We start from the raw sequence: 142,611 nt of genomic DNA, 5'->3' as shown, positions 1-142,611 counted from the left end.
CACATTAAAAGTGTTCAACGTACAGAGAAAATTAAGTCTAAAGGCCTTTATTGCAGATGGCAGTTTGTTGAGGTTACGGATCAATTCGTGGTCCATGATAGTACCCAGGTATTTGTAGCTCTCTACTGTTTCCACTTATAAACCCTTGATGGTTATAGGGGGCTAAGAAGGGGAGGTTCTCCTCCTAAAGTCAACAGTCATATCTTTGGTCTACACTGTGAAAAATGTTCCGTATGGACCAGATCCTTGTTTACACTGTAAAGAAATATTGTATTTTAGAATACAATACTCTTTTATTAATGCAGTGGGGACATGTCAGTGTATCAGATGCAACGTTGCAGGATACAGACTAAAAATAAGTGATAATAATAAAGCTAAAATAATTGTGCAACTCTTTGTAGCTAAATCCTCTTTTTTAATGGTTGTAGTGGATGATGTAATATACAAGAGCACAAGGAGAAGGGCAACAAATTATTAGCTGGATCATCTGTCAAATTACTAATGGAAATTCTCCAGAACATGTTTTTCTTTTTGTAGTGTCATGTATTGTTTCTATTTGCACTGTGGTCCATTTATCCAGCAGGCCTGTTTTTATGTCAGACCCTTGTGATTATTTCTCTATAATTATCTTGTTTCAGCAGCAGAGAAATGCAAAGATAAACTTGAGGAAACATTTAAATCAACCATAGATATTTAACCTGTTTTACTGTGATTCACCCCCGGTAATTGTGCAAAACATTTCAAAATCAAAAGTCTCTCAGCAGGAGCTATGAACACAGTAATCTCCTGGTTTGATGAGACACAAACTCCCTTTAACGTATTTCCAACCAACCTGATCTTCAAATATCATCAGAATGGCAACAACATCATCCTTAAAAAAGTATTTTAGCCACTGAAGATGAGGAGTTTGAGTAGTTGTTGTTTTCTTGACGTTTTTGGCTGGAGGTTCGCTGTCTGATCTCATTCTCCACTTTCAGAGGTGTTTTCAACCTTTAAATGAAGATATTAGGTACATTCCAGTCAGAAAATGACACATTTTAAACAAATTACTCTAAAGGATTAAGCAACAACATACAGATGCAAAAAATAACATCTGAGGGGACATTTTCTAACTTACAACATAAGATTGAAGTAATTTTACAGGAGAAAAGAAGAGCTTCAAATATCTTGCAGTACAGCTAAAATGACTAAAAGAATAGAATAATGTTTAATTAGAAGGATTTCTCACTCATCTCTGTCTTGTGATGATTTTATTTGTGTTTTATCCATCTCAGGGTCCCTGAGTGACAGAAAATGTTTGATTTGTTAGTTGTATAACCTTTACTGGGTTGAAAAAAAGTGTGAAAGTGGTTATTACCTGTATTGAATTTTCTGTTTGAAACACAGAAATATGAAGACAGGAAGAAGAATGCAGACCATCCCAATGAGTACAACGACAGTAATGATCTGAGTTCTCCCTTTAGGAAAAACTAAAAAAAACAGCATGACAACAGATTAATAATTACAGCTACAGCTATTTTAGTGTGTCTTTAACAATTTTGTACATCAAGAAAGGGATTTTTGTTCCCATTCTTATTTGCAAAGTAGGTCAGACTCAAATGGATTATCTGGCTGTATGTTTAAAGTTGGTGGAAGGAAAACCTCCATCCCAGTCTCAGGCCTTCTGCAGCATGATGCTGCCAGCACCAAATTTCACACTGAGGTTATTGGTGATTCAGTGATGTCCAATAATGGATGTTTTACCAAACACAGTCCAAAAATATGCTCAAAGGAAGGCAATTACTAAAACTAGATTTTATGTGGGGGCAACACAATACAGGGAGTCTGAAGCACTAAAGCATCTTTCTAACACTTTTTTATAAAATCACTTCCTTTGATTTCTCAACTATGCACCACTTTGTGTTGGTCTTTCGTAGAAAATCACAACGAAATACATTGAGGTTGTTGTTATAGATGACAAAATGTTTAGAAAGTCATCCAAACAAGTACTTCCTATAAATGTGATTGTTTGAAAGAGTTCCTCACCATCTTCAGACGTCTCTGTGAGTCCAGGAACGGTGACCAGCAGCTCTCTGGGAGCAGCAGAGAGAACTGACACTGAACATCCAACCTCTGTGCTGCTGAAAGCTGACAGCAGAGCTGTGGTGGTGATGGTGACCGTACCGTTGCTGTTGGTCACACTGGTGGAGGTGTACTGGGAGAAGCTGAGGTTCTGGTGGAGAACAGTCAGTGTTACAGAGGGAGCAGGTCGACCTGTGGCTGAACAGGACACAACTGACTCTGCAGGAGAGTTTGATCTTCTGACATCAAGGATGGGTTCATGCAGCTCTGAGTAGAGAAGAAAAAAACATGATCAACATCTAGTTATAAAATTAACCCTTTAATTCAGTCATCTTCTTACCATAAATCTTCAAACAGGTTCTCCCTATCAAAGCTCCATCAGGGTAGATGTTGAACAAACAGAGATAACATCCTTCATCCTGCTCTGTAACACTCTTAATAACTATGGAGGACTTCTGCAGTCCAACTTCTGTAAACTGAACCTTTTCTTTAAAGTCAGGATCCACAGTTTCACCAAAAAACTCGCTGTAGGTGCAGACATTCTTCTCTGTTGTCTCCAAGACCTTCTGCCAGGTGACCTGTTGGACATCTTTAGTTTCCAGGAGCTGACAGCTGAGAGGAGCATCTTCTCCCACTGCTGCTAATATGGTCTGCTGGGTTTGGATCACAGCTGCTTCACCTGCACAAACATGAAATCATGTGACTGTTATAAACAGAAAAACAAATTACATAAGTGTTACCTCCCAGTTCTTAATAGTCAGGATGACCCCCATCCGCCAATAGGACACTTGGTCTTTCATACAATATTCCAAAAGCTTGGATCATACAGAGAGGAGGACCTCTGACTAGTCCGCTTTCAACTATTTCTCCTGGATTCTCTCTAAACGTCTCATCTCTTCAGCTCACTCCAGGGGTTTTCTAAAGGCTTTAGGTCTGGAAGAGGAGAAGGAATGGAAGGCTGATTTTGTCTTCAGTCCACTATGCTGATTTGGCCAAATGTTTTGGATCTTTATCCTGCTAAATAATGCCAACCTTTTTTTTTTAACGTTTTCTAGCAGAAGCATCCAGATTTTTATTTATTTGTAAATCCATGGAGTCTAACAAGGTGCCCAGGACATTGGGAGATATAAAGGCCCACAGCATCACACATCCTGTACAAAGAGACGTGATTTTCTACACATTTATGCGTAATATAAGCGACTGTTGATTCTCATCATGTGTACCACAGTGAAATGGGAAGTAACTAAAAACAGTCATCAGTTTAAACATGAGATTCTTTCCCCATTAATTAAATGTAATCAAAATAAATGTGGGATTGTTGTATCGTTTATGTGATTATGTCACTGTAATAAAAGATTAATTTTCAGACCTTTTAGACATTTTTACAGGGAGGGGCAGTAGATTTATCAGTCTGTCAGCTGTGTTACAAATACTATAATCCAATCAGCAGTTTGTGATGTAATCTATTTACCTCTATCTGTATATAAAGCATTTATTAATCTACAATATTACCTGTTGATATTGTACAACAGGTAAAACATGGTGGAATGTAATTCATGTGCATCAAATAACTTCATTTAATAAAAAAATAAACAACATGACAAAATATAGTGTGACCCACCTCTGTTAAGAAGCTCCAGAACAGCAAAACACAGGACTGCACAGGACGCCATAGCTATACATTCGCGCTAAAAATATTACAATCAGCGGTAACTGAATATGGACCGAACCAATATTCTGCATCCTGATAGGAATTAAAAGCAACAAACCAATTTAAACTATATTGCACCTGCAATTGTGAAATCTCCACAGTAACTTAATTATACTATTTATTTCTATTATTTTGTGCAGTTTTCTCTGTATTTTATTCACATAATTCCTGATTTCCCCTGTTTTTCCTGCAGTGACACAAACTCATAAGGAAACTTTCACTTTTGCTTTTGACCTCATGAAGCTGCATGAGTTACAAATGTGGTCAAACTGCGACATCTAGCGGCCATTTGATCAAAATGGACACTATTTATATACAATTTTTATGTTATAAATTACATTTAGAAAGTGTAATAACATAAAAATTGCTTGCAGTAAATTTAGCTTCAGATATAACCTTTTTAATAAGCGGTACAATGGGTCTGATTTACTAGAGACATGAAAGTTAAAAATAAAACATGAATCATTCTGATATTTTTTATGAATATATTTCTTTTGCTAAAAACAGACAACACTTAAGTACTTTACTTTTATAAGAATAAAAACAAATACGTTTAATCATAAGTTAGGTCATTTCTAAAACACGTAATATTTTGTTTAACAAAACAATAAATACATTTGAAAATAAATAATTAATAATAATACAGCAACACAAATGTTCATCACTCAGAAGTTCTAAGGAACACTACCTGAAGTAAAATTGCACATTTTTGGTTCTTACCAACAAAGATAGAAAACATCAAAATACATGAACACACGAAGATGTATTAGTTTTGCATTTTGAGAGCAAGCAACAAATGACTGTTAAACCACTATAAACAACATGCAAACTGCAAGAAGAGGTCCAAACTGCAACCAAAAATACAGCCAAAGCAGATACTTAACAGCTCCACATGGATTTCTTTGTAAATGAGGCAATACTTCTAAAATCACACATTTAACAGGAAGGTTTATTTACACAATTGGACACTAGATGTAACTAGAGGCTCATTTTGATTGCAGTTAAGACGTCAGCTTGTTGATATAAACCTTGACGTTTGCTCCTTTACAGCCATGTAGTTCTGACACTGCTGTGGTTTCTCTGTGGTTTTTACATTCAACAAAGCCTACAGACAAGCTCCAAGTTAAAGTGCAAAGTGCAGCAGTTTGAGAGAAATGTGATCTGGTGCAGTTTAAACTCAGTAGACTGTTGTCTGGCTTTAGCTTATTCACATCACCGGTGCAACAGACAGGTTGACGTAATGCTTGAAGGATCTGCTGCTACGAAGCGGATCAAACTGCAGTAAACTCAATCGGTCTCCTCTTTAACCTCCTAGAAAGAGAAAGCAGAAGAGTTGAGAATGATATACTTGAAGCATTCTACAACTATTAGTAAAAGTTTCTGCTTATTGAAAGTGAAATATCTCACCTCTTGTGGATGACCACAGCTGCCACCCCAATGATGCAGATTATGATTGCTAGAGTTGCGATGATCAGAGTGTTCAGTGACCAACTCTCTGAGGAGAAACAGCACTTAGTTAGTCTTCACAGAAATCAGCTAGATCATATTTCACAAAAAGAGGAAGCTGGAAATCCCTCGCTGTCTTACTGTTACTGTTAAAATCCTAGAATGACCCTCTGGTGTCAATCCAGTAACTTCTTGAGATCCCACCCAGAGCTGGTGTACAGTGTACCGTGACTAGGGGTTTCCGTGAACATAAAACTGGGCTAAAAGTGAAACTAAAGCCTTTGAGGCTTATGAGTCACAGCTCTGCTTTTAACAAGCATGAATCAGTTTGTTTTGTTTCAGTCTTGTGACCTCCAGGACTACATCTGTGTCATACGTCAGACAAAGGTGCACCGGGAAATGAAGCTAAACTCAAGTGAATTTCTGGGATTTCCTGAGTTCCTGGTTGGCTGAACAATATTCTAGTGTGAAAATGTTTTGACATATAGGTAACATCACTTCCTGGCAGTTCAGGGATTTTCTTTACACACCCACAAGACTTCCTTGAACCAGAGCCAGGTATTTATTTCCATATCAGCAGGAAATACAAACATTATCTGGAATCTGAATTTCCATAGTAGTGGCACTCCCTAATTGGTTCTCTCTCAGATAGCAGATCATGACATAACCCATTTAAACCCACAATTATCCACGATAGCTTGTAAAACAAAGTCCAGCATGCATACCTTCTACCTTCTCCTCTTGCAATGAGGAGAAAGAGAATTCTTCTCGCCGTTCTCCCGTCATTCCTTTGTTCAGCACACAGTCCACATGTCCTCTCCAGTCTGCAGGTACCTCCACTGTGATGCTGCTACTGCTAGTGAACGTCCTGTCACTGTTGCTGACTACAGCTGTCTGTTGGAGGTCTTTGGAGGAGATGTTGGATGGGATGTCCCAGGTAATTGTGGGTGCAGGTTTCCCTGTGGCTGAGCAACTGAGCACTTCCTCCCTGCCTTTTATGGCAGGATTACTTGTGGGAACACGGTTTTTGTGCATCTTCAATATCCCTGCATGGAAAATTGGGAAGTGTTACTTCTGATGAATGTTTTCTGACATTTAAAACAAAACACTACCCAAAATGCAATAGCTCACCCTCTACTTTGAGGCAAATCTGCTTCCTTTTGGACCCATCAGGATAGGCGTTGAAGGAACATACATAGCAGTTTTCATCTTCCCATGTCACATTCCTCAGAGTGATGGATGAGGAGCTCAGAGACGACTCTGTGAAGCTCACCTTTCCTTCAAAAGGCTCATTTACTTTCTGCCCAAAGCGTCTGTTGTATGTTGCCAGGTTTTCCAATGACTCAGGTTTAAGACCCCGCTGCCAGGTGACCTGCACCACGCCTGTGTGGAAAACAAACAATCAGTAAACTCATAACCTTTAAAAGTGTCATAACTATGTCAGTTTACAGGAGCCAATCCAGATTTTCCAGGAAGTTAAAGAGGGATTTACCTGCTGGTTCAGCAAGCTTACAGGTAAAGCTCGCTTCCTCGCCATACACGGCTGTGGTCGTCCCATGCAAGTTGATATCAGAGGCGTAGGCTGGAAACAGAGGACAGTGTCAGCACATACACTGGAGAGAAGTAATAGCTCACTAAAGTGAGAAAGGTTCAACATGGTGTGATAAAATTCGATAATAATAATAATAATAAATCATTAATGTTATCATAGTATCATTGGTTATATAAAAGAAACATTACTAATGAGAAACATAATAATAAAATGTGTTAATTTAAACAATTTCTATTAATAATAACATATCTATCAATAAAAATATTTATATCAATATAATAATATGTAAAATCAAATATGCAATAAAGATCTAGTAACAGAATCATTTAGTATTATAATTAAAACACAAATTAAACATGAAACATATTATTTGATGTTATTATTTTTAACCAGAGGTGGGTAGTAACTAGTTACATTTACTTGAGTAATTTCTCGTATGGCTACTTTTTACTCTTATTTGAGTAAAAATAAGTTAAAGTTGTGATAATCTTCCCACCTCTTTTAATAACAAACATAAATATTGATATATATTTTTTTTAATACTCTAAATGCTGACATAATAATAATGCAAACAATAACAATAACAGTAATACTAATAAAATAAAACATTTTTTATATGAACCAAATTCTTACAAGACCTTTCAAAAGAGGGCAGAAATATCGTTTTACTTATATATTATATTAATGTACTCTATAAATAATAGAACAGCGAGTACAGGTGACGTCAAACTAAAGAACGGTAATATGTCACCCATGTAATTGTAATAAAGGTCAATAGTAGTCAGGATTTAAAAGGTGTAAAAACTGTCTTACCTTTAAAAGCCAAAGAGAAGATAATGAGGATCAGTAGCATCCTGAGTCCCTGCTTCAGCACAGTTGGTGAATACTTTCTGTTTGAGCTCTGCAGCCAGGTTTTTATAGAGGAGACTGTGGGGGCAGTATTTCACCCGCTGACTAATGAGGATTTAGAAGAGTATATGCGGTTTGGGGTTTCTTCTGCCTCATCAGATTTTTACAGAACATGTTCCTAAAAAATCCTGTGAACATATTTTACTCTTAAATTAACCATCACTGTCTTATAAATAAATATTGCAAAGCATTTCTAAAGCAAATTAGAACTTTAGGTATCATTTTTGAAGAACTGAAACAAGAATGGAAATTATACTTTTAATCAGACTTAATTTAAGGTCCTTTCAGATGCACTCTATTAATTTTTAAATTTCTGCGAATATAAGTGAAACTAGTCCTAATTCTGTGTTTCTCACCACTTTAGCATCCAGTAAACACAGTTTCTGCACTTCTGCAAAGTCACTATTTATTAGACGTTGTTGCCAGTAATCTTAATGGTCAAGTGGGGAAAAACCTTAATGCCAGAAGCAGAAGTTCCCTGAAGTGATTGGTTGTTTAAATGTTTATATTCCCTTGTGAGTAAATGATGCAGTGACATTTTCATTTTGGTTATGTGTAAATGAGGTTGTGGTATTTCCAACATGCAGCTACATTAAGTAGCGCCACTCCACCTGTTGCGTCCTTCGCTTCCACACGTACCCCAGCAGAAATACTATACAAGCATTAAATAAGTAAATAAATAAATACAAGATGTTATTCAGATCATCCCACTTGAATTACATATTTTCTTGTCTTTCACATTTTGAAGGGTGGCAGAAACCTCAAGGAAACACTAAGTCATGGATTACTAATTACAACAAGCTATTAAAAGCCATGTTTCAGGAATTTATGCTGGTGTCAAAATTACTTCTCTTCATTAGAGTTATACATCAGGTGTTTGTGGTGAACGATCTCTCACTTCAGGAACATACAGTTTCCTCCATCATGTTCGGTAAGTTGCATCACCAGTCAGACGTGACGACATGCTCAGTATCCACTTTTTTTTTTATCTCACCGCCCCAACAGAATCATGAAATCGACTGCTCCAGAGAATCTGTGAACAATGTCATTGTAACTTCTGCAGTAACTCTGCAGATCAGTGGAAATATATGGTACATTTTCCTGTGTCAGATCTACAGAAAGCAGAACGGGAAGAACTGGGCGGTAGAACCCTGCGGTCTGATTCCCAACCACATATTAAATCATGCTTGTCACAGTAAACACTGTGTCATGCAACAATGGGCTGATTTCCAAGTAAACAGTTAACAGTTAATTTGCCAAATCATAAATTATTTCAAACCTTTTTACACCTTTTATTTGAAATACATCCTCTAAAATTCAAATAAAAAATAAATCAGCATTGAGATAGTGTGTACTTTTTCATCCTTTTTACACACCTAACAATGCAATTGACATGAAATAAACTACAGCCGTCCTAGCAGGATTTTCTTGCCATTTGCAGCCTTAACACATAGTTACAGTTTGTAGAGAAGTTAGAAAGGATGCAAAGTATCTCCTTGTACAGAAGTATCAATCTCAACTAAAGAACGTCATACCCACAGTGAAACATGATGATGGCAGCATCATAATCTGGGGTTCGTCAAGGCAAATAAAATACCTTAAAATCTTTGTTTTGGTCCCAAAATCCTCAAGTGTCTGGTCTAAAGCTGCAGACGAGGTTATTACAGATTTTGTATATGTTTTTTTGTTTTTCGGTTGAATCATAAATGTGACATTATAAGTGCAGCAGTAATGTGCTGGGCCCATAGCCTGTTAATCTACATAGCCTGTGTGTAAATCTAGAGAGCCACAGATACTGTAGTGTTGCGCAATATTATTTGCGTAATATTTTTTCCACCTAAGTATTTATGGGGAAGTTCTGGTTTAATTCTTCAGGGCATGGTCACGGAGCAGGAAAGAACCTAGCAGCTCTGTGCCAGGGTTAATTTACAATTTCATTTATTATTATTATTATTGTCTTTGCACAAAAATGTCTAAATGACTTTAGTTTTGATAGTTTTGATCCGGCGTATTTTCCTGATCATACTTCAGTCTCAGTCTGTACCACCTGCTGGTATGGTCTTGTTTGGGCAATAAATATCTCATATTGTTATAATGACACAGAAAGGAATTTATACAGTTGTTTTACAGATGGGAATAGGACCGGCACTCATACTTACAGTGCATTTAAATGGATCACTAGTGTGTTATTGTTACCTTTAACCTGGAATAAAAAAAGGGAGGGAAGTACCTGTGCTACCGTTGAACTATCTGTGGTTTATCTGGTTGGACAAGGTAGTTGCTAGTGGTTTAAACCTATTACAGTGAATCTGAATTAAACTAGATTACACCAGACAGAATGGTGTTTTGGTTGCAGGTGTCACTTCTCTCATTTTAAACTTGCCTCAGTCTGCCAGTTAAAGATAGTCTCGGCCTGCCAGTCAGTCAGAAAATAGCTCTCTGGGGAGGGGGGCGGCGGTGCTATACGAAAGAAAGAACTGAGCTCATCTTTACGCAGGCAGATAATGCACTGATTGTAATCGGAATTCAGATACGTCATTAAATGCTGAAAATTTTTACTAGGATTACGCATTTGCCAAAAAAGAGAGCAAGCAAATAAAAATCATAAATTGTTCATAGCTCTACACTTTATCAAACACGATAGCAAATTGGAGCATATTCAGTGCCAGTTTTTAAATAGCAGCTATAAATACCAAAAACAGGCCTCTATATAAGGAGATAATTTGCAGTTCATCTTATTCAATCAAAGAGGAAATATGTTTCATTTTTTCATTTCAAAAGTGATTAATATTTAATATTAATCATACTATATAAAGAGACAGATGAAAATATCTTTGCAAAGACATTAAAATTGCTGACCCTGGATGATTTCATTTGATTGGAAAACATAATAAAATGGATGATTTTTGATGAGGGCAACCCACCAGGGCAACATCCTACTAAGGGGTTGGATGTTCAGTCAACAAGCAACAGGCGCCCCCTCTCTGTTGCTCAAAGGTTAGGGATTTTATGGAGTGTGGGTTGGGTGTAAGGGAGTTGTTCTTCCATAGCACATTTCAATCAAGGGCACTCACTGCTTTTTTTAATACGTAACCATAACATTTGAGGAAACTTATCTTGCATCTTTGCATAGTTTCTACAAAGGAAGTTTTACAGAGAACATTACCTGCAGTGGTTCCCCTAAGGGAACCAAAGCTATACTGAGGTAAATATGGAAAATATCAATACAATACATTGTAAGTTGATGGTTAAAATGAAGACAATGCCTAAACCTAATGTTTTGTTTCTGCATCCATGTAACATCATCATATTTTGCTGCTTTGCTTTCTCTTTCTTCTCCAATGTTTCTTTCTGGTCACAAAAATGTGAACTTTAAGCAGGTAAATAACATCACAGACATGCTGACCAAAGTTCATGGAGATAATAACAGGATTTGCTGACTGCCTGAGAAAGTACCCATCAGCACTGCAAGTAAACAACAGTGTATTACTTTTATCCAGCCACAGCAGGTTTACTGACTAAACAGGCTAAACTGAATAAAATACGATGCATCCAGTTGAAGAATTAAAACCGTCTTCATCAGGGTGTTTCCTGCTCTGACCTAATAAATGTTAACTTCTAAATGAAATTCTAAAACACTTTATAAATGCTTTCAGCAGGTATTTAAACTCTTATCCAAACATAGCAAAAATAGCTCCAAAAGTTTCCATGAAGTCAAAGTGATGTTTTTTCAATGTGCACTGGTTTTTTGGCAGTCACTGAACCCTGATAAAACTTCAGACAAATTGCTGAACTTGCAGCTTCAGACGTGACACCTGACTTTTTATACTTGAAAGTCCCTTAAATTGTGCTGAGAGAACCTCTTCTGTTGACCCCGAATGCTGCAAGTTTGCACATAATCACTGTAAGCACTCAACACATATGACATGCAGGAAATGTGAACACAATATATTGCATTTGTTGGATACATGAAAAAAGGAAGCACACAAGGCGTAAGTACAGAGGAGGGGGTTTCAGGTCAGATTGCTCTTGACCTCGTACTTCCTCTGTAAGTAAAAGGGAATGTCAAAGTCGGTCCGGGGAAGACCAGACCGCAAAAAAATATGAACAAATAAATCTGTCAAAGACTTTCTGGGATCAACAGCAGATCTCCATTTTTACATGTACCAAAGTAATTAGAGACACGACTGTATTAATTTTATATGACTGCCACCTACAAAATACAATTTCAAACAACTATAGCTTTCAAGAGCAGGCTTCCTTTTATTAGGGTGGTTCCTTTATATTTATTCAGCTCTTGGCAGCATTTAACAGGGAAAACTGATCTGACTCCTGCTCCCAGGAGTGACAGATTTCCCATCTGATTTGCACAAACCCTATTTCAGTTTTAAAATGGTTGAACATAAGGCAGCTTCCCTTTTAGTGCAATAGATTTAGTTGATTATTAAATAATTAAAGCATTCTGTTTTTTATTCTAAGGTTCTTCTAAAAACAAATGTAACAAAAACATTGGCAGCTGCCCAGGGTGGCATTAGAAGAGGGCGCCCATGCACAAGTTTTTCTTAATCTCTTAATTTCTCCTTGAATGATTTTTCAGCGAGTCAGTGAAGAGTTGGCACCCCCAGCTCTTCACTACTTGTACCCTCTTTGCTGTTAATATAAGGAAGCAGGTTACCTGACTGGGACTGCACAGCATTCAACCCCTCACCACATCTGAGAGGATGTTCTGGATTTTGACTGGTTTTGGGAAGACATGGCTATGTATGGCACAATCAAACTGAACTCATGTGCGTATTAATCCGTGATGTCCTCGCTACTTCTTTTAAGTGGCCTCATTAAGGGATGGCTAAGAGGGGATTTTGGATAAATGTTGTCCTTACAAACTGGGAGAGATTCTGGGGATGTTTGCATCATGGAAAGAGGGAAACAAAGCAAGGCATGTTGCTAGTCTTGAACTGCTTGTTTCATGCAGCTTTAGATGCAGGTGGAGCGAGATCTGAGGGAGATGCTTACCCTGGTGGCATTTATAAAAGAACTGCCTCTACATGTCATTACACGAAGCAGCTAAGGTGTGTTCGGCTCAAGAACAAAACATGTTGAACTATGAGTAAAAGTAGCCATCTTTCAGAGGCAGCAATAATGAAGACTTACTAAACCTTTCAAAAGCATATTTCAATATAAATTTAATTCAATTTGCATTCATTTAAAATCTGGACACAATAGAAATATTCTGGGGTATATCATCAACGATTGCTAACATTTTAATAACAACTAGAAGGATTAATTGTGTAAAACAGTTTACTTTAACTCAACATTTTTGGTTTATTTCAGCAAATTTTCACTGCAATTCTTCAGTTTCGTATTACTACTACTTTCAGCTTAATTTGTGCTAAAATAGTGTCAGAGTTAGACACACTGATAAACTCAGAGAAGGTATGCAATGAAGACACAAGCGAGTCAAAGTTATCTTTGGCTGGCCAGGGAGAGACAGTCCGTTCTCCAAGAGGAGCTGAGTGTGTCACAGTCTTTTATTAAAGAAAGGAAAAAAAAACACTCATGTTACAGCATCGTGGGTGTGGCTACACACAGTTTCACAAATACAAGTCCTACTGAATAAAATTGGTTCTGTCCAGATATTGATACAGCACACACGTCCACATCTGGCACTGAAAGACACGAACAGCCATCTTCCCAGAACATCCCTGCAAGCACAGAGGTTCCTGCTCAGTCTGCATTGCAACCACCCAAATGCAACTCTAAGGCAAGATGACAATTCTGTTAATAGTTTATAAAAAAAACTCAAGATAAATGTGAAAAGTATTCAAAGTTCACCAAACTAAATAAATGAAAATGTCTTTTAATGGTAAATCATAAGGATAAAGAACCTTTTTAAACTAAGCAATGATAATTTATGTACAAATCTTCCAACAAATAGTTTTGCATTTACATATCACAGGAGCACTAAAACTTCCTGCTTTTCATAAAACACTGAAGGCTCCATCATTAATGCAGCTGTTAATTTTTAGGCTCTTTACCTTTGATGAAAAACTGTCATCATTCATCTAAAAATCAGCTTTTCTGCTTTAACATGAACTTTAACTCACCTTTTACCAACTGATGACTTAATACGCTGATTCAGCCAGAAACAGCTTCAGTTTCTTCTTATGTTGATCCGTTATAAGAACCTGAAACAACGCAGTGCAGGTGAAACATGATCATACTGGTAAGGAATATGCCTGTAAAGTTTGTCCTTATTGATCCCTCAGTTATTTGATTTTAATTTATGAGCAGACAGACGTTCTTGACCAATGGTTCTCCAGTTTCTGAAGGTTTTCCCAAGTTTTGTTAGCCCTGAACTCGACCCATGAATTACTTAGACATAAAATGGCCCCAAATCTCAAGAGATGAACCAGGGTTCTTTTAGGGCAACATTGATATTTAGGCTTTGTTATCTTCAATGTCCTAAACCTTTATAAGAATGACTGAAGGCTTCATAAGCTGTAAAGGAGATAAACAGGTTTAGGGAACCAATGTTAAACTCCTGTTCTCCATGGCCAGCATACTGCAACTTTCAGATGTGTCTGTACAACACATCTGTATCAAACTATTGGGGTCTTAGCAGGTCTCTGTAGAAGTTGACTGCATGCTGAGGAAGCAATTCAGCCGTTTGATTCAGGTATGTTGGACCAGAGAAACAACTAAAAAGCAAAGAATGCTGGACCTCAAGGATTGGAGTTTGGCAACATGCATCTATACTTCACTAAGACAGAAGAAAACACAAATGCATTTTGTCACAAAGAGGTTGTCTGATGGTTCTGTAGTCAAAAGTAGCCAAAAACAAATTTTGATTCATATTTTAAAAACCAGGAAAGCAGCTTCGATGTACAAAAAACTTGTCAGGGTGCATAGAGTGTTCTGATGTAACTATAGTTTCTTTGCAGGGGGAACTCAAGCTGAATATCCTCAATCATCAAAACAGACTAACAGGCGAACTTATGGCTGATAACCACAGTCTGTCCAAACCACGTTGACAGGAAACTGCAGCTCAGTAGGCCCCAGACAGCATTTGATAAAATTGAGGTTTGGGCTTCAACGGAAGGATGTTTTTCATCTCCTGACACGCGAAAGAGGAGTTACATAAAGAAAATATGCTGCAGATAGAAGATTCAAATGGAGAACTTAGCCAACAGACTTGTTTTTCAACACACAGTTTTGAAAGAATATACCTTTAATGTCGGCTGGAACAAGCAGATGAGTTGGCTGCTTTTTCAGAAATGCTCACATCCAGGGAAGACTTGAGATCTTTAAAAAAAATGGCGGCCTGCAGCTCCATCTCTGTACTTCTTGTCAATGCAGTGCTCAGGTGTTCAGGGAGGAATTGGATTAAAATCAAAAAAGCTTAAAATGAGTAAAATCTTTCAATTTCCTCTATTTCGGTGATTTCTCAACGAATTTATAAAATACTTTATGTTTTTCTAGTTTTACCTCACAACAAATATATGCTAGATATATCTGTTAATTCATCTACTAGTAGTTATTAATTAAATATTAAATAAGGCGCTCCCAGTTTGTTTACAATGTATATAAAGTAATTTGTAGCTGATTAAGTCCAATATTAAATGAGAAAAAGTACCTTAGAGTCTAAGTGCACACTTCCTCTCCACTGGTATGGCTGGTTGTGCAATCAGGTGTCAGTGACACTTAACTTGCTTTAAACTAGAACATTATCCACAGTTATCCAAGGTTTTGCAGAGCTTTAAGCAGAATTGATTTGGGAGGCACTTCCATGTTTGAGCATTGTGCATTTAGCAGATCAACTTCCTTAAACTGGCTGTACATTAGAACGTGTTTTGCTCGATAAAGGCATGAGTTACATAATACATAGTAATACAGTGTTTTAAAACAAGACTTCTACAAAAACAAAGCAGATGTACTGTTGCTTCTCCTTTTTAGTTGAACCAAGAAGGGAGGGGTCAGGTTAATTTGGCTCTCCTGATCATTGACCTGACTCTTGGTACAGAAAGGCAGCTGAATGGCATTAGCATGATTCTGCTTCATGGTATTACATATTAATAAGTCTAAACAATGTTTTGAATAGAGATTAACTGTCAGAGAGAATCTGAGTAAAATGGTCCACACCAATGAGGCAGATCTGTTTTAAAAAAGAGTGTGTTGGCTCCTTTTTAAAATTAATTATTGATGCCATCTATGGTCCAAGACAAGGATTGCAGTAGAGTCAATATTGGGGTAAATCAAGGAATCTTGTTTCAAAACCTAATTTAAATGTGTTTTTACATTTTACAAGTAAATTTACATCACCAACAACAGCAAGAACACACGAACAAACATAAAAATATATTAAAAGTCCAGTTATCCCTCTGAAGATATTGTGTTTGTTTACAAATTCTAAATGTTTTTACCTTTAATCTGACAAATGGAGTTTTGATGAAAATTCAACTTGGAAGACTCACCTCCACTTCTGGCTTTGTCTAACTACTCCAACACGTTCTCAGCTCCAACCAATCAGCTCCTGATCCACATTCCTCTTCAGCCAATCATCCCTCCAGGCTTCACATTAAAAGACCTTCATATGCAGAATCTCGTACTCTTCAGCTGAGCTTCGACCCTCCTCCACCCCATCTCCACCATCTGGCTTCAAGCTCCTTCCGACTCCCTTATGTCCTCAGGCCTCCACTCCACCAACAGCATCAGGATCCTGGGAGGGAAGACTTCTCTAATTCTAACCCTAAGATGTTTATTCAAGCTCATGTCATTATCAGCATCCATGTCCTCCGGGGGTTGTGAGTCTTTCAAGGTCAAAATCTCCTGTAAAATTGACCTAAATGAAAATCTGTTTGATGTAAAGATGTAGAAAATTAAAAAGTGGTAAGAACTGGGTAAATTAATGTGCACACCCTTAAACTGATATTTGAATAAATTTGTAGAAAGGTTGACATTTGCTTATTTGCATCTTTTAGCTAAAATCATAGATCACAGCGAATCTCACTAAATCTCACCATAATGGCATCTTGTAAACTAGCTTACAGCTTGAAAAGGTCTTTAAAAAGCACAAGTCCTAAAATCAAACAAACTAATTTGATTTTTGGCCCTTATTAATTCTGACAAGGTAGAAAATAAAAAATATATATATTCCATACATTCAAATATTTCATTTTGTCCAAGCATACATCAATGAAAGAATGTCCCCACCAGAAGGAAAGAAAGGTTTTGGAAGGGGCTAAGCAGAGTTCAGAACCATATTTAGGAGTAATTCTGCACCCACACGCACTGGGAATTAGTCAGGGAATAATGATGAATAAAGAAACTTAAATTTCTTAACTGTGAAACTGAAAATGTTTCCTTTATTCTCCTAAATCATGTGATTCTGACTCATGTTGCTGTTTAAGATCCCACAGATTGCAATATTGCTTAATATGGTGATAAGTGGTGGTACATGCTGACAGTTCATGTGATTGTCTCTCAATTTAAAAGGCACAGAGATGAACAGCATAGCAAAATATTCAGACACACAGCGGAATAGTGATTCTGTTAGGAATAAATTGTAAAATATTTGCTAAATTTGAAGTGATTTTTTAATCAAACAAACATGTGGTCAGTGGGATTTATCATCTGAGCTTGCATGTCCTCACTTTTTTTCCACAATAACACAATGAAAAATATTTCTATCTTAACCTAAATAATAATTCAAATTTGTTATGATTGTGTTGTTGTATTGTATTGTTCTTAATTTCTTTTGGCCAGGAAATGCAATTAATATATTACTTTTCATTAATAAGTTAATAATGCATTTAAACCTTTTCCCCACATTACATTCAGCTTATTTTTGTTTAATTTGATTTACTTCACAAGAGAAAATCTCCAGATGACGCTGTATACAATTGGATTTCATTAATGTATAAAAGAGTCACTTTAATGCTTAATGAATTGAAATACAGTAGTTTCAACATAGTAACAGAGAGCCCTCTTGTGGACATCAGACAGCAGTTCACTCATAAAACTTCTCTCAAACACACAGCTAAAACCAGATATTTACATACACTCTATGAAAAGACATTTTTTATTGTCTGACACCAAATTTGGCAGAATGTTCCTGTTTTAGGTCATTTAGCATTAACAAAATTATTTACAGTTACTAAATACCAGAATATTGAGAGTTCACACACATTTCTGTGGTATTTAGTAGCATCGATTTTTTATTTCCATTTAAAAGACATTTGTGTCCATGCTTTATCTTCCTATTAGATTTCTTGAGATGCCGCTTTAAAATTTCCATATAATATTTTTTTCCACATGATGCCATTTGTTTTATGAAGTGCACCAGTCCCTCCGGCTGTGAAACACCCACATAGCATGATGCTGCCACCCCCGGACTCCAAAGTTAAGATCTCAGGCTTGCAAGCTTCCCTTCTTTTTCCCATACTGATTATAGTTGCATGCAGTTGTTTGAACAGATGAAGGTGACTCCTCCAGACTTGTGCAAGTCCAAATTGTTCTTCCTGATATATGAGCTAATTTCTTTTGATTTTTCCATTTTGCCACACTAGAAAGTAGTGTGTTTGAGGGGTTACCTTAAAACGCATCATGATGTGTGCCTTCATTTAACTAAGATGTTGTGAATTAACCTTGCAGAAGTTTACTCTGTGCTTTCTAATGTTGTTTGAAGGCATTTTAGTCGCAATTTAGAAAAAGTAAAAAAGGCTTTTACCAAATAGAAATAATTTTATCAACCCTAACTGACCTGAAACAGGATAACTTATTTAATGTCTGACAGTGAGGAAAAACATGATTATACATTTTATTCAGCTCATAGAAAAGATGTGGTTTTATCTGTAAATGTGTCCATTCAAGTAAATATATTTGTTTTGTCAGAATTAATTTAATGGTCGTACAACATGCCTGTTGCATAAAGTCCGTTTTCCTTCTGAATGAAGGTGCTGTACGGCTCAATTTCAACCAAGTCCTGCAGAACAAGATATGCAGAATAATGAGCTAAAAAATCTGCACATATGAATAAGTAAAAGGAATGCATTGATTTCTTTTATGTAAATTACCTCATTTTTATGATGGCTGCATGATTCTGGTTGCTCTCTGTTGGGAAATAAAAAAACAGATAATTATCACTGTGTGTCTGTAGGACAGGAAATGAAAGTGGAGCCCATTCTCTTGATAATAGAACAAATGAAGTCAAGATAAAATCTGCTGCGGTGCAGCAACCCTCATATTTAGGTTTAATTACAGATAGTGGAATATTTTTTCCTTTTTAAAAAAGTTATTCAATAAAATGACTTGTGGTGATTTGAAATCTGAGCAAGTAAAAAAGGTGACCATGGATATTGCATTAGTTTCTCACCGATGGTGTCGTCTTCTGTGGACAAATCCCAGAATAACCGTAAGTAAGATAATGAAGAGAGCTGCAGCAGTCAAAGCAGAAGGAACTACAACTCCTGCAGAATCGCTCCGAACTTCATCTGCTAGATTATCATTAGGAAACGAGTCTTTTGACAACAAAAACAAACATTGTTTGTAAATATATAGCTAATATAAGTTTTATAAAGCCAAAATAAAAATGTTCTTACCTCTAACTGTGACGTTGAGATGAAGAATGTGTGTTCCATTAAGATTTGAACACTCACAGGTGTAGTTTCCACTATCAGCTGGTGTTAAACTGGTCAGGTGCAGAAACACTGTGTGATTCCTTGTTTTAAGAGTGAACCTGGAGTCACACTCATGAACAAAGTCGTCTCCTTCTCTATACAGCAGACGACATTCCTCTCCACTGCTCCTCTCCGTTCTGATCTTACACACTATTAGTATGATGTCATTTGATGTTTCGTTGGTGCAGATTGGTATGAAATCTGGTTCCTTCCCGATTGTTTTCACAAGAGTCACTGCAAGCAGTAAATTATAATCACTATCAAATTGTCTCAATACTGTAATAGTGGAAAATATAAAAAGTACTTCAGATCTAATAACACGTAACAGAAAATGAAAGTGTGTAGAGAAAACAACTCAAACTGCAAATTAGTCTCTTTACATTACCTTCGGCATCCAGAAGGCACACACAACATGGCAGAAGCAGTAAAAAGCTGTTTCTCAGTGCATCCATCTGATCATCTGCTGCTGTCTTGGGAGGTTTCAGCATGCTGCACTTAAGAGATATCGCTTAAACTATCCTCTGAACTTTCTGGGCTTCACAAACCACAGGTTCTCATCTCTCAAAGTAGTACAAGAGGATGTGACACTCTTCTAAAAAGGAAACTCGTCTACCTGACCACTTCTCTGAAACAGAAAATACAAACTGGAAGGTATTTCTGCTCATCTCATCATTACAGGTTAATCATCCTGTCGGGTCAAACGTTTGCTTACAATTATAGTTATTAGTTATAATAATCATTCAATTCTGTTCTGTAGCTTCCTGGATCAGACAATACCAGAGATGGAGGTACTACATTGTGTCATGACGTTAGACAGGACTTCCTGCTTTGTTTTCTGCAACAATAGTGGTGGGTAAGACTGAAGATCTAAATGTCAAGTTTGCTTTGTGGTCTTCACATATTTATGGGCTTGAATACAAGGTGTAAAGAGATTAAACCAGCATGTTGCAGCTTAATGCAGATTATGTCCCTCATCGCTTCTAATTGTGTCACTTTCACATCATCATCTTTGCAACCAAACTATTTTCCTTTTTTAATTAAAAAAGAAAAATATTTCTAAAGACATGTGCTTTTCTTTTATGCAATTAATGAATGTTGTAACAGATCAAAAATATACCTGAGAAAATACAAGAAGGACAATCAAGTTCGTGAACAAGAAGACAAAATACAAGAACAAAGCACCAATTCAGGAAATCTGATAGAAAGACCACAGATTTCCCAATTTGAGACAATTTGACTGAAAGATTAAAGATCGATTTCTGAAGGTTTGATTTATTTAGTGTTTTATCAACTAAACAAACCAAAAAAAAAAAAAAGAAAGACATTCATAAGCTGGTTTCTTTTTCAAGAAAGTATAAAAAATATGTCCCAACATTCAAAATTTAGTAAAACCTTTCTGAACTGGCACAGAAAAGAAGATGTTGGATTGTATCTAAACAACGGGTTAAAAAGTAAAAGTGACAGATGAAAAGATGTCCCCATAAAAGCATCTAGTGACGTCTGAATGTGGTTTAAAGGTGGTTGGGGCTGCTCACCATCTAACCAAGCCTGACTTTCAACTTTGTTTGTTCAAAATTTCAAAGTTTTCTGTGTTTTTCTAGGTTAAATAAGGACAGACAACCTTAAAGGATTTCTCCAAACTATTTATTTTATCACAATGCAAATATCAATGAACAAGAACAAATACAATGAAATCTTTGCTAAAATTTTAATGAGCTTTGACAAATATATTTCATAACTATTTTATCTATCACATTTTGAGCAGGATGTTGAAGACACTAAAGTCAACCACATACAGCTAGGAGACATTGACAGGAAAATGCAGTATTATTGTTCTGTTCTGTAAGCTGCACTGCTATGTTATCCACTAAATTGTTTATGATAACTTAAAGTTTTATATTTATAGCTCATAAGGACTAAGGTTGATTATCATTCACAGCCAATTCTGATGATTTTGCTCATTACAGGTCCTTCTCAAAAAATTTGCATATTGTGATAAAGTTCATTATTTTCCATAATGTCATGATGAAAATTTTACATTCATATATTTTAGATTCATTGCACACTAACTGAAATATTTCAGGTCTTTTATTGTCTTAATACGGATGATTTTGGCATACAGCTCATGAAAACCCAAAATTCCTATCTCACAAAATTAGCATATTATTAAAAGGGTCTCTAAACGAGCTATGAACCTAATCATCTGAATCAACGAGTTAACTCTAAACACCTGCAAAAGATTCCTGAGGCCTTTAAAACTCCCAGCCTGGTTCATCACTCAAAACCCCAATCATGGGTAAGACTGCCGACCTGACTGCTGTCCAGAAGGCCACTATTGACACCATCAAGCAAGTGGGTAAGACACAGAAAGAAATTTCTGAACGAATAGGCTGTTCCCAGAGTGCTGTATCAAGGCACCTCAGTGGGAAGTTTGTGGGAAGGAAAATGTGTGGCAGAAAACGCTGCACAACGAGAAGAGGTGACCGGACCCTGAGGAAGATTGTGGAGAAGGGCCGATTCCAGACCTTGGGGGACCTGCGAAAGCAGTGGACTGAGTCTGGAGTAGAAACATCCACAGCCACCGTGCACAGGCGTGTGCAGGAAATGGGCTACAGGTGCCGCATTCCCCAGACCTGGGCTACAGAGAAGCAGCACTGGACTGTTGCTCAAAGGTCCAAAGTACTTTTTTCGGATGAAAGCAAATTCTGCATGTCATTCGGAAATCAAGGTGCCAGAGTCAGGAGGAAGACTGGGGAGAAGGAAATGCCAAAATGCCAGAAGTCCAGTGTCAAGTACCCACAGTCAGTGATGGTCTGGGGTGCCGTGTCAGCTGCTGGTGTTGGTCCACTGTGTTTTATCAAGGGCAGGGTCAATGCAGCTAGCTATCTGGAGATTTTGGAGCACTTCATGCTTCCATCTGCTGAAAAGCTTTATGGAGATGAAGATTTCATTTTTCAGCACGACCTGGCACCTGCTCACAGTGCCAAAACCACTGGTAAATGGTTTACTGACCATGGTATCACTGTGCTCAATTGGCCTGCCAACTCTCCTGACCTGAACCCCATAGAGAATCTGTGGGATATTGTGAAGAGAACGTTGAGAGACTCAAGACCCAACACTCTGGATGAGCTAAAGGCCGCTATCGAAGCATCCTGGGCCTCCATAAGACCTCAGCAGTGCCACAGGCTGATTGCCTCCATGCCACGCCGCATTGAAGCAGTCATTTCTGCAAAAGGATTCCCGACCAAGTATTGAGTGCATAACTGTACATGATTATTTGAAGGTTGACGTTTTTTGTATTAAAAACACTTTTCTTTTATTGGTCGGATGAAATATGCTAATTTTGTGAGATAGGAATTTTGGGTTTTCATGAGCTGTACGCCAAAATCATCCGTATTAAGACCATAAAAGACCTGAAATATTTCAGTTAGTGTGCAATGAATCTAAAATATATGAATGTTAAATTTTCATCATTATATTATAGAAAATAATGAACTTTATCACAATATGCTAATTTTTTGAGAAGGACCTGTATAAAGCAAAGAGTTTAGGAGCATGCAACCACATTGATGGACCATTTATGGACCAAGTATGCATGTGTGTAAAAATGTCCACTTCAGAGTACATTAGTGGGTAAGGCAATCAAATCCTATTATGAATCATTTTGCTGTATTGAATAAACAGTGTTCATCATTTGGAAAGGCAAGGCAAATTTATTTGTATAGCACATTCAGAAACAGGGTTATTTAAAGACCTTTACAGGAAAAACAAAGAAACAGATATAACAAAAACACTAGATACATCAAAAACAACAATGAAGCACCACATGAAAGCATAAGATGAGACATAGTCAAATACAAAGAAAAATGTTAAAATGACAAAAATACTCGTACTCCTAGTCTTCCGCTTACCTGGGAACAAGTCACGGGGGGCAGCTCTTCTGGGGGGAGCCCAAGGCGTTCATAGGCCAATCGAGAGACTTAGTCCCTCCAGCGTGTTCTTGGCCATGGCCTGGGCCTCCTCCCAGTGGGATGTGCCTGAAACACCTTCTGAAGGAGGCGTCCAGGGGGCATTAGAAATTGCTCAGCCACCTCAGCAGACTTCTCTCGATGTGGAGGAGCAGCGGCTCTACTCCGAGCTCCTCCTGGATGGCCAAGCTCCTCAGTCCGCATAGTATCCGCATTATTGCGGCGGCTGCACCTCTCATTTTCCTCTCGCTCGTGAACAAGACCCCAAGATACTTAAATTCCTCCACTTGAGGCAGGAACTTCCCTCTGAGCTGAAGAGGGCAAGCCACCCTTTTCCGGTTGAGAACCATGGCCTCAGACTTGGAGGAGCTTATTCTCTTTCCCGCTGCTTCGCACTCGGCTGCAAACCGCCCTAGTGAATGCTGTAGTTCTCAATTGGAGGGAGGCAGTAGAACCACATCGTCCGCAAAAAGCAGAGACAAAATTCATCGGTGTCCAAACCGGACCACCTCCAGCCCTTTGCTGTGCCTAGAAATCCTGTCCATAACAATACGATCAGGACTGATGACAAAGGACAGCCCTGCTGGAGTCTAACATGCACTTGGAAATGGTTCGACTTAACGCCGGCACCACCATGGGGGTTTAGGGATAACCGCCTTGACAGGAACAGCAGACCTTAAGGCCACATTGACAAGTAGAGAACATTGTCCACTTGGACTCAATGTCTCCAGCCTCACCTCGAATCTGAGAAAAGCACTCCCAATGGTGGGAGTTTAATACATCCCTGACCAAGTGCTCCTCCAGAAATTTCCAGCAGACCCTCACATGACAAAAATAAAGCAAAGAAAAAACAAAAACATGAAAGAATGATGAAATAATATTTGACCATTATGGGTAACCTGCTGTAATCAGTCGTGTTTTCAGCCCTGATTTAAAGGAGGCAAATGTTTTTGCATGTCTCAAATTGTCAGGTAGCTTGACGGACATAGAAAGTAGGTGCTATCTTCCTGTTGTTTAGGTCTAGTGCTTGGAATACAGAGTAAAGACGTCTCTGATGGCTTAAAGGGCAGAATATAGTCGGGTGTAGCGTGAGAGGCGCAGACTCAGCCAGCACTGTCAGCGCACATTTGAGGTTTCATTGTCGAGCCTTCCGATTTCCTACATTTCTAATGACAAATTCCTACATTTCCCACACTTTTTTGCCATGGCATCATCGGACGAGAAGGAAGAGCTTATTTGCCTTGTAGCTTTGGAAAAACAAAAAGAAAACAAAATAATTCATGAGGCCATTAAACAAGACTCATAAGCAGTTACTCAGAGCACTGAATCACATATAAAACAGTTTGATGTGGAGACTTTTTCCAGCCGTACAGTTTTTGTAACATCACGTGCTCAGTGGCGGCAACAAACCATTTTCTTTGTTTAATTTCTCTGAAGATTTTTTTTATTAAAACAAATATGTTTAACATTCAAATTATCAGAAAGGTTGGAATTTATTAAAATAAGACAATATTTTGTCAAAATGATAATAAACAAGTGTCACCTTAAACATTGTTAAAAGAGTCTTGAGGAACATAATTTCTAACATTCAGATTGCCAGAAAGGCAGCCTGAGTTAAATGAGTTAAAAGTAACATCCAAAAGCATGAGCTGAGAAGCCTGTTTTTGAAACCCGTCGGGTGAAGTGTTTATGTAACAAAGTAGCTTCTGGCATGCAAGGCTTCCTCAAAAAATCACTGAAAACTTTAGTGGAGACCATTGAAGATGCATATAAGATTCTAGTGTTGCACTGAAGTTGTACGACTTTGGGATAATGTGGCAGACTTCTGCAGGAAATGTGTTATAATTTTGTAACAGCTTTGCAAAGATGGCATCACTGAATAAATAAAACATGCTATTTATAATACACTGGATAACATGTTGTATTTTAGGAATGTGACAGATTCTGTCATGAGAAACAGGTATATTTACCAATACTTTAAACACAAGTATAGCATGTTATTTTTAAATACTAAATCATATAAGGTATAAAACTGTTTCCCAATTTGCTATGAATCAGAAAAAGGCAGACCCAAGATTCAGTCAGACAGTACTGAAAGTTTAAAATATTTATTCAGCCACAGGAAAACGTCACACAGGTAACACTCCTCACAGCTTCCAGGAATCACTGGAGGCACAAAGAGGGATTAGTGACTTGTAGTCTCTCCAGATTTTGCAGGGATCAGAAAAGTCACTACCCTGCTTTTGTCTTGAGTGGAACTTGAAACCCACAGTGGAAAACCTCAGTGGGCGGCAGGCGGTGATCTCCACAGCACAGGTAAGAAGTGCCTCCAGGCTTAATAATCCAAGGACAGAAACAGGGTCAACGATCGGAACAAGAGGTGTCAGGCAAGGGGCAAGCAGAGGAAAAAAACCAGATGCAGGAAACAAGGTCGACAACCAAAATCCAAATAGTCCGACAGGGAGCAGGCAGGGGCATAAATCCAAAAGGCAAGGCAAGGTCAAGAACAATGGTCAGACAGGAAGGAACGCTGGATATCTATTCACACGAATGGCTTTCAAAAATCTGGCACCGTCTTCTTCTTCTTCTGTGTTGTTTTTTGGCAGTTGGCAAATAACTTGAAGATGTGCATTACCGCCACCAACTGGTATGGAGTGTGGTTCTTCATGGTTTTAAATCTTATTTACTATTACAACAATCAAATTGTATTTATTAATTTAGTGCTTTTGAAAAATCTAATTATAATTTGAATATGTTTGCTACCTAAACTTCTTTGCAAAGTATCTCTCAATATAACATTTTCTTTAATACCTACAAATTCTCTCCTTAAAATTGTTCTTTCTTGTTCATATTTCTGACACTTCAATATTACATGTTCTATTGTTTCCTCCTCTCCACAATAATCACATTTTCCTGTATTATGTTTCTTTATATTAAACAATGTAGAATTAAGTCCTGTATGTCCTAGTCTTAATCTTGTAATTAATCTTTCCTCTTTTCTACTCCTTCTTCCTGTTCTTACTTCTCCTACTATCTTGTTGATTCTATAAAACCATCTTCCTTTCTTTTCTTCATCCCACCTTTTTTGCCACTCTTTCCTGATTCTCTGTTTAATTATATTTCTTGCCTCTGACCTACTAATATTAATTATAAAGCTAATGTTGTTTTGTGTTGCCTTCTTTGCCATCCTGTCCGCCTTCTCATTCCCTCCAACTCCTACATGTGCTGGTACCCATAAAAACACTAATATTAATCCCATTCTATGTATTCTAAATAAAGTAAGTTTTATTTCCAACAAAATGTCTGGTCTACCCTCTGAATGATTATGTTTTAAACTTAATAATGCTGAACTTGAGTCTGAACAAATGATTGTTTTTAATGGTTTTATATCCTCCACCCACTGCACTGCTAACAATATGGCTAATAATTCTCCTGAATATACTGATAATCCATCTGTAATTCTTTTTCCTACTTTTATTTTAAATTCTGGTATTACAAATGCTACTCCTATTTTTTCATCTGTTTTTGATGCATCTGTGTAAATCTGGACATAATGATAGTAATTGTTTATATATTCCTGTATTATACTTGAATCTAATCTACATTTCGTATCCTTTTTCTTTTCCATCAATGCCATATCCACCACTGCTTCTGGTAACAGCCACGGTGGCACTACTGGCAAAGGCAACATTAAACTTATTTCTTTTTCATATATTTGAAATTTTTCTGCTATATTATTGATAATCCAACCAAAACTCTTAACTTGTTTTTTTTCTTTTTCCCAGCATGGTTTTAAAATATCACATGTGGGATGATCCAGATTATTGCCTTGTAAGTTTATCCAGTAATTTATTGCTAACTGTTTCCTTCTTAAATCTAATGGCATCTCTCCCATCTCTACCTGAAGTGCTGCTATTGGACTGGTTCTGATTGCTCCTGTACAAATTCTTAAAGCTTGATGTTGTATATTGTCTAATTTTATAAGATGAGTGTTTGCTGCTGATCCATAAATTATACTTCCATAATCAATATTTGATCTAATTAATCCTGTATAAATTATTTTTAATGATGTTCGATCTGCTCCCCAATCAATACCAGCCATACATCTCATAATGTTTAATATTCTTTTGCATTTATCTATGATTTTTTCTATATGTACTTTCCATATAATTTTTTCATCAAACCATATACCTAAAAATTTTATATTTTTTACTTGTTCTAAAACTTGATTGTATAATTTTAGTTTGATATTTTCTCTTTTCCTTTTCTGTGTAAACATCATTACTTTTGTTTTTTCCACTGAGAATTTAAATCCCCATTGATTTGCCCATTGTTCTATTCTAATAATTTCATCCTGTATTTTCTTTTCAATAAGTTTGATATTACGACCCCTTTTCCATATAGCTCCATCATCTGCAAATAGTGAAAAACCGACTTCCTTACCAATATTTTTAAATACATCATTTATCATTATAGAAAACAATAACGGACTTATAATACTTCCTTGAGGAGTACCATTATCTATTATATATTTACCTGACAATTCTTGACCAATTTTTACTTGTATTGTTCTATTTGATAAAAAATCTTTAATCCAGTTAAACATTTTTCCAGTAATACCCATTTTATTTAATTTAATTAATAATCCTTCAACCCACATCATGTCATAAGCTTTTTCTATGTCGAAAAATACAGCTACTACATTTCTTTGTTTATTTGTGCTCTCCTAATTTCATATTCTAAACATAATGCAGAGTCATTTGTGCTTCTCCCTTTTCTAAACCCATTTTGATTTCTAGATATATATCCATTAATATTTAAATAATATGTTAATCTATTATTAATCATTTTTTCATGTCCATTCAAATCATTTCCATTATTTTACAAATATTTGATGTTAATGCGATCAGTCTATAATTTTCTGGTTTTGTTTTATCTTTTCCTGGTTTAACTATTGGAATAATTATTGCTTCCTTCCAGCTCTGTGGCAGCTCTCCCTCCTCCCAGACTTTATTGTATAATTATAATATTTTGTCTTTTGCTTTGTCATTGAGATGTTCTATCATCGTATAGTAAATTTGATCTATTCCAGGTGATGTATTTTTTGTTTTCCTGGTTACAAAGTTCAATTCTCCTTGTGTAAATGGTTCATTTATGAATTTATTTGTATCTACATTATTTTGCATTAAATCTTTATATTTCATATTTGTGATTTCCCTACCTTTCTTCCCCTCTTCACTAATATTATTTGAACTATGAATTTTACTAAATGTTTTAGCTAATATTTCTGCTTTTTCTTTATCTTCCGTTATAATTGTATTATCTATTTTTAATATAGGATATCCATATTCTTTTCTAATATACCCTTCAATCTTTTAATTGTTTTCCAAATTTGATCAATTTTTGTTTCTCTCCCTACGGTATTACAAAAGTTTCTCCAATATTTTCTTTTTGCATTTTTAATGATCTTTCTTACCTTTGTTTGCTTTCTTTTGTACTAAATTAGATTCTGATAAATTGGGTTACTTTTTAATCTTTTAAATGCTTTATTTCTTAATTTTATTACTTCACTACAATCTTTTGTCCACCATGGCACAATTTTTTTATTGTTCTTTCTTCCTCCTTTTTTTATTGATTCTTCTGCAGCCTGTAATATTTTTTTACAGATATTTATATTTAAACTATTTATATCAATTGACTCATCTATTTCTTCCAATTTCTTTTGACTTAAATATTTAAATTTTTCCCAATCAGCCTTATTAAAGTTCCATCTTTTATATAATCCTGTATTCCTGTTATTTATTAATATTCCTGTTATGATTTTAATGGGGTAATGATCACTGCCTACTGTTGTATCTTTGTCAATGTCCCACTCACAGTTATTGGCTAAACAATTTGATACTATTGTTAAATCAATCACAGACTCTGTACCTGTTTTACATTAATTCTTGTTCCTTTTCCATCATTTATACATACCAAATTTTTTATTTCCATTATTTCTTCAATAACTTGTCCATTTTTATCATTACATTTTCCCCATAATGTGCTGTTAGCATTAAAATCTCCACACCAGATTACTTTTCCTTCTAAGTATCCCATTAATTCATCCATCAACTCAAATGATAATATTTTACATGGATTATAAAAATTTATTATTTTACACTTTTCCTTTTTATTGTAAATTTCAACTACTATATATTCTAACTCTTTGCCTTTTCCTAATATCTGATATTGTATTCCTTCTTTTATAAATATTCCACATCCTCCTCCACTTCCTTCTATTCTATCCCTTCTGATACTATTATACCCTTTAAACACAAAATCTAGGTTTGGCTTTAACCATGTCTCCTGTATACATATAATTTCTGGTTTTCCATCAATTCCATCTATATACCCTTTAAATTCCTGTCCATTAGCTATTAAGCTTCTTTCATTCCACTGTAATATTATCATATATTTCTATCAGCTGGGGTTCCTCCTTGCCTTCCATCTGTTTCCAACTTTTTATTAATGTTTTCCCAAGATCCTTCTTTAAACCCTAAGAACTTTTCTGCTCCTCTGACTATTATTTTAATCTTTTCTGTTTTGTGTTTAGCCTGTTCAGTGCAGTTAATGACATAAGCTATGAATAATATCAGTTTTTCCACAGACATTGTAACATTTTCCTCTGATTCTACTTTTCTTTGTTGATAATCTTGAATCCTAATTTGACCTTCATCCCTTGATCTTTCATTCTGGACATTTTTAACTGCTTCGGCATAGCTTATGTTTTTAGTCATTTTAATTTGTTGGATTTCTTTTGCTTTCTTCCTTACCTCACATCCCCCGAATGTAACTCTATGTTGCCCTCCACAATTGCAACATTTTTCCTGCACTTCTTCCCCACAATCTTCAATTCTGTGATCTTCTCCACACTTTGGACATCTTTGTTTTCCTTTACAGACAGCTGCTATATGACCATATCTCTGACATTTAAAACATCTTAGTGGTGGAGGAATGAAAGGCCTCACAGAAAAACTCAGATATCCTATTTTAACATTTTGTGGCAACACCTTTTCTTCAAAATCTATTAAAATTGACAGGCTTCCTACTCTTTCACCATTTACATTTTTTGTCAGTCTTTTGAGATTTTTTACCTTTGCACCAACAATGCTTTTTTTTAACTTGTCTATATCTTCCTCCATAGGAATGCCATAAATTACCCCCCGAATGATTTTATCTTCTCCTATAATCTTCCTCTCTGTCACTGTTTTCTTGCAAATGTTTTCCACTTGTAAAGCCTTTCTTCTTTGTTCTTCAGTTTTACACACCACCAGTATATTTCCATCTCTCAAGACCTTCACCATTTCAACATCTCCTATCTTTTTTTTAATTTCTCTAGATAGTGAAATAGGACTCAGGTTCTCTTTTTCTTCTTCATTTTTTATCTTTAATATTATTTTACATTCTTCCCTTCCAATTTTCCTCCTAACTACTCTCTCTTCTTCAGAACTGTTTTCTTCCAACTCTCTTTTACTCCTTTGGCTGTCTAACATTTTTCCTTCTTCTGCTTTACCTCTTCCGCGTCCTCTCCCTCTACTTACTGGCGTCCAATCATCAAAGTCCATATTATCCTCCTGTGTATCCATTCTGAACCATTCACATACCAGTTTATGCCTTTTACTGCCACTTCCAAAAGTAAATAATTTCTACCACTGTGGGGTTCTAAGTAGACCAACGTTTTCAGATCGAAGTTTCGCGCCAAGATCCTGCCTCCAACCAATCACCTTCACCCCCAGCCATCTGGCACCGTCTGCTTGTCAAAGTCAGAATATATCAGCGAAGACACAGGTGCTTGGCATCCCACAGATTGCACTACACGGCAGCACCCACCAGGTGCATCTAATCTGCTGATTGCAGCCAGGGAGACAGGGTAGTGCAGACGTGCCAGAATCATAACACAATTAATCTCGCTTATTAAAACATAGCAAGGAAATTCAGCGAAGTATTTATCAAACTTAACAGATTTTGGTTCAAAGGTTTTCGTAGATTTCACAATTCCTGTTGATTTCCAGATCTCCCAGGCTAACAGCTACTTTGTTGCTGGCTGACTTTGTTTCGATTTGATGCTGATGGTGACCCGAGGACATAGTTTGGTAGAGATCTCTTGTTGGCTGTTGAAGACTTTGGTACAGTTCATCCGAGTTATCTTCATACTAAACAATAAAAAAGAAATAAAATAAAAATCTTAATGCAAAAAACACTTTATTTCATCTCTGCTGGGAGAAAACGTTTCAAGAACTGCACAATTTGTTAAATAAAAAGGCAGCAATTGACACTCAATTAACACGATAAATCATTTGGTCTCTGTGGAGATTTTGCAACAATTTCTTCTCACAGTTTGAAGACAGCGAGGATTAATGTTTGTATGGATATTATGACTTCTTTTGTAACACAGTTTGGTTACTGCACCTAAATGTCCTCTTAGTGCAACAGTGCCATCTTGTGGTCTTTTTCTATAGTACTTCCAGCATAAATTTGGATTTATTTCACGTGACAGGAAATGATTTGCAGCTGGTTTTGGATACAGTAGGGAAGGTTCTGATAATGCATCAAAAGGCTGCTTATGTTACTTCCTTTATTTCTGATTGTATCTTGGAGAATTGTGCCATGTGGTGTCTCTACTATCCCACAAAGTAACATTGAAGGACTCTCGGATCCTACACAGTTGACACTTTGAAATTCATTTTATTCTCTATATTTTATGTATACGGTCCACCACAAAGCACATAAAATGGTCTCCCTATTCTCAGCAGCAAAAAAAACAAAAGAAAACCAGTTTAAGAACCAACTGACAGATAAGCTGTATTTTTGTATATGCTGCTTGTGCCTCCCATCCCTTTCTTATGCTGTCCCGGGCGACTGCCCATAGGGCTCATATCGAAGGCCCGCACAGGATGGATAGGTGGACAGACGGATGGATGATGGAAAAACAAACAAATGTATGGCTGGCTAGACGCTACCTATTTTTCATTGCTAAAATGGTTGGCAAAATGGCTAGATGTGGAACAGTTTTAACAAAATCAAAAGAATGCCTGTTCCTCCTGTGTTTTCTAGTCTTATTTGTAGCATTAGCCAAAAAGTGATCTGCGACAGTCTGAAAATGGTAAAATAAGTAAACTTACTCACTATAGTGGTGGCACATCCATGTACAGATGATTCAGATGTTCCAGAGCTTAAACTGGTGCTTTGAATAAAAGGAACGTCAGATTAGTGTAAAATATAATCATGGGAGGTAAAGTTTAGACAAACATATTCATAGAAAGCAATTTTCAATGATGGAACAATTATTTATATATAAGGCGCAGATAAAGACCAAAAGTGACATTTAAAAATCAGTTGTTTTAGCTGTGAAGCCTAAGTTAAAGAAGCAACTATGAATACTGCATTAGTTTCTCACCAATGTCTTCTGTGGATCAATCCTACAGTAACTGAAACTATAATAATTAGGAGAGCTGCAGCAGTCAAAGCAGAAGGAACTGCAACTCCTGCAGAATAGCTCCGAACTTCATCTGCTGGATTATCATTAGGAAACGAGTCTTTTGACAACAAAAACAAATATTGTTTGTAAATATATAGCTAATATAAGTTTTATAAAGCCAAAATAAAAATGTTCTTACCTCTAACTGTGACGTTGAGATGAAGAATGTGTGTTCCATTAAGATTTGCACACTCACAGGTGTAGTTTCCACTATCAGCTGGTGTTAAACTGGTCAGGTGCAGAAACACTGTGTGATTCCTTGTTTTAAGAGTGAACCTGGAGTCACACTCATGAACAAAGTCGTCTCCTTCTCTATACAGCAGACGACATTCCTCTCCACTGCTCCTCTCCGTTCTGATCTTACACACTATTAGTATGATGTCATTTGATGTTTCGTTGATGCAGATTGGTATGAAATCTGGTTCCTTCCCGATTGTTTTCACAAGAGTCACTGCAAGCAGTAAATTATAATCACTATCAAATTGTCTCAATACTGTAATAGTGGAAAATATAAAAAGTACTTCAGATCTAATAATTAAACAAAGTTTAGAGTTTGTAGAGAGAAACAGTTTGAAATGCAAATTAGTCTCTTTACATTACCTTCGGCATCCAGAAGGCACAAACAACATGGCAGAAGCAGTAAAACGCTGTTTCTCAGTGCATCCATTTGACCATCTGCTGCTGTCTTGGGAGGTTTCAGCATGCTGCACTGAAGAGAGGTCACCTAAACTATCCTCTGAACTTTCTGGGCCACACAAACCACAGGTTCTCATCTCTCAAAGTAGTACAAGAGGATGTGACTCACTTGTAAAAAGGAAACGTGTCTACATGACCACTATACAAACTGGAAGTATCTCTGCCTATCTTTTCATTACAGTTTAATCATCCTGTTGGGTTAAAAGTTTGCTTAGAACCAAAACAATTAACTATTATTCATACTGATCATTAAATTCTGTACTGCAGCCTCTTAGATCAGACAGTACGAGAGATGGAGGTACCCCAGCATGTCATGATGTTAGACCGGACTTCCTGCCTTGTTTTCTGGTTTTCTGTAACTATAGCAGGTTGGTAAGACTGAAGATCTAAATGTCATGTTTGTTTTGTGGTCTTCACTTATTTAGAAGCTCTGCTCACCAATTTTCCGTGGGACTGAGATCAGGGCTTAGTGATGGCTGTCCAAAAGAATTGTTTTTAACCAGAACCCATCCTTCCTGCAGGGTACCCAAGGATCAACCAGAGTTGATGGCTTGAAACACTTCCTGATGTCTTGCTGGACTTTTAATTTTCCCACGATGCCACACGAGGCAGCAGTGTGTTTGAGGCATTGCCTCAAAGTACATCAACAGCTGTGCCTACTTTTAAAAAAAAAGTAATCAATCGAAAACGTCAAAAGCCACTGACATCTGGGCTTTCCCAAATTATTTAAAGGCAATCTTAGCATTTGTAAACGTCTGAGTTTGAAGAAATAAAAATCAATATCTTGCATTTTTCTGGCATGTCGCAAACAGAAATTAATTTCTTAATACTAACTGACCTATAACCTATAACCTATGACCAAACAACAGTTAGGTGCAACATAAACCAGAAACTCTCTGCTTTTCAATAACAGCATTAGAACATATGATCTTTGTAAAACTGAAGTGTGCATACAGGACTGCTGCTGCTTTGTTATCAAGTCTCACCAAATCTGAAACGGGATGCTGAATTTATACTTAAATAATTTCTTCTAATCATCAGTATATCAACAGCTAAAAACACTCAGATCATTACCTGCACATTTTAAGGAGAATCTAGTGTTGATCACAAAATATAAAATCAGTTTTGATCATATGCTATGCAATACGCTTAGACTGCTATTGGAGCTTAGAGGTTAGTAACATTTAGTTTCTTTTTAGTTCACAATGGTTACCAACATTAAAACATTAATTGAATAAATAAATATCCACTCTTACAGGTATATATTTGCATTTACTTTGTGATTATACAGGATCTTAGAATACTATGGAAAATGCCCAGTGTGTGTATCTTTAAAATGAAACAGGAAGTGATTAAAACACCGACCGAACAAACAAGCCAAAGGAAACGAAACATAAACCAAGGAGGAGTTCCTTTGGAGACTTTCAGAAGAGCAATTCTCAAAAATGCATCTTTCAAATAATTGTCAGGTTTTTGCTAAGGGTGTACAGTAGCTTGTAGTATTAACACCCCTTAAACCTTTCCACATATTGTCACATTACAACCACAAGCATAAATATATTGTATTGGAATTTAATGTGATAGACCAACACAAAGTGATATACAATTTGTGAAGGGGTGATTTTCTGCTGGAAGGTGAACCTCCGCCCCGGTTTCAAGTCTTTTGCAGACTCCAACAGGTTTTCTTCCAGGATTGCCCTGTATTTGGCTCCATCCATCTTCCCATCAACTCTGACCACCTTCCCTGTCCCTGCTGAAGAGAAGCACCCCCAGAGCATGATGTTGCCACCACCATATTTGACAGTGGGGATGGTGTGTTCAGAGTGATGTGCAGTGTTAGTTCTCTGCCACACATAGCATTTTGGCAAAAAGGTTCCATTTTGGTCTCGGCTGACTAAAGCACCTTCTTCCATGTTTGCTGTGTCCCAAACAAGGCTTCTGGCAGACTGCAAACAGGACTTCTTATGGTTTTCTTCTTGCCACTCTTCCATAAAGACCACATTTGTCCAGTGCATGACTAATAGTTGTCCTGTTGACAGATTCCCCCACCTGAGCTGTAGATCTCTGCAGTTCATCCAGAGTCACCATGGGCCTCTTGGCTGCATCTCTGATCAGTGCTCTCCTTGTTAGGCCTATAAGTTTAGGTGGACAGCCTCGTCTTGGTAGGTTTACAGTTGTACCATACTCTTTCCATTTCCTGATGATGGATTGAACAGTACTCTGTGAGATGTTTATAGCTTGGGAAATATTTTTATAGCCTAAGCCTGCTTTAAACTTCTTTACAACATTATCCCCGACCTGTCTGGTGTGTTCCTTGGACTTCATGATGCTGTTTGCTCCCCAATATTCTCTTAACCAACCTCTGAGGCCATCACAGAGCAGCTGTATTCGTACTGAAATTAGATTAGACACAGGTGGACTCTATTTAGTCATTAGCAATCATCAGGTAACTCCTGAAGGCAACTGGTTGCACTCAGAGTAAAGGAGGGTGAAAACTTTTGCACACTGCAATTTTCAGTTTTTTATTTGTAAAAAATGTTTTAAATCATGTATAATTTTTGTTCTACTTCACAATTGTATACCACTTGCATAAAATTCCAATAAAATATAGTTTTGTTTGTGGTTGTAATGTGACGATATCTGGAAAGGTTCAAGGGGTATGAATACTTTTACAAGCCACTGTATCAATCTATAATTGTTACTGGAATCATACATTAGTAACAATGAATGTTATTATCTTATTTGCAATATTTTGATACTTAAGCAAGACTTTAGTTCAGAAGCTGATGAGTTTGAGATGCACTGTTCTAGAGCATATTTTGACCTCCTTATATCAAAATGCTACAATGACAAACCTTGGCTCTTATCTGAATATAAAAAAATCTCCAAATAAAGGACACGCCTAATTAACATGTCTTTTATACATTAACTTGCCCTCTATTTGCTCCTCTATTTGGACTAAGTGTTTTTCACCCTTTTTAATGATTTTGTCAGATTTATGCCCAGATGTTAATGTCAAAATGTATGCAGATGACACATTCATTTTTTCACAAATCTGTAAAACTTGCAAAAACTTGCAAAAATCAGCACATCTGCTTAAATATTATTAATCTTGTCCAACACAAATAAACAAGGATGTATAGTGTTATTTTCTGAATACACAAAATATTGTTGGTGAGTTTTAATATCTTTGGGTTATTGTGGACTGAAAATTACATTTTAAATTTCAGAATTGTTTGGCTGAGACTGTAAAATTAAATCTTGAGACCAAAGATGTAACTACATTTAATGATTTCTTCTTAAATCAATTATTGCATTACAGCTTTATTATCCCTAAAATGACCAAACAATAGAGTCATAAATGAAACATAATAATAATTGTATATAATTGTAATTGTAATAATTGCATACAAACAGTTGGTTTTATACATTCAATTTTACATTTACTTGCTCGGGCTGCTTTGAATTATTTTTCTTTTTTTAACAGAGCACTGGAAGTTGCTTGGTGTACAAGAGCTACTATTAAAGGTGAATATGAAACACAATAACTTGTAACTTTAGGGCTAAATCAAACACATTTATACTATGTCTCCATGGTTTACAATGTGCATTGCTCTGTTATATCTATAATAAAGTTAAACCTATTGCAAATGCATGGTCGCGCTCGACAGAGGCACAGTATGTTCACATGCACACCACCATTACCAGGAAAATATGCAAATCTCAGTCAGAGCTGCGGTCTGCAGCCTACTAAATTTAAATGCTGCTTGGTTATAGCGTTAAATAAATACAGAGGAATCTAGAAGCTGCTGTTAACTCCTTTAACCAGCATGTACTGTCCAGACACATGAAAGAGAACCTATAATTTGTAAAGACTACGGTAAATTAAATTGGAAAAACATTAATCATTTACTCAAATGATTTACACTTACTGGCAACTTTCCCCCTGATTCTGTAAGGCACATACAGTCCAAAAGATTTGATTCCCAGAACTTAAGTCCAAGTTGAGTCTAGAGTCTTTAGAGCACGAGTTTAAGTCAAGCCTAAAGCCTTAAGGGCAGGTAGAGTCTAAGACACAAATCTTCATATTTCGTAAATGAAACAAAAGTAGATAAAGGAACCTTAGCTTAAACATTATAGAGAAGTCTATTGTAGTGAACGTCTCCTTTTACATATTGGGAAGTACATATGTTTAAATTATGACATTTAAAGGAAAAAGCCTAATACCATGAGTGTACAGGTATAAAGCCAAATGGTAAATAAAAATAAATACATTTTAATCTAAATCTTTTTCTTATTGTCAGTTTCCTAATGGTAACATATACAAGGAAAAAAACAGGGGAATAAAGTTTGATTAGTCAGAAAAGGGACCTGAAGGTAACACATTAATGCACTAAGGTTACTCAAGTGTTGTTTGCAGGGTAATCTTTGCTAAACAAATATTTTGCACACTGCAGCTGAAGTGTGAAAGGGTTGCACCTCCTAGTTTCACACCAGCTAGCAAACGAGAAGGCCATGCGGTCTGTGTGGCTGAGAACAGGAAGTTCATACAGGAAGAAAGAATATGTTAAGAATCTGCTGGTCACCCTTACACTTCGTTTATACTTGCTGCTGCATGAGTGAGTGGTCAATGTTCAAAAGACCCAAAACACCCAACACCTCCCTCCCCCTTTATATAACATTATATCTGTTGAAGACAACGGTGGTGGAGAAAAAGAACAAAGTTCATACTTGTTTTAAATAGGAAATTATTCTGGTCATCTTTTACTTAAAAACTGAAAACTTTAAAGATATCTAGAAAAACGTTTTAAACCAAAATGCACCACAATTTAGGCAAAGATTAGGCATAAGTTACAGTGTAGACAATAGTTTTTTGGTCAATAGTAAAACATAAATCAAAGCATAAAAATTTCTACAAAGGTATCCCTAAGCTTCGATTATCCACCCCGACGCCTATCAGATTATTTGTAGATGTGCTGGTGTGTATTATGGAAGTTAAATAAAGCTCATTCTCTTTGAAGATTGCGTCTGGCTCAATGTCCTCCACTTTCTGCAAGAGAACAAACAAAATAATAAAAAACATGTTTCCAAAGTAAAGTAAGTGGTGGACAAAACTGTGTTTCATTTCAATATTTTACCGTGTATAGTACCGTGTTTGTATGAGTCGTTACGGTCACTTCATGTCGTCTTCTTCTAAATGACAAACAGAAATCACTCATTACAAATTGTATATATGTAACATCCACTTATTTAATCATTTAGAAACTGATCAGTCAGAATTTCACTTTCATACCAGCTTGGATGTATATGTAGATAAGTAGTAAACTTCTATTGATCTTCTCTGTATTCTGCATTTGAGCAGGTGAACACCTTGGGCATTTCTCATGTTCTTGCTACTGCGGTTTGCTCAAACTTTCCCCTGGTTATCTGACATGATGCTGATAATGAGAGTAAAGTGTGCTTGCTTTTCTCTTTTCTGTAACTTAGATGTGTGGCATGTGTCAAAGTAACATAAATATGAACATCATGGCTTCCCATAAATTGCACCAAACCTCCATGATCAATGTAACTTCACCCGCATTATCGGGAATAGATGATAAGCTATATAATAGCCAATGATTCCAAAAGACGGGAAAAAAAAATATATATATATATATATATGTTTAAAAGGCATAAAAATTGATTCAAGCATTTATCTTATAAGAGATTAAAAGGCATTATATACAAATAGGTAAAAATAATATATTGGTTTATCATGCTGTAAGTGTTAAATTCACTTGCTAGTACCATTTTGTAAGACTTTATTTATAAAACCTTTTTGTAAAACAGGCTGACCAAAGCACTATATGGTAAAACTAAACATAGGAAAATAAAATGTTACATAAATACATAAATAGACAAGACCATCAGACCCAAGACAGAGTCAAGACCAAGAAAAAGACAATGAGAGACTCTTTTTAAGACCATTGGTGTAATCATAATAATGTAGTTGTTCCTTTGGCAGCTCATTAGTGCGCTGATCTATAACAGGGTTCTAGTCAGCAGCACACATTGGGTTGAAAGTCAAACAGTAAAAGTGTGTTTTTGAACAAGGTTTAAAAGCTGTAAGTAAAGATGCCTACTAAATGTGCAATAGCAAAGCTTTTAACAGTTTTTGAAACAGAAGAAACGATCACCTGGAGCTGGAAGAAACTGGTCTAACGACTTAAGACAGCAAAATGATACATCGTTTCAAATAGATAAAATGAAGCACTTAAAAACAAGGATAATTCTAAATTGAATTCATGAATTTATGTCAATCAGGCAATCAAGGTAAGACAGGATAGAGTAGTCAGCAACATGCCATGCTGGAAAATAAACCTGGCAGTCACCTGCATAAGAATTAGAGAAAATATTATATTCCAAGAAAATATCACTAAGAGGCATCAGTTAAAACAAAAAAAAAATAGTCTGAGAAAGGAGCCATGTAGTGCTACATTACAAAGGTCCAAAGTACAGATTATTGTTTCAAGATTTTGTTTTGATAAAACAGTCTTTATCATTCACATGCACTGCAACTGTAAAAAAACGGATTTTCCCTCAGTTCCCTGATTATCGAGTTCAAAAGAAGGGCCTGTTATCACAGCAATTTTGTAATGATGGTTTACTCATACAAGATCAGAGGAAAAAAGGTCGAGGCAGGGATATGCTGCAAGCGTCTTTGGCCTTAATGGCATGACTTCGGTCTTATTCTCATTGAAAATTCAGTGTCACTCATCTCTTCATGTCAACCACGCAATCAAGGAAAGGCTCGAGAAAGCACTCAGAAATGCACTTTAAGTGGTAAATTAACCTGACAGTCATCTGCATAAGAACGAAGGGAAATATTATTTTCTAAAAAATAGCACCAAGAGTGAGCAGGTAACACAAACAAAACAAAAAAACAGCTCAAATAATATACTCAAATAACAGTCAGGGTCCCAAAAATCTTCTGCTAGCATTTTGAAGATGGGAAACGGAAAAATATGGGAACTGCTGCACCGATTTAGGTTAATTTTAAAATGCATAGAATTGAATAATACTAACATGATGATTTTACCCTTGATCAGAACCATTCATCTCCTACCTGTAGCATTTGGTTCTGTAGATAAATCCAGCAATGACTCCCAACAGAACAATGATGATCAGTACAAAAACTCCAACATAAGAGATTAAAGTTGTCTCTGAAGAATGACTGGTGTCTTCATCATCTTAAAAGTCCAAACAAATTGGCAAAGTATTAAACATCTGAACACATCTGCTTGGACAGCACTATGTTACACAATTCACTGAATACCTTGACTTTGCATAAGTTATTTTACCATTTTAACTATTTCCCATTCTGTTACATTTAACGCACGACTTAAAATGTACTTTATTGGGATTTTAGGTGAGACAAAGAAGTACAATATTGTGAAGCAAAAGGAAAAGACTACATGTTTTAAAGCCCTTTAAAAATAAAAAAGAGTGGCTGCATTTGTTTTTAGATTCTCTGAGGTAAAACTTTGTCGAACTACCTTGTTGCAAATTTATCAGAGAGTTTTATGGGGTATATGTCTCTGTCAGTTTTCCACATCTGGAGACTGAAATTTATTCCATTCTCTGTAAAATGGCTGAAGCTTAGTCAGACTGGGTAGATTTTGTCTCTGAACAGCCTTTCTCAAATTTTAATTCCGTATTCCATTTGGGTTTGGACTTTGACTGGGCCATTCAATCACATGAATATGCTTTGATCCAAACCATTTCATCGTATCTGACTGAATGTTTAGGGTTTGTGTTCTGCTGGAAAGGGAACCTCCATCCTTGTCTCAAGTCTTTTGCAGCCTTTAACAGATTTTCTACCAGGATTGTCCTTTATTTTGTTCCAGCCAGCTTCTCATCACTGTTGAAAAGCATCCTCACAGCATGATGCTGCCACCACCATATTTCACTGTGGTGATTGTAGGTTAAGTTTCTATGGTGGGAGGGTCTGTCACTTAAAATCCCAATAAAATTCTCAGATATTCGTCGTTTTACTTCACTTATTGTAAAAAGATTCAAGGAGTATGAATACTTTTACATGACTAGAGACTTTTGCTCTGAATCTATCCTGTCATTTTCACTGTGGTAAATCTTTGATTAATGTTTTTCAAACTAAATAAATCACTTTCTTACCTACTACAGTGATGTTAAGCTGCAGAATAAATGTTCCATGACGTGCTGTGCACTGACAGGTGTAGTTTCCACTATTTTCTGGTGTTAAATTATTCAGCTGCAGAAAAAGTGTCTGATTTATTGGTATAAGTGAGAACCTGGAGTCACATCCCTGCTTAAAGCCTTTAATCCGGTGGTAGGTTAGGTTACACTTTTCTTCACTGATCTTACATATCACAAATATGGTGACATTGAGCGTGTAGTTGCCACAAACTGGAGTGAAATCTGCTTCTTTGCTGATGGTTTTTACCAGCTGCTGTCCAGTGTTTGCTGTAATAGATAGATGTGTCAATGAGCAGATAATAAATGGCATTTATAAGTATTTTCTAACAATTTTTTCAGGAAGCTGAGCAGAACACAATACTCTTTGCTTTTTTGAATTTAAGAAACACAGATGTTTAGAACAGTCATTATTATTGTAATTTAGGGCATGATACACTAACTTGTGTACAATATACTTTACCTATGTTGTAGGAGTAGAGTGTAAGCCACAGAAGGAAAACCAGCCACAGTTTGCATCTACACATACTGATTACACTACCTACGACGAGCCACAAAGACACTGCCCCTGGTTTGTTCCTGTAGGAGAAGCACATTTACTTTGTTATATATTTTAAAATTACAGTAATATAGTACAATGAGCCAAACTATTAGTTTTTCTCTTCCCTAAAGAACAGCATTAGAGATGGAACAACAACCCACCTTTTGCAGAAGCAGAGCCAAATGAAGTTTCCATGTATCCACCGCAGCAGCAACTAACCTTCTGCTGATACAATGAACTGAGCGGTACTGAGGAGAAACATGCCCCTTTGCACTCCTTCAGCTGCAGCAGTCAAAACCTCAGAACCAAATAAACCCTTTGTTCTCACAAAAGAAAAATGTAGTTGTAGACCCTCCACAAAAGGAAGTGCATACGATGTTCCATACTTGCTCTTGTGGTAAAGCTGAAAAAGTGGTCAAATGCACAAAAATAGCAAAAAAAAACATCTGCAAAGAAGGAAGCGTCATTAATTTTGTGATTTATGCAATATGTGACAATTATCAGTTTGTTTTAAATACAAAAATTAGTCAATTAGTCTTAATTAGTAGCCATATTCACTTTATTAAAAACGCAACTTTTTTTCTCTGATATGAAATCAGATTAAACACAGCTGGGATTTTGTTGTCAGACTTTCAAGCTCCCCCCCCCCCCCTTTTCCTTCAAACGTAAGCATGACCATTAAGGCAAACCCACAAAAGACAAGAAAATATACTGACTATATAGTATATAGGAAACCAACAACTTTAAATACACTTCCAGTTTTGCCATGAAAACATCCAGGCACAGTTATGCCAGAAGCTTGTTGATGGCTGACAAATATTTCACAGGAGCAACTAGACATTTAAGCCAATATTAAAGTGTCTCTATAAATATGAGGCTGTAAAATTATTTTTGACCCAGGTTGGCTTAGACAATTGATAATAGCCCAAAACAAACCTGTTACCATTTCTTATTTTAGAAATGTAACAAGGTTGTATGTTGTGTAACCATTCCACGTTGGGCAAAGAGCAGCAAGTAAAAAAAAAAATATTAACTGCCTCAAAACTGGAAATAATATGACACTCATGCCTCTGAACAAAGCTCCTGACCACCAAATGTGAAGAAATTCTATGTAAAATGAGAAAACAAAGTTATAAAATGACCTATTTATGTAATTTTAAATATTAGCTTCTAAATAGCACATATTGTAATTTTTTATCAGGACCTGGTATCAAACATCAATCACATGCAGGAGGGGAAAACCTCCCCTAATCTGCATAAACTCTTTCATGCACATTTCATTCATATATAGTTTGACAACAGGCCACTTTGACAGTAGAATAAAGCCTTGTCTCTTCCTGTCTGAAGTGGTACAGCTCAGCCTCCTCTGCTACCTGTTCAAAACAAAGTTAAAAAAACAAACATGATGACACCAAAACTGAAAGAGGACAAATATTACAGTTCATACAGTACTTTACCTTATATAACAATGTGCTGTTTAGTTCATGCCAGGTCAGGGGCTCCAGGTGTTTTCCTTTATAGAAACACAACAAACAAATATAGAACATTACAAACTGTCTGTAATCAGTTTTATTCCTTTTTTATATTAAAAATTAAAATTTTTCCTAAAACCTTTTTCAAAAAAATATAATATATAAATTGAAATCATATTAGTTTCCTACTTGTGATTCTTACCAATGTGTCTGTAGACCACTCCCAGAATGAGCCCAGTTATACTGATGAAAACCAGTACAAGAACTACAGTTACAGCACTTGAACCAGGGGCTAAAGTTGGCTCTTCATTATCTTGAAAATAAGAACAAATGCAGATATACAGTGGAAACCAGGTGGTAAAGTGCATAAAAAAATATGTAAAGTTTTTCACACTTCCTCAAAATCAAATCAAACTCTTCTTCTGTTTTAGATCAGTTTGGATTAAAAAAATAACTTATGTATGAAAATTGACAGAATAATTAGCATTTATTATAATTGCCTTTTAAACAAGTCAAGACAAATGTTTTCTCTATCCTTCCAAAAGCTTCTCGCTATAGTTTGCTGTAATTTTGGTCCATTCCTCTTGACAGAACCAGTGCAGCCGGGTCAGATTTGAAGCTGCCTTGCTCACAAACACATTTTCAGTTCTGCCTTCAAATGTTCTATGGGACTGAGACCTGGGCTTTGTGATGGTTACTCCAAAACATTGACTTTATTTAGCTTAAGCCACCAAATTGATGTCATGAATAGGTTCACTGTCCATCTGGATGACCCATTTGTGCCCAAACTTTAAATTACAGGCTGATGTGTTCAAATATTGCTTCATTATTTCCACAAAATGTTCTTTTGTCATGATGCGATCTACTTTGTGAAGTGTAGCAATTCACCCCTTTAGCATGTTGCTGCCACCCCCATATCACAGTCTGGATGGTGTTCAGACTTGCAAATTTCCCCCCTTTTTCCTTCCAAAAGCAATAATGGTCATAACTGTGCACCATGACTTCTTCCTCTCTGAGTGGCATTTCATCCCATGTCATACTTGGTTCACTGTGGATAATGACACATTCTTACAGCTTCAGCCAGCATCATTACAAGGTCTTTAGCCGTCCGCCATCTTTGGGATGCTTAATCCGCCTCCTTCCTGAACAATACGATTACTGGACCTTCCCATGCTCGTTACACTCACATGTAAACACTGGAACAGATGAACTTGGTACCTTTAGACGTTTGGAAATTGTACCCAAGGATGCACCAAACTTCAGGAGGGTCACAATTCTCTCCTGATATCTCAGCTAATTTCCTTAGATTTTTCCATGACATCACCCAGGGAAGCAATGTGATTGATGTATTTTCTTAAATTACTTCTACTTGTGTGGTTTTGTTTAACCCAAACATTATGAATTAACAATACACAATCATCAGTGTCAAACCAAGTTCTCAGCATAGAAATCTGTGTAAACCACTAAATATGAAGAAATTATTAAACAATGCTTCCTTTTCTAGTCTAGGCTAGGCTAGTTGAACTCAGAGCAGGAAGCAAAAAGCAGAAGTTAGACGCTGGAGCGCCAGGACACTATATACTATACATTTGTCCAAAATATAGTTTATCTTTTTGTTAGCTTTTAAAGTTGGAACACTTTTTGAACTTTTTATTCTCATGCACTGCAATTTGCCTCAGCGTACACACAGAAAAAACCTTTAATATTTACAAAACTTCCATCAAAACTATTTAAGAAAATACCAAATAAATCACTTTCTTACCTACTACAGTGATGTTAAGCTGCAGAATAAATGTTCCATGACGTGCTGTGCACTGACAGGTGTAGTTTCCACTATTTTTTGGAGTTAAATTGTTCAGCTGCAGAAAAACTGTCTGATTTATTGGTATGAGTGAGAACCTGGAGTCACATCCCTGCTTAAAGCCTTTAATCCGGTGGTAGGTTACATTACACTCTTCTTCGCTGCTCCTCACTGGTCTGATCTTACATATCACAAATATGGCGACATTGAGCGTGTAGTTGCCACAAACTGGAGTGAAATCTGCTTCTTTGCTGATGGTTTTTACCAGCTGCTGTCCAGTGTTTGCTGTAATAGATAGATGTGTCAATGAGCAGGTAATAAATGGCATTTATAAGTATCTTCTAAATGTTTTTTTCAGGAAGCTGAGCAGAACAGAATACTCTTTGCTTTTTTGAATTTAAGAAACACAGATGATTAGAACAGTGATTATTTTTGTAATTTAGGAGTGAAATCTACTTCTTTCCTGATGGTTTTTACCAGCAGCTCTCCAGCGTCTGCTGTAATTAACAGATGTGTCTATAAGCAGGTATTAAACAAAAGTTTTTACAATGCCGTCTGTCATTCATAGCAATTTTACACAAAGACTTTCCTAAAAGAAACGTAAAAACAACAATTTTATACAAGCAGGTCTTGTACATACCTGTGCTGTAAGAAGAAAAAGTAAATGACACGAGGAGAATATACCACAGATTGTATCTACCCATGCTGGTCAATGCTTCAACAATAAGCTGCGAAGCTTCTGCAGCTACTGTGAGGGGTATATATGCTGCTTTGCAGTTTACCTCAATGCCTAAACCGCAAGTTCTTTAACTTTATAAACATATGAGCTGTAATGCCCCTTTTAAAAGGACACAGACAACATTTTTGCTTCGACTTGCAAGTCATCAGTATAAAAGCAATCAATTGTACAAAATAAGTAAAAAATTAAAATGAAAAACATATATAAAATGTGGTCCACAGTAAAATTTTGCAAAACAACAAGACTGCGCAGTTTACAGTAGAAAATATATCAGTATCTTAGTCTGAAGTGTTTTTTATGTGATATTGGACTTCATTAAAAGCTCAAAAATAGCTTACAGCTGAACCCACAACAGCATGATGACGAGGGTCTGCTCCACCCTCATTGGGGTGCTATTCATATCAGACTCACATGTGATACAAAGAAGGTGAGTTTTAGCATTAAATACTTATCCTCATCCAAACTCCTCTAGATTTTAGATATGTATTTATAATAATAAAAAATAAAACAACACTTTCCAGGCTACAGAAGAAAAAGAGCCTCCTACAGTCACAGTTGTTTATTATATCCACAAAATTAGGTACATGCATAGGAAGTGTAAAAAATTTACATCTTTGTCTTCTTTTTGAAAGGGATGCTGTTTAAATTATCTTTAACATGAAAAGGAAATAGGGCTGCATGGTGGCGCAGTTGGTAGCACTGTTGCCTTGCAGCAATAAGGTTCTGGGTTTGACTCTCGGCCAGGGGTCTTTCTGCATGGAGTTTGCATGTTCCCCCCGTGCATGCGTGGGTTCTCACCAGGTACCCCGGCTTCCTCCTACAGTCCAAAGACACACCTAAATTACCCTTAGGTGTGTGAATGAGTGTGTGCATGGTTGTTTGTGGTTTGCCCTACGATGGACTGGCAACCTGTCCAGGGTGTTCCCCGCCTCCCGCCCATAGACAGCTTCACTGCGACCCACTATGGAAGAAGTGGCATAGAAAATGACTGACTGACTGAAGAAAAGATAATGTAACAACTATTCATCTGTGTTTGACCAATAGGCTTGGATTTACATCCACATACATTCGAAATACACAAAACCCTAGATCTTTTTTTAACCCCAGAAATTTTAAGTCAGATAATAAAATAAATGTTGATACCTGACAAAGATAACCAGGGCAAACAACATTTGCTGTTTTAAAATTGAGATTTCATTGAATAAAGGAAAAATCCATCCGAGCTAACCTGGTCCTATGTGAAAATGTTCACCCTCATTAAATCATGAATTAAATGTGATTGACCAGAGCTGAGTTCAGTTTTAGGAGCCAAATCCAGCCTTGATTACTGTCAGACCTTAATCACCTAAACAGAACTTGACTGTAAGCATGAAGTGGGTTAAAATATCTCAAAAAGCAACACATTGTGTCCTGTTCTGAAGCTGAAAGCTGGTGGAGGGGACATCCTGGTTCTACAAATACAATTCACTGTTTTCCTGAGCAGTTTAAAAATAGATGTTATCGTCAATCAAGTAATTTCATATTTAGAATAAAACAGAACTACGAAGAGCTCAGAAATATCTAGAGAGTTTCAGATCTGCTCGGCTCAGAAGGTCCTGATCCGTTATCTCTTCAACCATACATAAAGGCCACATAAAGAGCAGTATTGGAGGGGGAAAAGTGAGAAGAAACAGGTTTTACATACTTACGGTGAGGTATTTCTCTTGGGGATGTGGTGACAAATGATCTCTGCAGAAGTGATGACTGAAGCCACAAATTTCATGCTAGACAAGACACTGGTCAGTCAGATGAAGACTGTGTGATTTATCTTCATCAGCTCCAACCTGGAGTCACATTTATGGTCCAGACTTATATGTTCTTGGGTGCAGCAGACAGGTGTCTTCATTATATTGTCTGTATTATCTGTACTGAGTCCATTGTCTACTGATAAAACAGAGCCAAAGTTTCCACTGATGAAGACTGGATTCATGCCTGGTCCTCTCCCAGTTGTTTTCTCAACAATCCCTGTAGATAGACAGATCTTCATTGACTGAATTACATGATGCACGTGAGTCAAACGTGATGTAGAGTAACTGTAAACCAATGTTCTTATCCATCCATTCTGAACACTAAATAATAAAGATTTATTTAATGATTAAAATCTCATCCTGTCTTTCTAAAAGTTCTGACCTGACCTTTTGTTTTAAGAAGAAGTGACTCTACTGTCATGATGCAATGGAAAAAAGCTCATATGATGAGCATAGGGTGACCAGATGTCACGATTTGTGTAGGATTGTGCTTCATATTTCACTCCTGTCCCGGTGTTCCGCATTTGACTGGGTCAAATTCTGATAGGTCAAATAACTATTCGACTAGAGTTTTTCTGAAATGTAAAGAAAGCAGAGCTGCAGTCATCATCACATGCCGCACCAGCTGTCAATCAGAATATGTAGCTGCGTCCCAGTTTGCCAAATGTATTTCTCAATTTCCCACGGATGGGAAACGACAATGTAAAAGTGAGTCGTACAAGAAATTCACAGCTGAAAAAGCTGCCTCCTGATCTATGGACTCATTTTTACTCAAACCCAGAGATGGCTGCCAGACAGACAAGGTAACAGCAGCTGAGATTATCCATGTAAAACTTTAAAAGCTTGTGAGGTCTATTTCAAACTTGTGCTAATTCATTGTTGTGCACTAACAGGCAAAGCAGAGGTTGATGAACGTAATGTGAGATCTTTGTATATTCTTTGCTCATAGCTCTATTTAAAGCCCAAGTAGCTTTTAGCAAATGCCACATGGCTACATCTTTAACAGATGAGTGGAAAAGGTTTGTCCCATACCAAACTACATGTTTTCTTGTCTTTCTCATTTTGAATAGTAAATATGAGAAATGGACCTGTGTGTTACATCTTCTTTTTAATTTCTGTGATATCCACAGAGCTCTGTGCAGTTTGGTGTGCTTGTCTCTTCTATCTACTGTACATTCAATATAGAGTGTGACCAGCATGTGTGTCCTCCAGCTGGAGCTATTCAAGGCCAATCAGGAGGAGCTTAGAGAGGAGCATGTTCCCTGAGGCAGATGCCAGATTGTTCTGCTCATAAGTATCAATCAGTGTCTCTACTTCTGGTAACTTTATGTTCCTCAAGTTTCTGACACTCACCTTTACTGTCTCTCCTCCACAGAAAGTTCAATTTTCCTCGTTGATGTTCTGTTCCTGGACTCCAGTGGTTGGCTTCCTCGTTCCCTGCATCTGTTTGGAGAACTCTCCTTAGCACTCCCTCTGTGAATCTCTGCTCCTCTGGCCACCCTCCTGGAACCACCTACCTGGATTTCCCATGGCTCAATCACCTGCCTGTCTACCCTCAAACATTCACCACTTCACCACTTCAATCTGGTAATTGAACAAAAAGATAATCACCAAAAACCCACACACCACTCACACCAACCTTAGCTACTGTGGATATACTCACCTCCACCAGGAACGCGATCTCCTTTGCCTCCAGTGAGAAATATTTTTTTTAACTTAATTTTAAAAACACTTATAATCACATGAATTTCAAACATTTACCACTTACCTGTCCTCTTAGTGCCGCCCTGGACTGCAGCCCTTAACATGGAGGAAGCATCTCACTGTCAACATTAAGCTTTCTCTTGGAGCAAAATGTTTTTCTTTAATGTCAAAACTGTTTTTGTATTTGCCTTTAGTTGTGTTTCATGGTCAATTATGAAGGCATGTTCTTTTTCTCACTCTGGTAGGACAGTGAAGATGCAATGATAAGGACATTTCCTGTAGTCGATAATATTCATATTGTTTATTAACATATAAGTAGCTGTACAAAAGTCCAGCAAATAAAACTTAAAAAATGTATTAACATAAGAAACAAAAAAACAAGTTCCGACGTTTACCCATTAAGGCAACATTGTTGACACAATATCAGGTAATAAAGTTATTAATAAATTACTTATGGTGTGTTTTTAAATCAGCTGTGGTACATAAATTGTGCCCTGCGCGAGCTCCTCCTTCTGCTGCCCCCAACCAACTAAAATGGAGGAAATCATCTAAATTCTGGGGCAGTAAAAAATGCATTGTAGTCTCGCTAAAAGCGCTTAAAATAAACTTTCTATTGACTGCACCTATAAACAAGCAACAGAAAACTTGTTCAAGACTTAACAAACACATATGATGTAGATTTATTTTTTATGTGGTGCTTGTGCACCCTCATTCTACTGCTACCCTGGGAAACCGCCCATATGGCCTAGATAACTAACTGCCACTGTTCATATCAGAGGAACTCTAGACAATAAAATCTAAATAAGCTGATTTCAAAATTTTTTAAAGCACCAAAATTTCTTAAAACTGCACTTAAAGTGATACAGGTACAGTTCTCAGGCAGATTTTGTTCAAAGTTCATAACATTTTTGTGAGTTTAAATTTCAAAACAGAATATTTTGTATTACAGGTTTTCATAGATGTCCTCTGTTTGATCTTTGCTTGCAAAAAAGGCCTTTTTAGTTTTTCTCGCTGACCCCGAAGCATCGACATGCTGATAATTCAAAAGAGTTGTAGTCTGGTAGAGATCTCCTGAAGGTTGCTGAAGGCTGGCATATGAGCTTTCTTGTTTATCCTGTTAAAGGCAACAAAGGTCCAGGTGAACCAATGTTCCCAAATTAATTCAAAAATCAGAAAACAATCTCAACTTTATAAAACATGAACTGTTGGGTTATATCCTAACTTTTGACAGATAAACTCTTGACAAATTGACAGTGTGATCAGGAAGCCACAGTCAAACTGAAACCTGAGTTTTATAGGTCGCTCTACGCCCTCATTCTTTCTATCACCACTAACCTTCTGAAACCCTATTTGGCCTCAACATCAAGTGACTACTTTGAAAACCACTTGTGGCTTTTCCAAACAACAAGGACTGTTTATCTACTGGGTTAATGGCAGTAGATTAAAACAAGTTATTCAGGAAGATGTCTTGCACATCATGCACTTTGTGAAAATACCACACCTCTTGTAAAGGATGTTAACTTTAAATGGTTTGACACATGGTTGGTTGATTACTTATGTGGCAGACAAACATGCAGCCCTTTGCAAAAGTATCAACACCCTTTTAAGTTCTTTACATTTTGTTTAAAACCAAACTTAAATGCATTTCATGCAATAGACCAACAGAAACAATTGCATAACTGCGAGAATTGTCAGATTCTTACTAATAAAAATCTTAAAAGTGTGGCATTTGTATATATTCAGTCCCCTTTACTCGTTTTCTCTTAAATAAAATCCAGGGGAACTAACTGACTCACCCAACTAGTAAATAGAGCTTGCCAGGCTGACATGTTTGTCTTAGCTAATACACAAGCATCTTCTGTTGTGGAAAAATAAACCCTGAGGACACCATTCCTGAAATGGTGAAACATGGTAGTGGCAGCATGTTTTGTTATTGGATTTCTGTGCTTGTCACGGATTGTCCATAATGAACACCATGTTCAAACATAAAGGTGTCCATCAGTGCACTTGGCACCAGGATACCCTAGGCAGGAGGTCAATGATCGACTTTGTTGTTGCATCATCAGACCTTTGGCCGCATGTTTTGGACACTCGGGTGAAGAGAGGGGCTGAGCTGTCCACTGATCACCACCTGGTGGTGAGTTGGATCCGCTGGGGGAGGAGAAAGCTGGACAGACTTGGCAGGACCAAGCGCATAGTGAGGGCCTGCTGGCAATGTCTGGCAGAGCCCTTGGCCAGGGATGTATTCAACTCTCACCTCCGGGAGAGCTTTGACCAGATTCCAGGGGATGTTGGAGACATGAGAGTCCGACGGGACCATGTTCTCCGCATCTATTGTCGATGCTGCTGCCCGTAGCCGCAGCCGTAAGGTCTGCGGTGCCTGTTGCGGCAGCGATCCCCAAACCCGGTGGTTGACACCGGCAGTAAGGGACGCTGTCAAGCTGAAGAAGGAGTCCTATCGGCTATGGTTGGCTTGTGGGACTCCTGAGACGGCTGACACCGTGAGGCCAAGCGTGCCGCGGCCCGGACAGTGGCAGAGGCAAAAACTCGGGCGTGGGAGGAGTTCATTGAGGCCATGGAGAAGGACTACCGGTTGGCCTCAAAGCGATTCTGGCAAACCGTCCGACGCCTCAGGAGGGGGAAGCAGTGCTTCGCATACACTGTTTACAGTGGCGGTGGGAAGCTGCTGACCTCGACAAGGGACATTATCGGGCGGTGGAAGAAGTACTTCGAGGATCTCCTCAATCCTGCCATCACGCATTCCCTGGTGGAAACAGAGGCTGGGGACTCGGGGTTGTAGTCGAACCTCGGCTTCAGGAGGAGCAGTTTGGTTTTCATCCCGGCCGTGGAACACTGGACCAGCTATATACCCTCTACAGGTTACTCGAGGGTTCTTGGGAGTTTGCCCAACCGGTTCACATGTGTTTTGTGGACCTGGAGAAGGCATTCGACTGTGTCCCTTGTGATGCCCTGTGGGGGGTGCTCCAAGAGTATGGAATCGGGGGCTCTTTATTAGGGGCCATCCAGTCCCTGTACAAGCGGAGCAGGAGTTTGGTTCGCATTGCCGGCATTAAGTCGGACCTGTTCCTGGTGCATGTTGGACTCCGGCAGGGCTGCCCTTTGTCACTGGTCCTTTAATGGACAGGATTTCTAGGCGCAGCCAAGGGCTGGAGGGGGTCTGGTTTGGGGACCAGAGGATTTCGTCTCTTCTTTTTGCAGATGATGTGGTCCTGCTGGCCCCCTCTAGCCAAGACCTACAGCATGCGCTGGGGCGGTTCGCAGCCGAGTGTGAAGCGGCTGGGATGAGGATCAGCTCCTCCAAGTCCGAGGCCGTGGTACTCGACCGGAAAAGGGTGGCTTGTCCTCTTCAGGTTAGAGGGGAGTTCCTGCCTCAAGTGGAGGAGTTTAAGTATCTCTGGGTCTTGTTCACGAGTGAGGGAAGAATGGAGCGGGAGATTGACACACGGATCGGTGCAGCTGCCGCAGTAATGGTGGCGCTGTGCTGGTCCATCGTGGTGAAGAGAGCTGAGCCGAAAAGCAAAGTTCTCTCTACGTTCCTACCCTCACCTATGGCCATGAACTTTGGGTCATGACCGAAAAACGAGATCCCGGATACAAGCGGCTAAAATGAGCTTCCTCCGTAGGGTGGCCCGGCACTCCCTTGGAGATAGGGTGAGGAGCTCGGCCATCCAGGAGGGGCTCGGAGTAGAGCCGCTGCTCCTCCACATCGAGAGGAGCCAGTTGAGGTGGCTCGGGCATCTATACCAGATGCCTCCTGGATGCCTTCCCCGGGAGGTGTTCCAGGCATGTCCCACCAGGAGGTGGCCCAGGGGATGGTCCAGGACACGCTGGAGGGACTATGTCTCTCGGCTGGCCTGGGAACGCCTTGGGCTCCCCCTGGAGGAGCTGGTGGAGGTGTCTGGGGAGAGGGACGTCTGGGCGTCTCTGCTGAGTCTGCTGCCCCCGTGACCCGGTCCCGGATAAGCGGAAGAAAACGAGTACGACGTAGTGGCAGCACTATACTGAAGGGATTGTTTTCTTCAGCAGGAACTGGAAAGCTGGTGGGTGTTGCGGGATGTAGAGACTGAGCTAAATATAATCCAATCCTAGAGGAAAACCTGGAAGATGCTGGAAAAAACATGACCTCAAAGGTCAAGGTTCACCTTCCAGAAGAACAACAACCTTAAACATCCAGTCAGCTGCTCAAAGCATATCGCTGTGTTAGCATGTCCTAAAGCTAAAGCTGACATTGCAATTTTTGATAAACTGATATTCAGTAATGCTCTCCATTCAGGCTGACTCAGTCTGAGTTATTTTGTAGAGAAAAACAAGCAATAAGTTTAGTCACTAAATGGTAGAGACATAACTCAAAAGACTTGCCTCTGACTCTCCAGCAAAAAGTGGCTCTACAAACCACTACATCAGAATGGTTGAACACATGTTCATGTCACCTTTTCAGACTTTTATTTGCAAAGCCTTTGCAAAGCGTGTATTATTTTTCTTCCACTGCAAAATAATGAACCTCCTTGTGTTGGCCTATCACATAATTTTCCAAGAAAATACATTAAACTGTTTGGTTGTAATGTGACAGCATGTGAAAAGGCTCAATGGGTATGAATATTTTTGCACAGCATTGTGTTTAGTGTCAAAAAAGGTGATTTCTCTTTTCAAATTCTCAAATTCAAGTGATCTGAACTTTTTCACTAAACAAGCAGAAGTTTCTGCTGTCGCTTTAGACCAGGGGTCTCCAAGTTTTACTATCCAAAGCACTGCTTATGCCCTCAGTCCAGCTAAATGAAACTCATTTAGAGCCGCAAATGTTACATGACTTTTTGAAAATTATAATCTTTGATACATTTCTACTGTAGGAAACTTGGGATGGATATCTTTTCTTTTATTGTATATTAATATTTTTGGAAAATTATGTAAAAAAAGAAAGAGCACAGTTTCCCATCTAGTGACAAGAATAACAGAAAAAATATTACTGGTACTTTTGGTGTCATTGTGTTCTGGAAATTCTATGCAATTATTCCACGAAAAACTGAAAAACTGCTAAAACTGACATTTGTTATGGTTTTTATATATAAAAAACAATAGTTAGTTCTTTATGGTTTTTAGCTGTAGTTATAAGAGCTGTTGTGGGAGGTCCAAAGAGCCCCTTGTGGCGCCGGAACCGCAGGTTGCAGAACCCTGATCTAGACAGACATTACTATAAAAAGGAATAATAGCAGCGATCTGGCTACAATGAAGTTTCACTGTGTAAAAGCAACAATACAAATAGAATAGAATAGAATAGAATAGAATAGAATAGAATAGAATAGAATAGAAATGCCCTTTATTGTCCCTCAAGCATGCAGATTCACACACAAAACAATATGATGACTTTTCTAGATTTTCTGTTTCTATTCAAGGTGGTAATTTAAAAGAATTGCATGTGTGGAAACAAGTAGATTTAGTTTAAAGATGCACTTACATCCAATTCAAGTCTTACAGACTGTTTGCAGCATCTGAAAACAAGAGAAAGATCAGCGTTAAACCCAGAAATATCACCAACAAGGTAACAACTGACTGTTGTCTGCTAATAAAATGTATACCACTGCTACTTTTACAACAAGCACTCACTTTTTCATCTATGCTCATTGGCTATGTACCTAATCAGCCTTTCTGTGGGTTGATTTTCTGGTTGTTATGTAACTGCTGTCAAGAGGGTGGGAGGCAGCTGAATAACTTCAGGTAGATTCCTCCATAGTTTAAACAGTTCTTTTATGCTTTCTAACTTAGTACAACAAGCCCCGACTGAGAAAATTTAAACTTGATTAAAGTGTTGCTGGAAGAAGCCACAATAATCACCTGCAATGTGTTTTTCTGAGGGTAAGTCCAAGTAACACTCCAGCTACGATGGTAAATCCAGCTACAACACTAATCACCATCATGCAACTGATAATGGTGAGGAGAGAAAAGCCAGCGCCATCTGCTAGAAATAGATCAAACCAAAGAAAATGTCATTAAAAAAAGACACAAATAGGAACATTACGTTTAACTTTGTCATATGGAGGGCAGAGATACTTTATTTTTAACCAGGACACCGAGAAAACTTTTCAATATTCATGTCTAAACAGTGAGTTTAAGTGTAATCCATTTATTTATGTAGCACCTCATAAAAATAACCAAATTTTTCCTCAATTAACACAATTAAAAGATCAACAATTTAATAATGAATAGCATAAAATTAGAGCAGAAGAATGCCTCAGAAGACAGGTGAGTTTTAACCTGGATTTGAAACATCTAAAGGGAGGAGAGGGAGCAGACATAGGGGAAAAATACCAGGATTTAATGATAGACAGAAAAAAATGCATTAAATTAAATAAAGATTTCTAAAAGGCCTCGGAGAACAGGTGACTTTTAAACCTAGATTTCAACTTGGCCCCTGCAGCAACAAAATTAAATAAATAAAATAATTTCTGCCTCAAATTACTGGTTGGAACAGAGAAGAGAAGCTCATTAGATGATCCCAACAATCTTGTAAATATTAATTTAAAAGGCATAAAAGCAGGAAAAGACAGACTTCACACTTTTGGATTAACTTTGGTAATTTAGCAGGATAAATTTAAAAAAGCACGAAACAAAGCCAACCCATACCTTCCATAGTAACCCTGAGATGCAGACTATCTGTCCCTTCAGGATACGAGCACTCACGTGGAGTTCCCACTATGTTCTGGTATTAAATTGTTTGGCTGTAGAAATACAGTTTCATTCTCAATCTTCAGGGTGAACCTGTCACAACATTTTTGCTCTAAGTCCTTTTAGGGTCAAACAGCAAGAGACAGCCCCCTTCTCTGGTAATTGACTTTTTTTTGGACTTACATACAATCGATGTGATATTATGGCAGTGTACGCATACAAGGATGCTGCTGCCTTGCTTACCCTGTTGTGTTTTTTGTCTTTTCAGTTTGTTTCTGTCATCAAGCACCATAATATACAGACACCAAGAATTATTAATGATCGGCACTTTGTGTAGTGAATTATATCTGCTTTTGCACTTATAATAACGCTATTGGAAAACAGATTAGATGTTATCCTAACAACAAACCGTGGAGGACCATGACTGTAGGGCTCGGGAGTATTTTGGTGTGGTGACAAGTAACTTTATAGTGGTGCCAGATCTAATTTGAAAAGGAGCATCAGAGGCGAAAGCAGATTACAGAAGGAAAATTGAGGGTTACTTCAGAGAGGGGGGACCCTCGGCGTGTGTTGTAGGGCATTCAACCTCTCCCTTTCGACCTGTACTGTCCACAGATGTTTTAAAATTGCTTTTGTTGAACCCGTCCCTAAGACGTCATTTGTTAGCAGCATCAATGATAACCAATCTGTGGCCCGGACTTCCACCATCCTAGTGCTTTGAAAGGCTGGTGTTACAACATATAAAATTCTTTCTACCTCCTAGGTTAGACCAGCATCGGTTTGCATATAGAGCCAAAAGGTCAACTGGTGATGCCATCAACACAGCCCTCCACACATTGCTGGCACATCTGGAACAACCTGGGTCTTATAAGAGGATGATGCATGTGGACTTCAGCTCTGCTTTTAACACCACAGTCTGGCTGACGGACCAAAGACTTTCTAACTGACGGTCTAAGTCAGTCAGGTTGGGGTCCCATGACTCCTCAGTCCTGACTCTCAACGCTGGAGCTCCCCAGGGTTGTGTTCTAAGTCCTATGTTGTACACCTTGTATACCTATGGCTGCACACCTGTCCTTAAAAGCCATCACTGTGATTGGTTTAATAAATGACAAAGACAAGTCTGTTTCCATTGATGAGGTTCTAAAACTATCCACTTTGTGCTTTTCCAACTCCACCAACACAAAGAACTTGTGGTCAAAAGTGGAAAGGATATGGTGGATAGGATCAGCAGTTTTAAATTTCTCAGATCACCCACCTCTCAGGTCACATGGACTCACATGGACTGTTAACATCACTGGGCTTGTGAAAAAAGCACAATGTACTTTTTGAGGTCATTGAGGAAAGTTAACGTGTCTCAGAAGCTGCTGCTGTCTTTTTATAAATGTTCTCTTGAGAGTATCATCACCCACATTTTGCTGTGGTTTGTAAGCTGCACCTCAACTGACAGGAAGGCTCTTGAGAGGCTACGGAAGTCAGCCCAGGACATCATAGACACACCACTTTCCACGCTGTCTGACCTTTAAAACACCAGAGGTCTTCGTTGACCAAAAAGAATCATAGAGAACTGTTCCCATCCAAGGCATGATCTATTTGAGTTGCTGCCATCAGAACGGTGTACAGATCCATTCGGGCCTCCGGGTTTCTAAAAGGTTTTCATCCAAGTACCATTAAACTTATAAAACAACAATAATATGCCTGCAACTAGGCATACCTATGATGGCACACTATGAAGCACTTCATACTATTTTTAAACTTTCTTGTATTTTATTTTCATCGTGTGTTAATGTGGGCTGCACGGTGGCACAGTTGGTGGCACTGTTGCCTTGCAGCAAGAAGGTCCTGGGTTCAATTCCCGGCCAGGGGCCTTTTTGCATGGAGTTTCTTTTTGCATGTTCTCCCCGTGCATGCGTGGGTTCTCACCAGGTACTCTGGCTTCCTCCCACAGTCCAAAGACATGCCTGTTAGGTTAATTGGTCACTCTAAATTGCCCTTAGGTGTATGAATGAGTGTGTGCTTGGTTGTTTGTGTGTTGCCCTGCGACGGACTGGCGACCTGTCCAGGGTGTACCCTGCCTCTTGCCCATAGACTGCTGGAGATAGGCACCAGCTCCCCCGTGACCCACTATGGAATAAACGGTAGAAAATGACTGACTGACTGTGTGTTGATGTTTTTTTTTAATGAGCCACAGGCCACATTGATTTTCGTTGTGCACATGTACAATGACAATAAGGCTATGAATAATAATAACTAATAATAACTTTATTTGTAAAGCAGTTTCAGATAAAGTCCTGAACAGTTACAGAAAGATAAAAAACAATAAAACAGAACAGCACTGTTTAGGCGAACAAGTGCGTCTTTAGCTTAGCTTTAAAACCCTCCACAGAACTGCCTGCCTAATAACCTGACAGAGATTGTTCCACAAAAATGAGGCGCTGAAAGAGAAATCACGCTCCCCGCCAGTGCCCTTCAAAAGGTCTGAGAGGTAGGATAACCATTTAGAGGCTTGTAGGTAAGCAGCAAGACCTTAAAGTCTGCTCGAACCTGACAAGGCAGCCAATGAAGAGGTGACAATACTGAAGTAATCTGTCCACTGTCTCTACATGCTCATCCAGGAGGAGTGAATGCTGCAAGTCACTGACTGGATGCAATCTGCTGGGTTTCCTTAGATAGAAATACTTTTTATCCAATTTGAATAAATAACTGAATCTGACTGCACTGTTCAATAGTTAGGATTAATTGGAATGTATGTCCCTGACATGAAATCTATATGCTTCGATTGAATTGACTTAGCCCACTTTAAAGTGACCCACCTTTCACACAATCCAACAGGAAACAACACTCTCCAATAATTTTTACCTCTGCCTTCCTCCCTCCCTGTTGGATCGAGTAAGGTAGAATCAGGTTTACCCTAAACCGGCTCAGTTATGGTTGAAGTGCAAACACACCCTCCATTTCTGCTACCTGTATGACCCCTTCTCTTTTCCAGTGATTATAATCAGTCTGACAGAGAGAGGTAACCCCAATCCTTGTGGTTTTTAGTATAACAATGGTCACCAGTGGGCTCTAGATGGACAAACTTTATCAGTTTATTGTTTTACTTAGTACCCCTACACATAGCCCATTTTAAAATGGCCAAACTCTAACACTCAGTAGTTTAATCTAACCTCCGCAACAACCCCACACTATTTCAAACCCTTTGTGGAGTGCCTTTAGACGACATGCGTTGTGAATTAGCACTATATAAATAAAACTGAATTGAATTGCAGTCATCAGTACACGGAGATACAAATGCGTGGATAAGAACATCTGCCTTTTCAATAGATAAAACTTGTTGGATTTTAGCAATGTTCCTAAGGTGATGAAAGGTCCTAGTTACCTATTTTAAGTGAGACTCGAATGTGAGCACCGGGTCAAACCAAGTTCTTTATTGTGTCCCTATGTTTTATAACATAGTCATCAATTTTCAAAGCGAAATTAAATGAACATTTTATGCAGCAATGCTCTGGCACAGAGTGGAAAAACAATTAGAGTCTGCAATTATATCAAATAATCTGCATTTTGGAGAAATATAAATATCAACCAACTTTGTTTGTTCTGCATGTAAGGGATGAAAGATGAAGAAAAGACAGATTTGCATGACATGGACTTTCATAGAGCAAATTGAGTAAAAGCTTGATAACTGTACCTTGAGAGTCCAAGCAAAAACCAAGAGGCAGCAGCAAAGCAAACCACAATTTATCCAGACTCATGATGGTTAAAAGGTTCTGACAACTACTTCTGCTATCAGACGATTCTTCAGTCTGCTCAAAGGAGAAGGGCAACTGTTGACTCCTCAAACCGGAAAGTAGAAGTAGAAGAAAAAGCTAACTCCTGTGAGCTAATTGTGACTGGTATTAAACAGGAAGCAAAACAAATATACTTCTAATTTCTAACTTAGTCTCAGTGACTATGATTAGAACTGCTTTTATAAGAGTTACTCATTTTATGTTTATTCTCCATCTGAGCAAAATGGTTTTATATTAAACTAATATGACCAAGGAGAGGTACAGGGTAACAACATCTCTCATCAACTATTTGCAATAGATGGCAAGAAGTAGACTTGACTGCGGAAGAGTTTTGGCCCACTCTTCTGAGTATAATGGTTAATTCAGCCACATTACAAGGTTTTTGACAATGAACATGGAAGGTTAAACTACATAATCTCTGTTGGATGTAGGTATGGACTTTGAGCAGGCTTTCTGGTTTCAGGTTTTCTGCATGAAAGAATGAATATTTCCATCAATTACTCCAAGTCGTTTAGGCAGCAAAGCAGTCCCAGACCATCACACTACCACCACCATGTTTGACACTGGGCGTAATTTTCTTTTGTAGCCTACTTCATGTTGTCAGACAGGTTATGTTAAAGTGATATCATGATTCGACAGGTGTTTCATCATACTTGATAAATGGTTTAGGAAGTGCGTGATTACTTTTTCACATTGGGTCAGATAAGTTTTCATCTGAAAACGGTTGTTTTGTATAAAACACACCGTGTTTATGTTTTGTATTTACCTAGGTGATTTTTGTTCAATAATCTGTCCAAAGGGGGAAATCTTTGAGGGGGCAAAAAAGTTTTCATAGCACTGATTATGTACCTCAAAAGTTATTTGTTGGCTTTGGGTTTTTCTCTCATGATGGCAGCCTGGTCTCTATGGACTTCACTGTTTGGTGGTGGTCATCTTACTCTAGCTCCTACATGAGGAGACAAGATTTTAATCAAGGTAGATCTACAAATTCTTTAAAAAGATTAAAACTGTTTGAAGGGCTAGACACAATGACCTCTGACCTTAATCAAGCTAAGACTGAGAACAATCTGGGTCTTTGGGTGGTTGCAAAACAAGTTGCAAGATTAGGAAATCTTCTAGTAGGTTTACATCTGAATGTCTTCAGCATATCAAGAGTAAAGCACACCATAACATAAAATGTTCAGTAAAAGGAGAATTAAAGAGGGAATAACCAATCCCTGATGCACACCTAAAGTTATGGTTACTGGGTACAATTTATGGTCAAAGCTGACCACAGATGCTCACTTTTAGGGAAGGAAGCATCATACATAAACACAAGGCAAGAGGACATTATGATCAATATTATCAAAAGTGGGTTTAAAACTAACTCGCGTCCCACATGCTGCTGCCATGAATGTGTTCTGAAGTTTCCAAATTTGCACTTTGCTGTCTCCATTATGGTTTTGTAACAATGTTTAAAGGAAATAGGAATGCAGCAGCCCTTTTAACCTCTTCCAATAAAACTATTGCAAACCCTTCAGAGTAAGAAAAAAATCTTAAATCATGGAAAGGTTGACTAAAACGCACATCAGGGACTTGTTCTAAGCTTTATCTTTTAGTTAGTGGCAGCAGTCACCTCTCGGTGCAAATGAGCATTCAGCATTTCCCTTAAAACGTAACTGATGTTGGCATGTTGTTTCTTTAGTTGCTGTAGTGTGATGTGTTGCATGAGTCAGTTTGACACCAGGCTATACATCCTGCCCACATTTATGTTTGTTTAAATAAGATGAGCATGACTTACTGCAAAGCGTGACCTGAAACTAGCTGAAGAAACTCATCAGATCTCAATGAAATGTGAAGTCTGGGGATTTTGTTTCTGTAAAAAACGTTTTTTTTTGTTTTGTTTTTTGTCTTTCTTGGTTCCTCAGCTAGACCTGAAACAAGGTTTAGGCACCAAATTATTAATAGAATCTGAAACAGCAACAGAACCAGGTAGAACAGCAAATGTATGGGTATGGGACAAGACAGGAAAGTCTATTGAAGACACGACAGTTCCTAAAGCTGTTTGTGTAGTAACTAACAGGTGATGATGCTCAGAGTGGTCAAGGTGGTGAGCTATGAAGGTTGTGGCTTCACACTACAATACTGATGTGTGAACAAAATAGGTTAGGGGTTCCCACGATTCATTTACAGTAAAAACATGGATGGCATGCAATAATCTATGAGCCCTTAGTTGTGTCGAGCTTTGCAACGTAGTAAACTCAGCGTTTGTAAAGTCCCTTCACCATTCAACAACCGATTCAGACTGAGAAGTAAAAGGAAAAGGGTGGTAAACAGTTTAACATATCTTCTGTTCATCTTTTGTTTGAGTGTTGTGTGTTTTTTTTCTGTGCCATTCATTCTAGTAAAACTAGTGAAGCACAGAGGTGCATGACAAGCACTGCTTTGTGAATCTTCCCAGGACACAACAAAGAACCAAAAAAACTGTAATAAAGTCCAGGATCAGAATTCATCAACACTTTTCCACCTTGATGGGTTACAGGGGTGATCTACCAGCCAGCGGTAACGCCCGGGTGAGCCCCTCACTGTAGGCCCTCATTCTGCCTCCACCCAACCAGTTAAAATGCAAAAAGGTACCTGAGATTCTGGAACAAAAACAATAGAGAGGACATAACTTAGTCTCCCTATTCTCAGCAGCAAGCAGGAAACAGTATGAGGATCCCGACCTCCCAGTGACTGCAGATGCTGAAAAGTAATAGAAATCTTGTTTAAGGTTAACCTCCGAATACAACCATGGGCAATTGCCTATATGGCCAATATCAAAAGCTGCCGCTGCTACGAGCAGAGGAACATATGATCACACAGAACAACAAAAATCGTTTGGAGGGGCATATTTGCGTCTCATACTGTCACCAGTAAAATAAAAGTCAAGGCAAATGTTAAAAAAATGCATTTCCTTCCAATTAAGGAATGCTTTTTTACATTGTTAACACAAACACATATTCCTACATCAAAGGAGAAAACATTTTCAGCGAAGATGCAAGTCTCTTTCCACTTCCTCTGAAAGCTTTGAAGCCTAAAGCCAAAGTATGACCTACATATACGGCAGAACAAGTTCTTACAGCACTCAAGCACGGAGCAATGATGCACTGTTTATATCCTGTTAGTAAAATATGACAATGTCCAAGCTCATACACTCATGAAATATCAGCTTCACTTTTTATTAACTGGATAACTAAAGAAAATCGGTTTTGTCAGAAAAAAAGTAGCAGAAGCTCCTATTTTACTTTTTTTTTGTATCTCAGCTGTTTTCTCTGTAGAAACCAGATTAAGGTCTTGTGTCATTACATATTTCACAAAAGTATTGGGCGTGTTGTAAGACATGAAAACTTTGTTGTTAAAAGCTCTGAGCAATTTATGCTTTCTTAATAACTTATTTGAAAAGTGTAAAGTCAAAGGCTTGCAGGGCTTCCCGAAGATGGAAGATTAAATCTAGAAAACACATAATTAGAAAAATTGCTCAGCCATTTCTCTCTGATGTTTATCTACTGTTGAAGGCCATGGCATGTTGCCAAGGGCCACCTTTGACTTTGAGAAAACTCTAATCTGTTTGGAAGGTGCTTGAAAGAAATATTTGAATTCGTTTTGTCTATTTTAACTTAAAACGTGTGATCTAATCACCCTCTATGCCAAAATTAATCAGAAATGATGGGCATTTTTGTATCCCCAGCCAAATCTAGTATGCAAATAATTTATCACACATTAATGTTTCAAATCATATAACAAACTTTAATATTGGACAAAGATAAGCTGCAAAACACAGTTTTCAGGTATTTAATGTATTTATTATTGAAACAGGCAATTCAAAGCCGCCTGGCTCTAAAAGTTATTTTCCCTCTTGTTAAATTATAATTTAACTATGATTAACAACATTCAGCTACTGCCAGACATGTAGAATAAAGAAATCACTTAAACAGAACCTGTCTGACATCTCAAGCTAGGCTAAACGATGTCAAAAAGCAACGCACCATGCCCCCATCTAAAGAAATTCAAAAACAAAATCATCAACGTAAGCCAGTCTCAAAAGCCATTCTGAATCTCCAGACAACCACAGCAAGAGCAATTATTCATGCATCTGTGACTTCTGGAAGGTGTGCCTTGCCCTTAAATGAACACAAAGGCCGACCTCACATTTGAGGTAGGTGTGTCCCATTACTTCCGGCATAAAAGTAACAGCATTTCAGAAAAAGAAAATTAAACCAATGGTAAAGCATGGTGGTGGTGGTTTGATGGTCTGGGACTGCTTTAGGTCCTGGATGACATGCTGTAATTGATGAACCCACTGTTATTGATGGATTTGTGACCTTAAGTTCAAGCGTACCCTGGTTATGCATGAAGACAATGATCAAAAGCACACAAACAAGTCCACTTCCAAGTGTCTAAGAAAGAAGTAAATGTTGCATGAACTTAAACAGGTTGCTGCATGAAAACAATATGGCTGGAGTAAAATAAATCTGCACAGGATAGACGAATACAATTCCTCCATGGTGATGTAAAAGACTTCAATTATTATTACCACTTATTGCAAAACATAACACCTAGGGTGGAATAACCAGTTATTAGGATTAGGAAGCAATTACTTTTTCACAGAGGACCTGGCTGGTTTAAACAGCTGTTTTTCCCTCACTAAATGAAACCATGAATTTGTATTTTGTATTTAGTCAGGTTTTCTTTGTGATATTTTAAACTATGATTAATGAACTTACACCTATCAGTAAAAAACAAACAAACAGACAAAATCTGTAAGGAGACCAAAGGTTTTTAACAGCAATGTAACTTTTTGTTTTTTACCAAGATATATTTGATCTTGAAATCTTACAAATTTTCACTTTTGGAGCTTTCAAATAAAACATGGTTTGGTTGAAAATTATAATAATACTTAATAATTAATACACACCTATGGTGAAGACTATCTCTTAGATTTGTGAAACCTAAATTATCTGTGTAATTACATAAAGGGTATTTAACCGGCTTTATATTTAAATAAAGCCTCTTCATGGACTTTAAATAAAGCTATCATAACAACCAAAAGCCATTGTAATAAGCTATAGCTGCTTTTATTCTACATTAAAGAAAAGAGGGCATCATTTGGTGAGTTGCACTATTTATTAATATTAGACACATTCGCACTTTGTCCACCAGGGGGCGGCAGGAAATTGGGAGTTGCTTCCTTTCGCTCAAAGGCTGCTGGGAAATTTTCAATATGGAGGCTACAATGAGGTGCCAACAATGAGGTGAACGTTTCATACTCTAAGGTAACTTAAGATAAAAACTATTGTGTTTTATCAATATTTTTATGATACGAAACGTGGCGCTGTGTTGACGTCTTGTTGTCGCTAGAAAACGTGACGCACGGGACGTCACACTAGATGTAACGTTGCAGGAACAGAAAGTGTTACATTTACTCGCAGCTCTGGATCTGTTTCCACAGCCTGAAGACCTGCGGAGGGACTGAAATAAAGCCGCATCCATTCAGTCATGGTAAGAATGAATGAGCGTCATTTACACCTGGATTTACCTGGATGCCCTTCTGATTTCTGCAGCTTTTTCCCTGCAAAACGCTGCATTTAAAAGAAAATATGACGGCATGGAAAACACAGAGACACAATCAAAGCACAGAAACATGCAAAACAATAAAACACATTACAGATTTTTTAAAAAGGAGCATTTAGGAAATCAGAATGTTGAGCTTTTGTTCTATTAAATATGTTTATGTTCAAACGTCTGATCCAACCATAAAATAAACCTGCTGTTAGACGATATTTATTGAGGTCAAATCCAATTTTCTTACTGTAACTCTGAGCTGATAGAAATACAAACGTCTCCATAGCAGACTTCTTTTCATACCGCAAAAAAAATCAGATTTTAGCATTTTTCAGCCACAATTCTGTGCAGAAGTCTTCAGTCTCACCCCATTTCTTTATTTTTTATTTGTATACTTTGTTGTATATTTTTTATATCTAGTGGAACAGTGGTGTTTATCTATCAGGCCTTTTAAAGATGTTTTTAAAGCTTTGCTCAAACACTGGATGTATTTCCATTCAAATCCATCATTTTTCTCAAAGACACCTGGACCCTATAAATCGGTCAATGACTAAAAAGGAGCTAAAGTCAGGAACTGAATCAATGTTGTCTACACTAGAAAACTATTTAACATAGTGGTTTTGCTCTAACGAGGTAATTCCTCGATCAGCTATAGGTGAGATTTGACAAAAGGGGTTCAGAACAATAAGTCTCCGGCCCAAAGAACCATCCTCGGCAGGTGAACACTGTCTGAAAGTTTGAAGCAGAGAAAAAACAACATACCAGAAACCTGACCGAGAATCTGAAGGATTTTGGTCACCATGTAAGATGCCCAACCAACTAACCGTGGTTGGAGATCTTACTAAAACATACATTATTAGTCCAAAGTTTGCAATTGCTTGTTTTATTTGCACATCTTTCAGTGAAGTTTAGGAATTGATAGACTGAGCTGTTTTTAAAAGGAAAAATAAGGAAACTTGTCTCTTTGCAGGAGGACATCAGCACTGTGATGTCCTGGTTTTCCAGCCCTGTGTACAGCCGCTATTGGCAGCACTACCAGCAGGCCATGGCCTGGCACCAGAGACACAGGCGTGCCTACAGGAAGGCCTTGGAGGCTGCTTATGGGTCGGCCCACGAGCATGAGGGATATCCCAGCAGTCAGCAGCGTTATGCCGACTGGCGGGCCGGAGAGAGCAGCAGCGGTGATGATAGAGAAGATGACAGCAGCTCAGATAGCGACATCGAGTGTGACGTCAGCAACATGGAGATCAGTGAGGAGCTTCGGCAGTACTTTGCCCAAACGGAGAGACACAGAGAGGAGCTGAGTAGGTCCACGTCAGGTGTAGAGACAGACGAGACTCCTTCCAACTCCATTTAATGTGGAATAAAAAAATAATGTTTTTCAGAGAGGCAGCAGCAGATGGAGGCAGAGCAGCAGGACAGCTACGTGCCGGCCGATCAGGACCTGCACGGCATCTCCAGCCGCAGCAGCGCCGCTCCTCCCTCTGAGCGGCCGGGCGAGAGGCGAGTCGCCGAGATGAAGAAGCTCTACGGCAAAGATGCGGCCACGATCCTGGCCATGGAGGCGGCCATGCAGCTGACGTTTGACAGAAACTGTGACATGAAGCAGCCTAAATACTGGCCCGTCATCCCACTGAAGCTTTAAACTGTCTGACTTCCCAGGATGCACGGTTCTGATGCTGTGCATCCTGCAGGTCCTTCACATAGATCTTCCACTTCATACAGACACACAGGAGTAAAACAGTCAGCCATGGGTCAGGCGTACATTAGCTCTCCCACTGTTGGTGATGTAAATATACTGAAACATGTGTCTTGAGTGTTTCCTCCTGATCTGTTTCTGTTTACCCTCTGGATCTCTGAGGTTTCACACTGCAGCTGCTCCCTTCAGGCCTGTCCGCTTATTCTAAGCAGTAAAACAGAAGCGTCTCTGCATGGCTGCTTCTTATGTTCCACTTCTCAACCCACGTTCGGTGTTTTGTTTCGCTCTAAATCACAGCTCTGGCTGTGACATTTCTTCTCATTTAATAACAGCCAAATGTCTGCTCAGGAGGACTTTTTATTTTTATTTGTTCAGGTTTTAAATGGAAATGTGGTTAATAAAGTTTTTTATGTCTGAATAAGATCTGTGGTTTTTGTTTTTTTTTCCTCAGAAACAAGGCCCAATCTCCAGAAAATAAAAAGCATGTTTTCCCACTGGGACCATGTTAGTACGAGCATACAAAAACACCAATAGGGTTTAAAAAGTTGCAGTAAACAATTTGCAAAACTTTTCCATCATACTAGTTTTCTCTGACTGTTGCTGCTCACTGCTGGCCAGTTGTCTAAAACAAGACTTCTACTGTACTCATTATCCCCCTTTAACAATAAAAATAATTGGAATTTTTGGAAATAAAATCACCAGCTGCTTTATTAGGTACTACTGTTAGTTACTGCCAATCACAAGGCAGTAATTCAAGGCATAATAAAGAGGATTTAAGTGACCTTAAAGGTGGCATAGTTGTTGGTGCCAGACGAGCTGATCTGCTGGGACTTATACTCTCAACCATGTCTCAGGTTTACTGAGAATGGTCTGAAAGGAGAAAGCCTCCATTAAGAGGCAGCCTGGTGGATGAAAATGACCTATTGTCAGAGGTAAGATTAGAATGAATAGACTGATTCTGTATGGTAGAAGTGCAATAGTTCCTCAAACGGCCACTAGTTGAAACCAAAGTATGCAGAAAACCACCTCTGAATCCACATGATGAGACTTGAAAAAGATGGACTACAGAAGCAGAAGACCAGACCAGATGCTGAGGATCTAAATCACACAGGCTCTGGAAAATTGAATGATAACAGATTGGAAAATTCTTGCCTGGTCCAATCAGGCTAGATTTCAGCTGCAACAGTCAGATGGTAGGATCACAATTTGGTGTAAACATCATGAAAGCATCCATCCTGCCTTGTAACTAGAGTTCAGGCTGGTGGTGGTGGTATCGTGGTGTCGGGGATATTTTCTTAGCACACTTTAAGCCCATTAGTACCAACTGAGTCTTAGTTAAGTATCACACCCCCCACAGAATTGCTGCTATTTCATCCCTTTATGACCACAGTGTACCCATCTTCTGATGGCCACTTCCATCAGAATAATACATTATGTCACTGAGCCCAGCTCATCTCACACTGAACCAGAGACTCATTGATCTCCAGTGTCCTTCATTGTCTCCTGATCTTTTAACAAAGAAGATTTAGGATGTAGTAGAACAGTAGCTTCTCATCATGGATGTTTGACTGACATATCTATCATGCTAATATGGACCAAAATATCCAAGGAATGTTTCATACAGCTTGTTTGATGAACGCTATTAAGAATCAAAGTTAAATAATGCCAACAAGATGGTAGCAAGTGTACCTAATAAAGTGGCCGATTTGGAGCAGTTATACTCAATACAATACTAGGGTTATACTCAAGGTTTCCACATAGTCTTGAGCAGTATAGAATTTAATTGAAATATGTTTCTGATCTGGGTGAGTATAAAAAATAAGAAAATAGTACAAATAAAATATTCATATATCCAATGTTGCATTCATTCATAGATTTTTCCATCCGTCCATTCATCCATCCATTGTGGGGAAATGCTGGAAAGAGCTTCAGTCATTTGGAAAAGTTTAAATAAACTTTGACCTCCATGTAAAGTAGCATGAAAGTACATCTGCATGTTTAGCTATTATTCATGTCGTGTCCTACTTCTCTGTAGGATCATAAAATCTTCCTTAGAGGTTCTGAATGCTCTTCGTGGGGTGAGTTTTGATGAAATCCGTTTACGGTGCGTGCATTTTGCGTATTAGTGCGCGTGTACAATCTGTAAAGCCTTAAAGATAATCAAATGTATTTTTTTATGTTTTATTTTTTGCATTTCATGGCTCACTGCATTTGATGAGACATGCAAATCCGCGCAGGACATTTATCTATGTTTGGATTAATAAAGTCAGATCTCTTTCTAGTAGTAGCTGGCTGTGACGTCACACCTCCTCCCTCTCTCCCTTCCTCTCCTGATTCCTAACCGGGACGTCCAGTTGTTTGCGTGCGACGCGACAACCTGTGGACAGCATCTCAGGCGCTTTTTGTCTCAGGGAAAGTTTCAACGGGAGCAGAAGAAATGGGTAAGTAACCTCAGTTTTACGTTATCTCTTCAGTGTGCAGCTTTTTTGATGGCTGCGGGAGTCTTCACTGGTTGTGCGCCAAACGTGCAAAACGTGTCCAATCTCATTAGTGATTCTGGGGTTTTGTGCACTTTCAGACATTTTTTCTTAGAGGCACCCATCTTTAGATCAGTTTTTTAAAATTTGCGCAATTTATCTGTGTGCTTTCGACTAGACTGGGGTCACAGTGAGTGCTGCAGATGAGATTATTTGAATGTTTTGGAGAGAAAGTGCATGTAGTGTTTGTGTGCGGACGCTTCTAAAGTTTAGGAATAAACAGGGAGGATTCCAGGCTGCGTTAGCAGAACAGCGTGTAGGTTGTTAGAAAAAGGATCATTTCAAACCTGCATAATCTAGATCCAAACAATCAGCAGCAGCCGACTCCTCAAGCAGCGGCTCCAAAGACTCACAATAAAAGTAACTCGTATCAACGAAGCACAAGAGGATGGATAGAAATAACTGATTTAAGATTATAACAAAGTCAAAGTAACAGTTTTGCTTGGATTAAAAGATATTCAGAAATGTCATGGTATGTTGCATTGCAGCCTCGGTTTTATACATACTCTTTTAAAAATAACACAGGCATACTCACCAGAAAACTAAGAGGAAGAAACCTGATAAAACCAGGTCCTTTGGCCTTAAGGAAAAAAATGTTTACTGTTTAAATTAAAAGAAGATTTTCATTTAGGTACAGCCAAAAAGCCAATTCTTCTAAGAAATCTACCTTAAGTTTAAAAATGTATTTAAAAAAATATAGTCTGGAAAAATCTGGGAATGTATTTAAATATTTTACAGGTCTAGATATGGAAAAGGCTGTCTGTTGAATCCTTCCTTCATTCCTTGCTCCCTCCCTCCCCTTTCCTTTCCTTAACATAACTATCTGCAGCAATTTTATTGTGAATTTAAGTATTTACTCAGAAAAATTGGTCAAAAGTGGACTGAGACCTCAAGTGAGCCTGGAATATTATTGAACATTGGACATACCCATGTGTAGGAGCTCTGTAACGAACGTGTTCAAGGGTAACACATTCTTATTCCCATGTAGATCCTCAAAAGTCTTACAACAAACTTTTTTGGAATCCATCACCATGTCAACCTTTTCTAAATAGTTAAATATGTTTGAAACATGTAAAGAAGGGTTTGCAGTCAGTAATCGAAGGACAAACATGGACTGAGCCAGTGACACACAGGGAATTTCAGTACTAGAAGAATGACTTTAAGACTGTCAGCAAAATAATGGAGAATTCAGAGGCTAACTGTAAACATACCATAAAACAGTGTTTTAGTAATTTGTAGGTGGAGTAGACTAAGCGAAATAGGCAAAGAATCTCTCACACCTCGAAACCTTTGCGTACGAAAGCAATTAAAAAACATTCCCAAACTGGAAGGGAAGCTGCGGCTGCAAGAATAAACCCGATAAAATTTTTAATTTTTGGAAAGTGAAGTAGTCTTCTCAGAATATTCACAACATTTTGGTTAATTTCTTGGATTACAAGATAAAAATTGAGATCACCTCACTGCAAAGATTCATTTCATCATCCGCATGCCAGGTTTTCATGTGAGGGGGCTGATGTTGATTGGATTATGAGAGAGTGATCGGCTCACTCTTTGTGGATTAAACAGGCTGAATGAGCTCATAACAAGCAAGATGACTCGTGTAAGCATGCATGCAGGTTCCAAAGCTGTTGTACCAGACATCATATTGACTAATAATCATATTGAAATAAGCGGTATAGAAGATGAATGAATGAGTGAATTAATTATTTACCAAAAAATTATAGTTTTCCATGAGAAAGTTGGGGACGAAAGAGGGAATTCAAGCCTTTTTTCTAATGTTTACAAAAATAGAAATAAAAAAGTGATACACAATAGTAAGTCTTCATTTTCTGTTTAATACTTTTCTGCAAAGCTGCATTTTCCTACCATATTGCATTCATTTCTCCTTTGATTTCTGGATGCATTTTTAGATTTTGTGTTCAATTGTGACACATAAACTTTCAGTATTAGCTGTCAAAATCAAAGTTTCTGTTTCTATTTCAGACTGCAAACTGAAACACAACTACAAGAACATTATTACAACTGTAAAAATCTTAAATGTGGAAAGGATTCTACAAAAAAATTACTTTATTTAAACTAAACTTCATTTTCATTGTTTATTGAAGACGTATCAAAGACAGCCGCTATTTGCCAGAGTTTTGGGTTGTTACCCCTTTTATTTGATTATTTCTTGCACTGTGACAGAGTTGTATACATTATTCTTTGGTAAACATGAATAACTATTGGCAATAAAAACACTACCTGTCTGCATATCAGCGAAATAAACAGAGGACTATTTACAGTCTGGGTTGAAACTGGTTCAGGTCACTATTTTTCCATCCATGGTTATTCTAGGTCAAGCTACCCTACTAAAGTTTTACTGTAAATGCAACAAATAACGCACCCACATTGTTCAGCTTTGACACTAAATACTTGACATTAACATAAAAAAAGATGCTCTTCTAAATGTAAAAGTGTGAGTGTTTAATGTTTTTATAGAAAATGTTAGGCAAAATGCAGCGATAGTAAAATATGACTGCATGCCAAGGTGCTATGCTGAATATGGCCATTAGGGCTCTGATTCTTTATGATAATGTTATTAAAACACAAAGAATAATAAGAATAATTATAAGAATAATTTTTTTAACCATTTTTTACAGTTAAATATTAAGTTTACATCTTCTCATTCCCTGGTTGTATCAATTATTACATAGGCCAGTAATTAATTCTTGGGAAGCAGTAAATTTCTGGATTTAGGTCGTAACAATCTACTTCAAAACTGTAAAAGTTAAACAGAATGAGCCTTTAAGTAGGAATTCTGACCTGGAGAGGCATAGGTTCCCAAGCAGCCCCGGGCTCAAATCCAATATACAGGTCCTTCTCAAAATATTAGCATATTGTGATAAAGTTCATTATTTTCCATAATGTCATGATGAAAATTTAACATTCATATATTTTAGATTCATTGCACACTAACTGAAATATTTCAGGTCTTTTATTGTCTTAATACGGATGATTTTAGCATACAGTTCATGAAAACCCAAAATTCCTATCTCACAAAATTAGCATATCATTAAAAGGGTCTCTAAACGAGCTATGAACCTAATCATCTGAATCAACGAGTTAACTCTAAACACCTGCAAAAGATTCCTGAGGCCTTTAAAACTCCCAGCCTGGTTCATCACTCAAAACCCCAATCATGGGTAAGACTGCCGACCTGACTGCTGTCCAGAAGGCCACTATTGACACCCTCAAGCAAGAGGGTAAGACACAGAAAGACATTTCTGAACGAATAGGCGGTTCCCAGAGTGCTGTATCAATGCACCTCAGTGGGAAGTCTGTGGGAAGGAAAAAGTGTGGCAGAAAACGCTGCACAACGAGAAGAGGTGACCGGACCCTGAGGAAGATTGTGGAGAAGGGCCGATTCCAGACCTTGGGGGACCTGCGGAAGCAGTGGACTGAGTCTGGAGTAGAAACATCCAGAGCCACCGTGCACAGGCGTGTGCAGGAAATGGGCTACAGGTGCCGCATTCCCCAGGTCAAGCCACTTTTGAACCAGAAACAGCGGCAGAAGCGCCTGACCTGGGCTACAGAGAAGCAGCACTGGACTGTTGCTCAGTGGTCCAAAGTACTTTTTTCGGATGAAAGCAAATTCTGCATGTCATTCGGAAATCAAGGTGCCAGAGTCTGGAGGAAGACTGGGGAGAAGGAAATGCCAAAATGCCAGAAGTCCAGTGTCAAGTACCCACAGTCAGTGATGGTCTGGGGTGCCGTGTCAGCTGCTGGTGTTGGTCCACTGTGTTTTATCAAGGGCAGGGTCAATGCAGCTAGCTATCAGGAGATTTTGGAGCACTTCATGCTTCCATCTGCTGAAAAGCTTTATGGAGATGAAGATTTCATTTTTCAGCACGACCTGGCACCTGCTCACAGTGCCAAAACCACTGGTAAATGGTTTACTGACCATGGTATCACTGTGCTCAATTGGCCTGCCAACTCTCCTGACCTGAACCCCATAGATAATCTGTGGGATATTGTGAAGAGAACGTTGAGAGACTCAAGACCCAACACTCTGGATGAGCTAAAGGCCGCTATTGAAGCATCCTGGGCCTCCATAAGACCTCAGCAGTGCCACAGGCTGATTGCCTCCATGCCACGCCGCATTGAAGCAGTCATTTCTGCAAAAGGATTCCCGACCAAGTATTGAGTGCATAACTGTACATGATTATTTGAAGGTTGACGTTTTTTGTATTAAAAACATTTTCTTTTATTGGTCGGATGAAATATGCTAATTTTGTGAGATAGGAATTTTGGGTTTTCATGAGCTGTATGCCAAAATCATCCGTATTAAGACAATAAAATACCTGAAATATTTCAGTTAGTGTGCAATGAATCTAAAATGTATGAATGTTACATTTTCATCATGACATTATGAAAAATAATGAACTTTATCACAATATGCTAATATTTTGAGAAGGACCTGTAGCTGCACTGCAGGAATAAATTGGCAGGAATAAACAGATAATTTGCATTTCTAATGATATTATTGCATTTGGCTTGGCTCGCTATTCCACTGGTTTTCTGACAATCAACTTAAATGCCCTCAGATGTCATTCAGTCTACCTATATACTTATAGTGCCGTGGAGAAATATTTGCCCCTTTACAGATTTCTTCTGGTCTTACTAATTTGGTCCCAGCTAAATGTTTAGAATCATCAAACAGGGTGCAGTTTTTGATGGTTTCATTTTCTAATGGTTTCCTGACCTTCCTCACCCTTTGTCTGTTGTTCCTAACTTACAGCTAAATTAGAAAGCCGCTGGTTTGATCCCATTAAGCCACTCATTCCAGTTTTTCCAAGCATGATTTCTCTCCTGACCCCCCTCTTCTGCGTCTCCGCCTCTCCTTTGCTGCCGTTTTCTACTCTAACATCTGTAACATCTGTTTTCAATAAGGCAGCAGGCCTATTTATGGCCTTCAGGCCGGTGCGAAGTTGAAAACAGACAGGATGTAGTCCAGTGAAATAATTCACTGCGGTGGAGAACCTGGGGGGCCATTTTTCTGCAAGAAGCTGTCCTGAACTACTTCGTCTTTTTGCCTGTTACTACTCCCAAACTGCAGCTCTCCTCATAATCATCTGCATCATCATCTCATCTTTCATCTGTTCCCCTCATCATCTCCCTTCTTGTTGCCTTCATCATTATTCTTTCCAACACCCCCTCCATGTATCCTCCTCCGTGAATTCACTCTTTGTGCTCTCTCTTTCTGCTGCAGCTCGTCTCTGCTCTGCTTTATGTGAAAAACCTATCTCCTCTTGCATCCTCTCCAGTGGATTTGCAGTGCACTGATTTGCAGGACAGAGATACTGAATGTAATGGCTGTCAGCAAACAGACTTCAAAGGTCCTCTCTTTTAATGACTTGCTTTACTTTGAAGGAATAATTGATTGCTCAGTCGGAGAAAACGAGAAAGTGGGACAATCTGCTGATCTAAACTGATGAAAAGGACAAACACTTGAGCTGCTGCAGTAGACACTTAGCAGAGAGGTGAATATCTGTTTTTAGGGTAGTGTTGTGGGTTTGCCAGACAGAAGCAGCTAAAACCAACGTTTTTCTTGAGTATCAGATCTATAAGCTCTTCACAAGGTTTATAATAGAGGAATCAGGAAGTTTATTTCAGGAAATTATTATTTCAACTTGTTGATGTTGCAGTCATTACATGCATACTTGGTTATAACTCCAAACAATGTACATTACCTGTATATTTCCATGGTAGGAGGATCAACAATCTTAAGAGCAGGAGTATCAAGGGAAAAAAGCTAGAAATATATACATTAAAGGTGCTGAGAGTCATGAAACAGGTTTATTGGGGTTTCTGACAAAAAAAAAAGTTACATTTTGGGCATTAATTGTGCTTTTTATTCTTCTTTTTCTTGCTTTTATGCTTCCTGCTGCAGGCTTTATTCTCTCGTCTCCTGCCAAGGTTAAGTTTTTCCTCTCCTACTCCAGCTTTTGCAGCATCTGTACATAATCTCCCTGTTAAACTCAGAGTTTTATTGCTGGATTAATCACTTTTACAGAACCTTTAAAAGAACGCAACCTGAAGCTTAGGGATTTAGTTTATTTTAGTTTCTGGCAAACCCACTTCTGGCTGTTAACCCCTTCAATATCTGTAACACTGAATCTCACACATGCAGATATTTAAAACTACTAATATAAATATAAATATTTGACAGGCTCTAATATACATACACCCCCACCTTTTGGATCAATGTCCCTTACCAGGTTGCAAAGAAACTAACATCATTCTGGCTGGATATTTGACCTCTGTTCTTGGCAGACTTGGTAGAGTTAATTTAAATTAGGTAGTTTCCTGCCACAAACTCAGCTCTTAAGTGTATTCCATAAATTTTCCACAAGATATATGTTAGAGCTCATAGAGGTGCATTCCAGAAGTTGTTGGCCTGGTTTATCCGTTTCAAAACCAGTTTTGATCCATAGCTCTGGAATCATTGCACCAGCTATCGCCCTCAGATGAACCAAAGGATGGGATGTTCAGGAATAACACCAGAAAAACTCCTACAAAACTTTTCTTCTCAAATGCCGTCTAATAGGCTTTTATGGTCAGATGTACAAATATTGAGCTGCGTGGCCACATGAACAAGAAAAATCTTTAGAGAAGTCAAAGCTAGGCTTTCAAACACAAGAACTTTGAACAGATGTCAAACATGGTGATGAGAGCATCATGCTGCAGAGCTGTTTTACCACCAGGGGTACTTCATGAGCGCACAAAAATAGATGAAATCCTGAAGACAGAGGACAACATCCAAATGTAAAATTTTCACCACAGATCCACATTTAGATGGTTAAAATTCAGACAAAACTGGGTTTTAGAACAGACAATAACACCAGAAACAAAATGGATAGGCCAGGTTAACAATGAACATCTGGAATGGCTTTGAACTCCAACTAATTGAAAATTTATGTGCTAGGCTTACAATCTGAGTTTGCGTCAGAAAAGCAGGCAGTTTATGTAAACTCTGCTATTACTGCTAAGAAGGGTGGTTAAAAATCCAGCCAGAATTATGCTAGAAGCTTGTTGATGGATACAAATATTGTGTAAATAAGGTATAACTTGCTATGGGCCATTTATCTGAATATTAGAGGTGGTGTATGTATATATTGGAGCCCACAAGCATGCAGCATGGAAAACCGATGGTTGAAATAAATTATTGTAAGCCTATTTAATGACATTCATACGCTTGATTAGCTTACATTTAAACTCTTGGATCACAGATTATTAGGGCTAATGATTCAAATATCCCCCTGTGTTCTGTGTTCCTCAGATTCTTTCCACCGATTTTCTTGTTCTTTTTGTCAAAATGTCAAGCACAGACCATCAGCCGCTCCAATTTTTCAGAATCAGTCATTTTTAAAAGGACCTGTTGCCGCGGCAACGTGGAGATGCAACAATCTTGGAGGTGGGTGTCATTTCAAATCTAGGCACATGCGAACAGTCATGCATCTTCCCTCACAAGCCCACGCAGGCAAAAGATAGACATCACATAAATATAGTATGACCCACAGGCAGTTTGGGGGGGGGGGGGGGGGGGGGGGGGGACAGCAGTCATGTCTCAGCCCCTCCTGCTCTTCTACCACCTCTGCAGGGAGATGAGCCTTGCCCTCTTTTGCATTTCCTCCACAGAGTGACTCATGCGGAGCGGCTCTCATCCCACGCTGCTGCTGCTGCATTTCTGTACAGTAGGTCACAGGTGCAGCAGCTCCTGTGTCACGCGACTCCTGCATGGGACGCATGACGTGAGCAGACAGTCTGAAGTAAAAGTGTGTGTTTTTGGCAGAAGGTCAGGATGGCGATGGCAGCGTAGCATCGTGTGGAGCAGACTGTGGGCCAAATCTGGGCCAGCAGGATTAGCCGCTTGTTGGATATAAATTGTTCAGAGGAGGGTGTGTGGGGATATAGGCAGGCGCATGTGTGCGGAGGTGTGCGTCGGAGTGCTGACAGGAGTCAGAAATTGTGAATAAATCTATAGGTGCGAGTTTTTATTTCTGCACATACTTCCAGGAGAGGGTGAGCATTAAGACAAGTGTTCAGTGTGAGTGTGTTAGTAAGAGATCAACACTGCCTTGCCAGAGCACACATTTAAAGAGAAACAATACATGCCAACTCTGAAATCAGGTGCAACGGCAGAGAAGGATGGGGCATGTTTGCATGAATTTTCATTAAACTTTTCTTCTCGATCAACAGTGGATAAAGACCGGAGGAGCTGATATCTGCTTCTGTAAAACTCCAGATCATAACAGGCCTGACCTGATTCTTTAAAGTGTTTGCATAATCCGTAAATCTTTACATTGTGTGTTGTAAATGTGGGTTTTTGAGATGGATTAACCTTTGTCAGCATCTGACGGTTCTGCTCTGGGATGAGAGGGAAGCGTCTCCTTGGCGACCGAAAGCTGAGGGTGGGGAGGGGGGATGAAAGTGGGTCATCATCATCACAGATTAAGGCCCCGGATCTGGATATATAGACATGCCTTTTTCAATTGACAAAGAAGATTTAAAACGTATCTTTCTCAGGTGAGAGATGAGCAAAGTTCGGAGCTGTAGCCTGAAGGTTTTCCTCTTTCAGGAAGCAGAAAGCTCATGAAATGTCAAGGATTAAAGTAAAGTCGGGGCGGTAGGTTCACGAAACTGTTGCTGAGTCGATGATCGTGCCTTTTTGCATGTTTATGTACACTTTGAGGGAGGGCCCATATATTTAATAAAAACATGAAGAGAAACCGACCTGTCATACAGGCGAGCTGCAGAAGGCTGCTGTCAAACAGATCACTGAATACGCAGAAAAAATAGAAAATACAGTCATGTGAAAATGAGGACACCCCATTAAATATTCAGTTGCTCCAAAAGAAATATTCCAATATTTATGTCTGATCTTTTTATAATTTATTTGGCTCTGGAAAGGAAGTTGATCTAATTACAGGCAAACAGTAAACATTTAAAGTGTTTTGATCATCAAACAAAAATTAAAACAAGTTAGGACACCCTACCCACTAATAGCTAGTGTTACCTCCTTGAAATAACTTCAGTCACATGCTTCTTGTCGCCATCCACCAGTTTCTGACATCAGTGAGGAACGTTTGCACCACTCTTCACTTTCAGCTCTAAGATGTTTGAGGGGGTTCCTGCTTGTTCAGTGAGTTTTGAGTCAACTCAGAGCATCTAAATGGGATTAAGAGCTGGGCTTTGACTAGACCCAGGACTTTACATTTCTTAATTCTCAGCCAGAGTTTCTTACAGATTATTTCATATTTTCCTCAGACAAACATGGTCAAATTTATGGTGGATTTTATCAGGATAAGCTGGTGAGGTCCTGCAGCAGCAAAGCATCCCCAAACCATGACACTTCCCCCTCCATGCTTCACAGTTACTACAACATGGAAGTACGTAATGTTAAACATCCTTAGTTCTGCTGCCTAAATAATCCAATTTTAGACTCATATGTAATGGTAGATTATTCCAGAACTCCTGGTGTTTGTCCAAGTTCTCTGCGGCAAACTTAAGTCTTGCCTTCATGTTTTCCTTGCAGTCCTTGCACACCTCTGATGCAAGTTAAACTTGTACAATCTCTTTCTGATTGTACAGACATGACCTTTCATATCAGCAGCAGTAATAGGTTATTGAAATCGGGCTCCGTACTTTTTTTTTTCCCTTAAATGAAAAAAAAAAACAAAAAACAGCCCCATTTCAGCAACTAAAAGGAAGAAAGCTGACACCATGTAAAATAACGCTTCTGCTTTCAGAAATGTGCCAATTTTGTTTTTATCTCTATATTTAAAGTGAATATTACAGGAAAACATGTTTTTGCAGCTCTATATTTATCGTATTTTGCAGCCTGGTTGCACAGAGAGGCCAAAGGAATCATAAATCATAAGTAAAGCAAAAACGCATTGGCACCTTTGTCTCATCTAAATAAAATCAACCTAGAAGCCCCTTCAGATGGAGGCAGATGCAGATAGCTCCAAGCAGCCCAGCAGACATCTCCCGAAGGATGGGTTAGCAAGCTCTGTGGGTCATGAAGAGGCCAGCCTCTGAAATCACACCACTATCCCAAAGATCGACCTCACTACAACCTAAACTGACTTTGAAGCCAAAAGCTTTCATCTGTGACCTCTTAGCTAAGTAGACTGACAAGTAAGACACAGAATGGACTTGAGCAGCGGGTCAGGAAGACAGTTTAAGGGTCCATGCAATGCCTACAGTGAGGCTGAGGAGGCACAGAGAAGCAGGATGTATGAAATCTGTTTAATGGTAATTTTAGTTTGTACGACTGATTTAGAGAGACCTTAGGTCAAATTTAGACACAATATTTCATCCTAATCTTTTTCTAAAACAGAATTTTATGTTTGTAGGTTCATTTCTCACTGTCATGTGTATTTACTGCAGCTGCACGGTATTAGGAAAACAATACATTGTAATATTAAAGTGAACAATTGCTTTTATTTTCACTTTTCTACCTTTGTTGCATCATATTGATGCTCCACAAAACAGATTTTCAGCAACTTACTCACTAAAATGTGTACTGAGCATGGCCTTTAAGGTCAGTAAATATCCATCTGATTAGTAATATTTTCATGAAGATCATGAATGCATGCAATATTGATAATGCCATGATGATTGTGATTCAGTATATTGTACATCTGCATTATGTACAGAGTTTTTCATCCTTCCCAGATGTTTCGTCTCACAGTAATTACTTTTCTCTGAAGTATTTGCCGTCACTAAAAAGATCTGAATCACTGCAGCTTGTCATAGTGAAAACAACAGTCTGTGGTATTCTGAGCTCAAACTGAGTCAGGTGTGGTGTATGTGGTTAGGACATTGGCACCCTTGGTAACAATCTGGGAAAATTAAATAGCGATTTTTCATAGCAGTAACATAAACTGAAAGTGAAAATGTAGAAAATGTCCTTTGATTTAATTTACTTTATGGAGTGGGGAAAAATCTGGGTTGCACGGTGGAACAGTGGTTAACCCTGTTGCCTTGCAGCAAGAAGGTTCAAATCCTGGCCTGGGCTCTACATGGAGTATGCATGTTCTCCACATGGGCTCCCTCAGGGTACTCCTGCTTCCTTCAGCAGTTACTGGCTGGTTACTCCAAATTGTCCACAGGTATAGGTGTGTGTCTGCCCATGAGTTTTCTTTTCCCTCATTTAGTTTTACTGGTTTACAGAAACATCCAGAAACTGTTTTTCCATACAAGTTCACAACTGCTTACATGTATATTCCTCATCAATGTTGTAGAATATGAGTTCCTCTTACTTCACTTTAATGAGGAAAGACAGGCCTTTGACAAGCCTTCATGGCTTTGCCTTTAATGGACTTGGGGAGGCAGATAAGAACGTTTCTGCAGCTCTGCAGGATCATAGTCTACAATAAAATTCCTTTTGAAGCGCAGTAACTTGTAAAGTATTCCCTTGATTCGTGATTCAGCACCACCAGCTGGTGCATGGGTCATTTCTGAGCACGAGGCTTCAAAATATGTTTACATTTAAAACACTGACATTTACCCACAAAAAAACAAGTATGATGTATATGATCCAAACTCTTCACATACTGTCTGTGCTGTTATAGAGCTGAAGGGGGTTGCTGTAAATCATTGTATTTTCCAGAAATCCACTCCATTGATACGTTCAGGATAAAACAGTGCATGTCTCGAGGGACCCCGCTCATTTTGTTAGCATCTTTGATCTAGATTATCTGAGTGGAGATGGATTGCCATGTAATTTAGGGCAGATATGTATTGTACCCAGGGGGCAGAAACTGCTGATTTTGGGACTGTAAGGTTTTAGTGAAACATCTGAACAATGAGAAGATGTACTTCCTGATTTGTTTACTGGTCTGTATTCTTCTATGACATCACACAAGGTTAGCGCATAAAGACCAGGAGATCCTTGACTATTCCTCTTTGTACGACCCTGGCCTGGGTCTTCTCTTAGTCACTTTTCTCTTCAGCTCAGGTCTGAAGAACTAAGATTACTGTGGAAGAAGATTGGTGTTGTTTCTGAGGAACCATTCCTCTGTTCATTTATTAATTTTAGGCCATTTCTCTGCCAAAAGATTCAGGTTTTTTAACATCTTAGTATTTTATTTAAAATAAATCTTAAAACCACACAGTATCCCTGGACTTCCAAAGGTTGTAGGATCTTTGGAAGTGAAACAGGCCCACAGCATTACGTATCCGCCGCTGTTCTTAACAGTGAGCTGGAGATGGTTTCTATCCACTGTTTAAGACCAAAAAAAGAGTGATATTTGCCAAAAGGCTCAATCTTAGTCCCATCTAACCAAACTACATGGTTCCAGTTAAAGTACCAGTACAGTTTGGTCATGTTTTTCTTCTGGTATAATAATTGTTTTGTAGACTTGGTGACCTCAAGATGCCACTCTTTGCTGCACTTCTACAATACTGAGATTTTTTTGACCACCCTTTTTCCACCCTTTTCACTGTATGTGTTGCCAACATAAACTTGGGTCCTCGTCCAGTCTTGTTTGCTACAGCTCCTGTGGTTCAAAGCCTTTTTAGGCGGTAGATTCGAGCAAATTTAGCAAACCACTGTTTTCCTTCTAACCATTTTGCCAGAGGATCAAAACACATATGACAATCTGTAAAGTATTCTGAACAGAGAAACAGTTTTTGTATTATTCTAGGGCAGAATAAGAGATTTCCGATTTTTTCCGTGTTTCGCAGAGCTGGGCTAAAGTCCAATGACTGATCGTTGTGTGTGTGTGTGTGTGTGTGTGTGTGTGTGTGTGTGACAACGTGGTGGTAAAGAGTGCCAGGGAGCACTGTATCTCATCTTCTGGACAAGCCCTTAATCTGTGTGACCCAGTGAGGATTACGGGGGTTCTGTAATAAAAGGGGACTGGAAGCGGACCTTTCAGACCTGATAACTCCTAACCTTGTTTACATCTGCTTCTTTAAATGCATTTTCTTTTCTTCCTAAATATTTAATTAATATAAACTATTTCCTGTGATCTTTCCAGGATGAAATTGGTTGATAAAAGAGAGATATTTTATGGGTTTAGAAGCATGTAATGAATATATCTGTGTTATTGTGTTGATTACATTACCCTCAGTGATAAGAAATTAACTGTAGTTTGCACTAATGTGATGATTTATACAGCCAGAGAATAAATGCTGCCTACATGCAGCTCAATATTTAATCAGATTGAAATAGAAATAGATAAATCACTGTCTTGGCTCACTATATTTTCTTAATATCCTCTTTAAACCCACATTTACAGTCTTCTCTTTTTTGAGTGTGGTTCACAGCCTTTTAAGAGTCTACAGATTCTGATATTGATACCAGAAGACAAACATTGAGCCATTTAAGCCACAGAGAAAATTAATATTTGGCATTTTTTGTGTGATTGCTGAAACAAATGAACAATACCTAATATAAAAAAAGAAATTACCTTTCTTTGCATGTTATTAACCAGACAAAGCACACTAGGTAGTTGGAGCAATAAATTATACCTTTTTTTGTTGGTTTATATTTTTAACCTGTTTTTCATGGTGAGAGTTGGTCATTTATTCAGCGCATGATATTCCCTTTTAGCTTTGAAGTCAGACAGTCAGTGTGAAAGGAGACCCTCCCTAATTCACAGACATATGGTGCAGAGTGGGTGTTAATTTCTGCCCTCGGGGTAAATGGAGCCACTAAATGTCCTATATGTCATATCTGTTCATGTGTGTGGTGTTTTGCATCTTGGGGGTAGGGGGTGTTCCAGTGCAGCCATCACTGTCTGTACTGTCTGGTGTGTTGGTGGGTGTTTGTGTGTGCAGGAGAGGGGGATTTCCTGGACACATCGGTGGGTTGAGCTTTGTCTGAAACAGGACCACGTGGGCCTGTATTAAAACCTCATTTAAGAGGATTCAGGACAGATGGTGTGCCATTGTTTGAGAATGTGTTTGTATTAGAAAACGGGGTGGGTGATAGAAACTGAACCCCCACTCCCTTTCCCTTTAATCCTTTATTTTTGAATAAAAACACCACACCCACTTTTGACCACTTCAAGGCAGCACTTACTCACCTTGAGTTTTTATTGGATTGTGTGGACCAATCAGCAGGCAAACCTTGAAGACAACCAAAGGAACCCTCTCTTAAGTGAAGCAAGGCACATGGCTGTTTAGCTGCTAAGGAGCTCCGATTGGTTAGAAAGTAATCCAATCAAAGCTGAAATCAACTTAAGTGAAGCGGTTTGCACAATGAGAGAAAAGCAACTTTGAGAGAATTAAAGTGTCCCACATCATCCTTTGGTTTTGTACCTCCATATTTTAGTTATGTGGCATGCTTTAACCTGTGCTATTCCTTAACAATTAGATTCGCAGCCCCAAACTCAACTACTACCAGACTTTGCACTCCTTTGCCCATCCTTTCCTGTACGCTTGGTTTCTCACTCAGATCAGCAGATGGAGAGGGGGCGGTGAGCGCATTCGTGCATGTATGTGAGGCTGTGTGGAGGGTATTCATGCTTGCTTACCCATGAGTTTGCATATTTACATATCCTGGATATCGTATCTTTAAATGTTGCCCTGCTTCAAAGAGACAATCAGTAAGAATAAAACAATCAGCTGCTGGCAGGTTTGCAGGCATGCAGCTGCTTATGGAAAGGTTTGCATTGTTTTAAGTGGAAATGAAGCACAATCATAAAGGTGCACTTGGAGGCCTATCTGCAATCATCTTTAGGTGGAGGAACTAATCTGCATGGGTGAAATAAATCCGGTCTGTCCTCGCATTTGCATTTTGAAGCTGGATTGCTAATATACATGGAGAGAGAGAGAGTATGCTAAGCTGAAACGAGGAGGAGAGAGGGAGAGACAGAAGGGGGAGGGGGCGTGAGTGTATGAGAGAGAGGGAGCATCAAGTCACCAGAACAGGCTCCACTGTTAACTCTGCTAAGGTTCGAGCACAAGCACCAGGAGCCCAAATTGCGCTTAAAATAATGGATGGGACAAAGCCGGCCATGGAGTCCAACGCCGAGGAGACCCAAGACGAGGGGCAGGAGAGCAAAGGTACGCTCAAGCACCCGCTGTCATTTGCGCGTTTTCCTTTTTTTTTTCTCCTGTGTTTTTTGCGTATGCGCCAGCCCTGAGCGGTTTAACCTACTTGCTACGGCGACACAATAGCGCTGGTGTTTTTTGTCATTTCAGGGCATTTAAGTGGCAGTGAGAATGTATTTGCTGTAGGATAAACATAACAGATAATCCTCGCACTTTTTGCAGGTCTTTTAACGTTTAAGGCGCTGCTTTTATGCGGATTTAGAGGTGGGTGGAGGGAAATAAGGTGGACGGTGGAATGATGGATAGAGGAAGGGATTCAGTCTGGGTTTACGGAGCGTGCATTGATGCCAATTTGCTTTTTCGCTGCTGTACCATCATGAGTTTATTTGTGCCTAATGAGCGGCTAATAAGGACAGAGGTTGCGCCGCTGCTGTGCGCTGCGCTGCGTGCGCGGCTGCATTGTTCTCCTCCAGGTGGATCCTCCCGCCTCCTGCAACCGCTTCGATTATTATCGGGGGCGCTCACTGAGAGGCTTCGAGTCTGATCTGTCAGCGGCGTGGTTAATGCGGGTCGCTGCAACAGAAGATGTTGGTTCTGGCGCTCTCAGCGATCAGTTCCAGTCACTGAAAAACAAACGAGCAGCGACGCTCTTGGCGCAGATGTTCGGCTGTGCCGATCATTTCCAAGCCCCCATAGACATGCATGTTAAAGAGGACACAGATTCCTTTGTAGACTTATGAGAGGAGCCACTGCTTGTGCGCATCAGAAATCCAAATTATTTGATCAGGTTTGTTTTAAAATTGCAATAAAATGTAACATCTTTCCTCTGAAATCACGCTCAAACTGTTGCTCATATTAAATGGTGCGATGTGTAGGCGTGTCCGTGTGCGTTGAAGGAATCAAGGCTGTGCAGAGTGGATGTGACGGATTTGTCAGCCTATAGTGGCTTTGTAGTAGAAACAGTTTACTGTGGTCATTCTGCAGAAATTCAGTCTTACTATATATGAATGTCCAGCCAGGGCCGGCTTTACGATGATGGGGGGGCCCCTAGGCCAGAGCCAAATTTGAAGCCTATGCTTGTTTTATGCTTGAAAGGTACCATGGGTTGCTAGATTTTGGTATTTGTCCTTTCGAAAAATATCCTCATAAAGACACATTTTCTACAGATGTCCTCCTCCGTACTAAAATGTTACAGTAACTATGCCAGGCCTGTATGTGGCGATGTTACCTTCACTGAAATACAACAGAAACAACAGAGAAGGTACGGAGCTTTTGTTATATCTAATGTGTCCAAGGTGGCTCCTGGTTGATTCGACCCAAATATGAATTGCCATTTAGTCCCTCCCACTTTCCAGTTGGTAACTGTAAACACTGTAATTCGGTATTTTTATGAATTTGTATGAATAAATGGTCATAAAGTTGCTCAAATCTCACATGTGATTTCATTCAGTTGTACATTTTTGTATGAAAACTTTCTATTTCCATTTATTCCCATTTATTGTAGCTCTAAACCTTGTATACAAGTTTACTCTTCTAAAATAATTGTATAATAAATTATGGCCCCTGATCAATTAAAAAGTACTTTAGAGAGTTCCTACCGGTGGATATAATTCAGTGATGCTAAATAACCTGATTTCCTTCACCTAATATCAGATTAGTATTATGTGAGCCTATTCAGATTTACAGATTTATTACATTTTCAATGAACACAAATGAGTGAATTATCTCCATTTTCCACTCAACTAGAAATTGTCATTGTTTAGGAATAAAGTATCTCTTGCTACTAGAAGGCTCTGAGTTATTTCACCCTTTCACAAATTTGTACACTCATTTCATAACCATGTACTGAAACTGTTACTAATTAGTTCATTTATGTTTGTAATAAATTACCTTTCTGAATTACTGAGATAAATAGTCCCACAAATGCCCAAATATCATATATATTTTTATTTTATGTATATTATTTCTTTAATTTTCATTTTTTCAGTTCTTATCCCCAATTGGACCTGTTGACTCAATTGGAGTATGACCCCAGATCAAACCAAAATAACCAAGAACTCTCCTGATGTTTGATATTATTCATTGGAGTCACATAACCACATTTCCTTTGAGAACATTATGAGAAGACGTGAGAGAAAAAAAGACTTTAAATCATCATGTCAAAGTGGGTACAAAGCCTCTCCATATTTGATACGAAACTTCACGTGGCAGACTGCTTCAGGGTCTACCAAATCAACCGAAGGACCAAATGATGATTTAAAATGGTTTGGCCAGTAGGACCAGAGGGACCTGGGTGTTACTTATTACTCAGTTCTGACTTCTGAGATAAATTAAAACATTGGTGGGCCTGGGCTGCCACATCATAGGAAGTTATGCAATTCCAATAATAATCTGGATATCACAATGTAGATATAAGCAGTGGTAACTTCACATTTCCCTCACTCCTCACTTTCTCTTCTGTCAACATCTGCAACATTAACATAAAAATTGAAGACAATATCCTCCACTAAGTTTAACTCAGGTAAAGTTGTGGGACAAAAGCTCAAAATGGTTCCATTTTTTTCTGTGGCATCTAGCATAGAATGTAACAGTGGGCCTTCACGAAGTAGGCCGCTACATTATCATTTGTATTTCTCTCCAGACATCCAGACACCAGAAAACTCCGTTTGCATGTAAATAAAAGGTGCAAATGCAACAGATAACGTTATTTTTGCTAAATATCTGTTGCTAGTGTGGGCAGGGCTTGAGAGGTGAAACAAAATAAAGTATCATTAACAAATTCTTATCCATCATCAGTCAGACTGCAACTTAGTGTTTAAATTCTCAATCTAAATATTACCAACTCCACATAACTCAAGCATGAGCAAACCTGGCAACCAGTGCATGAACAGTATTGAGTTACAGAAAGCAACAGCAGAACGTAATTAAATGTTCTGATGCTTTGACTCAATTCACTACTAAGTATTGAAGCATTGGGTCTTCATTCTTTTGAGGACTATAAAGTCCCTGCACCATTACGATCTCTTGTAAAGATACTTTACATGGTTCATGCTGCAGAGTTTGGCTCATGACCCAGTGATATTGCTGGGTCACGGTCTTGTCTATGACGTGAGGAGCTGGAGAGTTCGATATCCCTTGGCATTGAGACTTTACATCATCTTCTCCTGAGGCAAACAGCTACGCACCAACCACTATCCAATGAAAGCCTTTAATCGTGCAACTTTATTTGACAGAGTGGGTGAGCTTATGCGAAATCCCTGAGGATAGTTAAGCAAGAGGACAATGATATTTATATCTAGCTATTAGGCCTCTGAATTCCTTAATCACAGTTTTCCATGGAAGCAGTGAGATTATTGACATACTTTCACCCAGTTTGGCTTCTGCAGCCTGGACTGCTGTGCTCCAGGTGTGTTTATATGCAAAAAGAAAAAAAATTGTGAGAGATTAGGAAGATTGCATGTTTGTTGTTGCAATCATTTGACATCTGGAATGTGACCAAGCTTGCAGCATCCATTAAGAAGCTGAAGATTTGCAGTGGGGGGGCAAGAAGGCGAGAGTTGTCACTTAAGGAGCTTGTGTCAGGGGGTGCCAAGGCTTTTGAATCAGAGAGCCCAAGTTTACTTCCAGATGCATAATGAAGAACTGCTTTGTATATTCTCCAGGGTCCACAGATAGAGTGACATGTCTATATATTCCTATGAAATCAGCCCACAGACAATATAAAGGCAGATGCATTTGATTCATGTAAATAAAAATGAAAATTACATCTAACGGCATGAGATGGCATAACATTACACCACAATATTTCCTGTCAAAATGAACTGCAAAGCACTATCCAGCTGCAGTCAGCAAGTGAAGTGACTTCATCTGGAGAAATAATGATGCTACTTAGTTAAAGTTAGTTGAAATATACTTTGTCTTATCAGTCTCAGCTCTGACAGTAATCAATTAATGAGTAAATGCTGTCATTTAATCAGGGAGCCATCTTATTGCATAAAACACAGAGAGAGAACAGATTTATTTATAAAGAAAATATGGATTTTTTTCTCCAAATACTATTATTGACAGTTTAATTAAAACTGATACCAGTTACTTACAGAATAACTGATTAACGCATTATTAATTACACTAATGCATTTAAATGATTCATTAAGTGCAGACAAAACTACTTGAAAGAGAACTAAAAATAAAAGTTTAGAGTATTATTAGTTGATCAAAGGTCTAACTATTTCCAAAGTATATCAGTATTTCTCTTTTTCTCTCTCTGAAGCATCATTTGGACAGCTAAATACCCTTGTTAATTAAAGAGAATGCTTGGAGAACTTAAATGGACAAGAACCTTTTACATCTACCAGAAGTCCACCTTGGAGAAATGGATAAGATACACCTTACTTTGACCTGAGTTTTCATCTGGCACCTCTTAACAGACTGGACTGGTCCCTGGGCCTGTGGTTCTGAATGGACATTTTTCAATATCCTCTCTTTGGAATACAGAACCAAATTACAAACAGTGCCAAAAAGTAACCTTGCGGGATGTGTTGAGTTTTTTCTCAGCCACACATGCATGAAGCAAAAAATAACAAAGCTTGCTGGAACCTTGAAATAAAAAGTAAACTGGGTGGAGTTGCGGTTCGTTCAATGTCTATTGTCATGCATTAAAAGGAGACAGAAAGGAATCCCTTCAGTTTATCTGTCTAAATATTAAAATTTACCCTAAATTAATAACCTGGTCATTTCAACAACTTACAGAGTTCTAAACTAGCAAATAAATCAACGACTTGTAGAAAACAATATATTCAGAGAAATTCACAATGGCTGCAGGATCATAAATACATATTCTGACAGTCTCATGCCCATAGCTTTAGGGATAATAGATTATTGTTAGCTCAATCTATTATCATGATGAAGGCATTCTGGCAGATAAATGGGCAAAAAGTGAGATTTTTGAGTCATCCATATCGCTACAGTCATAAGGGAACTTTGAAGGTGAGTTTTTTAAGCTCTGCACCCTGTTGTATGTCAGTTTCAGTATATTCGAGACTATTTGAAGGAAGAAAAGAAATTCTTCTCTGGTAAAACACTGCTTGTTGGGCTGGTTGGCAACTCTGTTACATTAGCAGTGAAGAAGCATCTCTCTCTTAAATCATTTCTATGGCAGCATTTTGGGTAGTCAGTAGAAAATGTAACCATGCTAGAGAAGAGAATGCCTCGACTGGCTAACCTTCAGCCACTAACTCTAAAGATAGCATCTACTTTGTAGTATCCTGTTGGTGCTAAATTAAAGGGTCTTGGTAGCTCACGGTTTTTAAATTGTCTTAGTTGCAACTGGATGACTCTACAATGAACACAGATTCTTTAAAAACAACTGCTAGAGATTAATGAAAACTTTATTTTGTCTTTGTAATGTTTTGGTATGAGGTTTATAGATTCTGTAAAACACAGTTTATGATTTCTGAAACCTTTGACTTAGAAAAAAAAAACACAAAAAAAATGAAGATTCGTAGTTTCCTGAAAATATTGTCACTTTTCCAGGAGCCCAGTATTGTGCATCGTTGCATCTGGTGAGCTGGATATAGTGTTTCACCTCTATTATCCAACGTAAACATCAGGTTTGCATTTAGTTAGTCAGTCTCTCTGCTGTGGCTTCATTTTTAAACAGGACCCGTCCACCATGGAGACGGGTTGGTATGAGATTCTTGTGGTATGATGAACTTGTATAAAAATATTACAGTTTCATGGTAACATAAACAAATAAAACAAAAATGTACAATGTGATCTAATTCTTTGCCAACTGTAGTTTAAAAACAATGTTATCAAAATAATAGCGCTGAATAGTTATTTTCCTCTTTGCTCTCTTCTTCTATTTAGTAAACAAATGCTGTCTTATTTTGGATTATTTGCCTTAAATGCCATAAATAAGATGTCTCTCTGTTTCAGTACATCTGAACCAAATAATGTGGTCATTAGCAGGATGCTGTGGAACTTGACTACCCCTGCCATAGAAGATGGTTGTATCGCATCAACAATGCTGTTAAAGTGCATTTTCTAGATTTTGCGTGATGCATGCTGAGAATAATTCAAAACTGGAACATGCAACATGGATTATAGCCTGTACAGAGGCATAGTGTTAGTTGGCATAGATGTTTGTGCATGATTTCATACTATAATCCGTTATCTGGCGGCACACAGAGCAATAATGAGACATCAGCTCAGCTCTCACAATTACCTGTTTTAATTAGTATGACACAATTTGATTAGACAACACACACTGTCATGATTTTACTTTGCTTTGAACATGGTTTCCTGAGGCAGAGTGCTTACTTTTGATCTGTGCCGCTCTTTGCTGTAAATGAGTGGCCTGTTGTAGTGCGTGCTTACATAACGCAGTGCTGGCTTACCGTCCCTTCATTATGATGTTCAGATCAGAACCATAACACATTACATCATCGTCTGGAAGGGTGCAGGTTTTGTTGCATTTTCTGTGTGGCGGGGCAGAGCCGCCGAAACAACGGCAGTCATGCTTAAATCAGAGCTGCAGGTTTATTTGACCTCTTTAATAATGTCAGGGATATTTAACCAGAGCAGAGAACATATTTATTCTTCCGAGATGTTTTTAGGTGCAACGTTGGCAGACAAAGTAGCCAGGGATGGAAGCCTTTTGATAAAATTTGGAAAACATGTTTGGAGCACTTTGAATTTGGGCTGCGGAGGTTGCATTTTCCTGTCTGACATATATCCAGGTCAGACTGTTTCCATGGATATTTTTAGGAAAATCAGAATATTTTTGCACCTAAACATAAAACTACGACAATTATTTTCTGTTTTCTGTCACATGTGGTATACTGACTCAATGTTTTAAATGCTGGCTTCAGATTTCTATTTTTATCAACAATCGTAGAGCTGTCAGTATTGGTTTTTGCCTAATTTTAATTTAGGTTGAAAACAGAAGATCTAATTCCAAATCCCGAAAAAATACACACAGTTGCAACACTTGTGCAAAAACACAATGGAATCAAGTACGAACACAAAAAGTTAAAGTCAAATCATTGTAAATCATACAACTGATTTTTATGTCAGAAAAGCTAGTTATTTGAACCTCTGCTAAGAAAATGTAATATTAAAAGTTACAATAACGTTACTTATGATGTAAGGAGCAAACCATTGCTCTCTAAGAAAGATCTTAAAGCCAGACTATAAGAGAGAGAACGCAGACAAAGACCAGGACTTCTGAAATAATGTTCTTTGAGTCTAAAACTTAAATTTTTGAACATCAGAAAAGAGGACACGTTTGGCACAAACATACAAGTCATTCCAGGTAGAGAACCTCACAACTGCGAGGCATGGAAGTGGAAGTGTCATGGTTTGGGAGTGATTTTCTGCAACTGGAGCTGGCAGCTCGCCGCCAGGGATTCTGTGTATCAGGGAGCGCTTGAGGAAACTATCTGTAAAATAAATGAAAGCTGAAGCAGAACTGGACACTGCAAACAAGACATTGACTCAAAATATACCAGTAAACCCAACAAGGACTGGGTGAATATAAATTGGAAAGTCCTGGACCTCAGTCCTGGGGTAACTCAGAGATGTCTACAAGAAGCATCTTACTAAAGTCATTTCTGCAGAATGATAAACCTTTTTGCTGTTCTACTCTTTATAGTGTACATGGTATAGCACCACATGATGGAAATGTCCCTCAAAAGTTCTCAGTGTGTAGGTTCTCCTCTTCGGAGACGCCATGAGTTTCCTTGATAGCAGCCACAAACATGTCAGTGTTGTGAGGAAAAAAGGGTCGCTGAGCATCCACCTGAGTGACAGCTGAGGCCCAGAATATGAAGGCCAACTCCTGTTTGATGCTCATCAAGAGGAGCTACCCCAGTCACCCTGGTGGCAACTGACATTTGGGCTGTGCTGGGTTTCCTTCCCTGGTTTCCCGACCTTACTGTAGACATGATTCATTTACAGAAACTGAGCAACTGAAAGCTTTTGCTGCTGCTATTTGGGGAATTAGCTCCACTGAGTTTCCCTCTGCAATTGCTATTAATGGTTGCAAATGCAATTCAAGGTGTTTTACACATTTGACTTGAAAATTATGCACAATAATAAATGTTCCATTTCTTGGTATTTATCTGTTGTTGATTTCTTGATTCTACAGGTCCTTCTCAAAATATTAGCATATTGTGATAAAGTTCATTATTTTCCATAATATCATGATGAAAATTTAACATTCATATATTTTAGATTCATTGCACACTAACTGAAATATTTCAGGTCTTTTATTGTCTTAATACGGATGATTTTGGCATACAGCTCATGAAAACCCAAAATTCCTATCTCACAAAATTAGCATATTTAATCCGACCAATAAAATAAAAGTGTTTTTAATACAAAAAACGTCAACCTTCAAATAATCATGTACAGTTATGCACTCAATACTTGGTCGGGAATCCTTTTGCAGAAATGACTGCTTCAATGCGGCGTGGCATGGAGGCAATCAGCCTGTGGCACTGTTGAGGTCTTATGGAGGCCCAGGATGCTTCGATAGCGGCCTTTAGCTCATCCAGAGTGTTGGGTCTTGAGTCTCTCAACGTTCTCTTCACAATATCCCACAGATTCTCTATGGGGTTCAGGTCAGGAGAGTTGGCAGGCCAATTGAGCACAGTGATACCATGGTCAGTAAACCATTTACCAGTGGTTTTGGCACTGTGAGCAGGTGCCAGGTCATCTCCATAAAGCTTTTCAGCAGACGGAAGCATGAAGTGCTCCAAAATCTCCTGATAGCTAGCTGCATTGACCCTGCCCTTGATAAAACACAGTGGACCAACACCAGCAGCTGACACGGCACCCCAGACCATCACTGACTGTGGGTACTTGACACTGGACTTCTGGCATTTTGGCATTTCCTTCTCCCCAGTCTTCCTCCAGACTCTGGCACCTTGATTTCCGAATGACATGCAGAATTTGCTTTCATCTGAAAAAAGTACTTTGGACCACTGAGCAACAGTCCAAGGCTGCTTCTCTGTAGCCCAGGTCAGGCGCTTCTGCCGCTGTTTCTGGTTCAAAAGTGGCTTGACCTGGGGAATGCGGCACCTGTAGCCCATTTCCTGCCCACGCCTGTGCACGGTGGCTCTGGATGTTTCTACTCCAGACTCAGTCCACTGCTTCCGCAGGTCCCCCAAGGTCTGGAATCGGCCCTTCTCCACAATCTTCCTCAGGGTCCGGTCACCTCTTCTCGTTTTGCAGCGTTTTCTGCCACACTTTTTCCTTCCCACAGACTTCCCACTGAGGTGCCTTGATACAGCACTCTGGGAACAGCCTATTCGTTCAGAAATGTCTTTCTGTGTCTTACCCTCTTGCTTGAGGGTGTCAATAGTGGCCCTCTGGACAGCAGTCAGGTCGGCAGTCTTACCCATGATTGGGGTTTTGAGTGATGAACCAGGCTGGGAGTTTTAAAGGCCTCAGGAATCTTTTGCAGGTGTTTAGAGTTAACTCGTTGATTCAGATGATTAGGTTCATAGCTCGTTTAGAGACCCTTTTAATGATATGCTAATTTTGTGAGATAGGAATTTTGGATTTTCATGAGCTGAATGCCAAAATCATCCGTATTAAGACAATAAAAGACCTGAAATATTTCAGTTAGTGTGCAATGAATCTAAAATATATGAATGTTAAATTTTCATCATTACATTATGGAAAATAATGAACTTCATTACAATATGCTAATATTTTGAGAAGGACCTGTATAGCCTTTCTAGTCCGTCCCTTTCTCCAACAGCCTGCTTGTGATTTAATATTTTTATTCACCCTCCTTGATTCTTCCGTTGTTCCTACTGTCCTCCCATCATCACCCTCAACCATCTCTCTGCACTTTCCTGCTCTCGCCCCGGAGGTGTGTGAGGCTGTGGAAGGATTGTGAAAGTCGTCACACAGAGAGAGGCTCATGTGTTCCTCGTTCTGAAGCCATTTGCCCAGAGCATGCTGTCAGCCTCCATCTGGACATGTTTGTGTTTGTGTAGGTTACTGTCGGTATGTGCGCTTGCATTTGTTTACGTGTCAGTGACCAGGAGTGGTTGAGGGGAATGTCTCTGAGAGCGCTTTGCTTGCACCAAAAAGGAAAAAGCGTTTTTTTTGTGCAAACAAATGCAACCCATCAGCTCACCCTCAGTTCAAAATAACTACTTTTAGCCCGTCTTTTAAACCCCCTCCAACACGCTGCGCTTTCCCTTAATCTGGAGCACCAATTACATTTCATTAGGTCACGTTAACAAATCACCAAGCAGAGAAGTAATGAGAGTAAAACACTGCAATGTTGTTAAACTACTTGACCCCAATAAAAATTAAAACACCTTGGTGAAGGTTTAAAATAAATGAAGAATATGTAAAATAATCTTAATGACGGTTTCGGTTCACAGAGGTTTTCTACATGTTTTAATGTAAAAAACTTTGAACTATATTTTTGGAGTTCTCCATCTTTTTTTAAATACATTTTTACACAAAGTACTGTATATAAATGCCAATCACTATAGATTCATGACAGACATTACATTAAAGAACCTGCAAAATCATGGATGGATGGAACGCTGCTCCATATTTCACTTGTTTAAATGGAAAAAGTAAAATGTAAAACATTAGATGGGAAATGAAGTTTCTTTAATCACAAGGATGTGGTATCTGACAGGTGAAAACAGATTTTTCCACCTTTTCATCTGAGCCAGACAGACTGATGGAGACATCACTTCACCCAACCACCTAACGCCTTATTTTAAACCCATTTCACCTGTCAAGCCTGCAAACTGGACAGTTTAACAGATTGATGTGTGACCACTGCAGTCAGAATTACACGTTAGAGATTTTGCAAACATTTTGCAAAATGTATGAAAATTTAAACAGGAATTTAACATTTCTTGTATGCCATAAGAATTGCATCTCTACCATGTGCAAAATTACGTTATAAAAATGCACATAACATGGATTAAACAAATAAACAGCCTGTTTTAATACAGAAAATGGTGCCTCCACAGAAGCATGTCCCTGATTTCAAGGCTGTACCACTAAACCTGAGGACATTACTTTCTAGCCCTGCATCCACGCCTGCAGTCAAGTCTGCCATTGGACATGACTAGCAGTTTGGCACAGCAGGTCTTGTTCCTGAGTAATGCCAGCCTCATCTGGCTGTCTTCCATCACCTACTGATACCCAATCTGCTACTCTCACCCAGAGCCCATAAAATGCCTGATGCTGATTAACACTTGACATCATTGGCTGAGATGGAAGTTGCTGAGTCACTGTGAGAGGTGCAGTTCACTAACATTTCTGTCTGTATTATTTGTTTTGCCCCATTTAGTTAATTTGGGTACCATCTAAGCTGAACTAGCAAGATAAAAACAAGATTTCGAGTGAGGCAAACTGAGACCATTGTGATGTGGAGACAACAAGAACCACTCATTGTTCAGGCAGAAGACTGTTATAAAAGCCATGGCCAAGCACACAATAGTAAAAGCCAGTCCGTTTAAGTCTGAGGCCATAAAATACAGCCATAAAAAACTCCTCCAGGTCGGTGGTCAGTCTCTGCCTCAAGTGAAGAAGTTGAAGTATCCTGGTGCCTTTTTCATGACTGATGGTTGCACTGAATGGGAGATGGATAAACTGATTCATCATTGGATGTGCTAAATAAATGTAGAAAAGTTGCAGGAAACTATATTGTCTATATATATATATATATATATATATATATATATATATATATATATATATATATATATATACAGTACAGACCAAAAGTTTGGACACACCTTCTCATTTTCATGACTGAATATTGTAGCTTCACACTGAAGGCATCAAAACTATGAATTAACACATGAGGAATTATATACTGAACAAAAAAGTGTGAAACAACTGAAAATATGTCTTATATTCTAGGTTCTTCAAAGTAGCCACCTTTTGCTTTGATTACTGCTCCACACACTCTTGGTATTCTGTTGATGAGCTTCAAGAGGTAGTCACCTGAAATGGTTTTCACTTCACAGGTGTGCCCTGTCAGGTTTAATAAGTGGAATTTCAAGCCTTATAAATGGGGTTGGGACCATCAGTTGTGTTGTGCAGGAGGTGGATACAGTACACAGCTGATAGTCCTACTGAATAGACTGTTAGAATTTGTATTATGGCAAGAAAAAAGCAGCTAAGTAAAGAAAAGCGAGTGGCCATCATTACTTCAAGAAATGAAGGTCAGTCAGTCCGAACCATTGGGAAAACCTTTAAAGTGTCCCCAAGTGCAGTCGCAAAAACCATCAAGCACTACAAAGAAACTGGCTCACATGAGGACCTCCCCAGGAAAGGAAGACCAAGAGTCACCTCTGCTGCGGACGATAAGTTCATCCGAGTCACCAGCCTCAGAAATCGCAGGTTAACAGCAGCTCAGATTAGAGAACAGGTCAATGCCACACAGAGTTCTAGCAGCAGACACATCTCTAGAACAACTGTTAAAAGGAGACTGTGTGAATCAGGTCTTCATGGTAAAATAGCTGCTAGGAAACCACTGCTGAGGACAGGCAACAAGCAGAAGAGACTTGTTTGGGCTAAAGAACACAAGGAATGGACATTAGACCAGTGGAAATCTGTGCTTTGGTCTGATGAGTCCAAGTTTGAGATCTTTGGTTCCAACCACCGTGTCTTTGTGTGGCGCAGAAGAGGTGAACGGATGGACTCTACATGCCTGGTTCCCACCGTGAAGCATGGAGGAGGAGGTGTGATGGTGTGGGGGTGCTTTGCTGGTGACACTGTTGGGGATTTATTCAAAATTGAAGGCATACTGAACCAGCATGGCTACCACAGCATCTTGCAGCAGCATGCTATTCCATCCGGTTTGTGTTTAGTTGGACCATCATTTATTTTTCAACAGGACAATGACCCCAAACACACCTTCAGGCTGTGTAAGGGCTATTTGACCAAGAAGGAGAGTGATGGGGTGCTGCGCCAGATGACCTGGCCTCCACAGTCACCGGACCTGGACCTAATCGAGATGGTTTGAGGTGAGCTGGACCGCAGAGTGAAGGCAAAAGGGCCAACAAGTGCTAAGCATCTCTGGGAACTCCTTCAAGACTGTTGGAAAACCATTTCAGGTGACTACTTCTTGAAGCTCATCAACAGAAGGCCAAGAGTGCGGAGCAGTAATCAAAGCAAAAGGTGGCTACTTTGAAGAACCTAGAATATAAGACATATTTTCAGTTGTTTCACACTTTTTTGTTCAGTATATCATTCCTCATGTGTTAATTCATAGTTTTGATGCCTTCAGTGTGAAGCTACAATATTCATAGTCATGAAAATAAAGAAAACTCTTTGAATGAGAAGGTGTGTCCAAACTTTTGGTCTGTACTGTATATATATATATATAATTTAATGTTTTTAGAGCTTCCGACCAACAGCTTCTTGTCTTGCATGTAGGCTAGCATGTCTAACAACACAGTTTATGTGGGTAAAAATGTTAAGAAAAATAAATCCTATCATATTTTGACATTTTCAATGACTGCCTCAAAATTTTGGGATTAAAGTACATTAGACCATGGTTGGTCTCAAGAGGCCACATAATTATTAGCAGAAAGTATATTCGCTTGCCATCAGTTGGAGGCACTCCAAGCATTAAACATGCCTAATAATTGAATCCTCTCAGTGCAGACAGAATATCTGCATAGTGTAGCATGATACCTCCATAGTAGTGGAGTTATAGGTTATGGAGTGGGGTATATATGGTGTCTGTAAGGTGCAATTATTTCAGCATATTCACAACAAAACTTTGGCAGCCTTGCAACATAAATTTGACATAAAAAATTGTATTCATTCATTCATAATCCCAATTGAAATCATAATTTCTGCATTTCTGAGTATTATTAAGTTTTTTGTAATGACAAGGAAGCCTCCACAGAGTGGCTTTGCACTACTAAATAATAGAGTTTCTGCACACTCAGCTGTTAGTGGCGGCCACACACTAACACACATAGCCACTTTCACACACACAAAGTGCTTATCTGCAGCTGGAAAGCGAATCTACATAATCTCATCAGCAGAAGTGGTAGGAGGTGTGGGAGGGGCAGGGGATGGATGTTGACTTCTTTGACTTCTCAGAGAAAGTGACATTAGCCAAGTTGGTTGTGTAACCACTAAGGCACAGCAGTTGTAGCCAGAGGGGACATTTTACATTTTGGTGGGACAAGACTGAGACTAAAAGTGTTGTCTCTGCTCTGTTGGTTGGACATAAAGCAGGTTTGTATAGGGGATCCTGCTGCAGGGTTTCAAAAGCAGGTGCTTGTTTCCTAATATTTCTGACATTTTACTTAGTAGTTTTTGACAATATTGGTGTGATAGTTTTTTATTTTTTATTTACAGACTGTGGGACCTACACAGGACAGAAAAATAAGTTAATTACTTTATTTAGTGGGTTTCCCAGTCTTTTAAAAACAATTTATATGTGCTAATTAGAATTAAATCAGTAATTAGTGAGAAATATTTCTCTAATTTGTGGGATAAGTGTATTGATCACAGAGCAGAGTTCTAAGAATGGTATTTAAGAGCACATTTAGTCCATCAATCTCAGTTACGCCTCGCCACATGCTGATCTTGTGACCTGCATAATGCTGCATAAACAGCACCGAGTTTCTCACAAACAGAAGATTAGGGTCAGTTTTGTGTCGCCACAAAAGACAAAACAAAAAATTATTTTGGGAACAGCAATGGCTTCTGGCTTACCCAGAGTATATCCTCTTTAGCTTCAGCAACCATTACTGTTTGTGAGATGGTTTGACCTGCTTGGACAGTTTCTGCATGTAACATCTCTACATTATTTTACATAGTTATAAAGAATATTCTCTAAACCTTTATTATAAAATTGAGATTTTCTTTATATCTATTATAAGGACAGTGTCTCAACCCAGCTAAAATGCACCTGTACAAAATACTGTGCTTGAATGCATTGCAAGAAGACGCTCATTGACGACCGAGCCTTTTAGGGCTAAAGAGGAATGCTTAGAAATAAATCAGAGCTCTCATGTAAAGTTCTCATTTTATCTTGCCCAAACTTAATTGGGTTCAGCCTATTTTTTCTGGTGTTTTTGTTATTAGTGCTCATTAGTTATTTAAATTAGAAGCAGAGATGACGTCACAGTGTGAGAGAAAGCAGTAAACATAAAAATCTGTCTAGCACCTAATATAATATGCAGTGGTTCTGAAAGTGCACACACCCCTGTTTAAATTCCAGCAGTTTGTAACATAAACATTAGAACATATCTTTAAAAAAATGATGTATTTATGCTGTGTAGTTGTGCTGAAAAACAAACAACTGTTAAAAACTGTAAAAAGCTGCTATAACCCAGAGACACTATTAATTAATTTCTAGATTCAGACACTTTAAGTTCACTTTCACCATCAATTAATCAGTCAACTTGTGAATCTGGTTTCTCATTTGCTACCTTTAGCTAAAGCCAAAAGGATCAAAACTATCTGACTGTACAAATGTATCAGTCAGGAGAAGAATCCAAAGAAGTCAACGGCAGTCAAATAGAGAAAATGTGGGACACCAGTCACAAGGAATGAGCCGAAATTAACAATTTGGGGCAATATCAATATCTGATATTAATACTTCTGCTGTGGACGATAATCAGTATTTACCGATACTATATATATTATATACATTTCTGTGTCCTTTCTACACCATAAAAACGAACCACGCTGCTGACATTGCATCAATCCTTTACTTAAACTTACCTCAATCCTGCATTGTATCAGCATCTCTGTCACACGACCAAACAAATACCACCATTCTCCGCATGTCTGAACTGCAAATCAGAAGCCCTGCATTTAAGACTACACAATAAATCACAATATCACTTTACTTACTGATATTATTGCATAGAACTGCTTGGATTGCAATAAATACCAGCCAGTCACTTAGGTACCATGCATTCAGGCTGTCTGTCTTTCAAAATAATTTTCAGAGGACATTGAGATGTTCTGGTTAAGATGTAAGAAGCTACAAATGAGCGGTTTCTTTGCCAAAATAACAAATGTAGCCAGATGCAACCTTTTCAATAAAACCATGTTGTTGAGATGGAGGCAAGCAACTTGATGTTTTCCAGTATCTCTAAATATACAGACTATTCACTATCTGTGGTTTGCAATGAACTCAAAGCTGAAACATTTCTACACTTTTAAATAGGTATCTGTCCATTTCTTCCGAGTCATATTTCCATCAGACAATCACCAACATTGCCACATTTTGTATGTTTTTCTAATATTCACACAGCTCTACTTATATTTCAAATAAAGCATCGAGGTGTGGATGAAATCTCCCAAAACCTTCTTGCAGAATATGTTATGGTCTGATAAGACCAAGCTTACGCTTTGGCCCACACTTCCAAAAGAAATAATTGACTCAAAACAATACTTTAAATCAGTGAAAGAAAATCATACCCACAGTGAAATACGGTGCTGGCAGCATGATATGGAGGTTACTTTTCTTTAAATGGTGGATGACATTATGAACAGTTCCAAATACCAGAAGGCTGAACATGAACTCGGATTCTGAAAGTCCAGATGTAAATTTCACCTGAAGTGCGCTGTGGACAAACAATGCCTCACATCCTGCAAGGTTTTGGGAACTTTTGCAAGGTAGAGTGGGTAACTATCAAGTCAAGATGGGAGGGGGCTAACCTTTGAGAGCCACTGTATATAATATCATCCAGCAGGATTAGTGCAGTTAGCCTTCATGTTATTTGCTGAGGTCAGCTCCAACTTAACTCGCTCTTTCACCAATTCAACAAAATGTCCCCAAGGTGGAGATGCATTGAAAACTTGTAGCAGGCGGCTTGCTTTCGTACCCCAATGAATTGGTTACCACAAAACCTAAACTGCAAACGTACGAAATGGTGAAGGAGCTCCTGCTGAACTGTAGATCCCTGTTGGAGCAGCCTGAGCACAGTTTTCGTTTGAATCACCTGTTTGACCTTTTGTGCTTCACAGTTCATTTCTAAACACCACACTTATGCCAAACATGGATAATTCTCAGTCTTCTTAATGCAGTAACAACATCCACACCAAAGAGTGCTGAAGTTATAAGGTAAGGCTTGGAAATGATGTTAGAAAAAGATTGGATTTTTTTAGTTTCTGCTGCAAAAAGAATTATCCGATACCAATCATCAATATATGTCTTGGTGCATCCTAGACATGTTCCATAAAAGACCTTTAGGCCATACCTGATGTACCTTTGTTGACTATAGACATCATGTGCTGTGGTACCTTCCCAGAGCTGACTGAACAGTATGCTCTGGGTGGAAACAGGGCTGAACTGTGTTAAATAGGAGGACACACATAAAGTTCAACACTCCTATTAAACTATTGTGACCAACTAAAAACGTCATTTTGCTTTATTTCCTGGCTTGTCTTTGACAACCGTATGCTATGAGAAATCCTCTCCCATACAAAACAAACACCCAGCTTGTTTGCATTTAAGCTAAATTATTTACATTTCATGCTTCAATCAAGTCTTATGTTTAGAAATGAAAAAGGGGAAAACAGTGGGGGGAAAAAACTCCTGATATAGAAGTTCCAGTAAGGATTCTTTAAAAGTCGTCATTAAGTGTATTTGTGCTCCTGATGATAGTCATTAAATCTAACAAAGTCTTTTATCCCTACTGATGAAAAATCTCCAGAGCTTGTGTTGATGATTATAAGTGTTGTTGTGGCTAAAGGCAGCTTCCATAAAGCTGATGGGACCTTCTTTTTCATCCCAGTGTGACGCAGCCATCCATCTGCCTCATCTTCCCAAACCTTTTGTTTCCTATTTCTCCCTGCGAGGTCCTCCTCTACACTTGTGGGGAGCTACCCATAATGCACTTTGAGGATATTACCCAATAATGAATACAGCGTTTCTGAGATTTGAATGCGGCCGCAGGCAGGAACCAGATCGGTCACTGAAATATTCACAAAGCTTTATTAAAGCTGTTATTTCTGGCAGATGTACTGTGTGTACAAACAGTTGGCGCTAATCATGCTGTGGCTCTGGGTTGGACAGTTTTTAGGCAGAACTTTTAACATGATTCCACTGCAGTCTGGAAATGTTGGGAATTCGTTTTTTAGTATTTTCCAGGTCTAGGAAAGTATGGAAAAGCGCATTTTCCTCGTGCCTTTCTTCCTTTCCTTTTTAATTCCATTGTTGTGTCCAACTTCCCTTTCCTTATTGTCTCCTCTTCTCCTTCCTTACTTGTTTTCTACTTTTCTTGACTCCCCCTTTCGTTTCTTCTTTCCTCTCTTTTCTTCCATCCTTTCTGTATGTATTCCTTCAGTCTTTCCTGGGATTGTTTTACAACAATGAAATCAGTGTAGCCAAAAAATGCAGCACATTATTCAGCTAATATTATCCAGAACTAACAGATGCTGCAGCTAAATAACACAATTTAACCTGTTTAATTGTTTTCTGCGCATCTACTTACTTGGAGGCCTGTTCTTCCAGTGCAAATGCTACAAATTTATATCTTGTGACAATGAAGTTTGTAAGGCGACATTCATTTGAGGGACTATTTTATACCGTGGGTGTCAGGTGATTGACAGAATGCGAAGCGTAATCACAAAAGATGTCAGCAATCAGTGACAGGTTCTGTTTCCAAGCACATCTCCAGCCTGCAAGGCATTATTTATTCAGTCAAAGTGCCTGAATATGCTCACAAGACTAATAGGAAGGCACAGACGTAAATATAAAGGTGGGAAAATGGGTTTATAGAGAAAAGCAAGGATGAAGATGAAGAATTGAGAAAGAAAACATGAATAAAAGCTTTAATGATCTATTTACTATGCATTAAGTGAATTGATAAAATATAATTGATCTAAGTGTCATATAATTGGACTACACATTGTATGTCAGTGCATGGGAGCTCAAGAGTCATAGCAAAAGTAAAGGAGAAATTAGGAATTTATTGCTTTCTGTTTTAAAAATTGTGTGATGGTTGGAAAGAGGTCCCAAATTCACACTCTGAAGGCAGGCTGTTACTAGTAGGAAGTTTTGTAAGAATGGACCAAATAGACAGAAAAAACAAGGGTCTGACAAAAACAAAAATATGTTTCAGCATCGTGCGAACAGCAACTCACAGTTCTAATCATTTCTAATCTTAAGGAGGTGATCATTTACGAGTTTAATATAACCACAAACATCAGTGTTATTTAGGGGGATTTTCTGTGAACCGAGCGTAGCACATAATTGTGAAGTGGAGGAAACTGCAGTGAAAGGTTATACGAAGATCATATTTAAGGTCATATTAAAGTTATATGAACAAAATATGTCGCCTTCCTATTATTGGCTGTAAGAATATTAGGTCAGTATGTTTGCATAGTGCCATTGACTTTCTTGGAAAAAATCAAATGAAATAATTTGCATAAAATACATTTTGAGCAGTTTATTATTATTTTCTTTAATTATTATTATTATAAATATTAGGCCTTGGGATGGGTTCATGATTGACAACATGGTTTATATGTCTAAGTCCTAATGATAAAAAATATCAGCTTTCTAAAATCTGCTCTAAACATCCCATATGGATATTTTTTCCAGTTTAAACAGGACAAAAGAAAAAGCAGTAAATGAGAATTTCAGAAATTTTGCTGCACGATTTGAATAAAAAAACATGGCGCTACCTGGTCGACAAATAAAGCTAATTAATAGTTAGTGGTACAAAAGGGCATCTTAAAATAAAGCACGCATGAGTTTATGTTACATAAAAGTGGGATCAAATATGGCATTTTCAATCCTTTTCTAGGGGCTACCTTAGCCACTTTAGGCTAATTTAAGAACTAAAACTACAATAAAATTTATATTATTTTTTTAACACAGCCAAAATGGCATGAGTCAGTCAGTCAGTCAGTCATTTTCTACCGCTTATTCCATAGTGGGTCGCGGGGGAGCTGGTGCTTATCTCCAGCAGTCTATGGGCGAGAATGATGGTTCTAGGATGTCTTAAAGATTAAACAGGATATAAATTTCCATTTCTGCTCCATTTATATCTAAATTTATATTTCATATTGACCCAAATCACAAACATTAATAGTCAAATCTTCCTCCATTACGTTGCTCTTGCATCCTGCACCTCGCAGTGTTATTTCAGCTTCAGCTGCCTGGCTGTAGTTGCCGTTTAACACTGATCTTTGGGTTTTGTGCCCATGCTGAAGCGGCTGCGAGGAACTGAAGTGGGTCGTGGGTAACACGTTGCTATGGCAACTGCATTTTGCCGGCCCCGGGGCCAAGAAAACGCTTCGCACTTGCATGTTTCCATCCTTCTCTCGCTGTTCCTCCCTCGCTCTGCCTTTTTCCTCTCACCTCCTTCTCGTCAGTCCTTCCTAGCTTGTTCTATACACCTTCTCAATAGTCTCCCTCTTCTTTTGTGTTTACTTTTTGGTTTCCTCTCTTCATCTTACTAGTTCTGTGCAACATTTCTCTCTCATTTCGATGCTTCTGTCTAATTTGTGAAATAGAAATAAAAGCAAGCAGTCATCCATTTGCATACTTTTGTTTAACTGTCAGCCACAAATTGACGTTGATATCGAAACAGGAAAACAATTAGCTTTGTCCTGCAGACTGCAGCAAAGATAAATGTTAATACTTAATTGCAGCTCTGGTATATTAAATTCTGAACTGCTCTATCTCCTAACAGGAACAAAAAAAAGGAAATCTTTTGGTAACAATTATTTAAAATGATCTATGATGCGATATTGTAACGGGAGTATAACATAGTGTCTTGCCGATTAACTCCAGCTGGCCTAATAAAGCACACCGGTGACATGTAGCCATATTTCACAGAAAAGAGCAGTGAAAGGAGACAGTAGAGCGAAGACAGAGGCAGTGAGGTATAAAACGAGGCAGATAGGCCAGCCTTGGTGTGTCACCTAAATTCTACTCTAATGAATAGCGCATTGATTTCCATTAGGACCGGCTCTAGCTGACCACTCCGGCCTGTCTGCTTCCCATTAGCGCACTTTTAAACCGAGGCTGACAGTCGTAGCCAGGGGTGGACCAGATAGGGGAGAGCCTGCTCGGCGTTCAAAAGGAACCTGTGAATTCATCCATGAAGCTGCGTGGAACCAGGGGAGTAGACCAAGTTAAAAGCAGAAAATAAAGCCCTGAAATAGCTTCAATGAAGTTGTGGGATTTGACCTAAAAAGGCTCCCATCCTTTCAGATTATTCTCATCTATGAAGGAAGATAAAGGTGAAAATCCTGATTCGCATTTGAAGGGAAGGATTGCACTCCCTTTTCTAAATCAAACAACCATGGCACTACCACTATGTGTTATCTTAAAGCAGAATTGTGGGATGTTTGAAGACCATCGTCAGGGGCTGCAACACATCCAGGAGACCTTGGCCCACTTCCCAGTCCAGCCATCCAACTTTATCAGCTGGACTCCTCCATCAGACCGCTTCCTTCAATTAGATTAATAGGATTTGTATCTGTTACGTAATGGGCCTCTGCTGGGTTACATAAGGCAGAGTCTTCATCAACGGCAGCACGCTTCAGAAGAAACCTGATGCATCTTCAGATTTAAGCATGAGCTTTTATTACTTTTATATAACTTTGACCAAACTTCTTATCTGGATGTGAAAAGATTAATCAAAACTCAATATTCATGTCATGGAAGCTGAACAACTTGTGGATTTAAAAATAAAAAAAGCATAATGAAACGACCGAAAGATCAATATTTAGCATGTCACAAAGGACGTTTGAGCTGATCCCGCATCTGCACAGGAGGGAAAACTTTTACACCCACAACATTGGTATCCAAACCTTTTGCGCTACAGCCCAAAATGGTGGATTTGAAGCTACTTACACAAAAATAAGATATCTTTTAATCATTAAAAGTGCAAAAATAATTCTGTTGGGACTTTTTACTTTACCTGCTTACCAATAAGCATATATGAACAAAACAAATTGGTCTGATTTTTATAGAAAAGAGTCTTGCATGCTTCCCATGCTAAAAAAAAAAAAACAAAAGTAAATAATTTTCTACATTTTTTGGAGACAATAGTTTTATATTTTTGTGATCTAGAAACATTTTTGGTCTGTTCTCAGCAACAAAAGGAGGATCAGGGTCGGTCTGCCTTCGAAAATCCTTGCTATATTTAGCTGAGTTCAATGAATGTCCAAGTGTGTTTTACCTAACATTTTCTGTAAGATGTTGAGTAAAAAATAAAAAATAAACTACCCATCTGCATCAACCATTTATGCTGGCAGGCCAGATATTTACCATTTTTTAATTGTTTCGGGGGTTGCAAATGGCCCACGGACCACATACTGGACAGCCCTTCCCTAGAGAGATCCAGATTAACTGGTTGCACTGGTGCACTGCCCCAATAATTAACTTCTTACTCCCAAAAAATTACATCTTTAAACATTTACACATTTGTTGTGCAGATATACCGTTTTTGGAAAATAATGGATAAATATGATGATTACTGTGTAAAAAAATCACCACTATTTTATTAGAAATATTGAAAAGGTACCGATACCGACTTAAGTTTATCTTATTTCACATTAATTGTCTCAACAAACACATGCAGAGTCTCTTCTGTTTTACATTTATATCTGTTTCATATCTAAGTCAGGTGGAGTAATTACTGTTTTTTTGTTTTAAATTAAAGCAATTCTCTGAAATCTTGGTATTTTTACTGATGGTGCTCATATCAAGAAAATTTCATATCCATGCCTGCTGTGGATACTTCAGCAGAAAAGCTGTTTTCTTTAATCCTTTTTTTGCCATGGGAAGATCAACCTTATTTAAACATGTTTTCATGTCTTCCTATTTTGAAGAAAGGCAAGGAGAAAGAGACAAAAAATGTTTCTAGTTCATTTATTTAATAGAAAATGGTAGAAGTTTGATCATCAGTAATGTAAAAAGTGGGATTTTTTCCCCACTGAATACATTTACTCAAATTAAAGGTTGGATTTTCTTATTTTTCAGGATTTTTACCATCTTTACCAGGGGTGATAATGTTAATTGAATGAACAAAAAACCTCCATTTAGGGTTTTTTCTCCTAGTATATTGTTGTTATAGATTGCTTTTGCTTCCCTTAGGGATGCTTAAATCAATTGGCTCTTTTAAACCCATCAACAGCAACTGTCTGCAGGCTATAAACTCTACCGTGCCTGAACAGTATATTTAAAATCAAATTACATTCTGAGTATGTTTCTGTGGAAATTTTCATTGCATTTGAAACTAAAAACTAAGTTTAAAGTTGTGTTTTTCAGTGGCTTTTAGACCTTTGCTATGAGGTGTCACAGTATATTGATTAAGGTTTGCGCTGATAAAAGCCGTCAGTTACTCTTGGCCCCTGATTGTATGGACATTTGAGCGGATCACATGTTTTCAGAAGACGAGCTGTCATGTACAGTATAAATCATAAAGAGCCATGACTCCCACTAAGTGTGTTATTCACTGATGATTGGTGAATGTGTCAGAACAGATCATCCTGCATGTGTAAAGCTGCTTGTACACGTTTTAGAGGACATGCACTGGGTTCAGCCTTCACCAAAAGAAGCCTCGATAGGATTCAACGAACACCAGATAACGATGCCAAGTGGAGCAGGCTGTCATGGAAACAGCAACATAGCACACACACACACACACTAGACAGTTCATTTTGTCTTTTTTACTCCCAGAGTAACTTCCTGCTTTGCCAGAGGAGTTATTTTAACATGTGTTATATAACATGCAACTCTAGTATTCACGCAATACCTTTTGTTCCAGCGTTTTTGTTCCTGGAGCAAGATGAATCTGCAGCACCTGTAGGCCCAAACCCATAGCTCACGCAGGAAGCGCCATGCATGCTGTTATGGCTACTTGAAACCCAATTTACTAATTCGTCATCACCACTCTATGGAAACAGGTCAAATACAACAGAGGATTGTTAATTGTTTATCAACCATTGGTAGGTCTGTGCTGCCAAGTTCACAGATTCACTTCAGTCTAGCCCTTGAATAACTAAACAGTCTTGCTCTAGATTTACCAGAAATAGCACCAACATTATGCGTTTCATCACTATATCTGCCGCTCTAGTGCAGATCATGAGGTATTCTTGAAGAAAAAAATGGACACAGAGAGGCTTTTTGTAGGTTGCATTGAGAGCATGTGATGCAGGATACATGTAAAATTTCAGCACTCCCAGCAGAGCTCACAGTGAACACATACTGTGAAGGATGCCATGGTCAGCTGCTTAACATGCCTGATAGAGAGATGTGCTATGTAGTGGATGAAAAGGCCATCGGGTTTTACAGCGAGTGTCGTCAGTAGACTAAACAAGTACTAAACAAGTCACTATGGGATGTTAGACTCATGCAGCCTGCTCTCTTTGTTCTTTCTCATAAAAACATGGTTGCCATTGAGCTTTTTTCATGTGCTTTCTTTCATATCTGACCTAAATTCTTTGTTCTCAGATCCTCCTTAATGCTTTCTTAGCTTAAAGCTTTCTTGTGGCTAAATGCAACAGGAAAAAGTGGAAATAACACAGCTCTTCGTCTCCCTCTGTAGGATGCTTTGAGTGCTGCATCAAGTGTCTGGGGGGGGTGCCCTATGCCTCGCTGGTGGCCACCATCCTCTGCTTTTCAGGCGTGGCTCTGTTCTGTGGCTGTGGGCATGTTGCGCTGACCGGCACCTTGACCATGCTGGAGAACCACTTCTCCAGGATCACCAGTGACCACGCCACCCTCGCTGCAGTGTAAGTGTTGTTTAGCTTGCATGCTGACATAAGTGTTTAAGGGTATCTGATAATATGCTTATCATCTAGAAACAAATACAGCTCTCACACAGGCCATTTAACATTTTGGTAAAGATGTACAGGAATATTTAAAACAAATTAATCTTTATCACATTAACACAATCAAATAAACAAACGTGGCACCTCTACCCAGTCCCTACAAAATACATTTTCCTTACAAGGTGATTGTAGTATCTAAAATTTTAAGTTTCAATTCATGACTTCCTTGTTTTCAGCAGGTATATTAACAAAAATGTCAAAGAAAAAAAGAGCGAGCACCCAGAAGCCAAAAGTTGCAGAAGAGTTAAGATGAGTTGGAATGCTGAACCATGATGTCACTTTATAACAAGTTGTCTTTCTAAAATAAATTGGAGAATATAAAGGTGGAAATCACAATCTCGTGGGAGAGCAGTAGCTTAGGGTGTATTCACACCAGGAAAGTCCTTTGGTCCACTTGTTTGGTCCGGACCAAAAGCGAACTTTATTTTTTTCATTTGGCGTGGTTTGTTTTCACATTGTACTTTTTGCAAGTGAACTATTACTTGTAGACAAAGCCACGCGGGTGACGATCATTGTTCCCATTGGACAGAAATGACAGAGCACAGACCCGGAAATTTAGGAAAACATCTGTAGAAACTCTGTTCTGCATATCTGTGCCGTTATTACAGCTGCAATATTATTGTGAGGATGAAGAGCAGCGCATTCGATACAGATTTTGAGATGTTCCATTTATAATGTTGGAACCCCGTCAGAGAATACGTGCTGAACGCCGACGTTCTCTACGTGCCTTGTCCCACAACAAGCCAGTAGCGTTGCTAAGCAACACACAGCGTATCAGGTTACCTTACAACACACACCTTTGCTACTGGCTTTTTATGTCCAAAGAGACGTACACTTTTTGTAGTTGGTTCGGATTGGGACCGGTTTGTATTCAGACCATAAGCGAACCACACCAGAGTCCGTTTGGAAGTGGACAGAGACCACCTCAAAAAGTGGGTCTCGGTCCGGTTGCTTGGTCCGGAACAAGGGGGGAAACGAACTCTGGTCCGTTTAAATGAAATCCATTATTAATGGAGGGAATATAAAGTGCTCCATCACAAGCTCTGTTTGTAATTTACAAAAGTGAAAAAAAAAAAAAACACTAATTTAAAATACTGCAGATTTGGCATCATTCAGTAAAAGTTTCTGAATTCCTGTTGCATGTCTCACTAGCATTGTTACTGTTACACACTGGCATGAGCAATATAATCTTTTTCAAGAAATTAATATTTTATGTTAGCAAGCCAAGCAGTGGTTGTAAGGGCCTCATTTTTTCTACATAATCAGTTCACATTTTACTCATGAAGGTTTAACTTCACTACAGTAACATAGCTGTCAAAATGGGTTCAAGGACGCCTTATGCCAAGCCACTCAAATGCAATAAACCTGCTGTTGGCTATAAAAAATCTCTTTGAGCTAATGCTTTACAGGTCGTGTTATCAAGGGAAGTTAAAACACTGTTATGCAATCAAACTGCAGCTGTACTCAAAATCTCTCCTTCACTTGGCTGTGACACTGAGAAAAAATAATGAGTCACTAAACATGCAGGACAAATTTTGCGAAAGAGGTTATTGATTTTATGCAATCTGTTAACATCAGACGTTATTTAGTGACACGACACTTAAAAAGTAAAACTGCTGTAAATGAAGCATTTCATCACCTGATACCAACAGCATTTAGCTTGCTGGTCTGGCTGTTGACTCCCTGTCCTAGCTGTAGAATGAACTAATGTCCTGTACCCTCAGCTTTGAAGTTTTTTTGTTTTGTTTCGTAATGTCTGTTTCATAATCCTGGGCAAAACATATTTCTAACAGAGAGTTTTCTGTTTGCTTCCATGGAGCTCATCCCCATTTCCTGCATAGAGTTTGTAATAAGTAGGCTCTCTTCATCTTTTTTCTGTGTTGCCAATTAGCGGTCACATATCCATTGAAATAATCCTGTTAAAAAGGCATTTTTTTTCAAAAGAACTGTCTGTATTACAGTAATCCATCAAGCACTGTGGATCTAGATGACAAATCATCATCCTTATATGAAAATAACCTCCTGTTTTTAAGAGAGGCGTGGCTACAGATGCTCTTTGCTGTACAAAATAAACTATTTGCTTTGAAAAACGAGCTGGTTTCAATTAGTGTATGTTTCATATACTGCAAGCTTCATCAACCCCACTTCTGCAAGGTGGAGAAAGACATGATCTCATGTCTAGAGCTTGCAGCGATAACCTATAATATTGACAGCCGAAGCCCTAAAACCTGAGTTAATCTTGATGCTGAGGTTTGTTTTTCTTTGTCCAGGATCCAGATCTTTCAATACATCATCTACGGCATCGCCTCCTTCTTCTTTGTTTATGCGATCCTCCTGCTGGGTGAGGGCTTTTACACCACCAGTGCCATCAGGAAGGAGCTACAGAGTGACTTTAAGACGACTATCTGTGGACGCTGCATCACTGCTTTTGTATGTCAGCACGACCATTAAAATACTGTAAACTAAAGCCACCAAATTAAACTTCTTCAATTTGTTTTACCAGGTTTTCCTTTAGAATATTAAGCCGTTATGTTTGCATAGATTTGTTGAGATATTTTTAATCACCTACTTGTAAGCCAGATCCACACAAACTCTCCCACTAGAATCTCACTTGAGCCTTCAGGGTTACTCTGACACAGTTTGTCCTTTCTAGCCTGATTGAGTTAATTACTTTAGATGTCTAGTCACATTAGCATAGAAGCAAAATCTGATGCATAAGTGGGTAGATGGTTAGGACTTTAAATAAGTATTATTAACCTAATTCCTCAGTGCATCACAAACATTTTAATAATATCAAATCTTCTGCTTCCTTCTTTCCTCTCTTTCTTTGTTTAGTTCATGTTCCTGACCTACATCTTTGCTCTGGTTTTCATCGCCATCTTCTGCTTCACGGCAATCCCGGTTTTCCTCTTCTTTAACATGTGGAATACCTGCGCTGCCATGAGATCTCCAGACTCCAATATTACATTTCCTGATTCCATCTGTGTGGATGTCAGGCAGTACGGTGAGTCGCTGCGCTTTTATTCATTCTGTGGGTCTCTGAAATGTCGCACTTTTGGGGGTTCGGTTGATATGGTCCATATGGGCAGCATTGAGGGGGGTCCTGCAAAATTGAAGGCCTTTTATGCCTCAGTTCCATCCTGAAGGAGTTTTGTATTACTTAGTTACATGTCTGGCTAGGGGGATTTTGGGGGGTGGGGGATTCAGGGCAGAAGTACATGCTCGCACAGGGCCGCATTCCTGCAAGAACTACCACTCTCTTCCACAAAATCAGCACCACAATTATATAACACCTTATTAAGATTTTAACGGTAAAAGAATGAAATAAATGGATTTTACAGAGAGAGATAATCTTTATCCTCCAGCTGTTGTTTGCCCTTTTGACCTAATTAAAGATGATAGATTTTCATTACAGTTACCTTATATCAGGTGGGCTTGAGCTGAACCAGAAGACCAGCAGGGTTATAAAAACACTGTTTTGCAATAAAAACAGATAAATAATGCTGCTTTTCAGGACTCAATATCCTGCTTTTGTAGTTTTAACCTCAAAAACTTCAGCTCACATACATTACCCTGCAAAAATATTCACAACCACATTTAGTCTTTAGTGTATTTTATTGAGGTTTTATGTGACAGACCAACACCAAAAAAAACAATATCCCAAGCTTTGAACGTCTTACTGAGCACTACTGAGTCCATCATCTGAGAATGGAAAGAGTATCACACAAATGCAAACCTACCAGGACATAACAGTCCAGACAAGAAGAGCATTAGTCAAGTTTATGGTTACTCTGGAGGAGCTGCAGAGATCCACAGCTCCTGTCAAATAATCTGTTGAAAGGTTAGTCCAGCATTCCAGAAATCTGCTGTCCATGGAAAAGTGACAGTAGAAAGCAACTGTTGAAAAGGGTTCACCATGTAGGGGTCAGAGCAAATATGTGGAAAATGACACTCTGCAAACCTTTTAGCCAATTTGCAAAACACTACATGTGGAGGATGACTAACACTGCACATCCTCTTGATGACACCATCCTGACAGTAAAACATGCGAGTGGTAGCATCAGAAAACCTGATTGGGAGCTACAAAAGACTTAACTTTGGCTCACTTTCCAGTAGGACAATGAGTCAAAACATGCAGCCAATGCCACAGTGGAAGGGTTTAAATCAAAGTACATTCATGTGTTAGAGCGGCCCAGTCAAAGTCCAGACCTAAATCTGGTTGAGAATCTGTAACATTACTTTAAACTAATGTTCAGAGATGCTCTCCATCAATCCAATTAAGTTTGAGTTATTTTGTAACAACGATGAGCAAAATATGGAGTCTCTGAAAGGGAGAAACTGGTAGAAATATGGCTCAACAAATTTGAAGCTGCAATTGTAGCAAAAAGTGATGGCACACTTTTCAGATTTTTAGTTCTAAAAAATGTTGAACACCATGTATCCGTTTTTTCCAGGATGCTATTTTGTGTTGTAACACATGTGAAAAAATTCATGGGGTAGGAAAACTTTTGCAAAACAGCACACTCCAGCACAGCATGCTATATGTACATCCTCTCTGAATCTAACATTTGCAGCTTCAGTAAAGGATTGCAAACCGGCTTCTTCAAAGATCAAGAGAACCTCCCCATGATCCAGGAGAAGGAGCTCAGTCAAAGCTGCTGTGGAAGCTTCTGAATTTCAAACCAGCAGGATAGCAACAAATTTTAATGGTTTTCAAAATTCAACAGCCTTTTCTCTACTTGTTACAATCGTAAACCCAATCTTTATAAAAGCCCAGCTTGTTGCAGCATTACAGTGAAGAAACACCATTCTGTGACTGCATATGTGGTTGACTGTTTGATGGCCTAATGTACGTATTTGACCCACATCTGAAAGACAGCTGGCCGACCTATAAAGTAGGATGAGGATCACATATGCTTCAGTGGCTGCAGTGCTGCACTATTATGGTGTAGAAAATATTAACCCCAATTAGTGGCAGGCATCAAAGTATTGCCAGCAGATGCCTAAACTGTAGAGGATAAAAGTTTTTTGTGATTGAAATAAGAAAGATGGCAAACCATGTTAATAAATAATATTTTTCAGCCTGTTCAGCAGTGGTAGCAGCAGCAGCAGACTTATTTCCTTTAATCTTTCTCTCTGCCTCATTCATAATACTTTCAATCATGCGGTCTCCATGGTGGGAAAAAAAGCTTCTTGTCTCCATTTGGTGACGTTTCATCTCTTTGATCCCGCAGGCGTTATTCCCTTGAACGCAACACCCGGTAAAGCTTGTGGCACCACACTGACAGATATTTGCAACACCAGCGAGGTGAGTGGGTGATTTTTTTTTAACTCATACTTAGTTTTTCTTTCAGTTTGTTCTTGTGTAAGTTCACCAAACTCCTGTTTTTCTTCACAGTTCTACTTGTCCTACCACCTCTACATTGTGGCGTTAGCCGGCGCTGGAGCAACAGTCATTGCATTGGTGAGCTCCTTTTGACTGTTCTGATAATGGAGTGCTCAAAATATGCACGTTGCCATGGCGTGCCTATCTGTTGCCGTGGCTACCCTGCCTCTCACGTAATGTTGTACTATCAGCTGAAAGCCTGCCCTGTAGCCTGTTATGTGAGCTTGTGTGAGTGTTCATGTTTTACTCCACTGCGGAGGCGAAATTTTGTGTTTTCTATCCAGGGAAATGGGGATGTTAAAGAAGCATAAAGCATCTCTCCATATGTTTTGCTGGGTCACCTGCATGCCCTTTAATTTTTGATGTTTCACAGTTACAGTGACATAAAAAGTGACTTGCAACCCTTACAGATTTCTAGGATTTATAGGTTATGTAGTAATAAGCTTAGGGTACGACTCAGGAGATTAAACTTAAAAAAGGTGGCTTATCTGATTGAAGGCTGATTAGGTTTTTATGTGTACAGGTTGGCGTGGATAGCTTTTTTACCTTAATGAGTGTATTCACTCAGGTTATTTTTATCTGATATTAGAATTTGTTTGATGATCTAAAATATAGCTGCACTTCACATAATCAGGGCGTAGAAAGAGATGACTTCATACCTTTAAATCCAAAAATTATGGGGTTTTTTTTACCTTTAAATCCAAAAATCATGTTTGGTTTTTTTTATTTAAAGGGTTATGAGGTTTTCAGACCACAAAAACCATATTCATTTCTAGGTTTTAAACTAACCAAAAGAAACTAGTAGTAGAACACCACGCAGTTGGGCATCAATGTACAAAGCTATTGCCATCCAAGAGGAAAGCAGTAACAGCAGAGTATTCAGTTTAAATGTGAGATAGTACATGGAAGTATGACAACTTTTCTAAGAGGAAGCCGAGGGAAATGTTTGGGAGGAAGTAGCTTAACTATCAGTCCATCTACAGTTAGTTTTCTCACAGCAATATATCATGTGTCCATGAAAAGTCTATTCAAGCTAATGTTAGACATATGGTGGATTGAAGAAGTTATGATAATGATATTTAAGCCTCTGCTCATTTGGCTCAGACACTCAGAAAAAAAACTACCATAGCTTTTTGGCTCTGGCACAGTGCAACATTGCTATTTATGTACAAAGTCTCTTTCAAAAAAAGTTTTTCTATTCTAATCCTGCTGCTGCAGCTATTTATCACTGATCATGTAGGAAAATTATGCAGGAAGAACATTTGGATAATAGGATAATCCACAGATATCAGCAGGCATTTTGCAATGATAGAAAGATACAACAAGAAAAAACAATGAATAAAAGTTTTTCTTACCTGAGAAACGTTATGCATTTTTACGTTCACTTCATGGTCAGCGCTGCGATCAGTAATATTTTTTTCCTGGGGTATTTCAGTTTTGTCTAAACTACAGCAAATTTGTAATATCCTCATAAAGAGTGAGCAGCTTCATCAGGATATCTTCGTACATCCTTGGTTCCTTTCATTGTGTCATCTTCTTGAATCTTGATAAGTACATTGCCTGAAACACAATGCGGTAATCTGGTTACTTATGTACATCAGTAGGTAATTTATCAACCTTACACCTGCCTTTAAGCTAGTTTTGTATAGAAGTGTGAGCATTTAACACAGACTCTTGTTGTTTTAGGAGGGGGAATTATTGAGACAAGATTTAAATAAAAACTTTAATAAAACATAATGTATTTATCTATTAAAGTGGAGCCCCAACACAACTTAAACACAGCACTGTGTAAAAATATTCATTCATCTTGAACTTTTTCACATTTTTTCACCATACAACCACAACATTGCCTATTTACCCACATGGAAAACGCTATGCTACTAATACTGCACATCATCCCATCCCCACGTTAAAACATGGTGGTGGCAGCATCATGCTGTGGGATGTGTTCCTTCACAGCCCTAAACATACAGCCAGAGCTACAGTGGAGCAGTATAGATTAAGCATGTGTTAAAATGGCCTAGTCAATGTCTAGACCTAAATCTACTTGAGAACTCAGTCAAACTGGGTTTGAATTATATTTCATAAAGAAGAAGGAGCAATTTGTTTTTGTATTAACAGGAAAAGGTGGTTCTAGAAATACTCTGGGTTGCTGCTGTACTTCTCAGAACTTTTATTGATGAAAATGTTGAAAACTTTGCATCCTTCTTCTTCCACTTGAGAGTTATGCTCTAAACTTGTGTTGGTCTATCACAGATTGTGGTTGGGATGCAGCAAAATATTGAAAAGTTATAAAGGTCTGGGATATTTTTACAGGGGACTGTGCCTCTAAATGAGGACTGTAAGGAATATTCAACATGAATACAAACTATACGTTGTACTGCAATAGGTTTAATGGAGACTAAAATATGTTTATCAAATGGAGAAAAGGGTGGTAATTTTACTTTAAATTCTTAAATTCAAAAAGTATATTTTTTTCTTTGCTTTTAGATCCACTACTTGATGATTTTAGCAGCTAATTGGGCCTATCTGAAGACTGCAGCCTCCACGCACGACTACCAGGACATCAAGACCAAGGATGACCAAGACCTGGAGGCCGAGGCGCGCTCCAAAGAGGGCCAGAACTCCTCCTCCTACTCATAAGGACAGAACGTCCTCTCTTGCCATTGTTCATCTTCTCTCCAAATCTTAAACCCATCCCGCAACACCTTGCGCCCACCCCCCTCCCCCTTCAGACAAAACAAACCACCTCGGTCATGTTCGACAGCCCCCCAATCTCCTGATTCTCCATCCTCTTCACTTTACCCCGATGCTTTTTCTGCTCAGAGTGCGTTCTCACACTGAAGGGGAAGAGGATAGAGAGTCAGGAGGAGCGGCCGGCCCAGACGGAGGCGGGCACTTCAGAACGGGAAAGCTCGCCCCGTCGGGGGTCGAGCTCAGGTACGGTACATCGGTTTTAGAAGCGCCTCCTCCTCACCCTCCCTGTGCTTTTGGGCGGCGGCTCGTGAACGTGGCCCGGCTGTGATGGCCTCGCGCCCTGAGCCAGCACAGCCTCTCGACACATAGCTCCTAAAAAAAGAATAAAAAATAAATAAAAACAATGTGCACTGTGTGCTTCATCCACTGGGAGGCACAGCAGCAACCAAGTTCCTCTGTTTTTTTTGTTTTGGTGTTTTATATGCATATATATATATATATGAATATGAATATATTGTGCGAATGTGTGTGAATGTTGTTCTTTTTTTTAATACTCTGAAAAGTATGCCAGGTATTGTTATGATCTATATGAGTTTGGGCTCATAGGTTTTTTTCTCCTTTTAGTTTTTCCCCCAGCAATGACTTTTTATGCCTATTGCTCCAAACATTATTGCACTATTATAAAATAAATAGAAATAGGGGAAAATAAAATCCCTTCAACTAAACAGACCTTTCTTTTTTTCCTCCAAGAAGAAATACCTAAAAGAATTAATAATTTTGTAGTATCTCAAGGATTACTGTTTATTTGCATAATTATATTTAACCACAAACGTTCTTTTAGGATCTACTGAGCGTTGGGAAAAATGTGTTTATATGCTCCCATGTCATGGATTAGATGATATTCCTTTTGGGAGGTCCTCTCATCTAGCCGTGCAAGAATACAGGTAATTCCGCCAAACGTTTTTTTAAGATTTGTTTGAGTTTTTATGCTACATTCATCACCAGCTGAAATAAAAGTCAAAGACAGCGCCCTCCACAATTACTGAACCGCTGGTTAAAATGGGTAAAATATCTTAATTAAAATAAGTTTTTATTGCGGTTACCAAACCACAATATGAGGTATGGTGGTGGCAGCATCATGCTGTGGGGATGCTGTTCCTTAGCAGGGACAGGAAAGCTGCTCAGGGTTGATGGAAGGACGGATGGAGCTTAATACAGGGCAATCCTGGAAGGGGATTTGGACTAGCGTCTAAATTCACATTAAAAGATTTTTAATCTGCATTCCCGTCCTTCTCACTGCGCCTGGTGGCAATAAAACATATGGTTCTCTCTACAGATCCGGTTTTTAGTTCATGCTCTGAATGTAGATATGGGCAAGTTTAGCCGAGGAGCTGTTTTCTTGTTGCCATTTCAGGACCTATTAAGCTCAACACGAAGCGCGTTATTTGAATGGTTCACTTGTCTTTGCCATTTGGAAGAGTGGCTTATACAAAGAGGCCTCTTTGACACATCATATTCATACATTGGTGTCCACAGTGCAGCCCACGGCCCATTTGGGGCCTTTTTAATCATTATTTTGCGTCTCCCCACATAACAATTCAAGAAAAGTACAAATTTGGCCCATCTGCACAGAAGGTTGATTCAGATGGACGCGTTTTCTATTTTTTTTTTTTTACTGAATTATTAAAATCTTACAAAAATGGGAAATTTTCAATACAGGAAATTTTTCTTCTTTTTTTTTTTATAACAATCGACCGAAGAAAATTGGAAATTGTAGGCTTTTTATAAATCCCTTTTCTAGAATATTTTGTTCAAGTTATTAAAATATTTCATGTTTAGTTTATTGATCAGCTTGTAAAATTATTTGAAAAAATTACTACAGTAAAAAAGTAACTTTTACCGCATATGAACGACGAGACCCGTGATTTTGTAAATAATTATTATTTTTTCAATATTTACCTGCTGAATAAATGGTGCTCAAATTAACACTTGGCTTTTTCTAAATTTCATTCTATAAAATATGATTTGATTTTTTACAAATTTACCAAGGGTGTCTATAAATGTGGAGGACGTTGTACATCCAGGTCTTTAAAGAGACACACGCCTCAGGTATCGAACCAAATCCGATTTATGCTTTATTTCCAAACATTTAAACTCTGACCTGATTACTGATCTATCCTGTGTGAACTCCACCCACCGGTTCCTCCTTTCGGGAACTAAATCCACCTGTAAATAGCAGAATCACCCTTCAAGATCGACCTACACCTCTCCCCGCAGAACAGGGAGAACACGTTCAGTGTTTTATTTTTGCCCTTTTATTTTTCTCTAACAAATAAATGTAAACGTACCCTTTGGGATTTGTGTTTAGCACTCGAATACTAGTTCTGCATTTGGTATACTAATTGTAATGTAACATCTTCAATTATATGTCGTGAGAGGGATAAAGTTCAGTCATGATATATGATGGATTTGAGGTGATTGTGACGTATACATTGTAAAATGTGAAGATAAAAACATGGTAATTAATTTTTTTAAATATATTTATCCATTTTAGGCAGCTGGGTTCTTATGGTTAAGTATTTTATGGAACACGATTGTGCTTATTTGTTTCCAAACAGCTAGCCAAATGAGTGACAAATGTCACTTTTTTCCTTTGTCCATTTTCTTTTGAATGCCATGCCTCTCATACAAGCCACAAAGACTGTTTCGGATGTTTACACTGAATAAAACAAGTCAGGAATTTTCATACATTGATTTTGTAACCAGATATGTTTTAATAATCATGGCCTATACTCTATAATAATCATGAGCGATTAGTTAACCTTTAAAAAAAATAGCTAAATAAGACAAATTGAATTTTGATGAGATGAAGCATGTCAGTATCGTCCATGTGCACAGCTGTCCACTCTGTATAAAAAAGGACTATATTGCCATTTGTGTTATGTTGAATAAATATCCGTGCTTTGCCGCCAGGTTGATGTAAAAGGCAAACTTCAATAAGCCGACGATGCGTGTCAGGGTGTTGTTGTTTCCTTGTTATTTGCATGAAGGAGACATAACTGTGTCTTTGCAGTTTTTCAGGTGATGTGTAGTCATTTGTACCGGCAACAATGGTAGGCAGTGTTTTGCCCCCTTCCTCCCTCCCCCCACTCCACCCCTGCTCTTTTCTAAAGATTTCCATTGTACTTTGATGACATTGTAGTCCCTGTAGGTGTTTCATTATGGTTGTTCTTTTTTAAGTTTGAAATAGTTCTATGACTCCAATATGGTGATTTTTGTAACCTTCTCTAGTAAAACCGATATTTTTTATTATTGTGACAAATGTGTATTTTGCCTCTTTTTTTCAACTTGTGATTTTTATGTTAAGTTTAAAAAAGTGATGATACATAACCATGTGTCCAAAACAGTCAGGAGCTACAAAAGACGTCTTGCTGTAGGTTAATTTATCTGGCAATAAAATAGATATCCAAGGATCACTGCACAGAGAAATGTAACAGACTGACTTACACACATCTAACTGTTCATTATTTCACACTGAAGGTTTATAGAACTGGCTGATTTCACTGTATTCAGCTCATAATCTAACTCAAACTAGCAGGTATTCTGTGGATTGTTTTTAAATTAAATAACACCTCTGATAACATATCTATTAAACCACAACTAATACTTAAAATACATATAATACATGCTAGGTAGTCAGTTCCAACCAATTGATTCAGTTTCATTTTGATTAAATTCCAAAATATTTTAAATGTCAAGGATTTTGTATACTTGCTAACTTCTCCTTACACATTTAATGTCAAAACATCCATTGAAAAAAAACAACATACTGAATTAGTATTTATTATTATTTATTATAGATCAGTGGGAAAAAATGTAAAAATATATAAACTATGCACATTTGAAGTCTTTTTTTGCAGATTTTAACTTATAGCCACAAAATTATCATTACACACTATGAATTTAATTCAGCCTTTGGCATGTCAGAAGAGGGAGTAATCAATTTTAAGAGCTGTAGATTTGACAACATTTTGCTTTGATTAAAAGTATATGGAGGTTCATAATTATGCCTTTTTCATTATTGAAAGTGTCTTTTTAAATGACTTCATTTTGTTTTCTTCTTAGCTTTTCATCATTTTAATTGTTTGATTTTCATAGTATTGCTTTTAACTCTTAAATTTAATCCATTTATTTGGAATTGTTGCCCAATTAAATTTACAACAGTTGCTTTGATCTCATCTCTAAAAACATATTTTAAACAAAAAAGTTTCATATACAGATAAAAATCACAGACTAAATTGAATCTATCTGAATTAATAATAAACTTACTTTTATTGTTTTGTGCGGTTAGCAGCTTCCTCACGTCGCAGGGGACTCAATTAAGTTAAGTGTTTGGTGCCGCCTGTGACCAATCAGTGTTTTGTGACCAATCAGTTCCAGGTTTTTTTTTTTTTTTTTTATTATTATTTAAATGACAAAAAGGTACAAGGAAACACGTATTACAGCCAAACATGGCGGGTTTTGAAATATGAAAGGCTGGACATGGCCCAATATTAATTTAAATCCATTATTGCTGCCATAATTAGTGGTTAATCTTTAAAATTTGTCATCCCTGTTAAAGGAGACAGATTAGTTCTACAGTGAAGCGTCACCCATAAAGCTGAAACGTAGTGTTTGGGTTTCTGGTGGTATGATAATAAGCTTTAAATCTAGCAGATTTACACACATTACAGCACAGCCACAAACCTGGTTTGAACTTCATCTCTGTAGCACACTGGCGCGACCATGTGGATGGAAAGGGAACTGCAACAGAACTCAGTTTAATTTCCTGAGTAAGTAATCCTATGAATGATCCCACAAGAAAATAGAAAGTGGAGTCGTTCTACTTTACAGCAAGTTTAAATAAAAATTGGAGTATTATATACATTTGAATCTCTGATACTTTCAGAAAAAAAAAACGTCAGTACCTAATCTCTCTGAGTTATTTATGAGAAATCAGAACTCTGTGATTCAATGATTTTTACTTAAATAAATGACAGAAATTAAATTTTAGAAGCTCAAAACCCATCTGAGAAAATGAAGCTAAACTTAGTGGGTGTGAAAGTGCTCATGTCATCTGTATCTATGAGCAAACAATTATTTCTCCACTTCTGCTTTTTAAGGCATCAATATTTAATGTTTTTGGTCTTTGGCGCATCCCTGATACAAACAGAAGAGGTAACCTTGGGTTTAAACAGCTTCCCAAATGTAGCTTTGGTTGTTAAAAATACATCCAAGTCCCCAACACAAACAAACAATAAAAACATTGACTTTAGAAGGTTGATCCCGGTATAAACAGGAGCATGCAGAACTGTACAGTAGTTGCTGATAGCATCAGCGAAAGGTACACCCAAAATCCTGTGTCCGTCAGATTAACAGCATCTGGGCTCAGGACGAGGCTTCTTCTGCAGGTTAACTGTGTTTGTTTGGATCAGGTGATTGTCTCTATCTTCACATGGCAGGATGCAACGCACTGCTTCGTCAAAGGCCAATGCTATATTTGTTGCATCCTTAGCACTCGTCTCAAAGTAGGGATGTCCGCCGTTTTCCCTGCACCACTGGCGGGCGTCCTCCCCTGATACCTGACGATCGGGAACATCCAATTTGTTGCCCAGCACCACAAACGGGAAGCTGTCAGGGTCCTTTATGTCAGCGTAGTAGGCAAACTCTTTCTTCCAGTTTGAGAGGTTCTGGAAGCTTTGTCCGTCGTCCAGACTGAAGGTGAGGAGGCAGCAGTCGGAGCCGCGGTAGAAAGGCGTGCGGAGGCTGCGGAAGCGCTCCTGTCCTGCTGTGTCCCAGATCTGCAGAGTGACCCGTCGCCCGTCCACCTCCAGCTCTTTGTTGAGGAACTCCACGCCTATCGTGTGGAAGAGGTGCGCGTCAAACTTGTTGGTGACGTAGCGGTTCATGAGGGACGACTTGCCCACGCCGCCATCACCCAGGAGGATGACCTTCAGCAGAGCCGACTTGGACATCACGGCTGCGGTGGGCTGGGATATAAGGAGCTGGAAAACCAGGCCAAGAGGCCACACAGGAGGTCTGGAAACACCAAAACCAGAGAAAGACCTAAGGGGGAAAAGACATCCAATTACCTTAGTATGCAAAAGGACCAAAAAAGAACTAAACAGCCAAATTTAAAGTAATCTTACTCCACTACATACCTACATGTACTTCACAGGTACAGCAGAGTACTAATGAGTTTCAGACAATTTACATGACTCACTGGTGACAGAATAAGCAACAATGGCAACTGTTCTGATAATGAACTGGTACTGGTCCTGCATTTCAGAATAACTTCCATTAATATTTAGACCTTTGGTTCTGCTAAGCTCCATTAATTCAGTGTGCTGTGGTGGTTAACAAAACGTCTGGAATGTTTTCTAAACTTTTATTTTTCTCTTCTTTTTCTTCTTCTCTGTATTGTTAGTTTTGCCAAACTTGTTTGTCTTTATTTTCACAAATTTCTTTCGGCGTTTTTTTAAACTGATTTAGGTTTTGTTGTTTTTTTTCCCCTTTTTTATTAATTATTATTTTGTGTTTTTTTTTATTTTAGCATGTTTTTATTGTCAAATTCTAATCCGTTTTGTTTCCTTTTCTAACTAAGATTAATTAATTTACTGTTTTTCTTCGTGTTCTTATTATTTTACTTCTACCTTATTTATTTGTTACTTTTTATTATATCAATTTATATCATATTTACCAAAATGTCTTTATTTGTTTTTCTTTATTTTTGTCTTTTTTCCTTTTTACTACTGAAATAGATTAAATAAAATTAACAATTCCCATTTTATTTATTTTATTACAATAGTTTTCTTTCATTTTTATTATACCTAAAATGGATTAATTTCCTTCTTTCTTAGTTTTTTTCCCCTCACTAATCTGAAGATATCAATTTCTACCTAAAGACCAGAGACATACCAAACTCCAGAGTGAGTTTTTTGGCCAGTTGGGGACAGATTTAATCAACAGAGGACCCTGAAAATGTCAGATGAAGACCTCATTGTCGAAAGATTAGGTTTAATCTGCCACCTCTTTCCTTGTCAGTAAACATTTAGTGAATGTTTTCAAGGTTTTGGACTTTGTAACTCCTTTGTAGCATAAAGCTAGAAATCATTTTGGGAAATCATAAACTACCTAATTCTTTATTGGTGTTTGAATTCTTTCAGGGAGTTTCTGCAATCTGCAAAGAAAATCAGAAATACTGCTTGCATTGTTCTGACTGATTTCATCTGTCAGACCCCATGACAAAACAAGCGCTTGACCTTTACCCTTCAACAGAAGTTTAGATAAGGACAAACTTCACAGCCAACTTTCACTTTGTCATCTACCATGTAACATGAACTGTTTACATGTTTCCTTCCACTCAAACAGGCCAAGCTACCCTATGAAGAGCGCAGTCAGTACTCTATACCACTCAAATACACAGTGTGTAATACGTTTGGCATGAAATAATCCGTCCAGGCCATCACATGGGACCTAATCACAGGATCTGTGTGCATACCACGAGTGTAAAAAATGCTCAGCAGTAGGAAACGACTTCACGACCTCACTGTTTCCCCTGAGCAGATCCTTTCAAGTAGAAATCTCTGAAGAAAGAGGCAGATCATACTCATAATCAAAACATTTTTTAAACTGTTTATTAATGCCTGTATTAACAGTAGAAAACGAATAAAGTGGTTTCATCCAAAGGCTGCTTAAGGACACAAAGCAGGAATCAAAACTATGAAATCAATGGGCATGCTGGGAACAGGCAACTGGTGATAATTCACTCTAAACCATGCAGTTACAATTAATGTGAAAGCAAAAAGGAAATGCATGCATGCCGTTAGCAGGAAATACAAATAAACACACTGTTCCCTTTAGCATTTCAGAGTTAACACGTAAATCCCTATGTAAAGTTTTTTTAATGTCGTAATGATGCATTATTTTAAAACGATTTCTGAAATTCTGAGTCATAAACCAACAGTTTTGATCCTAAGATCATAGTAACGCCATAAAAACACTCATACCATGAAGTTTTGTGGGCTAAAAAGGTACTTTCTATATCTGAAGTCACAATATCTGAAGTCACTACGAAGACATTTTGCAAACTCCAGTAAATGTGCGTGAAAGGTCAGATTCGAGTTGTTCGTACACTATACTGCTGACTTGACAGTTGACCAGCAGTTATGATTTACACCCTAGATAAGCAACAGAAGATCATTACTAAAGCAGCTGCTGTATCCAAGCATATTCAAAGAAAGTTGAGTGAAAGGAAAAAGTGTCAAAGTTGTGTCAAAACGTTGAAAGAATAAATATAATGATAATTGACAATGAGGAAAAATGAGACCTGTAAATATGAAGTGTGACATTTACTGGCAGCATGAAGCACTTTCAGGACAGATTGGAGGTAAATGATCTCTATATCTTGGAGCCTTAAAATAAGCTGCTACTCCTGTCATTTCCTTTACAGAAATAATACAAGCAGCAGAAGCAGAACCGCATGGCCACCCAATCAGGAGTCATGTGCTTCATACAGCTTCTATGCGACATGATTGCGGTTACAAAACTGGACGCATGACCTTAATGAAACGCTTATTAAACCTTAAAAATACCACAAGTCAAGTTTAATATTGAAATTCAGGGAAACTGCAAGGCAATGATTTACCCACCAGAGTTAGGGTTGAAGCCCAGCAAGCACTTTCAAGAGACATGTGATTTGTTTTTAATAGTTTCTAAGGCAAGAAACATCCAGGTTAATGTTTAATTTGTCTGTAAATAACAGATGAACTATTTCACGTTGGAATTCCCTAACAGCTCATTTTTTGGTCCTGACAGAGCCGGCCCAAAGTTGAATGGGGTTCAACGCAGAGTAACATTTAAGAGCCCCCAGCAATACAATGCTCAATTGTTTGCACTTTGTGCATTCAAGAAAAAAAGTTTTAGAGTTAACCAGTGAACCAGTGATGAAGTTCTCTCTAAGTTAACTTCTCTCTGAAATTAACTCTAAGATAACCACACCAGTTTGTGTTGTTTATAAATTAAATATTAGAAAAATGTGCTTTAGAAGGTCAAATCTGTGCATAAATAATTAAAATGCAGAGATTGGGTGATTTCCTTGATTTTTTTGCTCTTGCAATCACATCCGGTACAGATTCTGGGAATTTGGGAAGGAGGGTCCAAGACAAATCAATCATGCTTACATTTAAAAACTGAAAAATGGCTAATTACTTCTTTAGACTTATTTCTGAGTAGAGCGTGTATGTAAAAGAACCTCTGCAATTTTACCATAGTAGTACCATTAAATTATCTAAAATAAAAGCCAAAAAGAAATAATTTGCATGTTTACACGTGGTACAATTTAAAAGCTAATTTTTCTTAATTTTAGTAGTAATGATTTTTTTATATATGCTATTTTAACAGAGCCAACTGAAAAGTTGGGTCACCATAAAAAAAACAAAAACGAAACGAAGAAAGATCTGAGATCTGCAATGCGTTAAATTTTAAGTACTCTTGGTTGCCCCCAGCTGGCCAGGGGAGGCATAACCAACGGCGTCATTTGCTTCTGCCTCAGGCTGGCTGTGGATACAAGTCGCCAATTTACTTTTGTTAAAGTTTTGTGTTCAATATAAGCAATTTATAACTCCAAAACTAAATGTTAGTGCGAGTTATTTCTCTTGCAAAAATACAGTAAGGAGAGAAGATTAGTCTTCCCAACAATGAAAGCTTTATCGCACGTCCGATAATGGGCGTACCACTCGTGTTACGTTTACGACTTCAGTAACCGATTAAAACTCAAGGAAGTGTCCCATTTTATTAGTAAAACACAACATTTACTTCCTCTGTATTTGTACCTGTTCTTATGGAGCTTACTGTAGGCTTGCAGCGGTTTACATCCTCCTGTTTAATCCGGCAGAGCGCAGTTATCCAGCGCCGACATGGTGCTCCTTGTTTCCCCGCTGCTGTGAAGCACAGGAGCGGCTGATGACGCTCATGTGACCCGATGACGGTCACGCCCGCCTCCTCTCAGATATGGTCACTAAATCCGAAAAATGCGAAGCGTGCTTCAATTTTTTTATATTTTTTTTGTGGGGGGAAAAATAATCTAGAATACTCATAAACTTATGATTCTTCACAGTTATAATACAGGTAGAAGTAAAAATATTACTTTTAAAAATTGAACGGTTTTTTTTTGGGGGGGGGGGGGGGGGGGTTTGCTACACTATTGCTTTGAAAGAAAGTTTTGCTTATACAGGTCCTTCTCAAAATATTAGCATATTGTGATAAAGTTCATTATTTTCCATAATGTCATGATGAAAATTTAACATTCATATATTTTAGATTCATTGCACACTAACTGAAATATTTCAGGTCTTTTATTGTCTTAATACGGATGATTTTGGCATACAGCTCATGAAAACCCAAAATTCCTATGTCACAAAATTAGCATATTTCATCCGACCAATAAAAGAAAAGTGTTTTTAATACAAAAAACGTCAACCTTCAAATAATCATGTACAGTTATGCACTCAATACTTGGTCGGGAATCCTTTGGCAGAAATGACTGCTTCAATGCGGCGTGGCATGGAGGCAATCAGCCTGTGGCACTGCTGAGGTCTTATGGAGGCCCAGGATGCTTCGATAGCGGCCTTTAGCTCATCCAGAGTGTTGGGTCTTGAGTCTCTCAACGTTCTCTTCACAATATCCCACAGATTCTCTATGGGGTTCAGGTCAGGAGAGTTGGCAGGCCAATTGAGCACAGTGATACCATGGTCAGTAAACCATTTACCAGTGGTTTTGGCACTGTGAGCAGGTGCCAGGTCATGCTGAAAAATGAAATCTTCATCTCCATAAAGCTTTTCAGCAGATGGAAGCATGAAGTGCTCCAAAATCTCCTGATAGCTAGTTGCATTGACCCTGCCCTTGATAAAACACAGTGGACCAACACCAGCAGCTGACACGGCACCCCAGACCATCACTGACTGTGGGTACTTGACACTGGACTTCTGGCATTTTGGCATTTCCTTCTCCCCAGTCTTCCTCCAGACTCTGGCACCTTGATTTCCGAATGACATGCAGAATTTGCTTTCATCTGAAAAAAGTACTTTGGACCACTGAGCAACAGTCCAGTGCTGCTTCTCTGTAGCCCAGGTCAGGCGCTTCTGCCGCTGTTTCTGGTTCAAAAGTGGCTTGACCTGGGGAATGCGGCACCTGTAGCCCATTTCCTGCACACGCCTGTGCACGGTGGCTCTGGATGTTTCTACTCCAGACTCAGTCCACTGCTTCCGCAGGTCCCCCAAGGTCTGGAATCGGCCCTTCTCCACAATTTTCCTCAGGGTCCGGTCACCTCTTCTCGTTGTGCAGCGTTTTCTGCCACACTTTTTCCTTCCCACAGACTTCCCACTGAGGTGCCTTGATACAGCACTCTGGGAACAGCCTATTCGTTCAGAAATTTCTTTCTGTGTCTTACCCTCTTGCTTGAGGGTGTCAATAGTGGCCTTCTGGACAGCAGTCAGGTCGGCAGTCTTACCCATGATTGGGGTTTTGAGTGATGAACCAGGCTGGGAGTTTTAAAGGCCTCAGGAATCTTTTGCAGGTGTTTAGAGTTAACTCGTTGATTCAGATGATTAGGTTCATAGCTCGTTTAGAGACCCTTTTAATGATATGCTAATTTTGTGAGATAGGAATTTTGGGTTTTCATGAACTGTATGCCAAAATCATCCGTATTAAGACAATAAAAGACCTGAAATATTTCAGTTAGTGTGCAATGAATCTAAAATATATGAATGTTAAATTTTCATCATGACATTATGGAAAATAATGAACTTTATCACAATATGCTAATATTTTGAGAAGGACCTGTAAACTGCCCGTTTAACAGGTTTGTCAAATATTATTAATAAAAATATTCTTCAAAGGGTTTGCATAAACTTTTATATTTTCAATTTTAGCTATACATAAAAATACCATAATTTAGTTCAGTTATAGCCTTATTTTTAGAGGGTTAAATATGGGGTAAGAACACCCCATAGTTAAACCTACTAAACTTGAAGCAAAACCATATGCCAAAAAATTTTAAAGATAGATTTTTCTTTACAACTATCAAAATAGCTTCAAATAGATTAAACCAAAACTGCTCTCTAAAGAATGAAGACATTGTGTTTTACAAATTTAGCAAAAAAATATATAAAGATAGAATATAGAAAGCAGTTTTCAAATGCTAATTTAACTTCTCACTCACAGTGAGAAGGATGGTAGGGGGTGTACATAAATCTTCAGGTCACTCACTATGAAAGAACCGCAGCTTAGAGGGACATCTTGTCTCCACAATATCCATTATATGTCATCTACGTGCTAACAGGGTATTTGCGGCAGCTCCTTTCTCTTCGCTGCTCTTCAAAATGGGACATTTTGGGAAATGGGAAAGAGAACATGGCTTCATGTAAGGCAGATGTGTGCTGACCTTCACAAGTCATAAAACAATTCTTAGAAAATAGCTACTCACCTAAATTTGCCGGTGTGACAATTACATGCCATGAGGACAAACATTTTACAACTGTTTTGTAAATTTGTTTGGTAAAAAAATAAAAATGCAAAGTTTATTTAGGCTTTGGATACAACTCTTACTTCCCACTTTAAATGTGGAAAATATCAATTGCATCATAGTAAAACAAATATTATACCAAAATGCACTATTTTTTATTAGTTTTCCACATGATCTTTGATGCCATCGGTCCTTATTTGTTGATTATTTCAGAAATAATGTGACAAGCCACAGTGACTAAAACGATGAAATCCTTTATTCAACAAACTAAGAGATAAGCCACATGTAAATAGAGATGAAGGGCAGATAAACAACGCAACTGGCAGGAATGGTGATATATTCTCTGACAGCTTTCAGACTGTAAAGATGTGACCACCTTCACCTGATATTACTGTCATACATGCATGAGTCATCGCTCCATGTCAGCCTATGAGAAGCCCAGGCCACAAAGTCCTGGGGGTGGGCGGTGATGGGGGAGAGATCAGGGGTTGTTGGTGATTACTGACTCACATGCTGACTGTGCTCTATCACATGTCTCATTCAGCAGATTCAGTTTGCAGCAAATGAATGAGCTATTGTAAGGGGCCAGGGGCTTTTTTTCCTTCCATTTTTTAGGAATTTCTACAAGGTTCACACCCACCGTGACCTCACAGAATTTGCACATGTTAGAATGGTCCAGTCAAAGTCCAGACCTAAATCTAGTTAAGAATTGGTGTTTAGAGTTCCAGTTGATGCTCACGGATACTCTCCAACCAGTATTTGTAAAAAGCATGTACTACTTTTCTTCCAGTTTAAGATCATGCATTACTTTGCGTTTGTCTATCACGTAAAATCCCAATAAAATACACTTAAGTGTGGTTAGTGATGGTTTTAACAACAGCAATATGGCTTTCTGCCCTGGGTGATATGGATTATGGGGCATCCAATGGCCAGAAAAAAACTTGTCACTTGCACACAGATAAAACATTTTTTATTATTCTTAACATGTCCAGGCAATGGAAGTGAGCCCACTGTACAAGAACTGTAGAATTTTGCAGAACACAAGAGGAAGCTGATAACATGGAAGCTGGTACCTCATTTGGAGTTTATGATTAAGATCAAAAATATTTTTGAAATCATTATCTATATCTGTACCCATATTAACCATAGTTATGCTGCTATAGGCTTAAGCTGCTGGAGGACATAATGAACACTTTCACCCTCTTCGCTACATTCTCAAACTAACTAATTAACTTTATGTTCTCTCTCTTTTCTCTTCCTAGAAGCTACACCTGGCCTGACTCTGTGTCTACCTGTGCCACCTTTCTGAGAGGAGAATCGTCCAAGCTTCTGCTGGCAACAACTTATTGCTTACCTTCTACAGATGATCCACATGGCCTTGTCTTTCAGTGTTTAACCCTTTCTCTCTCCTAGACATAGTAATTGACTGAGCTTAACTGTAACTAATTATATGTTCTCTCTTTCAGACTCTAATCTTGAAAACTGGCTCAGAGTTTATCTGTTCTTTCTTTCTAGGTGAAACGACTAAAGGAGCTACATCCATTAACATTTACTTTTCCTTCCCATAGAAAGTACTCCTGGATCAGTGCTTCTTTGTTCTCTTTGTGTCTCTGCTCTGTTCTCTCTAACCCCCAGTCGGTCGTGGCAGATGGCCGCTCACACTGAGCCTGGTTCTGCTGGAGGTTTCTTCCTGTTAAAAGGGAGTTTTTCCTCTCCACTGTCGCTACATGCATGCTCAGTATGAGGGATTGCTGCAAAGTCAACGCCAGTGACTGTCCACTGTCTCTACATGTTCATCTGGGAGGAGTGAATGCTGCAAGTCACTGACTGGATGCAATCTGCTGGGTTTCCTTAGATAGAAAAACTTTTTATCCAATTTGAATAAATAACTGAATCTGACTGCACTGTTCAATGGTTAGGATTAATTGGAAGGTATGAACCTGACTGTGGTGAAGTGCCTTGAGACAACATGTGTTGTGAATTGGCGCTATATAAATAAAACTGAATTGAATTAATATGCAGTCAATATTTCCTAGCTATTAATGTTTTGGATAAGTGAAATAATAGAAAGGTTTTTTTTGTTTTTTTTACATAATGTACTACATCAGGGGCCTGACGGTGGCGCAGAGTTTAACACTGTTGTCTAGACGCAAGAAGGTCCTGGGTTTGACTCCTGGCTGGAGATCTTTCTGCATGGAGTTTGCATGTTCTCCCCGTGCATGCGTGCGTTCTCTCCCTAAGATTGGCAATTGAGAGAGACGTGTGCATGGTTGTTTGTCCTGTGTGTCTGTTTTACTCTGCGACCTGTCCAGGGTGTACCTCGCCTCTTGCCTGTAAACCGCTGGAGATAGGCACCAGCTCCCCCGCGACCCTGTACAGAAGCACGTATAGAAAATGGATGGTTGCTGCATCACTGACATAGGTTTGTGTTTGGTTTTATGAGGGGCAGCAGAAGAAGGGACTTGTCTAGGGCTCAATTTGTGCAAGAACCATCATTATAAAGTGAGAAAACGTGAAAAGGTCTAAGAGATATGAACACTTTTGCAAAGCATTGTAAACCTCTACATTAGAACGGTTATCAGGAAGCTGTAAGCGATAGCAACAGTGAGTATATAAACCACTGTAGGGCTGTTAGGCCTGGAGGAGGCAGGAAATGAATCAGTGTAAATATCATGACTGTCTTCTATAAAAGTTGTGGTTTCGGGTGGCATCTATATAATGCAATGACTTTGCTTTAGTAAAAATGAAGCAGCACTGTTTGGACTTTAATACAAGCAGATCAAAAGCAGGCAAACTTGTTTGACAGTTTCAGATTTGCAGATAAATCCAGACAAACTTCATGCAGAAGTAATGCTTTGTAACAAACTGACTTCTGTTTTTATTAAATCCCTCATCAGATAATCATTAGGCAGTCTCTGCTGTTAAAATAACCTGGTTTTTGGATTCAGAGGCACACCCAGCCACTGTGGTACCACTGCTGGCCACACCCACTACAAGTCACAAAGGTCATTGCGTCTTCGTCAGGGCCACCACGCCTCACCCACGCCGGCAAAAACAAGGCACCTCTAGACACCTGTGTCACCCTGCAGTCCGATCCTCCACATCTTTTGCAGCGGATCTTCTGCGTCGGTGTGCCCTCCAACCCTCGTGGAAGCTGCCTCTCGCTCACACCTTGGGATGAGTACTCATCCCGCAGCTGCCGCAGCTCTGCACTGGCCATCTCCTCAGGAGACATCCGGGCGAAGGCCTCAGGGGCCAGGGAGCCACATAGGAGACCCTGCCGTAGATGACCGTTTTTGGGATTCCTCAGGTTCGCCACCTTGCTCCGCACGCAGGCTTTGTATTTGAGGTGGTTGGCTATGTGGAGCTTGCGGATGTGCTGCTCAATGCTTTCAGCCAGCTCTGCTGCCTTATCTCGATCAGGAGGTTCAGGGCGGAGGGCAGCGAGCAGGAGCTGAACACATTTGGTTCTCACACAGTCAGAAGAAGTAGAGGTCTTCTCTCCAGCAAGAATATGACAGTGCTGTTCTGATGCACTCTCATCGCTGTGTACACACGTTTGTGTTGGATCTGGTGGAGAATCTTTGGAAACCCCACTATCCTCTGTCTGTTCTGAAGAAATAGTACAGCAGTTTCCAGAATCCCAACATTTAACTTCCCGCCTTCCCCTACTATACTGTCTCTTCCACCTTGACAACAAACTCCTTGCTGTTTTCCTCACGTTGTTCTCCGAGCAGGTTTTTAGGAGTTTATAAAGCACTTGGACAATGTCTGTTCTTTCCAGCTGCTCTAGAGATATATTACACTTATCAAGGTCACTAAGCAGGGTCATGATACTCCCAAAGCTTTGGTCTGCAGCTAACTTCTCTAGCTGAAGAGCAAAGTGGACTACTTCCTTTGTTTCCATTGCATCTGTGGAAAGAGGAAGCTGACAATGAAACAGAAATACAAACTTCAAAAGGTTATAACAACTAACAATCTAACCTTAACAGATCAGGACTACTCTCATTTAGCAGTAGTAATATGAGTTATAAAATCACAAAAAACACATGTGGTTGTTCCTCAAGGCCCTATTCTTGAGCCATGTTTGTTCAAAATCTATATGCTCCCCTAGCTGAGATCATAGAGTATTAAAGAATCTCTCCATATCTCTGATGCAACTTTATATCTCTATCCTATATCTCTATATCACCACATGACCACAGTAAGTGGTTGGGCACAGATACCTCCATTTTATAACAGTAGTAATGATATTTGGTCCTGAAAGCATATGGGTAAAGATGAGGAGTCAACTGGACTCAATCATGCTAAAAATTACAGAGTACACCAGAAACCTGCAGTGGATATAAGAAGTTTACACACCTATGTTAAAATACCAGATTTTCCTAACATTAATCATTTCAAAACCGTTTCCTAATTCATCCTACAAATATTAATACAATTTAGGGTTACAAACAAAAACTGGTTCATGCTTTTATTTTTAGTAGGTTAGATTATTGTAGGGCTGAAACAATTAAACGGATTATTGAAATAATCGTCAACTAATTTAGTTATCAAATAAAATTAACTGGAGTATACGGACTCTAAAACGTGCCATTTGATGAAAGAACAACCCACTAATAGCAATAATTAGGCCAAAATTGTACAAAAACTATATACATTTTGCATTTAAGATGGAAAACCTTCTTTGTCTGTAAATATATTCCATCCAAAACTCCTTAAGTGGCATAGCTTTAGCTTCAACATGGTTCAAATTCTACAAAAAAAAAAAAAAAACTCCTCTTAAGTATCTTTTGCTTTCCCATTATTAATCGATTAGAAAAATAATCGTTAGTTGCAGCCCTATTGTAATGATGTCTGTACCGGTGTCTGTAAAAGCCAGCCCAAAAGCCTGCTGCTAGAGTCCTAACACAAACCAAGGAAATGGATTATCTTATACAGGTCCTGTTTGTAAAAGCAGACATTTTAAAATGTATTATTTAATATATTAAAATCTTGTCATTGGTCCGTGAAGCACTGCAGATCATCAGAGACCTATGGATCATTACTAAACAAGCGAAGGCAAGACTGAAAACATCACAGTCTGCTGCAGCTTTCCATGTTTACCAAGTTTCTTTCATATTGACATGTTAATAACCCCTTTCTTTTTAAGTAACGCTTAAATTTCAATGTTATTTATTTAAATCGTTGTTTATCTATAATGCAATTCTCTTTAGCTTTCTTCTTTTATTTAGTTGTGAAGCATATTAAAGTCCATAATGTGTAATTGATGCAGATTAACAGATTAAAACATATCTATGCATATGTTCAGGCTGTATTACCTGGTTTTCCTCATGGTTTGCTGCTTCTTCCTGCAACTTAATCCACCATACGTCTGGGAGCAGCCATGTTGTGTCTGTAAAAAAAAAAATCAAACATGAAAATACTTTCATGATTTACCACTAGATGGAGCTGTTGGTTCATAAAGTCCTGCCCTTCAGTTTAACAACAAAAGGTTGTGGGGTGAATTGCTAAAATATTGATGCCACTTTGAGTATAGTGAGCTAACCTGGATTAAATTCTCAGTCATTAAGGAGTTTTTAATGTTTGGTTTGTAAATGTATACCAACAGAGCCTTGATGCTTTGTTTTCATCCTATTATTTGTCCAAATCTGTGCTGCTAGATTAAAGCTTTTCAGAAAGGATTTACATGTATGCATTCGGTTTCAGGTTCTTCCCACAGCAAGCACAAAGCTTTCTGTTTATTTTTCATGTCTGTGAAAACAAAGTTGGATTACTCTCACTGAAAGGGGAGTGCAGACATCAACCAATTAAAGGGTCAATAAAAAGAGATCATGTGCCATAATCTTTAAATTCATGAGAATAACCTCATCTATTCTGGATAAATATCACCATGTTGGAGCGTTTGGATGAACTATGGACCAAATATTTCAATCCAGCATGCAGAAACATGTAGCTGCCCATGCACAAACAGAAAACAGGCCTCGAGACAGGAATTCAAAAAGGTTTCTCATGACAAGATGAGGCAAGTTTTTTCATTGTGGTGCAACAGTATGTTATGAAAGACAAAGATGATAGAGTGTTAAGGATCATCTGTGGTCTTTAGACCTGAATGTTTCTGTACGTCAACCTGCTGCAGTGAACAGTTTGAAGGTAGTCGTTACTAAGCTCCTAGGGTCAGCAGGACGGTTTGATGCAATCATATATTTGAGAATTATGAGGGGGGTTATATAACAGAGGAGCTGAAAGGCCACAAGATAGGGATTTACTGATCTGAAGGAGAATGCAACCAACCTCTGAGGGTAAAGGGTTGTATGGAAACAAGTAGAGTAATGAAAGAGGATAAATCTCTCATGATTCACAACATCTATGTGTTATTGAGTCGACTAAAACTCAAACTCTTCTGGGTAATTATAGTGTAAAAATAAAATCATTAAAGACTTTAAAGCCAGCATGCATTTCCTTAATGCAACACAAAGATGAGCAAAGGCCTCAAAAGTAATCCCTAACTGAAGAACTGCCTCTAAAACCTCTGAATGTAATAATCGTCACTGTTGCTATCTTCTCACTAATTATAACAACTTCCAAAGCGAACAAGAAGGTAACGTACATTTTAAAGGATGAAGTACATGAAGTATTTTTGAGTTGAACTTTATGCTGACTGTTCTTTAGCTGTGGTTGGGATGTCGAGCATTTAGTCCCCCATGCAACCCTGGCCACTGTCTCACACCGGCCAAGCCATTTCTCTTTGTATGACTAGGTTTTTCTCTCTTGCGCAAGAGAAAAACTAGCATTCATTTTTCTCTTGTGGCTAATGGGTTAATGACTCTGCACATTTTTCGACTGCTTTTTGCATTTCAGACACTTCAATGCAAAGGTTTACACACTGTTTATCTGGAATTACCCACCGTAGGCGGTAACATGCACAATGTATAATTTGCAACTACTTTTTCATTAGAAGTTTGACTTGGTATCAATTAAAATGTTATGATAGGTTGGCCAACTTTAAGGATTGCTAGCAGGGTTTCTACATAGTCTCAACAAGTCTTTGGAATCTGACTTGATCATTTCCAATCTGGATAAAATGTTTGAGTTTCAAAACGTTATTCCTTGTGTTACTATTTAAAAGATTACATGCTGAAATTATGAAAATAAAGGCAGCTTTAAATTGATTTATATTTAGATGACTTCCTTGACCTTTGATAAGTCCCATCAAAGGTTTTTGTCCAAATCGTTGATCGCCTTGGTTTATCAATCACCAAAAGAAAATCCACAGGTAAATACACAGGTATTAACACATCAATTAAGGCTATTTAACTATTTTTAGACACTCTTAGGTCTGTGTTTAAACTAGTGCTGTGGTTTGAAACTGGCTGTGATTTGGATGCTAAACAAACCTAACATTGAAACTCCTGTTATTGCAAAATTTTAGAAACAAAATAAAGGTATCACAGATAACATGCTGCAGTTTAAATAATCTGTGTTTAATGTAGGATAATCCAGTCCACATTTTACAAGACTAAGTATTATAGATGTTTAAATGGAATTGATCTAAGTTGGGCCACGTGCCAAAAAAGCAGTTAAATAGCTCTTAAACCCACTTGCCAAACTGGAAACCAACTTCATCATCTTGTTGTTTCATAATTTATATAAATAACGCTTGTGGAAAAATCTAGAATTTAGAAAAGGAGAGTTTACCAGGAAAATCCTGTACCAGGAGTAGTTACAGTTTCCAAAGCATGTGCAAAGGTTATAAATGAATTAAACAACAATTTAAGATTAAGATGAGTTTATTGCCTAAAAGCACACACATTAAAAACAAGTCACCCCTCCCAATCTTAATTAAACATTTAACTTTCAAAATTCATGTCGCTCCCACCAATAGCAGACAAAGGCCCTGAGGGAAAATGGATCTCTTTGAATAATAGCTCCAGGGTTCTCAAGTCTTCCCGACGCAGGCTTTAAAGCTCTAAATGGAAGTTAAAGTTTCTAGAAGGCTTTTAGCAGCGTTCATGTTTAAATTTCCAGATCAGAGTGCACATGTTGTAAACATGCATCGTTACATTTTAGGGGTTTTAAGGGGATTTTGTCAGCCTCACAGAAGCATGAGGGCCTTGAACCTTAGGGTTGACATGGGTGGGGTTCTTCAGCACTGAACACATGTGTGATAAATAAAAATAAAAGGTGAAAATAATAAACCAATGCAGCTGTTAAACATAATATTGCTTCAGATTTTTTTTTTCCAAACTACACATGACTGGAATTCCCAAAAACACTTATATGGCTCCTTGGATCTTATCAAGTAATTTCACTTTGGCCTGTTTGGATTTGTGCTTTCCTTATCTTGGGGAATGGAATTTTACCAGCATGCTGCAGTTGTGGCAGCAACTCACCAAGAGGTGGCGCTCTCTGCACAAAGCTTGATCCAACAGAGACGAAGGAGGAAGTGCTGTATCACACCCTGCCTTTGTCTCCTCCTCTTTGGCAGACCACGCCACATATAATGGCATGTACGCATGAACACACACACTCACACACACACACACACTACCCCGCCCTTAGCTTGAGAAATCCAAAGGAGCAGGGAGGCTTTCTTCTTCAAGAGATCAGCTCCTTTATGAGTTGACAATCATGACAACTTGGCAAGTCCCTGCCAGCTGTCCCTTCCCTCAGACCTGAAACCCCCTCCAACACACAAAGTTCACAAAATAGCAGTGAGGTTTACTGTGGCCGTGTGAAAACAAGCGTTTTTTTTTTCATTAAAAGGCCCCATAAATCCACACTTTTAGCATTCAAGCTTCAGCTTCATTGGCTAAATATGCAAACAATTTAACCCCAAGTTCTTTTTGCAGTTTATATATAAATAACAAAGATGCCATTTGTTTTAGCTAGTACGCAGGTGGACATTAAAAAGTATTGGGGTATTCGTAGAGCAGTTTCTCAAGCTGCTTCCTGATTGCAGTTGATCTGTTTAGCACAGCTCGCACAGATAAATGAAGTAAAAACAAATGTTCATACATGACATTCCTTACCTCTTATAGGTACTATGGTAAACAAACTTACATCAGGTTGTACCTTCGAAGGACGTAGATGAGAATCAAATCATTCTTTGCATCTTTTTGCTCAAATAAGTACATAATAGCCTCTTCCCCTGCAGCAGATTTAAAGGATTTTGGCGTTTTGCATGGTGAAACAAGAAGTGCTTGTGAAACTTTATTGCAACAGGATGTGAAATGCTTTTATTAATGCAAATGATGTAAAAACTGATGAAGATTGAAGTAGTTCTTGCCATGCCATCTGGTTTTTGCTCAGAGGTTCAGCTTCATGCAGGTTTTGCAAAAGCTGACATGAAAAAACTGTGGTTTTTAACGTTGCAAATGCAAAATCATCCCCTTAGTTGGTAACTTAAATGCTTTTGACGGGGTGTGTGTGTTCGGAAGTGAGCGTGTGCATCTCATGGGGCTGTTTGGTTGGCTGTTGCTCTCCTGTCACACCCACCAACCCCGACCTTTGAGACCTTGACAGTGATCGCAGATGATTGGAGTGGAAAGGGTTTTCTGCAGGATTTGCCTATTTTGTCTGACACCCTACAAGGTTCTCAGGTGCTTCTTGACTTTTTCTAGTTTGAGAACTTACAAACGGGACACATTGTCACAAGGTTTCATATTGTACTCATTAGCAACCCTGCAGTGCCTCAGGCAGGAAATGAGACTCCCCAAACACAAGAGAGTGCAAAAAGCAGCCTCTGTTATGTCTGCTATGGTGGATCATAATATTTTCCTCTTGCTGATAAACTTTAGTTGTCAGTGAAAACAAGGAGGCTCCACAGCCTGCGAACGAATATATATTCATTCAACTGTTTGCCATGTTAACAACACAAACGTCAATGTTTTTAAATTAGATTTTATGATAGACCAACACAAAGTAGCACATAATTGTGAGGTGGAGAGGATATATAGTTTTTAGACGTTTTTACTAATAAAGATCTGAAGTGTTGCCCGCTTTACTATAAAACCCCTAAATCCAGTGCAGCGAAATGCATTTGAAAATCTCCTGAAGTTTTTTTTTCAAGAATATTTATCTCTCTCTATCTACCCATCAACTCTCACCAGCTTTCCTCCCCCCCCGCTGAAGAAAAGTATACCCCAGAGCATAGTAGAGTCACCGCACTCAATACAAAAAGTTACATGTCTGGACTCATCTGACCAGAGTACCTTCTTCCTATGCCTCTCCTTTAACAATGGCTTTCTTCTTGCCACTCATCAACAACTGCCATATTTATGGAGGGCAAGACTTAATGTGGGCAGATTCTCCCACCTAAGCTGTTGATCTCTGCAGAGTTACCTCTGGCCTCTTGGCTGCTTCTCTGATTAATAAGAGAAACATAAGAGAAAATATGAAGCTCTGAAAGATGTAGCGGTCCTCTGTGTGTATAACCAAATTCTCCCCTCTGGGTTTTTACTGTCTCATCTCATTTGTTTTCCCATGAAACCCGTCTTCTCCTACACACAGCAACTGGACAAGTGCTCAGCCTTGTGGGAAATCCACTACCAGCACAGCCACACCTGGTAACAAATAATCTCATTTCTCCATTCAATTGTAGTTGTGAAGTATCTGCAGGAAGCTTCACAACTATGAGGTCCTAAAGTGGAAACTGTGCACTGATGTAAGTGACAGCTTATATCAAGGCTGTGAGATTATTTAGGCTCAAAGCTGCACAGTGTCTACGTGCTTCTTGGTGAGTGGAAAAAATCAAGTAAAAGAGAAACAGTTCATTGAAATCTTTACTCTTAGACAGTATCTAAAGGAAATAAGCTCCCCGCACCATTTTATCAAATTTAAAAACACAGATGGACTTTAAATGGAGGACATGTCCCATGATCATTGCGTGGTCTTCACAGAAACAAATAAGTCAATCATGCCGTGGTTGGAAAGAAAGATAATCTGACTTTACTTCAACATGATTGTTTTTGACAGTAGGAAGAAAATGGAGCATCAAGAGGAAACCGAGCGGACCTTTTTTTTTTTTTTGCATACTTTGGCTAAAGCCATAATCAAAATAGTTTAATTGTTAAAATGTACCCAGGAGCAAAGTACAAAAAAATCCACAGCATTACAAATACCATGGCAGAGTAGAGACATAAATTAAGACAAATTAAATTGTCAGTTTCTCTAAAATTAGCAAAGGTTAAGAAAGATGCTTGTCAGGGAGACTCCCAAGAAGCAGACAGCAACACTGTACAGACTGCAGGAATTTCTGCTAAGCACTCATTCTGTTCATACATGTGACAAAAATCTTCTATATTCTGCACATATCTGAACTAATCAGTAGGGCTGCAAAACTGAAGCCTTTTTGTTTTTTTAACGTACACATCAAGCTCTGCATAAAATGCCTTTAAACCTTGTTGGAGAATGTGTTGTGGACTTATGAAGCCGAACTTGAGTGTTTGGGCCACTATTCCACGAGGCAAGTCAGACACATCACTAAAACAGCACCATGTCCACGGTGAAACACGGCAGTGGCAGCATTATGCTCTGGGGTTACTGTTTTTCATACATTTTCTTTTTATCCATTATTTCCAGTTTTTTCTGTTGCTCCATGTTTTCTACAATTATCGATACTCACTATGTACAGTGTCATAGTGAGAATATATATAATGCTGTGGATTTTTTGGTCCTCTGCTCCTGATTGATACTTTTGCCCAATAAAATCATTTTGATCCCTTCTAACTCCTCTGCAAGCTTGGGCTTTACCTAAAAGATGCAAATGAGCAATCTAAATAACATAGATGTGACATTAAAGGTGGGAAAAGTTTCGAAATGATTTATCTTTGTCTAATTTGTTTGTATTCTATGTTTTAACATCAAGCTGCCCTTTGGAGACATATTGAAAAACATGTGTTATTCTTGGATGGATTTTATAGATGCTACAAACAGGTTCACTGTTGGTTGTCTTCAGGGGAGATTTACCCCCATTTCAAACACATTTTCTAAACAAGCAGGATCTTC

At 38.5% G+C, this 142,611-nt stretch overlaps 9 protein-coding genes and 1 long non-coding RNA gene across 23 annotated transcripts in view; 2 read left to right on the top strand and 8 right to left on the bottom strand.

Moving 5' to 3' along the window:
• Positions 1-3,830, bottom strand: part of LOC124861614 (OX-2 membrane glycoprotein-like) — a 4,272-nt gene extending 442 nt beyond the window's left edge. Inside the window, exons 1-5 of one of the 2 annotated variants that reach the window (XM_047355480.1) lie at positions 3,683-3,830; positions 2,402-2,740; positions 2,026-2,328; positions 1,358-1,469; positions 1,210-1,279 (exon numbers count right to left, since the gene is read on the bottom strand). In XM_047355480.1, coding sequence (XP_047211436.1) covers positions 1,225-1,279; positions 1,358-1,469; positions 2,026-2,328; positions 2,402-2,740; positions 3,683-3,734 — 861 coding nt within the window. In that variant the 5' untranslated portion in view covers positions 3,735-3,830 and the 3' untranslated portion in view covers positions 1,210-1,224. Of the gene's footprint in view, positions 991-1,209; positions 1,280-1,357; positions 1,470-2,025; positions 2,329-2,401; positions 2,741-3,682 lie in introns of those variants that run through there. The other variant, XM_047355481.1, reaches the window with a different exon arrangement.
• Positions 3,831-4,242: 412 nt separating this feature from the next.
• Positions 4,243-7,660, bottom strand: LOC124861615 (OX-2 membrane glycoprotein-like). Its single transcript, XM_047355482.1, has 6 exons — positions 7,584-7,660; positions 6,711-6,800; positions 6,350-6,601; positions 5,944-6,264; positions 5,180-5,267; positions 4,243-5,083 (listed from the first exon to the last, which is right to left on the bottom strand). The coding sequence occupies exons 1-6, from the start codon at positions 7,621-7,623 to the stop codon at positions 5,044-5,046; spliced, it is 831 nt and encodes a 276-aa protein (XP_047211438.1). The 5' UTR covers positions 7,624-7,660; the 3' UTR covers positions 4,243-5,043.
• Positions 7,661-12,845: 5,185 nt separating this feature from the next.
• LOC124861631 lies at positions 12,846-16,276 on the bottom strand. The gene is made up of 3 exons (XR_007036693.1): positions 14,906-16,276; positions 13,784-13,864; positions 12,846-13,381 (listed from the first exon to the last, which is right to left on the bottom strand). It is a non-coding gene; the product is annotated as an uncharacterized LOC124861631 (long non-coding RNA).
• Positions 16,277-17,066: 790 nt separating this feature from the next.
• On the bottom strand, positions 17,067-19,931 carry LOC124861618. 4 transcript variants are annotated; one of them, XM_047355488.1, is made up of 5 exons: positions 19,740-19,931; positions 19,277-19,588; positions 19,051-19,168; positions 18,752-18,788; positions 17,067-18,660 (listed from the first exon to the last, which is right to left on the bottom strand). In XM_047355488.1, exons 1-5 carry the CDS (start codon positions 19,840-19,842, stop codon positions 18,577-18,579), a joined length of 654 nt encoding a protein of 217 aa, XP_047211444.1. In that variant the 5' UTR covers positions 19,843-19,931; the 3' UTR covers positions 17,067-18,576. The 4 variants fall into 4 exon arrangements, with proteins under 4 accessions (XP_047211444.1, XP_047211443.1, XP_047211441.1 ...); XM_047355487.1 differs by having other exon boundaries at positions 19,051-19,171; positions 19,740-19,930; XM_047355486.1 differs by having other exon boundaries at positions 17,068-18,660; positions 19,051-19,195; positions 19,740-19,928.
• An 11,213-nt stretch (positions 19,932-31,144) lies between these two features.
• Positions 31,145-34,024, bottom strand: LOC124861617. 4 transcript variants are annotated; one of them, XM_047355484.1, is made up of 5 exons: positions 33,443-34,024; positions 32,982-33,293; positions 32,762-32,900; positions 32,487-32,548; positions 31,145-31,517 (listed from the first exon to the last, which is right to left on the bottom strand). In XM_047355484.1, exons 1-5 carry the CDS (start codon positions 33,543-33,545, stop codon positions 31,513-31,515), a joined length of 621 nt encoding a protein of 206 aa, XP_047211440.1. In that variant the 5' UTR covers positions 33,546-34,024; the 3' UTR covers positions 31,145-31,512. The 4 variants fall into 4 exon arrangements, 2 of the variants coding, with proteins under 2 accessions (XP_047211440.1, XP_047211439.1); XM_047355483.1 differs by having other exon boundaries at positions 32,491-32,548; XR_007036686.1 differs by lacking the exon at positions 32,762-32,900.
• A 2,783-nt stretch (positions 34,025-36,807) lies between these two features.
• Positions 36,808-42,854, bottom strand: LOC124861619. Of its 4 annotated transcripts, none has more exons than XM_047355490.1 (6): positions 42,452-42,854; positions 42,213-42,328; positions 41,711-42,019; positions 40,644-40,767; positions 38,677-38,728; positions 36,808-38,588 (listed from the first exon to the last, which is right to left on the bottom strand). In XM_047355490.1, exons 2-6 carry the CDS (start codon positions 42,274-42,276, stop codon positions 38,451-38,453), a joined length of 687 nt encoding a protein of 228 aa, XP_047211446.1. In that variant the 5' UTR covers positions 42,277-42,328; positions 42,452-42,854; the 3' UTR covers positions 36,808-38,450. The 4 variants fall into 4 exon arrangements, with proteins under 4 accessions (XP_047211446.1, XP_047211448.1, XP_047211445.1 ...); XM_047355492.1 differs by having other exon boundaries at positions 38,689-38,728; XM_047355489.1 differs by having other exon boundaries at positions 38,677-38,731; positions 42,452-42,853.
• A 22,592-nt stretch (positions 42,855-65,446) lies between these two features.
• Positions 65,447-67,962, top strand: gemin8 (gem (nuclear organelle) associated protein 8). 3 transcript variants are annotated; one of them, XM_047355495.1, is made up of 4 exons: positions 65,447-65,553; positions 65,730-65,779; positions 66,813-67,146; positions 67,228-67,962. In XM_047355495.1, exons 2-4 carry the CDS (start codon positions 65,777-65,779, stop codon positions 67,485-67,487), a joined length of 597 nt encoding a protein of 198 aa, XP_047211451.1. In that variant the 5' UTR covers positions 65,447-65,553; positions 65,730-65,776; the 3' UTR covers positions 67,488-67,962. The 3 variants fall into 3 exon arrangements, with proteins under 3 accessions (XP_047211451.1, XP_047211453.1, XP_047211452.1); XM_047355497.1 differs by having other exon boundaries at positions 65,509-65,553; positions 65,710-65,779; XM_047355496.1 differs by lacking the exon at positions 65,447-65,553 and having other exon boundaries at positions 65,560-65,779.
• A 16,992-nt stretch (positions 67,963-84,954) lies between these two features.
• Positions 84,955-121,358, top strand: LOC124861606 (neuronal membrane glycoprotein M6-b-like). Its single transcript, XM_047355468.1, has 7 exons — positions 84,955-85,138; positions 109,672-109,858; positions 112,228-112,387; positions 112,793-112,961; positions 115,192-115,265; positions 115,356-115,421; positions 117,834-121,358. The coding sequence occupies exons 1-7, from the start codon at positions 84,970-84,972 to the stop codon at positions 117,984-117,986; spliced, it is 978 nt and encodes a 325-aa protein (XP_047211424.1). The 5' UTR covers positions 84,955-84,969; the 3' UTR covers positions 117,987-121,358.
• Positions 121,359-121,874: 516 nt separating this feature from the next.
• On the bottom strand, positions 121,875-128,071 carry LOC124861621 (ras-related protein Rab-9A-like). 2 transcript variants are annotated; one of them, XM_047355494.1, is made up of 2 exons: positions 127,932-128,071; positions 121,875-124,145 (listed from the first exon to the last, which is right to left on the bottom strand). In XM_047355494.1, the coding sequence occupies exon 2, from the start codon at positions 124,052-124,054 to the stop codon at positions 123,452-123,454; it is 603 nt and encodes a 200-aa protein (XP_047211450.1). In that variant the 5' UTR covers positions 124,055-124,145; positions 127,932-128,071; the 3' UTR covers positions 121,875-123,451. The 2 variants fall into 2 exon arrangements, with proteins under 2 accessions (XP_047211450.1, XP_047211449.1); XM_047355493.1 differs by having other exon boundaries at positions 127,913-128,068.
• A 5,275-nt stretch (positions 128,072-133,346) lies between these two features.
• On the bottom strand, positions 133,347-139,786 carry LOC124861609 (transcription elongation factor A N-terminal and central domain-containing protein). The gene is made up of 3 exons (XM_047355473.1): positions 139,666-139,786; positions 135,924-135,997; positions 133,347-134,514 (listed from the first exon to the last, which is right to left on the bottom strand). Exon 3 carries the CDS (start codon positions 134,507-134,509, stop codon positions 133,547-133,549), a length of 963 nt encoding a protein of 320 aa, XP_047211429.1. The 5' UTR covers positions 134,510-134,514; positions 135,924-135,997; positions 139,666-139,786; the 3' UTR covers positions 133,347-133,546.
• Positions 139,787-142,611: the final 2,825 nt, after the last annotated feature.

The sequence above is a fragment of the Girardinichthys multiradiatus genome, chromosome 24 (assembly GCF_021462225.1).
Source record: "Girardinichthys multiradiatus isolate DD_20200921_A chromosome 24, DD_fGirMul_XY1, whole genome shotgun sequence".
Taxonomy (NCBI): Eukaryota; Metazoa; Chordata; class Actinopteri; order Cyprinodontiformes; family Goodeidae; genus Girardinichthys; species Girardinichthys multiradiatus.
This window is presented reverse-complemented; position numbering and strand designations above follow the sequence as displayed.

What these genes read in the sequence shown, in the direction of transcription:
- LOC124861606 (XM_047355468.1), top strand. Translation starts at nt 84,970, where the DNA reads ATGAGAGAGAGGGAGCATCAAGTCACCAGAACAGGCTCCACTGTTAAC. An exon ending in CGAGGGGCAGGAGAGCAAAG is followed by an intron (nt 85,139 to 109,671) that starts GTACGCTCAAGC and finishes CTCCCTCTGTAG; the next exon opens with GATGCTTTGAGTGCTGCATC. An exon ending in TGTGGATGTCAGGCAGTACG is followed by an intron (nt 112,962 to 115,191) that starts GTGAGTCGCTGC and finishes TTGATCCCGCAG; the next exon opens with GCGTTATTCCCTTGAACGCA.
- LOC124861609 (XM_047355473.1), bottom strand. Translation starts at nt 134,509, where the DNA reads ATGGAAACAAAGGAAGTAGTCCACTTTGCTCTTCAGCTAGAGAAGTTA.
- LOC124861617 (XM_047355483.1), bottom strand. Translation starts at nt 33,545, where the DNA reads ATGCTGAAACCTCCCAAGACAGCAGCAGATGGTCAAATGGATGCACTG. An exon ending in GTGCCTTCTGGATGCCGAAG is followed by an intron (nt 33,294 to 33,442) that starts GTAATGTAAAGA and finishes TACTGCTTGCAG; the next exon opens with TGACTCTTGTGAAAACAATC. An exon ending in ATGGATGTGCCACCACTATA is followed by an intron (nt 31,518 to 32,490) that starts GTGAGTAAGTTT and finishes TTTATTGTTTAG; the next exon opens with TATGAAGATAACTCGGATGA.
- LOC124861619 (XM_047355489.1), bottom strand. Translation starts at nt 42,276, where the DNA reads ATGTGTAGATGCAAACTGTGGCTGGTTTTCCTTCTGTGGCTTACACTC. An exon ending in GCTTAACATCACTGTAGTAG is followed by an intron (nt 40,768 to 41,710) that starts GTAAGAAAGTGA and finishes TGGACTTTTAAG; the next exon opens with ATGATGAAGACACCAGTCAT. An exon ending in TACAGAACCAAATGCTACAG is followed by an intron (nt 38,732 to 40,643) that starts GTAGGAGATGAA and finishes TTTGTCATTTAG; the next exon opens with AAGAAGACGACATGAAGTGA.
- LOC124861618 (XM_047355485.1), bottom strand. Translation starts at nt 19,842, where the DNA reads ATGCTGAAACCTCCCAAGACAGCAGCAGATGATCAGATGGATGCACTG. An exon ending in GTGCCTTCTGGATGCCGAAG is followed by an intron (nt 19,589 to 19,739) that starts GTAATGTAAAGA and finishes TACTGCTTGCAG; the next exon opens with TGACTCTTGTGAAAACAATC. An exon ending in GCAGCCATCATAAAAATGAG is followed by an intron (nt 18,661 to 18,751) that starts GTAATTTACATA and finishes CTTGTTCTGCAG; the next exon opens with GACTTGGTTGAAATTGAGCC.
- LOC124861621 (XM_047355494.1), bottom strand. Translation starts at nt 124,054, where the DNA reads ATGTCCAAGTCGGCTCTGCTGAAGGTCATCCTCCTGGGTGATGGCGGC.
- LOC124861615 (XM_047355482.1), bottom strand. Translation starts at nt 7,623, where the DNA reads ATGCTACTGATCCTCATTATCTTCTCTTTGGCTTTTAAAG. An exon ending in TAAGCTTGCTGAACCAGCAG is followed by an intron (nt 6,602 to 6,710) that starts GTAAATCCCTCT and finishes TTTTCCACACAG; the next exon opens with GCGTGGTGCAGGTCACCTGG. An exon ending in GCAAGAGGAGAAGGTAGAAG is followed by an intron (nt 5,268 to 5,943) that starts GTATGCATGCTG and finishes GTTTCTCCTCAG; the next exon opens with AGAGTTGGTCACTGAACACT.
- gemin8 (XM_047355495.1), top strand. An exon ending in GAGACACAGAGAGGAGCTGA is followed by an intron (nt 67,147 to 67,227) that starts GTAGGTCCACGT and finishes AATGTTTTTCAG; the next exon opens with AGAGGCAGCAGCAGATGGAG.